Source organism: Pristiophorus japonicus, unplaced genomic scaffold (genome assembly GCF_044704955.1).
Source record: "Pristiophorus japonicus isolate sPriJap1 unplaced genomic scaffold, sPriJap1.hap1 HAP1_SCAFFOLD_85, whole genome shotgun sequence".
Taxonomy (NCBI): domain Eukaryota; kingdom Metazoa; phylum Chordata; class Chondrichthyes; family Pristiophoridae; genus Pristiophorus; species Pristiophorus japonicus.
In genome coordinates, this window is record NW_027254772.1 from 2,168,091 (window position 1) to 2,312,269 (window position 144,179).

At 42.0% G+C, this 144,179-nt stretch overlaps 29 non-coding genes across 29 annotated transcripts; all 29 read right to left on the reverse strand.

Moving 5' to 3' along the window:
* Positions 1–249: 249 nt before the first annotated feature.
* trnap-ugg (transfer RNA proline (anticodon UGG)) lies at positions 250–337 on the reverse strand. Its single transcript is given in 2 exon segments — positions 250–285; positions 302–337. It is a non-coding gene; the product is annotated as a tRNA-Pro (tRNA).
* A 6,164-nt stretch (positions 338–6,501) lies between these two features.
* trnap-ugg (transfer RNA proline (anticodon UGG)) lies at positions 6,502–6,589 on the reverse strand. Its single transcript is given in 2 exon segments — positions 6,502–6,537; positions 6,554–6,589. It is a non-coding gene; the product is annotated as a tRNA-Pro (tRNA).
* Positions 6,590–9,629: 3,040 nt separating this feature from the next.
* Positions 9,630–9,717, reverse strand: trnap-ugg (transfer RNA proline (anticodon UGG)). Its single transcript is given in 2 exon segments — positions 9,630–9,665; positions 9,682–9,717. It is a non-coding gene; the product is annotated as a tRNA-Pro (tRNA).
* Positions 9,718–12,759: 3,042 nt separating this feature from the next.
* Positions 12,760–12,847, reverse strand: trnap-ugg (transfer RNA proline (anticodon UGG)). Its single transcript is given in 2 exon segments — positions 12,760–12,795; positions 12,812–12,847. It is a non-coding gene; the product is annotated as a tRNA-Pro (tRNA).
* Positions 12,848–15,888: 3,041 nt separating this feature from the next.
* On the reverse strand, positions 15,889–15,976 carry trnap-ugg (transfer RNA proline (anticodon UGG)). The gene is given in 2 exon segments: positions 15,889–15,924; positions 15,941–15,976. It is a non-coding gene; the product is annotated as a tRNA-Pro (tRNA).
* Positions 15,977–19,004: 3,028 nt separating this feature from the next.
* trnap-ugg (transfer RNA proline (anticodon UGG)) lies at positions 19,005–19,092 on the reverse strand. Its single transcript is given in 2 exon segments — positions 19,005–19,040; positions 19,057–19,092. It is a non-coding gene; the product is annotated as a tRNA-Pro (tRNA).
* Positions 19,093–22,113: 3,021 nt separating this feature from the next.
* Positions 22,114–22,201, reverse strand: trnap-ugg (transfer RNA proline (anticodon UGG)). The gene is given in 2 exon segments: positions 22,114–22,149; positions 22,166–22,201. It is a non-coding gene; the product is annotated as a tRNA-Pro (tRNA).
* Positions 22,202–25,222: 3,021 nt separating this feature from the next.
* On the reverse strand, positions 25,223–25,310 carry trnap-ugg (transfer RNA proline (anticodon UGG)). The gene is given in 2 exon segments: positions 25,223–25,258; positions 25,275–25,310. It is a non-coding gene; the product is annotated as a tRNA-Pro (tRNA).
* A 3,042-nt stretch (positions 25,311–28,352) lies between these two features.
* trnap-ugg (transfer RNA proline (anticodon UGG)) lies at positions 28,353–28,440 on the reverse strand. Its single transcript is given in 2 exon segments — positions 28,353–28,388; positions 28,405–28,440. It is a non-coding gene; the product is annotated as a tRNA-Pro (tRNA).
* A 3,020-nt stretch (positions 28,441–31,460) lies between these two features.
* On the reverse strand, positions 31,461–31,548 carry trnap-ugg (transfer RNA proline (anticodon UGG)). Its single transcript is given in 2 exon segments — positions 31,461–31,496; positions 31,513–31,548. It is a non-coding gene; the product is annotated as a tRNA-Pro (tRNA).
* Positions 31,549–34,590: 3,042 nt separating this feature from the next.
* Positions 34,591–34,678, reverse strand: trnap-ugg (transfer RNA proline (anticodon UGG)). The gene is given in 2 exon segments: positions 34,591–34,626; positions 34,643–34,678. It is a non-coding gene; the product is annotated as a tRNA-Pro (tRNA).
* A 3,020-nt stretch (positions 34,679–37,698) lies between these two features.
* trnap-ugg (transfer RNA proline (anticodon UGG)) lies at positions 37,699–37,786 on the reverse strand. Its single transcript is given in 2 exon segments — positions 37,699–37,734; positions 37,751–37,786. It is a non-coding gene; the product is annotated as a tRNA-Pro (tRNA).
* Positions 37,787–40,828: 3,042 nt separating this feature from the next.
* On the reverse strand, positions 40,829–40,916 carry trnap-ugg (transfer RNA proline (anticodon UGG)). The gene is given in 2 exon segments: positions 40,829–40,864; positions 40,881–40,916. It is a non-coding gene; the product is annotated as a tRNA-Pro (tRNA).
* A 3,035-nt stretch (positions 40,917–43,951) lies between these two features.
* trnap-ugg (transfer RNA proline (anticodon UGG)) lies at positions 43,952–44,039 on the reverse strand. Its single transcript is given in 2 exon segments — positions 43,952–43,987; positions 44,004–44,039. It is a non-coding gene; the product is annotated as a tRNA-Pro (tRNA).
* Positions 44,040–47,058: 3,019 nt separating this feature from the next.
* On the reverse strand, positions 47,059–47,146 carry trnap-ugg (transfer RNA proline (anticodon UGG)). The gene is given in 2 exon segments: positions 47,059–47,094; positions 47,111–47,146. It is a non-coding gene; the product is annotated as a tRNA-Pro (tRNA).
* Positions 47,147–56,447: 9,301 nt separating this feature from the next.
* trnap-ugg (transfer RNA proline (anticodon UGG)) lies at positions 56,448–56,535 on the reverse strand. The gene is given in 2 exon segments: positions 56,448–56,483; positions 56,500–56,535. It is a non-coding gene; the product is annotated as a tRNA-Pro (tRNA).
* A 3,041-nt stretch (positions 56,536–59,576) lies between these two features.
* Positions 59,577–59,664, reverse strand: trnap-ugg (transfer RNA proline (anticodon UGG)). Its single transcript is given in 2 exon segments — positions 59,577–59,612; positions 59,629–59,664. It is a non-coding gene; the product is annotated as a tRNA-Pro (tRNA).
* Positions 59,665–62,706: 3,042 nt separating this feature from the next.
* trnap-ugg (transfer RNA proline (anticodon UGG)) lies at positions 62,707–62,794 on the reverse strand. Its single transcript is given in 2 exon segments — positions 62,707–62,742; positions 62,759–62,794. It is a non-coding gene; the product is annotated as a tRNA-Pro (tRNA).
* Positions 62,795–65,822: 3,028 nt separating this feature from the next.
* Positions 65,823–65,910, reverse strand: trnap-ugg (transfer RNA proline (anticodon UGG)). Its single transcript is given in 2 exon segments — positions 65,823–65,858; positions 65,875–65,910. It is a non-coding gene; the product is annotated as a tRNA-Pro (tRNA).
* A 3,016-nt stretch (positions 65,911–68,926) lies between these two features.
* Positions 68,927–69,014, reverse strand: trnap-ugg (transfer RNA proline (anticodon UGG)). Its single transcript is given in 2 exon segments — positions 68,927–68,962; positions 68,979–69,014. It is a non-coding gene; the product is annotated as a tRNA-Pro (tRNA).
* Positions 69,015–72,035: 3,021 nt separating this feature from the next.
* On the reverse strand, positions 72,036–72,123 carry trnap-ugg (transfer RNA proline (anticodon UGG)). The gene is given in 2 exon segments: positions 72,036–72,071; positions 72,088–72,123. It is a non-coding gene; the product is annotated as a tRNA-Pro (tRNA).
* Positions 72,124–75,152: 3,029 nt separating this feature from the next.
* On the reverse strand, positions 75,153–75,240 carry trnap-ugg (transfer RNA proline (anticodon UGG)). Its single transcript is given in 2 exon segments — positions 75,153–75,188; positions 75,205–75,240. It is a non-coding gene; the product is annotated as a tRNA-Pro (tRNA).
* Positions 75,241–78,260: 3,020 nt separating this feature from the next.
* trnap-ugg (transfer RNA proline (anticodon UGG)) lies at positions 78,261–78,348 on the reverse strand. The gene is given in 2 exon segments: positions 78,261–78,296; positions 78,313–78,348. It is a non-coding gene; the product is annotated as a tRNA-Pro (tRNA).
* A 3,027-nt stretch (positions 78,349–81,375) lies between these two features.
* Positions 81,376–81,463, reverse strand: trnap-ugg (transfer RNA proline (anticodon UGG)). The gene is given in 2 exon segments: positions 81,376–81,411; positions 81,428–81,463. It is a non-coding gene; the product is annotated as a tRNA-Pro (tRNA).
* A 3,042-nt stretch (positions 81,464–84,505) lies between these two features.
* On the reverse strand, positions 84,506–84,593 carry trnap-ugg (transfer RNA proline (anticodon UGG)). The gene is given in 2 exon segments: positions 84,506–84,541; positions 84,558–84,593. It is a non-coding gene; the product is annotated as a tRNA-Pro (tRNA).
* Positions 84,594–87,614: 3,021 nt separating this feature from the next.
* trnap-ugg (transfer RNA proline (anticodon UGG)) lies at positions 87,615–87,702 on the reverse strand. The gene is given in 2 exon segments: positions 87,615–87,650; positions 87,667–87,702. It is a non-coding gene; the product is annotated as a tRNA-Pro (tRNA).
* A 12,420-nt stretch (positions 87,703–100,122) lies between these two features.
* trnap-ugg (transfer RNA proline (anticodon UGG)) lies at positions 100,123–100,210 on the reverse strand. The gene is given in 2 exon segments: positions 100,123–100,158; positions 100,175–100,210. It is a non-coding gene; the product is annotated as a tRNA-Pro (tRNA).
* A 9,287-nt stretch (positions 100,211–109,497) lies between these two features.
* On the reverse strand, positions 109,498–109,585 carry trnap-ugg (transfer RNA proline (anticodon UGG)). The gene is given in 2 exon segments: positions 109,498–109,533; positions 109,550–109,585. It is a non-coding gene; the product is annotated as a tRNA-Pro (tRNA).
* Positions 109,586–112,613: 3,028 nt separating this feature from the next.
* On the reverse strand, positions 112,614–112,701 carry trnap-ugg (transfer RNA proline (anticodon UGG)). The gene is given in 2 exon segments: positions 112,614–112,649; positions 112,666–112,701. It is a non-coding gene; the product is annotated as a tRNA-Pro (tRNA).
* Positions 112,702–144,179: the final 31,478 nt, after the last annotated feature.

Sequence of the window (144,179 nt, forward strand, 5' to 3'; positions counted from 1 at the left end):
AGATACACTGATCAAGTATTTGCCGGAATCAAAACGGGGTTTATGTTGTCCAATGAGACGCAGAGCCGAGCACATCTGAGAAACATGAACTTTACTCAGTTCGGTGAGTTTCACTTTGCTCCTGGGAATCTCCAGGATTTTTGTACGCTGTGTGAACAACGGAGTGCAATCACACGTTTTAATTTGAAACATGTCAGTTTTCTCACATGTCGACCGGCTGAGAAGTCGTTTTTTGACAAAAGGTTGGCAGGGCTCGTCCGGGATTTGAACCCGGGACCTCTCGCATTTCAATTATTATAATCCCAAAGCGAGAATCATACCCCTAGACCAACGAGCCGCCGACAGTGAGGAGCGTAGCTCTCAGTTTCTGACGTTAGTTTGCTTTTCGGCCCATCGTGCCTGTGCTGACTCTCAGAGACCGATTTCATGAGTCCCCCTCTCCATCGTTCTGCTGATGTTTTCCCTTTGATGAAGTGATTATTTTTTGTGACATTACTTCATCAACGAGCTGCATCCTTTTCAGTAAAAGGTGAATTTGGCAATGAGGATAAATGTGATTGAATAAAAAAACTAGGGGAAAATGTTTAACACAATAACGACGAAGCTAGGGGCATACTGGATCAGCAGTCCATTGCTTCAACCTGTCAGTCACCTTGTCTCCTATTGACTGCAAAGTCAGACATCCATCCCCTACTTTTTGCATTCAAACAGAAATAATATGCACGAAAATCTACTTCACCACTTGTTTTGCCCGTGCAACCAGATCGACAGTGATGAAAATGTGCCATTAGCTTCTTAAAGCACACAGCCTTCCTTTACTTCAGGTGAGTGACTGATGGTTGGTTTTGAGGCAGAATCAAAACAAAGAATATAAAATTTCACAAAGCGCGATAGCTGACCATTGCCGGACTCGAACCTGCAATCATCTGATAAGATCACAGTTACAATCGAAATCAGACACCTTATACTTTAAGCCACGCGGTCGCTACCGTCGGTGCATAATTTGTTGATTTTTATATTGAGAGCAAATTTGGGACAAGGGTTACATCAAGGAGTGGATATCGGAAAACATGAGCATATTTTGAGTAATGAACAGATGCGCTGCGATATGGATGTACACGGACACAGGCAAAGTCAATGTATCTTGAAACACAACAGTTTAACAATTCGGTTATCACAGCTGATAATCACACTCCTTTTTAAATGTACAGGATGATCCGGATAATGAGAAAATACGTTTTAAAGGGGCAATTGATGAACCGGAACTGACAACCATCCCGTTGAAACAGACACCGAATGATCCTGGACAGGAAGCACATCCCTCTTACACAGCTGTAGCATTGCCCTTCACGGACAGCAGTTCCCTTTCAGAAGAATAAATTGGAATTTCTATCATTCCTGAATGCAATTGTGTTGTGCGTGAATGAGCGCGGTTCTCATGAGCACGCGGGACTGGGACGGTTGTTGAAGCCACAGGTGATAGACAAGCAGGAAAGAGGGAGGGAAATAAAACCAACCCAGACAAAAAGACAATTGAAAACATATATATATTTATTATAATAAGAAAATAAATAAATTTACAATTTTATTGCAAAAAATTGAATTTGATTTGATTGAAATAAATAAATAATTGTTTCTTAATCTATATATTTTTGATTGAACGAAGTCTGTGCGACTGCATGAAATGCACTGGAAATCAGGGTGTGCAGTCAGTAAATTCCCAAACACAGTAAGCCCATGGTGTAAGACAAGCCACGAGGGAAGATGTGGGCAACAAAGGCCATCTTTTAAAGTCGCGAGTGCTTTTCTGCAGGATCAGACAGAAGCTGCGTGTGCTGTGAAAGACGTCAAATGTAATAGAGCCAATGCAGGCAGAACAGAAAAGCACATTTATTGTGAAAGTTAAAAAGTAGGGAATGTATGTAAATATATGCATATATAAATATTGATACAGAAATTTATATTAACAAAGTCAGTCAGTCAGTCATGTCTTGTCTTGTCTTGATTTGATTTGTATTTGAAAATAAGGGGGAAGGAGCTCATCATGTCACACAGCCCATCCGCAAGCTCTCGCTAAAATCGCTATGTTTCTAACTTATATAATTTGCCTTCTTTCACAGGTGGAATAGCAAAATCCCACAGCAGACTCTTCTCCTGTCAGTCAGTCCCTGAATGCGTGTTGAATCAAATCAGTGTGGCTTCAAGTTGCATGTAATGCATTTTTCCTCCCATGACATGAAATGCACAGTAAGATCGCGCAGAACGTTTCCACGCACTCTCTCACTTACACAAACACACCAACAAACTAAAAATTCTGCACTCTCCAAAGGCAGTTTTTGAAATTTGAAATTTGAAATCCGAGACAGACAGCATATTCCTTTTAAACAGATAGATAATGATCCGATACTGATAGCACACCATTTTGGAGAGACAGAGAATGACCCCGGGCAGACCAGCATATCACCTTAAAAGGGATACAGAAACACAATGAACAAAAACAAAGCATTCTGTAAAACTCAGCAGGCCGTGAACATTCTGTGGATGAATTTCCCGGGCTCACGTTCAGTCAGATGATCATTCCGATATTTTAAGAAAAATGTAAAGTTTACAGATTTTTCCTGGAAAATAGCGCCTGGAAAAATAGGCAGCGAGGAAGGACAAAAGGGAATGCCTGTGATACAGTGGAGCGTAGGAGTGATTGAATAATAAATGGCACAATGCAAAAAGGCAAAGTGAGTGGTAAGCGGGCAATAAAGTAACAAAGGATGGACCAGAGGAGGTGTTAGTGTGAACAGCAGAACCATAACAGACAATGGGAGCGGTGCTTATGATCCGATACGTTGAACCGAATGTTGAGGCCAGAACACTATAACCTGCCTGGAATGTAGGGTTTGAACGCCTTTTAATTAGACCAGGCAGCTTGGCCACCCCGGATTGATTTCCTGCACGGTTTAAATTCGGCAGCCAAGGGACTAAATCCAAAGCCAGCTTCTCACATCTTTTCAGCGCGAGAGAAACAGGACGCACTCATATTCAGGGCAGAGTCTGTTTCACGTTGAATTTGAGATTGACGTTGAATGTATGCTTATCCCTATGGAGGTGAGCTCATGCGTGCAGAAAGGAAGATACACTGATCAAGTATTTGCCGGAATCAAAACGGGGTTTATGTTGTCCAATGAGACGCAGAGCCGAGCACATCTGAGAAACATGAACTTTACTCAGTTCGGTGAGTTTCACTTTGCTCCTGGGAATCTCCAGGATTTTTGGACGCTGTGTGAACAACGGAGTGCAATCACACGTTTTAATTTGAAACAAGTCAATTTTCTCACATGTCGACCGGCTGAGAAGTCGTTTTTTGACAAAAGGTTGACAGGGCTCATCCGGGATTTGAACCCGTGACCTCTCGCATTTCAATTATTATAATCCCAAAGCGAGAATCATACCCCTAGACCAACGAGCCGCCGACAGTGAGGAACGTAGCTCTCAGTTTCTGACGTTAGTTTGCTATTCGGCCCATCGTGCCTGTGCTGACTCTCAGAGACCGATTTCATGAGTCCCCCTCTCCATCGTCCTGCTAATGTTTTCCCTTTGATGAAGTGATTATTTTTTGTGACATTACTTCACCAACGAGCTGCATCCTTTTCAGTAAAAGGTGAATTTGGCAATGAGGATAAATGTGATTGAATAAAAAAACTCGGGGAAAATGTTTAACACAATAACGACGAAGCTGGGGGCATACTGGATCAGCAGTCCATTGCTTCAACCTGTCAGTCACCTTGTCTCCTATTGACTGCAAAGTCAGACATCCATCCCCTACTTTTTGCATTCAAACAGAAATAATATGCACGAAAATCTACTTCACCACTTGTTTTGCCCGTGCAACCAGATCGACAGTGATGAAAATGTGCCATTAGCTTCTTAAAGCACACAGCCTTCCTTTACTTCAGGTGAGTGACTGTCCGAGATGGTTGGTTTTGAGGCAGAATCAAAACAAAGAATATAAAATTTCACAAAGCGCGATAGCTGACCACTGCCGGACTCGAACCTACAATCATCTGATAAGATCACAGTTACAATCGAAATCAGACACCTTATCCTTTAGGCCACGCGGCCGCTACCGTCGGTGCATAATTTGTTGTTTTTTATATTGAGAGCAAATTTGGGACAAGGGTTACATCAAGGAGTGGATATCGGAAAACATGAGCATATTTTGAGTAATGAACAGATGCGCTGCGATATGGATGTACACGGACACAGGCAAAGTCAATGTATCTTGAAACACAACAGTTTAACAATTCGGTTATCACAGCTGATAATCACACTCCTTTTTAAATGTACAGGATGATCCGGATAATGAGAAAATACGTTTTAAAGGGGCAATTGATGAACCGGAACTGACAACCATCCCGTTGAAACAGACACCGAATGATCCTGGACAGGAAGCACATCCCTCTTACACAGCTGTAGAATTGCCCTTCACGGACAGCAGTTCCCTTTCAGAAGAATAAATTGGAATTTCTATCATTCCTGAATGCAATTGTGTTGTGCGTGAATGAGCGCGGTTCCCATGAGCACGCGGGACTGGGACGGTTGTTGAAGCCACAGGTGATAGACAAGCAGGAAAGAGGGAGGGAAATAAAACCAACCCAGACAAAAAGACAATTTAAAACATATATATATTTATCATAATAAGAAAATAAATAAATTTACAATTTTATTGCAACAAATTGAATTTGATTTGATTGAAATAAATAAATAATTGTTTCTTAATCTATATATTTTTGATTGAACGAAGTCTGTGCGACTGCATGAAATGCACTGGAAATCAGGGTGTGCAACCAGTAAATTCCCAAACACAGTAAGCCCATGGTGTAAGACAAGCCACGAGGGAAGATGTGGGAAACAAAGGCCATCTTTTAAAGTCGCGAGTGCTTTTCTGCACGATCAGACAGAAGCTGCGTGTGCTGTGAAAGAGGTCAAATGTAATAGAGTCAATGCAGGCAGAACAGAAAAGCACATTTATTGTGAAAGTTAAAAAGTAGGGAATGTATGTAAATATATGCATATATAAATATTGATACAGAAATTTATATAAACAAAGTCAGTCAGTCAGTCATGTCTTGTCTTGTCTTGATTTGATTTGTATTTGAAAATAAGGGGAAAGGAGCTCGTCATGTCACACAGCCCATCCGCAAGCTCTCGCTAAAATCGCTATGTTTCTAACTTATATAATTTGCCTTCTTTCACATGTGGAATAGCAAAATCCCACAGCAGACTCTTATCCTGTCAGTCAGTCCCTGAATGCGTGTTGAATCAAATCAGTGTGGCTTCAAGTTGCATGTAATGCATTTTTCCTCACATGACATGAAATGCACAGTAAGATCGCGCAGAACGTTTCCGCGCACTCTCTCACTTACACAAACACACCAACAAACTAAAAATTCTGCACTCTCCAAAGGCAGTTTTTGAAATTTGAAATTTGAAATCCGGGACAGACAGCACATTCCTTTTAAACAGATAGATAATGATCCGATACTGATAGCACATATTTTGGAGAGACAGAGAATGACCCCGGGCAGACCAGCACATCACCTTAAAAGGGATACAGAAACACAATGAACAAAAACAAAGCATTCTGTAAAACTCAGCAGGCCGTGAACATTCTGTGGATGAATTTCCCGGGCTCACGTTCAGTCAGATGATCATTCCGATATTTTAAGAAAAATGTAAAGTTTACAGATTTTTCCTGGAAAATAGCGCCTGGAAAAATAGGCAGCGAGGAAGGACAAAAGGGAATGCCTGTGATACAGTGGAGCGTAGGAGTGATTGAATAATAAATGGCACAATGCAAAAAGGCAAAGTGAGTGGTAAGCGGGCAATAAAGTAACAAAGGATGGACCAGAGGAGGTGTTCGTGTGAACAGCAGAACCATTAGCAGACAATGGGAGCGGTGCTTATGATCCGATACGTTGAACCGAATGTTGAGGCCAGAACACTATAACCTACCTGGAATCTAGGGTTTGAACGCCTTTTAATTAGACCAGGCAGCTTGGCCACCCCGGATCGATTTCCTGCACGGTTTAAATTCGGCAGCCAAGGGACTAAATCCAAAGCCAGCTTCTCACATCTTTTCAGCGCGAGAGAAACAGGACGCACTCATATTCAGGGCAGAGTCTGTTTCACGTTGAATTTGAGATTGACGTTGAATGTATGCTTATCCCTATGGAGGTGAGCTCATGCGTGCAGAAAGGAAGATACACTGATCAAGTATTTGCCGGAATCAAAACGGGGTTTATGTTGTCCAATGAGACGCAGAGCCGAGCACATCTGAGAAACATGAACTTTACTCAGTTCGGTGAGTTTCACTTTGCTCCTGGGAATCTCCAGGATTTTTGTACGCTGTGTGAACAACGGAGTGCAATCACACGTTTTAATTTGAAACATGTCAGTTTTCTCACATGTCGACCGGCTGAGAAGTCGTTTTTTGACAAAAGGTTGGCAGGGCTCGTCCGGGATTTGAACCCGGGACCTCTCGCATTTCAATTATTATAATCCCAAAGCGAGAATCATAACCCTAGACCAACGAGCCGCCGACAGTGAGGAGCGTAGCTCTCAGTTTCTGATGTTAGTTTGCTATTCGGCCCATCGTGCCTGTGCTGACTCTCAGAGACCGATTTCATGAGTCCCCCTCTCCATCGTTCTGCTAATGTTTTCCCTTTGATGAAGTGATTATTTTTTGTGACATTACTTCACCAACGAGCTGCATCCTTTTCAGTAAAAGGTGAATTTGGCAATGAGGATAAATGTGATTGAATAAAAAAACTCGGGGAAAATGTTTAACACAATAACGACGAAGCTGGGGGCATACTGGATCAGCAGTCCATTGCTTCAACCTGTCAGTCACCTTGTCTCCTATTGACTGCAAAGTCAGACATTCATCCCCTACTTTTTGCATTCAAACAGAAATAATATGCACGAAAATCTACTTCACCACTTGTTTTGCCCGTGCAACCAGATCGACAGTGATGAAAATGTGCCATTAGCTTCTTAAAGCACACAGCCTTCCTTTACTTGAGGTGAGTGACTGTCCGAGATGGTTGGTTTTGAGGCAGAATCAAAACAAAGAATATAAAATTTCACAAAGCGCGATAGCTGACCACTGCCGGACTCGAACCTACAATCATCTGATAAGATCACAGTTACAATCGAAATCAGACACCTTATCCTTTAGGCCACGCGGCCGCTACCGTCGGTGCATAATTTGTTGTTTTTTATATTGAGAGCAAATTTGGGACAAGGGTTACATCAAGGAGTGGATATCGGAAAACATGAGCATATTTTGAGTAATGAACAGATGCGCTGCGATATGGATGTACACGGACACAGGCAAAGTCAATGTATCTTGAAACACAACAGTTTAACAATTCGGTTATCACAGCTGATAATCACACTCCTTTTTAAATGTACAGGATGATCCGGATAATGAGAAAATACGTTTTAAAGGGGCAATTGATGAACCGGAACTGACAACCATCCCGTTGAAACAGACACCGAATGATCCTGGACAGGAAGCACATCCCTCTTACACAGCTGTAGAATTGCCCTTCACGGACAGCAGTTCCCTTTCAGAAGAATAAATTGGAATTTCTATCATTCCTGAATGCAATTGTGTTGTGCGTGAATGAGCGCGGTTCTCATGAGCACGCGGGACTGGGACGGTTGTTGAAGCCACAGGTGATAGACAAGCAGGAAAGAGGGAGGGAAATAAAACCAACCCAGACAAAAAGACAATTTAAAACATATATATATTTATCATAATAAGAAAATAAATAAATTTACAATTTTATTGCAAAAAATTGAATTTGATTTGATTGAAATAAATAAATAATTGTTTCTTAATCTATATATTTTTGATTGAACGAAGTCTGTGCGACTGCATGAAATGCACTGGAAATCAGGGTGTGCAGTCAGTAAATTCCCAAACACAGTAAGCCCATGGTGTAAGACAAGCCACGAGGGAAGATGTGGGAAACAAAGGCCATCTTTTAAAGTCGCGAGTGCTTTTCTGCACGATCAGACAGAAGCTGCGTGTGCTGTGAAAGAGGTCAAATGTAATAGAGTCAATGCAGGCAGAAGAGAAAAGCACATTTATTGTGAAAGTTAAAAAGTAGGGAATGTATGTAAATATATGCATATATAAATATTGATACAGAAATGTATATAAACAAAGTCAGTCAGTCAGTCATGTCTTGTCTTGTCTTGATTTGATTTGTATTTTAAAATAAGGGGGAAGGAGCTCATCATGTCACACAGCCCATCCGCAAGCTCTCGCTAAAATCGCTATGTTTCTAACTTATATAATTTGCCTTCTTTCACATGTGGAATAGCAAAATCCCACAGCAGACTCTTCTCCTGTCAGTCAGTCCCTGAATGCGTGTTGAATCAAATCAGTGTGGCTTCAAGTTGCATGTAATGCATTTTTCCTCACATGACATGAAATGCACAGTAAGATCGCGCAGAACGTTTCCGCGCACTCTCTCACTTACACAAACACACCAACAAACTAAAAATTCTGCACTCTCCAAAGGCAGTTTTTGAAATTTGAAATTTGAAATCCGGGACAGACAGCACATTCCTTTTAAACAGATAGATAATGATCCGATACTGATAGCACATATTTTGGAGAGACAGAGAATGACCCCGGGCAGACCAGCACATCACCTTAAAAGGGATACAGAAACACAAAGAACAAAAACAAAGCATTCTGTAAAACTCAGCAGGCCGTGAACATTCTGTGGATGAATTTCCCGGGCTCACGTTCAGTCAGATGATCATTCCGATATTTTAAGAAAAATGTAAAGTTTACAGATTTTTCCTGGAAAATAGCGCCTGGAAAAATAGGCAGCGAGGAAGGACAAAAGGGAATGCCTGTGATACAGTGGAGCGTAGGAGTGATTGAATAATAAATGGCACAATGCAAAAAGGCAAAGTGAGTGGTAAGCGGGCAATAAAGTAACAAAGGATGGACCAGAGGAGGTGTTCGTGTGAACAGCAGAACCATTAGCAGACAATGGGAGCGGTGCTTATGATCCGATACGTTGAACCGAATGTTGAGGCCAGAACACTATAACCTACCTGGAATCTAGGGTTTGAACGCCTTTTAATTAGACCAGGCAGCTTGGCCACCCCGGATCGATTTCCTGCACGGTTTAAATTCGGCAGCCAAGGGACTAAATCCAAAGCCAGCTTCTCACACCTTTCAGCGCGAGAGAAACAGGACGCACTCATATTCAGGGCAGAGTCTGTTTCACGTTGAATTTGAGATTGACGTTGAATGTATGCTTATCCCTATACAGGTGAGCTCATGCGTGCAGAAAGGAAGATACACTGATCAAGTATTTGCCGGAATCAAAACGGGGTTTATGTTGTCCAATGAGACGCAGAGCCGAGCACATCTGAGAAACATGAACTTTACTCAGTTCGGTGAGTTTCACTTTGCTCCTGGGAATCTCCAGGATTTTTGTACGCTGTGTGAACAACGGAGTGCAATCACACGTTTTAATTTGAAACATGTCAGTTTTCTCACATGTCGACCGGCTGAGAAGTCGTTTTTTGACAAAAGGTTGGCAGGGCTCGTCCGGGATTTGAACCCGGGACCTCTCGCATTTCAATTATTATAATCCCAAAGCGAGAATCATACCCCTAGACCAACGAGCCGCCGACAGTGAGGAGCGTAGCTCTCAGTTTCTGATGTTAGTTTGCTATTCGGCCCATCGTGCCTGTGCTGACTCTCAGAGACCGATTTCATGAGTCCCCCTCTCCATCGTTCTGCTAATGTTTTCCCTTTGATGAAGTGATTATTTTTTGTGACATTACTTCACCAACGAGCTGCATCCTTTTCAGTAAAAGGTGAATTTGGCAATGAGGATAAATGTGATTGAATAAAAAAACTCGGGGAAAATGTTTAACACAATAACGACGAAGCTGCGGGCATACTGGATCAGCAGTCCATTGCTTCAACCTGTCAGTCACCTTGTCTCCTATGGACTGCAAAGTCAGACATCCATCCCCTACTTTTTGCATTCAAACAGAAATAATATGCACGAAAATCTACTTCACCACTTGTTTTGCCCGTGCAACCAGATCGACAGTGATGAAAATGTGCCATTAGCTTCTTAAAGCACACAGCCTTCCTTTACTTGAGGTGAGTGACTGTCCGAGATGGTTGGTTTTGAGGCAGAATCAAAACAAAGAATATAAAATTTCACAAAGCGCGATAGCTGACCACTGCCGGACTCGAACCTACAATCATCTGATAAGATCACAGTTACAATCGAAATCAGACACCTTATCCTTTAGGCCACGCGGCCGCTACCGTCGGTGCATAATTTGTTGTTTTTTATATTGAGAGCAAATTTGGGACAAGGGTTACATCAAGGAGTGGATATCGGAAAACATGAGCATATTTTGAGTAATGAACAGATGCGCTGCGATATGGATGTACACGGACACAGGCAAAGTCAATGTATCTTGAAACACAACAGTTTAACAATTCGGTTATCACAGCTGATAATCACACTCCTTTTTAAATGTACAGGATGATCCGGATAATGAGAAAATACGTTTTAAAGGGGCAATTGATGAACCGGAACTGACAACCATCCCGTTGAAACAGACACCGAATGATCCTGGACAGGAAGCACATCCCTCTTACACAGCTGTAGAATTGCCCTTCACGGACAGCAGTTCCCTTTCAGAAGAATAAATTGGAATTTCTATCATTCCTGAATGCAATTGTGTTGTGCGTGAATGAGCGCGGTTCTCATGAGCACGCGGGACTGGGACGGTTGTTGAAGCCACAGGTGATAGACAAGCAGGAAAGAGGGAGGGAAATAAAACCAACCCAGACAAAAAGACAATTTAAAACATATATATATTTATCATAATAAGAAAATAAATAAATTTACAATTTTATTGCAAAAAATTGAATTTGATTTGATTGAAATAAATAAATAATTGTTTCTTAATCTATATATTTTTGATTGAACGAAGTCTGTGCGACTGCATGAAATGCACTGGAAATCAGGGTGTGCAGTCAGTAAATTCCCAAACACAGTAAGCCCATGGTGTAAGACAAGCCACGAGGGAAGATGTGGGAAACAAAGGCCATCTTTTAAAGTCGCGAGTGCTTTTCTGCACGATCAGACAGAAGCTGCGTGTGCTGTGAAAGAGGTCAAATGTAATAGAGTCAATGCAGGCAGAAGAGAAAAGCACATTTATTGTGAAAGTTAAAAAGTAGGGAATGTATGTAAATATATGCATATATAAATATTGATACAGAAATGTATATAAACAAAGTCAGTCAGTCAGTCATGTCTTGTCTTGTCTTGATTTGATTTGTATTTTAAAATAAGGGGGAAGGAGCTCATCATGTCACACAGCCCATCCGCAAGCTCTCGCTAAAATCGCTATGTTTCTAACTTATATAATTTGCCTTCTTTCACATGTGGAATAGCAAAATCCCACAGCAGACTCTTCTCCTGTCAGTCAGTCCCTGAATGCGTGTTGAATCAAATCAGTGTGGCTTCAAGTTGCATGTAATGCATTTTTCCTCACATGACATGAAATGCACAGTAAGATCGCGCAGAACGTTTCCGCGCACTCTCTCACTTACACAAACACACCAACAAACTAAAAATTCTGCACTCTCCAAAGGCAGTTTTTGAAATTTGAAATTTGAAATCCGGGACAGACAGCACATTCCTTTTAAACAGATAGATAATGATCCGATACTGATAGCACACCATTTTGGAGAGACAGAGAATGACCCCGGGCAGACCAGCACATCACCTTAAAAGGGATACAGAAACACAATGAACAAAAACAAAGCATTCTGTAAAACTCAGCAGGCCGTGAACATTCTGTGGATGAATTTCCCGGGCTCACGTTCAGTCAGATGATCATTCCGATATTTTAAGAAAAATGTAAAGTTTACAGATTTTTCCTGGAAAATAGCGCCTGGAAAAATAGGCAGCGAGGAAGGACAAAAGGGAATGCCTGTGATACAGTGGAGCGTAGGAGTGATTGAATAATAAATGGCACAATGCAAAAAGGCAAAGTGAGTGGTAAGCGGGCAATAAAGTAACAAAGGATGGACCAGAGGAGGTGTTCGTGTGAACAGCAGAACCATTAGCAGACAATGGGAGCGGTGCTTATGATCCGATACGTTGAACCGAATGTTGAGGCCAGAACACTATAACCTGCCTGGAATCTAGGGTTTGAACGCCTTTTAATTAGACCAGGCAGCTTGGCCACCCCGGATCGATTTCCTGCACGGTTTAAATTCGGCAGCCAAGGGACTAAATCCAAAGCCAGCTTCTCACATCTTTTCAGCGCGAGAGAAACAGGACGCACTCATATTCAGGGCAGAGTCTGTTTCACGTTGAATTTGAGATTGACGTTGAATGTATGCTTATCCCTATACAGGTGAGCTCATGCGTGCAGAAAGGAAGATACACTGATCAAGTATTTGCCGGAATCAAAACGGGGTTTATGTTGTCCAATGAGACGCAGAGCCGAGCACATCTGAGAAACATGAACTTTACTCAGTTCGGTGAGTTTCACTTTGCTCCTGGGAATCTCCAGGATTTTTGTACGCTGTGTGAACAACGGAGTGCAATCACACGTTTTAATTTGAAACATGTCAGTTTTCTCACATGTCGACCGGCTGAGAAGTCGTTTTTTGACAAAAGGTTGGCAGGGCTCGTCCGGGATTTGAACCCGGGACCTCTCGCATTTCAATTATTATAATCCCAAAGCGAGAATCATACCACTAGACCAACGAGCCGCCGACAGTGAGGAGCGTAGCTCTCAGTTTCTGATGTTAGTTTGCTATTCGGCCCATCGTGCCTGTGCTGACTCTCAGAGACCGATTTCATGAGTCCCCCTCTCCATCGTTCTGCTAATGTTTTCCCTTTGATGAAGTGATTATTTTTTGTGACATTACTTCACCAACGAGCTGCATCCTTTTCAGTAAAAGGTGAATTTGGCAATGAGGATAAATGTGATTGAATAAAAAAACTCGGGGAAAATGTTTAACACAATAACGACGAAGCTGCGGGCATACTGGATCAGCAGTCCATTGCTTCAACCTGTCAGTCACCTTGTCTCCTATGGACTGCAAAGTCAGACATCCATCCCCTACTTTTTGCATTCAAACAGAAATAATATGCACGAAAATCTACTTCACCACTTGTTTTGCCCGTGCAACCAGATCGACAGTGATGAAAATGTGCCATTAGCTTCTTAAAGCACACAGCCTTCCTTTACTTGAGGTGAGTGACTGTCCGAGATGGTTGGTTTTGAGGCAGAATCAAAACAAAGAATATAAAATTTCACAAAGCGCGATAGCTGACCACTGCCGGACTCGAACCTACAATCATCTGATAAGATCACAGTTACAATCGAAATCAGACACCTTATCCTTTAGGCCACGCGGCCGCTACCGTCGGTGCATAATTTGTTGTTTTTTATATTGAGAGCAAATTTGGGACAAGGGTTACATCAAGGAGTGGATATCGGAAAACATGAGCATATTTTGAGTAATGAACAGATGCGCTGCGATATGGATGTACACGGACACAGGCAAAGTCAATGTATCTTGAAACACAACAGTTTAACAATTCGGTTATCACAGCTGATAATCACACTCCTTTTTAAATGTACAGGATGATCCGGATAATGAGAAAATACGTTTTAAAGGGGCAATTGATGAACCGGAACTGACAACCATCCCGTTGAAACAGACACCGAATGATCCTGGACAGGAAGCACATCCCTCTTACACAGCTGTAGAATTGCCCTTCACGGACAGCAGTTCCCTTTCAGAAGAATAAATTGGAATTTCTATCATTCCTGAATGCAATTGTGTTGTGCGTGAATGAGCGCGGTTCTCATGAGCACGCGGGACTGGGACGGTTGTTGAAGCCACAGGTGATAGACAAGCAGGAAAGAGGGAGGGAAATAAAACCAACCCAGACAAAAAGACAATTTAAAACATATATATATTTATCATAATAAGAAAATAAATAAATTTACAATTTTATTGCAAAAAATTGAATTTGATTTGATTGAAATAAATAAATAATTGTTTCTTAATCTATATATTTTTGATTGAACGAAGTCTGTGCGACTGCATGAAATGCACTGGAAATCAGGGTGTGCAGTCAGTAAATTCCCAAACACAGTAAGCCCATGGTGTAAGACAAGCCACGAGGGAAGATGTGGGAAACAAAGGCCATCTTTTAAAGTCGCGAGTGCTTTTCTGCACGATCAGACAGAAGCTGCGTGTGCTGTGAAAGAGGTCAAATGTAATAGAGTCAATGCAGGCAGAAGAGAAAAGCACATTTATTGTGAAAGTTAAAAAGTAGGGAATGTATGTAAATATATGCATATATAAATATTGATACAGAAATGTATATAAACAAAGTCAGTCAGTCAGTCATGTCTTGTCTTGTCTTGATTTGATTTGTATTTTAAAATAAGGGGGAAGGAGCTCATCATGTCACACAGCCCATCCGCAAGCTCTCGCTAAAATCGCTATGTTTCTAACTTATATAATTTGCCTTCTTTCACATGTGGAATAGCAAAATCCCACAGCAGACTCTTCTCCTGTCAGTCAGTCCCTGAATGCGTGTTGAATCAAATCAGTGTGGCTTCAAGTTGCATGTAATGCATTTTTCCTCACATGACATGAAATGCACAGTAAGATCGCGCAGAACGTTTCCGCGCACTCTCTCACTTACACAAACACACCAACAAACTAAAAATTCTGCACTCTCCAAAGGCAGTTTTTGAAATTTGAAATTTGAAATCCGGGACAGACAGCACATTCCTTTTAAACAGATAGATAATGATCCGATACTGATAGCACACCATTTTGGAGAGACAGAGAATGACCCCGGGCAGACCAGCACATCACCTTAAAAGGGATACAGAAACACAATGAACAAAAACAAAGCATTCTGTAAAACTCAGCAGGCCGTGAACATTCTGTGGATGAATTTCCCGGGCTCACGTTCAGTCAGATGATCATTCCGATATTTTAAGAAAAATGTAAAGTTTACAGATTTTTCCTGGAAAATAGCGCCTGGAAAAATAGGCAGCGAGGAAGGACAAAAGGGAATGCCTGTGATACAGTGGAGCGTAGGAGTGATTGAATAATAAATGGCACAATGCAAAAAGGCAAAGTGAGTGGTAAGCGGGCAATAAAGTAACAAAGGATGGACCAGAGGAGGTGTTCGTGTGAACAGCAGAACCATTAGCAGACAATGGGAGCGGTGCTTATGATCCGATACGTTGAACCGAATGTTGAGGCCAGAACACTATAACCTGCCTGGAATCTAGGGTTTGACGCCTTTTAATTAGACCAGGCAGCTTGGCCACCCCGGATCGATTTCCTGCACGGTTTAAATTCGGCAGCCAAGGGACTAAATCCAAAGCCAGCTTCTCACATCTTTTCAGCGCGAGAGAAACAGGACGCACTCATATTCAGGGCAGAGTCTGTTTCACGTTGAATTTGAGATTGACGTTGAATGTATGCTTATCCCTATGGAGGTGAGCTCATGCGTGCAGAAAGGAAGATACACTGATCAAGTATTTGCCGGAATCAAAACGGGGTTTATGTTGTCCAATGAGACGCAGAGCCGAGCACATCTGAGAAACATGAACTTTACTCAGTTCGGTGAGTTTCACTTTGCTCCTGGGAATCTCCAGGATTTTTGTACGCTGTGTGAACAACGGAGTGCAATCACACGTTTTAATTTGAAACATGTCAGTTTTCTCACATGTCGACCGGCTGAGAAGTCGTTTTTTGACAAAAGGTTGGCAGGGCTCGTCCGGGATTTGAACCCGGGACCTCTCGCATTTCAATTATTATAATCCCAAAGCGAGAATCATACCCCTAGACCAACGAGCCGCCGACAGTGAGGAGCGTAGCTCTCCGTTTCTGATGTTAGTTTGCTATTCGGCCCATCGTGCCTGTGCTGACTCTCAGAGACCGATTTCATGAGTCCCCCTCTCCATCGTTCTGCTAATGTTTTCCCTTTGATGAAGTGATTATTTTTTGTGACATTACTTCATCAACGAGCTGCATCCTTTTCAGTAAAAGGTGAATTTGGCAATGAGGATAAATGTGATTGAATAAAAAAACTAGGGGAAAATGTTTAACACAATAACGACGAAGCTGGGGGCATACTGGATCAGCAGTCCATTGCTTCAATCTGTCAGTCACCTTGTCTCCTATTGACTGCAAAGTCAGACATCCATCCCCTACTTTTTGCATTCAAACAGAAATAATATGCATGAAAATCTACTTCACCACTTGTTTTGCCCGTGCAACCAGATCGACAGTGATGAAAATGTGCCATTAGCTTCTTAAAGCACACAGCCTTCCTTTACTTCAGGTGAGTGACTGTCCGAGATGGTTGGTATTGAGGCAGAATCAAAACAAAGAATATAAAATTTCACAAAGCGCGATAGCTGACCACTGCCGGACTCGAACCTACAATCATCTGATAAGATCACAGTTACAATTGAAATCAGACACCTTATCCTTTAGGCCACGCGGCCGCTACCGTCGGTGCATAATTTGTTGTGTTTTATATTGAGAGCAAATTTGGGACAAGGGTTACATCAAGGAGTGGATATCGGAAAACATGAGCATATTTTGAGTAATGAACAGATGCGCTGCGATATGGATGTACACGGACACAGGCAAAGTCAATGTATCTTGAAACACAACAGTTTAACAATTCGGTTATCACAGCTGATAATCACACTCCTTTTTAAATGTACAGGATGATCCGGATAATGAGTAAATACGTTTTAAAGGGGCAATTGATAAACCGGAACTGACAACCATCCCGTTGAAACAGACACCGAATGATCCTGGACAGGAAGCACATCCCTCTTACACAGCTGTAGAATTGCCCTTCACGGACAGCAGTTCCCTTTCAGAAGAATAAATTGGAATTTCTATCATTCCTGAATGCAATTGTGTTGTGCGTGAATGAGCGCGGTTCTCATGAGCACGCGGGACTGGGACGGTTGTTGAAGCCACAGGTGATAGACAAGCAGGAAAGAGGGTGGGAAATAAAACCAACCCAGACAAAAAGACAATTTAAAACATATATATATTTATCATAATAAGAAAATAAATAAATTTACAATTTTATTGCAAAAAATTGAATTTGATTTGATTGAAATAAATAAATAATTGTTTCTTAATCTATATATTTTTGATTGAACGAAGTCTGTGCGACTGCATGAAATGCACTGGAAATCAGGGTGTGCAGTCAGTAAATTCCCAAACACAGTAAGCCCATGGTGTAAGACAAGCCACGAGGGAAGATGTGGGAAACAAAGGCCATCTTTTAAAGTCGCGAGTGCTTTTCTGCAGGATCAGACAGAAGCTGCGTGTGCTGTGAAAGAGGTCAAATGTAATAGAGCCAATGCAGGCAGAACAGAAAAGCACATTTATTGTGAAAGTTAAAAAGTAGGGAATGTATGTAAATATATGCATATATAAATATTGATACAGAAATTTATATAAACAAAGTCAGTCAGTCAGTCATGTCTTGTCTTGTCTTGATTTGATTTGTATTTGAAAATAAGGGGGAAGGAGCTCATCATGTCACACAGCCCATCCGCAAGCTCTCGCTAAAATCGCTATGTTTCTAACTTATATAATTTGCCTTCTTTCACATGTGGAATAGCAAAATCCCACAGCAGACTCTTCTCCTGTCAGTCAGTCCCTGAATGCGTGTTGAATCAAATCAGTGTGGCTTCAAGTTGCATGTAATGCATTTTTCCTCACATGACATGAAATGCACAGTAAGATCGCGCAGAACGTTTCCACGCACTCTCTCACTTACACAAACACACCAACAAACTAAAAATTCTGCACTCTCCAAAGGCAGTTTTTGAAATTTGAAATTTGAAATCCGGGACAGACAGCACATTCCTTTTAAACAGATAGATAATGATCCGATACTGATAGCACACCATTTTGGAGAGACAGAGAATGACCCCGGGCAGACCAGCACATCACCTTAAAAGGGATACAGAAACACAATGAACAAAAACAAAGCATTCTGTAAAACTCAGCAGGCCGTGAACATTCTGTGGATGAATTTCCCGGGCTCACGTTCAGTCAGATGATCATTCCGATATTTTAAGAAAAATGTAAAGTTTACAGATTTTTCCTGGAAAATAGCGCCTGGAAAAATAGGCAGCGAGGAAGGACAAAATGGAATGCCTGTGATACAGTGGAGCGTAGGAGTGATTGGATAATAAATGGCACAATGCAAAAAGGCAAAGTGAGTGGTAAGCGGGCAATAAAGTAACAAAGGATGGACCAGAGGAGGTGTTAGTGTGAACAGCAGAACCATTAGCAGACAATGGGAGCTGTGCTTATGATCCGATACGTTGAACCGAATGTTGAGGCCAGAACACTATAACCTGCCTGGAATGTAGGGTTTGAATGCCTTTTAATTAGACCAGGCAGCTTGGCCACCCCGGATTGATTTCCTGCACGGTTTAAATTCGGCAGCCAAGGCCAGCTTCTCACATCTTTTCAGCGCGAGAGAAACAGGACGCACTCATATTCAGGGCAGAGTCTGTTTCACGTTGAATTTGAGATTGACGTTGAATGTATGCTTATCCCTATGGAGGTGAGCTCATGCGTGCAGAAAGGAAGATACACTGATCAAGTATTTGCCGGAATCAAAACGGGGTTTATGTTGTCCAATGAGACACAGAGCCGAGCACATCTGAGAAACATGAACTTTAGTCAGTTCGGTGAGTTTCACTTTGCTCCTGGGAATCTCCAGGATTTTTGTACGCTGTGTGAACAACGGAGTGCAATCACACGTTTTAATTTGAAACATGTCAGTTTTCTCACATGTCGACCGGCTGAGAAGTCGTTTTTTGACAAAAGGTTGGCAGGGCTCGTCCGGGATTTGAACCCGGGACCTCTCGCATTTCAATTATTATAATCCCAAAGCGAGAATCATACCCCTAGACCAACGAGCCGCCGACAGTGAGGAGCGTAGCTCTCAGTTTCTGACGTTAGTTTGCTATTCGGCCCATCGTGCCTGTGCTGACTCTCAGAGACCGATTTCATGAGTCCCCCTCTCCATCGTTCTGCTAATGTTTTCCCTTTGATGAAGTGATTATTTTTTGTGACATTACTTCATCAACGAGCTGCATCCTTTTCAGTAAAAGGTGAATTTGGCAATGAGGATAAATGTGATTGAATAAAAAAACTAGGGGAAAATGTTTAACACAATAACGACGAAGCTGGGGGCATACTGGATCAGCAGTCCATTGCTTCAACCTGTCAGTCACCTTGTCTCCTATTGACTGCAAAGTCAGACATCCATCCCCTACTTTTTGCATTCAAACAGAAATAATATGCACGAAAATCTACTTCACCACTTGTTTTGCCCGTGCAACCAGATCGACAGTGATGAAAATGTGCCATTAGCTTCTTAAAGCACACAGCCTTCCTTCACTTCAGGTGAGTGACTGTCCGAGAAGGTTGGTTTTGAGGCAGAATTAAAACAAAGAATATAAAATTTCACAAAGCGCGATAGCAGACCATTGCCGGACTCGAACCTTCAATCATCTGATAAGATCACAGTTACAATCGAAATCAGACACCTTATCCTTTAGGCCACGCGGTCGCTACCGTCGGTGCATAATTTGTTGTTTTTTATATTGAGAGCAAATTTGGGACAAGGGTTACATCAAGGAGTGGATATCGGAAAACATGAGCATATTTTGAGTAATGAACAGATGCGCTGCGATATGGATGTACACGGACACAGGCAAAGTCAATGTATCTTGAAACACAACAGTTTAACAATTCGGTTATCACAGCTGATAATCACACTCCTTTTTAAATGTACAGGATGATCCGGATAATGTGTAAATACGTTTTAAAGGGGCAATTGATAAACCGGAACTGACAACCATCCCGTTGAAACAGACACCGAAGGACAGGAAGCACATCCCTCTTACACAGCTGTAGAATTGCCCTTCACGGACAGCAGTTCCCTTTCAGAAGAATAAATTGGAATTTCTATCATTCCTGAATGCAATTGTGTTGTGCGTGAATGAGCGCGGTTCTCATGAGCACGCGGGACTGGGACGGTTGTTGAAGCCACAGGTGATAGACAAGCAGGAAAGAGGGTGGGAAATAAAACCAACCCAGACAAAAAGACAATTTAAAACATATATATATTTATCATAATAAGAAAATAAATAAATTTACAATTTTATTGCAAAAAATTGAATTTGATTTGATTGAAATAAATAAATAATTGTTTCTTAATCTATATATTTTTGATTGAACGAAGTCTGTGCGACTGCATGAAATGCACTGGAAATCAGGGTGTGCAGTCAGTAAATTCCCAAACACAGTAAGCCCATGGTGTAAGACAAGCCACGAGGGAAGATGTGGGAAACAAAGGCCATCTTTTAAAGTCGCGAGTGCTTTTCTGCACGATCAGACAGAAGCTGCGTGTGCTGTGAAAGAGATCAAATGTAATAGAGCCAATGCAGGCAGAACAGAAAAGCACATTTATTGTGAAAGTTAAAAAGTAGGGAATGTATGTAAATATATGCATATATAAATATTGATACAGAAATTTATATAAACAAAGTCAGTCAGTCAGTCATGTCTTGTCTTGTCTTGATTTGATTTGTATTTGAAAATAAGGGGGAAGGAGCTCATCATGTCACACAGCCCATCCGCAAGCTCTCGCTAAAATCGCTATGTTTCTAACTTATATAATTTGCCTTCTTTCACATGTGGAATAGCAAAATCCCACAGCAGACTCTTCTCCTGTCAGTCAGTCCCTGAATGCGTGTTGAATCAAATCAGTGTGGCTTCAAGTTGCATGTAATGCATTTTTCCTCACATGACATGAAATGCACAGTAAGATCGCGCAGAACGTTTCCACGCACTCTCTCACTTACACAAACACACCAACAAACTAAAAATTCTGCACTCTCCAAAGGCAGATTTTGAAATTTGAAATTTGAAATCCGAGACAGACAGCACATTCCTTTTAAACAGATAGATAATGATCCGATACTGATAGCACACCATTTTGGAGAGACAGAGAATGACCCCGGGCAGACCAGCACATCACCTTAAAAGGGATACAGAAACACAATGAACAAAAACAAAGCATTCTGTAAAACTCAGCAGGCCGTGAACATTCTGTGGATGAATTTCCCGGGCTCACGTTCAGTCAGATGATCATTCCGATATTTTAAGAAAAATGTAAAGTTTACAGATTTTTCCTGGAAAATAGCGCCTGGAAAAATAGGCAGCGAGGAAGGACAAAATGGAATGCCTGTGATACAGTGGAGCGTAGGAGTGATTGGATAATAAATGGCACAATGCAAAAAGGCAAAGTGAGTGGTAAGCGGGCAATAAAGTAACAAAGGATGGACCAGAGGAGGTGTTAGTGTGAACAGCAGAACCATTAGCAGACAATGGGAGCTGTGCTTATGATCCGATACGTTGAACCGAATGTTGAGGCCAGAACACTATAACCTGCCTGGAATGTAGGGTTTGAATGCCTTTTAATTAGACCAGGCAGCTTGGCCACCCCGGATTGATTTCCTGCACGGTTTAAATTCGGCAGCCAAGGCCAGCTTCTCACATCTTTTCAGCGCGAGAGAAACAGGACGCACTCATATTCAGGGCAGAGTCTGTTTCACGTTGAATTTGAGATTGACGTTGAATGTATGCTTATCCCTATGGAGGTGAGCTCATGCGTGCAGAAAGGAAGATACACTGATCAAGTATTTGCCGGAATCAAAACGGGGTTTATGTTGTCCAATGAGACACAGAGCCGAGCACATCTGAGAAACATGAACTTTAGTCAGTTCGGTGAGTTTCACTTTGCTCCTGGGAATCTCCAGGATTTTTGTACGCTGTGTGAACAACGGAGTGCAATCACACGTTTTAATTTGAAACATGTCAGTTTTCTCACATGTCGACCGGCTGAGAAGTCGTTTTTTGACAAAAGGTTGGCAGGGCTCGTCCGGGATTTGAACCCGGGACCTCTCGCATTTCAATTATTATAATCCCAAAGCGAGAATCATACCCCTAGACCAACGAGCCGCCGACAGTGAGGAGCGTAGCTCTCAGTTTCTGACGTTAGTTTGCTATTCGGCCCATCGTGCCTGTGCTGACTCTCAGAGACCGATTTCATGAGTCCCCCTCTCCATCGTTCTGCTAATGTTTTCCCTTTGATGAAGTGATTATTTTTTGTGACATTACTTCATCAACGAGCTGCATCCTTTTCAGTAAAAGGTGAATTTGGCAATGAGGATAAATGTGATTGAATAAAAAAACTAGGGGAAAATGTTTAACACAATAACGACGAAGCTGGGGGCATACTGGATCAGCAGTCCATTGCTTCAACCTGTCAGTCACCTTGTCTCCTATTGACTGCAAAGTCAGACATCCATCCCCTACTTTTTGCATTCAAACAGAAATAATATGCACGAAAATCTACTTCACCACTTGTTTTGCCCGTGCAACCAGATCGACAGTGATGATAATGTGCCATTAGCTTCTTAAAGCACACAGCCTTCCTTCACTTCAGGTGAGTGACTGTCCGAGAAGGTTGGTTTTGAGGCAGAATTAAAACAAAGAATATAAAATTTCACAAAGCGCGATAGCTGACCATTGCCGGACTCGAACCTTCAATCATCTGATAAGATCACAGTTACAATCGAAATCAGACACCTTATCCTTTAGGCCACGCGGTCGCTACCGTCGGTGCATAATTTGTTGTTTTTTATATTGAGAGCAAATTTGGGACAAGGGTTACATCAAGGAGTGGATATCGGAAAACATGAGCATATTTTGAGTAATGAACAGATGCGCTGCGATATGGATGTACACGGACACAGGCAAAGTCAATGTATCTTGAAACACAACAGTTTAACAATTCGGTTATCACAGCTGATAATCACACTCCTTTTTAAATGTACAGGATGATCCGGATAATGTGTAAATACGTTTTAAAGGGGCAATTGATAAACCGGAACTGACAACCATCCCGTTGAAACAGACACCGAAGGACAGGAAGCACATCCCTCTTACACAGCTGTAGAATTGCCCTTCACGGACAGCAGTTCCCTTTCAGAAGAATAAATTGGAATTTCTATCATTCCTGAATGCAATTGTGTTGTGCGTGAATGAGCGCGGTTCTCATGAGCACGCGGGACTGGGACGGTTGTTGAAGCCACAGGTGATAGACAAGCAGGAAAGAGGGTGGGAAATAAAACCAACCCAGACAAAAAGACAATTTAAAACATATATATATTTATCATAATAAGAAAATAAATAAATTTACAATTTTATTGCAAAAAATTGAATTTGATTTGATTGAAATAAATAAATAATTGTTTCTTAATCTATATATTTTTGATTGAACGAAGTCTGTGCGACTGCATGAAATGCACTGGAAATCAGGGTGTGCAGTCAGTAAATTCCCAAACACAGTAAGCCCATGGTGTAAGACAAGCCACGAGGGAAGATGTGGGAAACAAAGGCCATCTTTTAAAGTCGCGAGTGCTTTTCTGCAGGATCAGACAGAAGCTGCGTGTGCTGTGAAAGAGATCAAATGTAATAGAGCCAATGCAGGCAGAACAGAAAAGCACATTTATTGTGAAAGTTAAAAAGTAGGGAATGTATGTAAATATATGCATATATAAATATTGATACAGAAATTTATATAAACAAAGTCAGTCAGTCAGTCATGTCTTGTCTTGTCTTGATTTGATTTGTATTTGAAAATAAGGGGGAAGGAGCTCATCATGTCACACAGCCCATCCGCAAGCTCTCGCTAAAATCGCTATGTTTCTAACTTATATAATTTGCCTTCTTTCACATGTGGAATAGCAAAATCCCACAGCAGACTCTTCTCCTGTCAGTCAGTCCCTGAATGCGTGTTGAATCAAATCAGTGTGGCTTCAAGTTGCATGTAATGCATTTTTCCTCACATGACATGAAATGCACAGTAAGATCGCGCAGAACGTTTCCACGCACTCTCTCACTTACACAAACACACCAACAAACTAAAAATTCTGCACTCTCCAAAGGCAGTTTTTGAAATTTGAAATTTGAAATCCGGGACAGACAGCACATTCCTTTTAAACAGATAGATAATGATCCGATACTGATAGCACACCATTTTGGAGAGACAGAGAATGACCCCGGGCAGACCAGCACATCACCTTAAAATGGATACAGAAACACAATGAACAAAAACAAAGCATTCTGTAAAACTCAGCAGGCCGTGAACATTCTGTGGATGAATTTCCCGGGCTCACGTTCAGTCAGATGATCATTCCGATATTTTAAGAAAAATGTAAAGTTTACAGATTTTTCCTGGAAAATAGCGCCTGGAAAAATAGGCAGCGAGGAAGGACAAAATGGAATGCCTGTGATACAGTGGAGCGTAGGAGTGATTGGATAATAAATGGCACAATGCAAAAAGGCAAAGTGAGTGGTAAGCGGGCAATAAAGTAACAAAGGATGGACCAGAGGAGGTGTTAGTGTGAACAGCAGAACCATTAGCAGACAATGGGAGCTATGCTTATGATCCGATACGTTGAACCGAATGTTGAGGCCAGAACACTATAACCTGCCTGGAATGTAGGGTTTGAATGCCTTTTAATTAGACCAGGCAGCTTGGCCACCCCGGATTGATTTCCTGCACGGTTTAAATTCGGCAGCCAAGGCCAGCTTCTCACATCTTTTCAGCGCGAGAGAAACAGGACGCACTCATATTCAGGGCAGAGTCTGTTTCACGTTGAATTTGAGATTGACGTTGAATGTATGCTTATCCCTATGGAGGTGAGCTCATGCGTGCAGAAAGGAAGATACACTGATCAAGTATTTGCCGGAATCAAAACGGGGTTTATGTTGTCCAATGAGACACAGAGCCGAGCACATCTGAGAAACATGAACTTTAGTCAGTTCGGTGAGTTTCACTTTGCTCCTGGGAATCTCCAGGATTTTTGTACGCTGTGTGAACAACGGAGTGCAATCACACGTTTTAATTTGAAACATGTCAGTTTTCTCACATGTCGACCGGCTGAGAAGTCGTTTTTTGACAAAAGGTTGGCAGGGCTCGTCCGGGATTTGAACCCGGGACCTCTCGCATTTCAATTATTATAATCCCAAAGCGAGAATCATACCCCTAGACCAACGAGCCGCCGACAGTGAGGAGCGTAGCTCTCAGTTTCTGACGTTAGTTTGCTATTCGGCCCATCGTGCCTGTGCTGACTCTCAGAGACCGATTTCATGAGTCCCCCTCTCCATCGTTCTGCTAATGTTTTCCCTTTGATGAAGTGATTATTTTTTGTGACATTACTTCATCAACGAGCTGCATCCTTTTCAGTAAAAGGTGAATTTGGCAATGAGGATAAATGTGATTGAATAAAAAAACTAGGGGAAAATGTTTAACACAATAACGACGAAGCTGGGGGCATACTGGATCAGCAGTCCATTGCTTCAACCTGTCAGTCACCTTGTCTCCTATTGACTGCAAAGTCAGACATCCATCCCCTACTTTTTGCATTCAAACAGAAATAATATGCACGAAAATCTACTTCACCACTTGTTTTGCCCGTGCAACCAGATCGACAGTGATGAAAATGTGCCATTAGCTTCTTAAAGCACACAGCCTTCCTTTACTTCAGGTGAGTGACTGTCCGAGATGGTTGGTTTTGAGGCAGAATCAAAACAAAGAATATAAAATTTCACAAAGCGCGATAGCTGACCACTGCCGGACTCGAACCTGCAATCATCTGATAAGATCACAGTTACAATCGAAATCAGACACCTTGTCCTTTAGGCCACGCGGCCGCTACCGTCGGTGCATAATTTGTTGTTTTTTATATTGAGAGCAAATTTGGGACAAGGGTTACATCAAGGAGTGGATATCGGAAAACATGAGCATATTTTGAGTAATGAACAGAGGCGCTGCGATATGGATGTACACGGACACAGGCAAAGTCAATGTATCTTGAAACACAACAGTTTAACAATTCGGTTATCACAGCTGATAATCACACTCCTTTTTAAATGTACAGGATGATCCGGATAATGAGAAAATACGTTTTAAAGGGGCAATTGATGAACCGGAACTGACAACCATCCCGTTGAAACAGACACCGAATGATCCTGGACAGGAAGCACATCCCTCTTACACAGCTGTAGAATTGCCCTTCACGGACAGCAGTTCCCTTTCAGAAGAATAAATTGGAATTTCTATCATTCCTGAATGCAATTGTGTTGTGCGTGAATGAGCGCGGTTCTCATGAGCACGCGGGACTGGGACGGTTGTTGAAGCCACAGGTGATAGACAAGCAGGAAAGAGGGAGGGAAATAAAACCAACCCAGACAAAAAGACAATTTAAAACATATATATATTTATTATAATAAGAAAATAAATAAATTTACAATTTTATTGCAAAAAATTGAATTTGATTTGATTGAAATAAATAAATAATTGTTTCTTAATCTATATATTTTTGATTGAACGAAGTCTGTGCGACTGCATGAAATGCACTGGAAATCAGGGTGTGCAGTCAGTAAATTCCCAAACACAGTAAGCCCATGGTGTAAGACAAGCCACGAGGGAAGATGTGGGCAACAAAGGCCATCTTTTAAAGTCGCGAGTGCTTTTCTGCAGGATCAGACAGAAGCTGCGTGTGCTGTGAAAGAGGTCAAATGTAATAGAGCCAATGCAGGCAGAACAGAAAAGCACATTTATTGTGAAAGTTAAAAAGTAGGGAATGTATGTAAATATATGCATATATAAATATTGATACAGAAATTTATATAAACAAAGTCAGTCAGTCAGTCATGTCTTGTCTTGTCTTGATTTGATTTGTATTTGAAAATAAGGGGGAAGGAGCTCATCATGTCACACAGCCCATCCGCAAGCTCTCGCTGAAATCGCTATGTTTCTAACTTATATAATTTGCCTTCTTTCACATGTGGAATAGCAAAATCCCACAGCAGACTCTTCTCCTGTCAGTCAGTCCCTGAATGCGTGTTGAATCAAATCAGTGTGGCTTCAAGTTGCATGTAATGCATTTTTCCTCCCATGACATGAAATGCACAGTAAGATCACGCAGAACGTTTCCACGCACTCTCTCACTTACACAAACACACCAACAAACTAAAAATTCTGCACTCTCCAAAGGCAGATTTTGAAATTTGAAATTTGAAATCCGAGACAGACAGCACATTCCTTTTAAACAGATAGATAATGATCCGATACTGATAGCACACCATTTTGGAGAGACAGAGAATGACCCCGGGCAGACCAGCACATCACCTTAAAAGGGATACAGAAACACAATGAACAAAAACAAAGCATTCTGTAAAACTCAGCAGGCCGTGAACATTCTGTGGATGAATTTCCCGGGCTCACGTTCAGTCAGATGATCATTCCGATATTTTAAGAAAAATGTAAAGTTTACAGATTTTTCCTGGAAAATAGCGCCTGGAAAAATAGGCAGCGAGGAAGGACAAAAGGGAATGCCTGTGATACAGTGGAGCGTAGGAGTGATTGAATAATAAATGGCACAATGCAAAAAGGCAAAGTGAGTGGTAAGCGGGCAATAAAGTAACAAAGGATGGACCAGAGGAGGTGTTAGTGTGAACAGCAGAACCATTAGCAGACAATAGGAGCGGTGCTTATGATCCGATACGTTGAACCGAATGTTGAGGCCAGAACACTATAACCTGCCTGGAATGTAGGGTTTGAACGCCTTTTAATTAGACCAGGCAGCTTGGCCACCCCGGATCGATTTCCTGCACGGTTTAAATTCGGCAGCCAAGGGACTAAATCCAAAGCCAGCTTCTCACATCTTTTCAGCGCGAGAGAAACAGGACGCACTCATATTCAGGGCAGAGTCTGTTTCACGTTGAATTTGAGATTGACGTTGAATGTATGCTTATCCCTATGGAGGTGAGCTCATGCGTGCAGAAAGGAAGATACACTGATCAAGTATTTGCCGGAATCAAAACGGGGTTTATGTTGTCCAATGAGACGCAGAGCCGAGCACATCTGAGAAACATGAACTTTACTCAGTTCGGTGAGTTTCACTTTGCTCCTGGGAATCTCCAGGATTTTTGTACGCTGTGTGAACAACGGAGTGCAATCACACGTTTTAATTTGAAACATGTCAGTTTTCTCACATGTCGACCGGCTGAGAAGTCGTTTTTTGACAAAAGGTTGGCAGGGCTCGTCCGGGATTTGAACCCGGGACCTCTCGCATTTCAATTATTATAATCCCAAAGCGAGAATCATACCCCTAGACCAACGAGCCGCCGACAGTGAGGAGCGTAGCTCTCAGTTTCTGACGTTAGTTTGCTATTCGGCCCATCGTGCCTGTGCTGACTCTCAGAGACCGATTTCATGAGTCCCCCTCTCCATCGTTCTGCTAATGTTTTCCCTTTGATGAAGTGATTATTTTTTGTGACATTACTTCATCAACGAGCTGCATCCTTTTCAGTAAAAGGTGAATTTGGCAATGAGGATAAATGTGATTGAATAAAAAAACTAGGGGAAAATGTTTAACACAATAACGACGAAGCTGGGGGCATACTGGATCAGCAGTCCATTGCTTCAACCTGTCAGTCACCTTGTCTCCTATTGACTGCAAAGTCAGACATCCATCCCCTACTTTTTGCATTCAAACAGAAATAATATGCACGAAAATCTACTTCACCACTTGTTTTGCCCGTGCAACCAGATCGACAGTGATGAAAATGTGCCATTAGCTTCTTAAAGCACACAGCCTTCCTTCACTTCAGGTGAGTGACTGTCCGAGAAGGTTGGTTTTGAGGCAGAATTAAAACAAAGAATATAAAATTTCACAAAGCGCGATAGCTGACCATTGCCGGACTCGAACCTTCAATCATCTGATAAGATCACAGTTACAATCGAAATCAGACACCTTATCCTTTAGGCCACGCGGTCGCTACCGTCGGTGCATAATTTGTTGTTTTTTATATTGAGAGCAAATTTGGGACAAGGGTTACATCAAGGAGTGGATATCGGAAAACATGAGCATATTTTGAGTAATGAACAGATGCGCTGCGATATGGATGTACACGGACACAGGCAAAGTCAATGTATCTTGAAACACAACAGTTTAACAATTCGGTTATCACAGCTGATAATCACACTCCTTTTTAAATGTACAGGATGATCAGGATAATGTGTAAATACGTTTTAAAGGGGCAATTGATAAACCGGAACTGACAACCATCCCGTTGAAACAGACACCGAAGGACAGGAAGCACATCCCTCTTACACAGCTGTAGAATTGCCCTTCACGGACAGCAGTTCCCTTTCAGAAGAATAAATTGGAATTTCTATCATTCCTGAATGCAATTGTGTTGTGCGTGAATGAGCGCGGTTCTCATGAGCACGCGGGACTGGGACGGTTGTTGAAGCCACAGGTGATAGACAAGCAGGAAAGAGGGTGGGAAATAAAACCAACCCAGACAAAAAGACAATTTAAAACATATATATATTTATCATAATAAGAAAATAAATAAATTTACAATTTTATTGCAAAAAATTGAATTTGATTTGATTGAAATAAATAAATAATTGTTTCTTAATCTATATATTTTTGATTGAACGAAGTCTGTGCGACTGCATGAAATGCACTGGAAATCAGGGTGTGCAGTCAGTAAATTCCCAAACACAGTAAGCCCATGGTGTAAGACAAGCCACGAGGGAAGATGTGGGAAACAAAGGCCATCTTTTAAAGTCGCGAGTGCTTTTCTGCACGATCAGACAGAAGCTGCGTGTGCTGTGAAAGAGGTCAAATGTAATAGAGCCAATGCAGGCAGAACAGAAAAGCACATTTATTGTGAAAGTTAAAAAGTAGGGAATGTATGTAAATATATGCATATATAAATATTGATACAGAAATTTATATAAACAAAGTCAGTCAGTCAGTCATGTCTTGTCTTGTCTTGATTTGATTTGTATTTGAAAATAAGGGGGAAGGAGCTCATCATGTCACACAGCCCATCCGCAAGCTCTCGCTAAAATCGCTATGTTTCTAACTTATATAATTTGCCTTCTTTCACATGTGGAATAGCAAAATCCCACAGCAGACTCTTCTCCTGTCAGTCAGTCCCTGAATGCGTGTTGAATCAAATCAGTGTGGCTTCAAGTTGCATGTAATGCATTTTTCCTCACATGACATGAAATGCACAGTAAGATCGCGCAGAACGTTTCCACGCACTCTCTCACTTACACAAACACACCAACAAACTAAAAATTCTGCACTCTCCAAAGGCAGTTTTTGAAATTTGAAATTTGAAATCCGGGACAGACAGCACATTCCTTTTAAACAGATAGATAATGATCCGATACTGATAGCACACCATTTTGGAGAGACAGAGAATGACCCCGGGCAGACCAGCACATCACCTTAAAAGGGATACAGAAACACAATGAACAAAAACAAAGCATTCTGTAAAACTCAGCAGGCCGTGAACATTCTGTGGATGAATTTCCCGGGCTCACGTTCAGTCAGATGATCATTCGATATTTTAAGAAAAATGTAAAGTTTACAGATTTTTCCTGGAAAATAGCGCCTGGAAAAATAGGCAGCGAGGAAGGACAAAATGGAATGCCTGTGATACAGTGGAGCGTAGGAGTGATTGGAAATTAAATGGCACAATGCAAAAAGGCAAAGTGAGTGGTAAGCGGGCAATAAAGTAACAAAGGATGGACCAGAGGAGGTGTTAGTGTGAACAGCAGAACCATTAGCAGACAATGGGAGCTATGCTTATGATCCGATACGTTGAACCGAATGTTGAGGCCAGAACACTATAACCTGCCTGGAATGTAGGGTTTGAATGCCTTTTAATTAGACCAGGCAGCTTGGCCACCCCGGATTGATTTCCTGCACGGTTTAAATTCGGCAGCCAAGGCCAGCTTCTCACATCTTTTCAGCGCGAGAGAAACAGGACGCACTCATATTCAGGGCAGAGTCTGTTTCACGTTGAATTTGAGATTGACGTTGAATGTATGCTTATCCCTATGGAGGTGAGCTCATGCGTGCAGAAAGGAAGATACACTGATCAAGTATTTGCCGGAATCAAAACGGGGTTTATGTTGTCCAATGAGACACAGAGCCGAGCACATCTGAGAAACATGAACTTTAGTCAGTTCGGTGAGTTTCACTTTGCTCCTGGGAATCTCCAGGATTTTTGTACGCTGTGTGAACAACGGAGTGCAATCACACGTTTTAATTTGAAACATGTCAGTTTTCTCACATGTCGACCGGCTGATAAGTCGTTTTTTGACAAAAGGTTGGCAGGGTTCGTCCGGGATTTGAACCCGGGACCTCTCGCATTTCAATTATTATAATCCCAAAGCGAGAATCATACCCCTAGACCAACGAGCCGCCGACAGTGAGGAGCGTAGCTCTCAGTTTCTGACGTTAGTTTGCTATTCGGCCCATCGTGCCTGTGCTGACTCTCAGAGACCGATTTCATGAGTCCCCCTCTCCATCGTTCTGCTAATGTTTTCCCTTTGATGAAGTGATTATTTTTTGTGACATTACTTCATCAACGAGCTGCATCCTTTTCAGTAAAAGGTGAATTTGGCAATGAGGATAAATGTGATTGAATAAAAAAACTAGGGGAAAATGTTTAACACAATAACGACGAAGCTGGGGGCATACTGGATCAGCAGTCCATTGCTTCAATCTGTCAGTCACCTTGTCTCCTATTGACTGCAAAGTCAGACATCCATCCCCTACTTTTTGCATTCAAACAGAAATAATATGCACGAAAATCTACTTCACCACTTGTTTTGCCCGTGCAACCAGATCGACAGTGATGAAAATGTGCCATTAGCTTCTTAAAGCACACAGCCTTCCTTTACTTCAGGTGAGTGACTGTCCGAGATGGTTGGTTTTGAGGCAGAATCAAAACAAAGAATATAAAATTTCACAAAGCGCGATAGCTGACCACTGCCGGACTCGAACCTGCAATCATCTGATAAGATCACAGTTACAATCGAAATCAGACACCTTATCCTTTAGGCCACGCGGCCGCTACCGTCGGTGCATAATTTGTTGTTTTTTATATTGAGAGCAAATTTGGGACAAGGGTTACATCAAGGAGTGGATATCGGAAAACATGAGCATATTTTGAGTAATGAACAGAGGCGCTGCGATATGGATGTACACGGACACAGGCAAAGTCAATGTATCTTGAAACACAACAGTTTAACAATTCGGTTATCACAGCTGATAATCACACTCCTTTTTAAATGTACAGGATGATCCGGATAATGAGAAAATACGTTTTAAAGGGGCAATTGATGAACCGGAACTGACAACCATCCCGTTGAAACAGACACCGAATGATCCTGGACAGGAAGCACATCCCTCTTACACAGCTGTAGAATTGCCCTTCACGGACAGCAGTTCCCTTTCAGAAGAATAAATTGGAATTTCTATCATTCCTGAATGCAATTGTGTTGTGCGTGAATGAGCGCGGTTCTCATGAGCACGCGGGACTGGGACGGTTGTTGAAGCCACAGGTGATAGACAAGCAGGAAAGAGGGAGGGAAATAAAACCAACCCAGACAAAAAGACAATTTAAAACATATATATATTTATTATAATAAGAAAATAAATAAATTTACAATTTTATTGCAAAAAATTGAATTTGATTTGATTGAAATAAATAAATAATTGTTTCTTAATCTATATATTTTTGATTGAACGAAGTCTGTGCGACTGCATGAAATGCACTGGAAATCAGGGTGTGCAGTCAGTAAATTCCCAAACACAGTAAGCCCATGGTGTAAGACAAGCCACGAGGGAAGATGTGGGCAACAAAGGCCATCTTTTAAAGTCGCGAGTGCTTTTCTGCAGGATCAGACAGAAGCTGCGTGTGCTGTGAAAGAGGTCAAATGTAATAGAGCCAATGCAGGCAGAACAGAAAAGCACATTTATTGTGAAAGTTAAAAAGTAGGGAATGTATGTAAATATATGCATATATAAATATTGATACAGAAATTTATATAAACAAAGTCAGTCAGTCAGTCATGTCTTGTCTTGTCTTGATTTGATTTGTATTTGAAAATAAGGGGGAAGGAGCTCATCATGTCACACAGCCCATCCGCAAGCTCTCGCTGAAATCGCTATGTTTCTAACTTATATAATTTGCCTTCTTTCACATGTGGAATAGCAAAATCCCACAGCAGACTCTTCTCCTGTCAGTCAGTCCCTGAATGCGTGTTGAATCAAATCAGTGTGGCTTCAAGTTGCATGTAATGCATTTTTCCTCCCATGACATGAAATGCACAGTAAGATCGCGCAGAACGTTTCCACGCACTCTCTCACTTACACAAACACACCAACAAACTAAAAATTCTGCACTCTCCAAAGGCAGATTTTGAAATTTGAAATTTGAAATCCGAGACAGACAGCACATTCCTTTTAAACAGATAGATAATGATCCGATACTGATAGCACACCATTTTGGAGAGACAGAGAATGACCCCGGGCAGACCAGCACATCACCTTAAAAGGGATACAGAAACACAATGAACAAAAACAAAGCATTCTGTAAAACTCAGCAGGCCGTGAACATTCTGTGGATGAATTTCCCGGGCTCACGTTCAGTCAGATGATCATTCCGATATTTTAAGAAAAATGTAAAGTTTACAGATTTTTCCTGGAAAATAGCGCCTGGAAAAATAGGCAGCGAGGAAGGACAAAAGGGAATGCCTGTGATACAGTGGAGCGTAGGAGTGATTGAATAATAAATGGCACAATGCAAAAAGGCAAAGTGAGTGGTAAGCGGGCAATAAAGTAACAAAGGATGGACCAGAGGAGGTGTTAGTGTGAACAGCAGAACCATTAGCAGACAATAGGAGCGGTGCTTATGATCCGATACGTTGAACCGAATGTTGAGGCCAGAACACTATAACCTGCCTGGAATGTAGGGTTTGAACGCCTTTTAATTAGACCAGGCAGCTTGGCCACCCCGGATCGATTTCCTGCACGGTTTAAATTCGGCAGCCAAGGGACTAAATCCAAAGCCAGCTTCTCACATCTTTTCAGCGCGAGAGAAACAGGACGCACTCATATTCAGGGCAGAGTCTGTTTCACGTTGAATTTGAGATTGACGTTGAATGTATGCTTACCCCTATGGAGGTGAGCTCATGCGTGCAGAAAGGAAGATACACTGATCAAGTATTTGCCGGAATCAAAACGGGGTTTATGTTGTCCAATGAGACGCAGAGCCGAGCACATCTGAGAAACATGAACTTTAGTCAGTTCGGTGAGTTTCACTTTGCTCCTGGGAATCTCCAGGATTTTTGTACGCTGTGTGAACAACGGAGTGCAATCACACGTTTTAATTTGAAACATGTCAGTTTTCTCACATGTCGACCGGCTGAGAAGTCGTTTTTTGACAAAAGGTTGGCAGGGCTCGTCCGGGATTTGAACCCGGGACCTCTCGCATTTCAATTATTATAATCCCAAAGCGAGAATCATACCCCTAGACCAACGAGCCGCCGACAGTGAGGAGCGTAGCTCTCAGTTTCTGACGTTAGTTTGCTATTCGGCCCATCGTGCCTGTGCTGACTCTCAGAGACCGATTTCATGAGTCCCCCTCTCCATCGTTCTGCTAATGTTTTCCCTTTGATGAAGTGATTATTTTTTGTGACATTACTTCATCAACGAGCTGCATCCTTTTCAGTAAAAGGTGAATTTGGCAATGAGGATAAATGTGATTGAATAAAAAAACTAGGGGAAAATGTTTAACACAATAACGACGAAGCTGGGGGCATACTGGATCAGCAGTCCATTGCTTCAACCTGTCAGTCACCTTGTCTCCTATTGACTGCAAAGTCAGACATCCATCCCCTACTTTTTGCATTCAAACAGAAATAATATGCACGAAAATCTACTTCACCACTTGTTTTGCCCGTGCAACCAGATCGACAGTGATGAAAATGTGCCATTAGCTTCTTAAAGCACACAGCCTTCCTTCACTTCAGGTGAGTGACTGTCCGAGAAGGTTGGTTTTGAGGCAGAATTAAAACAAAGAATATAAAATTTCACAAAGCGCGATAGCTGACCATTGCCGGACTCGAACCTTCAATCATCTGATAAGATCACAGTTACAATCGAAATCAGACACCTTATCCTTTAGGCCACGCGGTCGCTACCGTCGGTGCATAATTTGTTGTTTTTTATATTGAGAGCAAATTTGGGACAAGGGTTACATCAAGGAGTGGATATCGGAAAACATGAGCATATTTTGAGTAATGAACAGATGCGCTGCGATATGGATGTACACGGACACAGGCAAAGTCAATGTATCTTGAAACACAACAGTTTAACAATTCGGTTATCACAGCTGATAATCACACTCCTTTTTAAATGTACAGGATGATCCGGATAATGTGTAAATACGTTTTAAAGGGGCAATTGATAAACCGGAACTGACAACCATCCCGTTGAAACAGACACCGAAGGACAGGAAGCACATCCCTCTTACACAGCTGTAGAATTGCCCTTCACGGACAGCAGTTCCCTTTCAGAAGAATAAATTGGAATTTCTATCATTCCTGAATGCAATTGTGTTGTGCGTGAATGAGCGCGGTTCTCATGAGCACGCGGGACTGGGACGGTTGTTGAAGCCACAGGTGATAGACAAGCAGGAAAGAGGGTGGGAAATAAAACCAACCCAGACAAAAAGACAATTTAAAACATATATATATTTATCATAATAAGAAAATAAATAAATTTACAATTTTATTGCAAAAAATTGAATTTGATTTGATTGAAATAAATAAATAATTGTTTCTTAATCTATATATTTTTGATTGAACGAAGTCTGTGCGACTGCATGAAATGCACTGGAAATCAGGGTGTGCAGTCAGTAAATTCCCAAACACAGTAAGCCCATGGTGTAAGACAAGCCACGAGGGAAGATGTGGGAAACAAAGGCCATCTTTTAAAGTCGCGAGTGCTTTTCTGCACGATCAGACAGAAGCTGCGTGTGCTGTGAAAGAGGTCAAATGTAATAGAGCCAATGCAGGCAGAACAGAAAAGCACATTTATTGTGAAAGTTAAAAAGTAGGGAATGTATGTAAATATATGCATATATAAATATTGATACAGAAATTTATATAAACAAAGTCAGTCAGTCAGTCATGTCTTGTCTTGTCTTGATTTGATTTGTATTTGAAAATAAGGGGGAAGGAGCTCATCATGTCACACAGCCCATCCGCAAGCTCTCGCTAAAATCGCTATGTTTCTAACTTATATAATTTGCCTTCTTTCACATGTGGAATAGCAAAATCCCACAGCAGACTCTTCTCCTGTCAGTCAGTCCCTGAATGCGTGTTGAATCAAATCAGTGTGGCTTCAAGTTGCATGTAATGCATTTTTCCTCACATGACATGAAATGCACAGTAAGATCGCGCAGAACGTTTCCACGCACTCTCTCACTTACACAAACACACCAACAAACTAAAAATTCTGCACTCTCCAAAGGCAGTTTTTGAAATTTGAAATTTGAAATCCGGGACAGACAGCACATTCCTTTTAAACAGATAGATAATGATCCGATACTGATAGCACACCATTTTGGAGAGACAGAGAATGACCCCGGGCAGACCAGCACATCACCTTAAAAGGGATACAGAAACACAATGAACAAAAACAAAGCATTCTGTAAAACTCAGCAGGCCGTGAACATTCTGTGGATGAATTTCCCGGGCTCACGTTCAGTCAGATGATCATTCGATATTTTAAGAAAAATGTAAAGTTTACAGATTTTTCCTGGAAAATAGCGCCTGGAAAAATAGGCAGCGAGGAAGGACAAAATGGAATGCCTGTGATACAGTGGAGCGTAGGAGTGATTGGAAATTAAATGGCACAATGCAAAAAGGCAAAGTGAGTGGTAAGCGGGCAATAAAGTAACAAAGGATGGACCAGAGGAGGTGTTAGTGTGAACAGCAGAACCATTAGCAGACAATGGGAGCTATGCTTATGATCCGATACGTTGAACCGAATGTTGAGGCCAGAACACTATAACCTGCCTGGAATGTAGGGTTTGAATGCCTTTTAATTAGACCAGGCAGCTTGGCCACCCCGGATTGATTTCCTGCACGGTTTAAATTCGGCAGCCAAGGCCAGCTTCTCACATCTTTTCAGCGCGAGAGAAACAGGACGCACTCATATTCAGGGCAGAGTCTGTTTCACGTTGAATTTGAGATTGACGTTGAATGTATGCTTATCCCTATGGAGGTGAGCTCATGCGTGCAGAAAGGAAGATACACTGATCAAGTATTTGCCGGAATCAAAACGGGGTTTATGTTGTCCAATGAGACACAGAGCCGAGCACATCTGAGAAACATGAACTTTAGTCAGTTCGGTGAGTTTCACTTTGCTCCTGGGAATCTCCAGGATTTTTGTACGCTGTGTGAACAACGGAGTGCAATCACACGTTTTAATTTGAAACATGTCAGTTTTCTCACATGTCGACCGGCTGATAAGTCGTTTTTTGACAAAAGGTTGGCAGGGTTCGTCCGGGATTTGAACCCGGGACCTCTCGCATTTCAATTATTATAATCCCAAAGCGAGAATCATACCCCTAGACCAACGAGCCGCCGACAGTGAGGAGCGTAGCTCTCAGTTTCTGACGTTAGTTTGCTATTCGGCCCATCGTGCCTGTGCTGACTCTCAGAGACCGATTTCATGAGTCCCCCTCTCCATCGTTCTGCTAATGTTTTCCCTTTGATGAAGTGATTATTTTTTGTGACATTACTTCATCAACGAGCTGCATCCTTTTCAGTAAAAGGTGAATTTGGCAATGAGGATAAATGTGATTGAATAAAAAAACTAGGGGAAAATGTTTAACACAATAACGACGAAGCTGGGGGCATACTGGATCAGCAGTCCATTGCTTCAACCTGTCAGTCACCTTGTCTCCTATTGACTGCAAAGTCAGACATCCATCCCCTACTTTTTGCATTCAAACAGAAATAATATGCACGAAAATCTACTTCACCACTTGTTTTGCCCGTGCAACCAGATCGACAGTGATGAAAATGTGCCATTAGCTTCTTAAAGCACACAGCCTTCCTTTACTTCAGGTGAGTGACTGTCCGAGATGGTTGGTTTTGAGGCAGAATCAAAACAAAGAATATAAAATTTCACAAAGCGCGATAGCTGACCACTGCCGGACTCGAACCTGCAATCATCTGATAAGATCACAGTTACAATCGAAATCAGACACCTTATCCTTTAAGCCACGCGGCCGCTACCGTCGGTGCATAATTTGTTGTTTTTTATATTGAGAGCAAATTTGGGACAAGGGTTACATCAAGGAGTGGATATCGGAAAACATGAGCATATTTTGAGTAATGAACAGAGGCGCTGCGATATGGATGTACACGGACACAGGCAAAGTCAATGTATCTTGAAACACAACAGTTTAACAATTCGGTTATCACAGCTGATAATCACACTCCTTTTTAAATGTACAGGATGATCCGGATAATGAGAAAATACGTTTTAAAGGGGCAATTGATGAACCGGAACTGACAACCATCCCGTTGAAACAGACACCGAATGATCCTGGACAGGAAGCACATCCCTCTTACACAGCTGTAGAATTGCCCTTCACGGACAGCAGTTCCCTTTCAGAAGAATAAATTGGAATTTCTATCATTCCTGAATGCAATTGTGTTGTGCGTGAATGAGCGCGGTTCTCATGAGCACGCGGGACTGGGACGGTTGTTGAAGCCACAGGTGATAGACAAGCAGGAAAGAGGGAGGGAAATAAAACCAACCCAGACAAAAAGACAATTTAAAACATATATATATTTATTATAATAAGAAAATAAATAAATTTACAATTTTATTGCAAAAAATTGAATTTGATTTGATTGAAATAAATAAATAATTGTTTCTTAATCTATATATTTTTGATTGAACGAAGTCTGTGCGACTGCATGAAATGCACTGGAAATCAGGGTGTGCAGTCAGTAAATTCCCAAACACAGTAAGCCCATGGTGTAAGACAAGCCACGAGGGAAGATGTGGGCAACAAAGGCCATCTTTTAAAGTCGCGAGTGCTTTTCTGCAGGATCAGACAGAAGCTGCGTGTGCTGTGAAAGAGGTCAAATGTAATAGAGCCAATGCAGGCAGAACAGAAAAGCACATTTATTGTGAAAGTTAAAAAGTAGGGAATGTATGTAAATATATGCATATATAAATATTGATACAGAAATTTATATAAACAAAGTCAGTCAGTCAGTCATGTCTTGTCTTGTCTTGATTTGATTTGTATTTGAAAATAAGGGGGAAGGAGCTCATCATGTCACACAGCCCATCCGCAAGCTCTCGCTGAAATCGCTATGTTTCTAACTTATATAATTTGCCTTCTTTCACATGTGGAATAGCAAAATCCCACAGCAGACTCTTCTCCTGTCAGTCAGTCCCTGAATGCGTGTTGAATCAAATCAGTGTGGCTTCAAGTTGCATGTAATGCATTTTTCCTCCCATGACATGAAATGCACAGTAAGATCGCGCAGAACGTTTCCACGCACTCTCTCACTTACACAAACACACCAACAAACTAAAAATTCTGCACTCTCCAAAGGCAGATTTTGAAATTTGAAATTTGAAATCCGAGACAGACAGCACATTCCTTTTAAACAGATAGATAATGATCCGATACTGATAGCACACCATTTTGGAGAGACAGAGAATGACCCCGGGCAGACCAGCACATCACCTTAAAAGGGATACAGAAACACAATGAACAAAAACAAAGCATTCTGTAAAACTCAGCAGGCCGTGAACATTCTGTGGATGAATTTCCCGGGCTCACGTTCAGTCAGATGATCATTCCGATATTTTAAGAAAAATGTAAAGTTTACAGATTTTTCCTGGAAAATAGCGCCTGGAAAAATAGGCAGCGAGGAAGGACAAAAGGGAATGCCTGTGATACAGTGGAGCGTAGGAGTGATTGAATAATAAATGGCACAATGCAAAAAGGCAAAGTGAGTGGTAAGCGGGCAATAAAGTAACAAAGGATGGACCAGAGGAGGTGTTAGTGTGAACAGCAGAACCATTAGCAGACAATAGGAGCGGTGCTTATGATCCGATACGTTGAACCGAATGTTGAGGCCAGAACACTATAACCTGCCTGGAATGTAGGGTTTGAACGCCTTTTAATTAGACCAGGCAGCTTGGCCACCCCGGATCGATTTCCTGCACGGTTTAAATTCGGCAGCCAAGGGACTAAATCCAAAGCCAGCTTCTCACATCTTTTCAGCGCGAGAGAAACAGGACGCACTCATATTCAGGGCAGAGTCTGTTTCACGTTGAATTTGAGATTGACGTTGAATGTATGCTTACCCCTATGGAGGTGAGCTCATGCGTGCAGAAAGGAAGATACACTGATCAAGTATTTGCCGGAATCAAAACGGGGTTTATGTTGTCCAATGAGACGCAGAGCCGAGCACATCTGAGAAACATGAACTTTAGTCAGTTCGGTGAGTTTCACTTTGCTCCTGGGAATCTCCAGGATTTTTGTACGCTGTGTGAACAACGGAGTGCAATCACACGTTTTAATTTGAAACATGTCAGTTTTCTCACATGTCGACCGGCTGAGAAGTCGTTTTTTGACAAAAGGTTGGCAGGGCTCGTCCGGGATTTGAACCCGGGACCTCTCGCATTTCAATTATTATAATCCCAAAGCGAGAATCATACCCCTAGACCAACGAGCCGCCGACAGTGAGGAGCGTAGCTCTCAGTTTCTGACGTTAGTTTGCTATTCGGCCCATCGTGCCTGTGCTGACTCTCAGAGACCGATTTCATGAGTCCCCCTCTCCATCGTTCTGCTAATGTTTTCCCTTTGATGAAGTGATTATTTTTTGTGACATTACTTCATCAACGAGCTGCATCCTTTTCAGTAAAAGGTGAATTTGGCAATGAGGATAAATGTGATTGAATAAAAAAACTAGGGGAAAATGTTTAACACAATAACGACGAAGCTGGGGGCATACTGGATCAGCAGTCCATTGCTTCAACCTGTCAGTCACCTTGTCTCCTATTGACTGCAAAGTCAGACATCCATCCCCTACTTTTTGCATTCAAACAGAAATAATATGCACGAAAATCTACTTCACCACTTGTTTTGCCCGTGCAACCAGATCGACAGTGATGAAAATGTGCCATTAGCTTCTTAAAGCACACAGCCTTCCTTCACTTCAGGTGAGTGACTGTCCGAGAAGGTTGGTTTTGAGGCAGAATTAAAACAAAGAATATAAAATTTCACAAAGCGCGATAGCTGACCATTGCCGGACTCGAACCTTCAATCATCTGATAAGATCACAGTTACAATCGAAATCAGACACCTTATCCTTTAGGCCACGCGGTCGCTACCGTCGGTGCATAATTTGTTGTTTTTTATATTGAGAGCAAATTTGGGACAAGGGTTACATCAAGGAGTGGATATCGGAAAACATGAGCATATTTTGAGTAATGAACAGATGCGCTGCGATATGGATGTACACGGACACAGGCAAAGTCAATGTATCTTGAAACACAACAGTTTAACAATTCGGTTATCACAGCTGATAATCACACTCCTTTTTAAATGTACAGGATGATCCGGATAATGTGTAAATACGTTTTAAAGGGGCAATTGATAAACCGGAACTGACAACCATCCCGTTGAAACAGACACCGAAGGACAGGAAGCACATCCCTCTTACACAGCTGTAGAATTGCCCTTCACGGACAGCAGTTCCCTTTCAGAAGAATAAATTGGAATTTCTATCATTCCTGAATGCAATTGTGTTGTGCGTGAATGAGCGCGGTTCTCATGAGCACGCGGGACTGGGACGGTTGTTGAAGCCACAGGTGATAGACAAGCAGGAAAGAGGGTGGGAAATAAAACCAACCCAGACAAAAAGACAATTTAAAACATATATATATTTATCATAATAAGAAAATAAATAAATTTACAATTTTATTGCAAAAAATTGAATTTGATTTGATTGAAATAAATAAATAATTGTTTCTTAATCTATATATTTTTGATTGAACGAAGTCTGTGCGACTGCATGAAATGCACTGGAAATCAGGGTGTGCAGTCAGTAAATTCCCAAACACAGTAAGCCCATGGTGTAAGACAAGCCACGAGGGAAGATGTGGGAAACAAAGGCCATCTTTTAAAGTCGCGAGTGCTTTTCTGCACGATCAGACAGAAGCTGCGTGTGCTGTGAAAGAGGTCAAATGTAATAGAGCCAATGCAGGCAGAACAGAAAAGCACATTTATTGTGAAAGTTAAAAAGTAGGGAATGTATGTAAATATATGCATATATAAATATTGATACAGAAATTTATATAAACAAAGTCAGTCAGTCAGTCATGTCTTGTCTTGTCTTGATTTGATTTGTATTTGAAAATAAGGGGGAAGGAGCTCATCATGTCACACAGCCCATCCGCAAGCTCTCGCTAAAATCGCTATGTTTCTAACTTATATAATTTGCCTTCTTTCACATGTGGAATAGCAAAATCCCACAGCAGACTCTTCTCCTGTCAGTCAGTCCCTGAATGCGTGTTGAATCAAATCAGTGTGGCTTCAAGTTGCATGTAATGCATTTTTCCTCCCATGACATGAAATGCACAGTAAGATCGCGCAGAACGTTTCCACGCACTCTCTCACTTACACAAACACACCAACAAACTAAAAATTCTGCACTCTCCAAAGGCAGATTTTGAAATTTGAAATTTGAAATCCGAGACAGACAGCACATTCCTTTTAAACAGATAGATAATGATCCGATACTGATAGCACACCATTTTGGAGAGACAGAGAATGACCCCGGGCAGACCAGCACATCACCTTAAAAGGGATACAGAAACACAATGAACAAAAACAAAGCATTCTGTAAAACTCAGCAGGCCGTGAACATTCTGTGGATGAATTTCCCGGGCTCACGTTCAGTCAGATGATCATTCCGATATTTTAAGAAAAATGTAAAGTTTACAGATTTTTCCTGGAAAATAGCGCCTGGAAAAATAGGCAGCGAGGAAGGACAAAAGGGAATGCCTGTGATACAGTGGAGCGTAGGAGTGATTGAATAATAAATGGCACAATGCAAAAAGGCAAAGTGAGTGGTAAGCGGGCAATAAAGTAACAAATGATGGACCAGAGGAGGTGTTAGTGTGAACAGCAGAACCATTAGCAGACAATAGGAGCGGTGCTTATGATCCGATACGTTGAACCGAATGTTGAGGCCAGAACACTATAACCTGCCTGGAATGTAGGGTTTGAACGCCTTTTAATTAGACCAGGCAGCTTGGCCACCCCGGATCGATTTCCTGCACGGTTTAAATTCGGCAGCCAAGGGACTAAATCCAAAGCCAGCTTCTCACATCTTTTCAGCGCGAGAGAAACAGGACGCACTCATATTCAGGGCAGAGTCTGTTTCACGTTGAATTTGAGATTGACGTTGAATGTATGCTTATCCCTATGGAGGTGAGCTCATGCGTGCAGAAAGGAAGATACACTGATCAAGTATTTGCCGGAATCAAAACGGGGTTTATGTTGTCCAATGAGACGCAGAGCCGAGCACATCTGAGAAACATGAACTTTACTCAGTTCGGTGAGTTTCACTTTGCTCCTGGGAATCTCCAGGATTTTTGTACGCTGTGTGAACAACGGAGTGCAATCACACGTTTTAATTTGAAACATGTCAGTTTTCTCACATGTCGACCGGCTGAGAAGTCGTTTTTTGACAAAAGGTTGGCAGGGCTCGTCCGGGATTTGAACCCGGGACCTCTCGCATTTCAATTATTATAATCCCAAAGCGAGAATCATACCCCTAGACCAACGAGCCGCCGACAGTGAGGAGCGTAGCTCTCAGTTTCTGACGTTAGTTTGCTATTCGGCCCATCGTGCCTGTGCTGACTCTCAGAGACCGATTTCATGAGTCCCCCTCTCCATCGTTCTGCTAATGTTTTCCCTTTGATGAAGTGATTATTTTTTGTGACATTACTTCATCAACGAGCTGCATCCTTTTCAGTAAAAGGTGAATTTGGCAATGAGGATAAATGTGATTGAATAAAAAAACTAGGGGAAAATGTTTAACACAATAACGACGAAGCTGGGGGCATACTGGATCAGCAGTCCATTGCTTCAACCTGTCAGTCACCTTGTCTCCTATTGACTGCAAAGTCAGACATCCATCCCCTACTTTTTGCATTCAAACAGAAATAATATGCACGAAAATCTACTTCACCACTTGTTTTGCCCGTGCAACCAGATCGACAGTGATGAAAATGTGCCATTAGCTTCTTAAAGCACACAGCCTTCCTTCACTTCAGGTGAGTGACTGTCCGAGAAGGTTGGTTTTGAGGCAGAATTAAAACAAAGAATATAAAATTTCACAAAGCGCGATAGCTGACCATTGCCGGACTCGAACCTTCAATCATCTGATAAGATCACAGTTACAATCGAAATCAGACACCTTATCCTTTAGGCCACGCGGTCGCTACCGTCGGTGCATAATTTGTTGTTTTTTATATTGAGAGCAAATTTGGGACAAGGGTTACATCAAGGAGTGGATATCGGAAAACATGAGCATATTTTGAGTAATGAACAGATGCGCTGCGATATGGATGTACACGGACACAGGCAAAGTCAATGTATCTTGAAACACAACAGTTTAACAATTCGGTTATCACAGCTGATAATCACACTCCTTTTTAAATGTACAGGATGATCCGGATAATGTGTAAATACGTTTTAAAGGGGCAATTGATAAACCGGAACTGACAACCATCCCGTTGAAACAGACACCGAAGGACAGGAAGCACATCCCTCTTACACAGCTGTAGAATTGCCCTTCACGGACAGCAGTTCCCTTTCAGAAGAATAAATTGGAATTTCTATCATTCCTGAATGCAATTGTGTTGTGCGTGAATGAGCGCGGTTCTCATGAGCACGCGGGACTGGGACGGTTGTTGAAGCCACAGGTGATAGACAAGCAGGAAAGAGGGTGGGAAATAAAACCAACCCAGACAAAAAGACAATTTAAAACATATATATAATTATCATAATAAGAAAATAAATAAATTTACAATTTTATTGCAAAAAATTGAATTTGATTTGATTGAAATAAATAAATAATTGTTTCTTAATCTATATATTTTTGATTGAACGAAGTCTGTGCGACTGCATGAAATGCACTGGAAATCAGGGTGTGCAGTCAGTAACTTCCCAAACACAGTAAGCCCATGGTGTAAGACAAGCCACGAGGGAAGATGTGGGAAACAAAGGCCATCTTTTAAAGTCGCGAGTGCTTTTCTGCACGATCAGACAGAAGCTGCGTGTGCTGTGAAGAGGTCAAATGTAATAGAGCCAATGCAGGCAGAACAGAAAAGCACATTTATTGTGAAAGTTAAAAAGTAGGGAATGTATGTAAATATATGCATATATAAATATTGATACAGAAATTTATATAAACAAAGTCAGTCAGTCAGTCATGTCTTGTCTTGTCTTGATTAGATTTGTATTTGAAAATAAGGGGGAAGGAGCTCATCATGTCACACAGCCCATCCGCAAGCTCTCGCTAAAATCGCTATGTTTCTAACTTATATAATTTGCCTTCTTTCACATGTGGAATAGCAAAATCCCACAGCAGACTCTTCTCCTGTCAGTCAGTCCCTGAATGCGTGTTGAATCAAATCAGTGTGGCTTCAAGTTGCATGTAATGCATTTTTCCTCACATGACATGAAATGCACAGTAAGATCGCGCAGAACGTTTCCACGCACTCTCTCACTTACACAAACACACCAACAAACTAAAAATTCTGCACTCTCCAAAGGCAGTTTTTGAAATTTGAAATTTGAAATCCGGGACAGACAGCACATTCCTTTTAAACAGATAGATAATGATCCGATACTGATAGCACACCATTTTGGAGAGACAGAGAATGACCCCGGGCAGACCAGCACATCACCTTAAAAGGGATACAGAAACACAATGAACAAAAACAAAGCATTCTGTAAAACTCAGCAGGCCGTGAACATTCTGTGGATGAATTTCCCGGGCTCACGTTCAGTCAGATGATCATTCGATATTTTAAGAACAATGTAAAGTTTACAGATTTTTCCTGGAAAATAGCGCCTGGAAAAATAGGCAGCGAGGAAGGACAAAATGGAATGCCTGTGATACAGTGGAGCGTAGGAGTGATTGGAAATTAAATGGCACAATGCAAAAAGGCAAAGTGAGTGGTAAGCGGGCAATAAAGTAACAAAGGATGGACCAGAGGAGGTGTTAGTGTGAACAGCAGAACCATTAGCAGACAATGGGAGCTATGCTTATGATCCGATACGTTGAACCGAATGTTGAGGCCAGAACACTATAACCTGCCTGGAATGTAGGGTTTGAACGCCTTTTAATTAGACCAGGCAGCTTGGCCACCCCGGATTGATTTCCTGCACGGTTTAAATTCGGCAGCCAAGGCCAGCTTCTCACATCTTTTCAGCGCGAGAGAAACAGGACGCACTCATATTCAGGGCAGAGTCTGTTTCACGTTGAATTTGAGATTGACGTTGAATGTATGCTTATCCCTATGGAGGTGATCTCATGCGTGCAGAAAGGAAGATACACTGATCAAGTATTTGCCGGAATCAAAACGGGGTTTATGTTGTCCAATGAGACACAGAGCCGAGCACATCTGAGAAACATGAACTTTAGTCAGTTCGGTGAGTTTCACTTTGCTCCTGGGAATCTCCAGGATTTTTGTACGCTGTGTGAACAACGGAGTGCAATCACACGTTTTAATTTGAAACATGTCAGTTTTCTCACATGTCGACCGGCTGAGAAGTCGTTTTTTGACAAAAGGTTGGCAGGGCTCGTCCGGGATTTGAACCCGGGACCTCTCGCATTTCAATTATTATAATCCCAAAGCGAGAATCATACCCCTAGACCAACGAGCCGCCGACAGTGAGGAGCGTAGCTCTCAGTTTCTGACGTTAGTTTGCTATTCGGCCCATCGTGCCTGTGCTGACTCTCAGAGACCGATTTCATGAGTCCCCCTCTCCATCGTTCTGCTAATGTTTTCCCTTTGATGAAGTGATTATTTTTTGTGACATTACTTCATCAACGAGCTGCATCCTTTTCAGTAAAAGGTGAATTTGGCAATGAGGATAAATGTGATTGAATAAAAAAACTAGGGGAAAATGTTTAACACAATAACGACGAAGCTGGGGGCACACTGGATCAGCAGTCCATTGCTTCAACCTGTCAGTCACCTTGTCTCCTATTGACTGCAAAGTCAGACATCCATCCCCTACTTTTTGCATTCAAACAGAAATAATATGCACGAAAATCTACTTCACCACTTGTTTTGCCCGTGCAACCAGATCGACAGTGATGAAAATGTGCCATTAGCTTCTTAAAGCACACAGCCTTCCTTTACTTCAGGTGAGTGACTGTCCGAGATGGTTGGTTTTGAGGCAGAATCAAAACAAAGAATATAAAATTTCACAAAGCGCGATAGCTGACCACTGCCGGACTCGAACCTGCAATCATCTGATAAGATCACAGTTACAATCGAAATCAGACACCTTATCCTTTAGGCCACGCGGCCGCTGCCGTCGGTGCATAATTTGTTGTTTTTTATATTGAGAGCAAATTTGGGACAAGGGTTACATCAAGGAGTGGATATCGGAAAACATGAGCATATTTTGAGTAATGAACAGAGGCGCTGCTATATGGATGTACACGGACACAGGCAAAGTCAATGTATCTTGAAACACAACAGTTTAACAATTCGGTTATCACAGCTGATAATCACACTCCTTTTTAAATGTACAGGATGATCCGGATAATGAGAAAATACGTTTTAAAGGGGCAATTGATGAACCGGAACTGACAACCATCCCGTTGAAACAGACACCGAATGATCCTGGACAGGAAGCACATCCCTCTTACACAGCTGTAGAATTGCCCTTCACGGACAGCAGTTCCCTTTCAGAAGAATAAATTGGAATTTCTATCATTCCTGAATGCAATTGTGTTGTGCGTGAATGAGCGCGGTTCTCATGAGCACGCGGGACTGGGACGGTTGTTGAAGCCACAGGTGATAGACAAGCAGGAAAGAGGGAGGGAAATAAAACCAACCCAGACAAAAAGACAATTTAAAACATATATATATTTATTATAATAAGAAAATAAATAAATTTACAATTTTATTGCAAAAAATTGAATTTGATTTGATTGAAATAAATAAATAATTGTTTCTTAATCTATATATTTTTGATTGAACGAAGTCTGTGCGACTGCATGAAATGCACTGGAAATCAGGGTGTGCAGTCAGTAAATTCCCAAACACAGTAAGCCCATGGTGTAAGACAAGCCACGAGGGAAGATGTGGGCAACAAAGGCCATCTTTTAAAGTCGCGAATGCTTTTCTGCAGGATCAGACAGAAGCTGCGTGTGCTGTGAAAGAGGTCAAATGTAATAGAGCCAATGCAGGCAGAACAGAAAAGCACATTTATTGTGAAAGTTAAAAAGTAGGGAATGTATGTAAATATATGCATATATAAATATTGATACAGAAATTTATATAAACAAAGTCAGTCAGTCAGTCATGTCTTGTCTTGTCTTGATTTGATTTGTATTTGAAAATAAGGGGGAAGGAGCTCATCATGTCACACAGCCCATCCGCAAGCTCTCGCTGAAATCGCTATGTTTCTAACTTATATAATTTGCCTTCTTTCACATGTGGAATAGCAAAATCCCACAGCAGACTCTTCTCCTGTCAGTCAGTCCCTGAATGCGTGTTGAATCAAATCAGTGTGGCTTCAAGTTGCATGTAATGCATTTTTCCTCCCATGACATGAAATGCACAGTAAGATCGCGCAGAACGTTTCCACGCACTCTCTCACTTACACAAACACACCAACAAACTAAAAATTCTGCACTCTCCAAAGGCAGATTTTGAAATTTGAAATTTGAAATCCGAGACAGACAGCACATTCCTTTTAAACAGATAGATAATGATCCGATACTGATAGCACACCATTTTGGAGAGACAGAGAATGACCCCGGGCAGACCAGCACATCACCTTAAAAGGGATACAGAAACACAATGAACAAAAACAAAGCATTCTGTAAAACTCAGCAGGCCGTGAACATTCTGTGGATGAATTTCCCGGGCTCACGTTCAGTCAGATGATCATTCCGATATTTTAAGAAAAATGTAAAGTTTACAGATTTTTCCTGGAAAATAGCGCCTGGAAAAATAGGCAGCGAGGAAGGACAAAAGGGAATGCCTGTGATACAGTGGAGCGTAGGAGTGATTGAATAATAAATGGCACAATGCAAAAAGGCAAAGTGAGTGGTAAGCGGGCAATAAAGTAACAAAGGATGGACCAGAGGAGGTGTTAGTGTGAACAGCAGAACCATTAGCAGACAATAGGAGCGGTGCTTATGATCCGATACGTTGAACCGAATGTTGAGGCCAGAACACTATAACCTGCCTGGAATGTAGGGTTTGAACGCCTTTTAATTAGACCAGGCAGCTTGGCCACCCCGGATCGATTTCCTGCACGGTTTAAATTCGGCAGCCAAGGGACTAAATCCAAAGCCAGCTTCTCACATCTTTTCAGCGCGAGAGAAACAGGACGCACTCATATTCAGGGCAGAGTCTGTTTCACGTTGAATTTGAGATTGACGTTGAATGTATGCTTATCCCTATGGAGGTGAGCTCATGCGTGCAGAAAGGATGATACACTGATCAAGTATTTGCCGGAATCAAAACGGGGTTTATGTTGTCCAATGAGACGCAGAGCCGAGCACATCTGAGAAACATGAACTTTACTCAGTTCGGTGAGTTTCACTTTGCTCCTGGGAATCTCCAGGATTTTTGTACGCTGTGTGAACAACGGAGTGCAATCACACGTTTTAATTTGAAACATGTCAGTTTTCTCACATGTCGACCGGCTGAGAAGTCGTTTTTTGACAAAAGGTTGGCAGGGCTCGGCCGGGATTTGAACCCGGGACCTCTCGCATTTCAATTATTATAATCACAAAGCGAGAATCATACCCCTAGACCAACGAGCCGCCGACAGTGAGGAGCGTAGCTCTCAGTTTCTGACGTTAGTTTGCTATTCGGCCCATCGTGCCTGTGCTGACTCTCAGAGACCGATTTCATGAGTCCCCCTCTCCATCGTTCTGCTAATGTTTTCCCTTTGATGAAGTGATTATTTTTTGTGACATTACTTCATCAACGAGCTGCATCCTTTTCAGTAAAAGGTGAATTTGGCAATGAGGATAAATGTGATTGAATAAAAAAACTAGGGGAAAATGTTTAACACAATAACGACGAAGCTGGGGGCATACTGGATCAGCAGTCCATTGCTTCAACCTGTCAGTCACCTTGTCTCCTATTGACTGCAAAGTCAGACATCCATCCCCTACTTTTTGCATTCAAACAGAAATAATATGCACGAAAATCTACTTCACCACTTGTTTTGCCCGTGCAACCAGATCGACAGTGATTAAAATGTGCCATTAGCTTCTTAAAGCACACAGCCTTCCTTTACTTCAGGTGAGTGACTGTCCGAGATGGTTGGTTTTGAGGCAGAATCAAAACAAAGAATATAAAATTTCACAAAGCGCGATAGCTGACCACTGCCGGACTCGAACCTGCAATCATCTGATAAGATCACAGTTACAATCGAAATCAGACACCTTATCCTTTAGGCCACGCGGCCGCTACCGTCGGTGCATAATTTGTTGTTTTTTATATTGAGAGCAAATTTGGGACAAGGGTTACATCAAGGAGTGGATATCGGAAAACATGAGCATATTTTGAGCAATGAACAAATGCGCTGCGATATGGATGTACACGGACACAGGCAAAGTCAATGTATCTTGAAACACAACAGTTTAACAATTCGGTTATCACAGCTGATAATCACACTCCTTTTTAAATGTACAGGATGATCCGGATAATGAGAAAATACGTTTTAAAGGCACAATTGATGAACCGGAACTGACAACCATCCCGTTGAAACAGACACCGAATGATCCTGGACAGGAAGCACATCCCTCTTACACAGCTGTAGAATTGCCCTTCACGGACAGCAGTTCCCTTTCAGAAGAATAAATTGGAATTTCTATCATTCCTGAATGCAATTGTGTTGTGCGTGAATGAGCGCGGTTCTCATGAGCACGCGGGACTGGGACGGTTGTTGAAGCCACAGGTGATAGACAAGCAGGAAAGAGGGAGGGAAATAAAACCAACCCAGACAAAAAGACAGTTTAAAACATATATATATTTATCATAATAAGAAAATAAATAAATTTACAATTTTATTGCAAAAAATTGAATTTGATTTGATTGAAATAAATAAATAATTGTTTCTTAATCTATATATTTTTGATTGAACGAAGTCTGTGCGACTGCATGAAATACACTGGAAATCAGCGTGTGCAGTCAGTAAATTCCCAAACACAGTAAGCCCATGGTGTAAGACAAGCCACGAAGGAAGATGTGGGAAACAAAGGCCATCTTTTAAAGTCGCGAGTGCTTTTCTGCACGATCAGACAGAAGCTGCGTGTGCTGTGAAAGAGGTCAAATGTAATAGAGCCAATGCAGGCAGAACAGAAAAGCACATTTATTGTGAATGTTAAAAAGTAGGGTATGTATGTAAATATATGCATATATAAATATTGATACAGAAATTTATATAAACAAAGTCAGTCAGTCAGTCATATCTTGTCTTGTCTTGATTTGATTTGTATTTGAAAATAAGGGGGAAGGAGCTCATCATGTCACACAGCCCATCCGCAAGCTCTCGCTGAAATCGCTATGTTTCTAACTTATATAATTTGCCTTCTTTCACATGTGGAATAGCAAAATCCCACAGCAGACTCTTCTCCTGTCAGTCAGTCCCTGAATGCGTGTTGAATCAAATCAGTGTGGCTTCAAGTTGCATGTAATGCATTTTTCCTCCCATGACATGAAATGCACAGTAAGATCGCGCAGAACGTTTCCACGCACTCTCTCACTTACACAAACACACCAACAAACTAAAAATTCTGCACTCTCCAAAGGCAGATTTTGAAATTTGAAATTTGAAATCCGAGACAGACAGCACATTCCTTTTAAACAGATAGATAATGATCCGATACTGATAGCACACCATTTTGGAGAGACAGAGAATGACCCCGGGCAGACCAGCACATCACCTTAAAAGGGATACAGAAACACAATGAACAAAAACAAAGCATTCTGTAAAACTCAGCAGGCCGTGAACATTCTGTGGATGAATTTCCCGGGCTCACGTTCAGTCAGATGATCATTCCGATATTTTAAGAAAAATGTAAAGTTTACAGATTTTTCCTGGAAAATAGCGCCTGGAAAAATAGGCAGCGAGGAAGGACAAAAGGGAATGCCTGTGATACAGTGGAGCGTAGGAGTGATTGAATAATAAATGGCACAATGCAAAAAGGCAAAGTGAGTGGTAAGCGGGCAATAAAGTAACAAAGGATGGACCAGAGGAGGTGTTAGTGTGAACAGCAGAACCATTAGCAGACAATAGGAGCGGTGCTTATGATCCGATACGTTGAACCGAATGTTGAGGCCAGAACACTATAACCTGCCTGGAATGTAGGGTTTGAACGCCTTTTAATTAGACCAGGCAGCTTGGCCACCCCGGATCGATTTCCTGCACGGTTTAAATTCGGCAGCCAAGGGACTAAATCCAAAGCCAGCTTCTCACATCTTTTCAGCGCGAGAGAAACAGGACGCACTCATATTCAGGGCAGAGTCTGTTTCACGTTGAATTTGAGATTGACGTTGAATGTATGCTTATCCCTATGGAGGTGAGCTCATGCGTGCAGAAAGGAAGATACACTGATCAAGTATTTGCCGGAATCAAAACGGGGTTTATGTTGTCCAATGAGACGCAGAGCCGAGCACATCTGAGAAACATGAACTTTACTCAGTTCGGTGAGTTTCACTTTGCTCCTGGGAATCTCCAGGATTTTTGTACGCTGTGTGAACAACGGAGTGCAATCACACGTTTTAATTTGAAACATGTCAGTTTTCTCACATGTCGACCGGCTGAGAAGTCGTTTTTTGACAAAAGGTTGGCAGGGCTCGGCCGGGATTTGAACCCGGGACCTCTCGCATTTCAATTATTATAATCACAAAGCGAGAATCATACCCCTAGACCAACGAGCCGCCGACAGTGAGGACCGTAGCTCTCAGTTTCTGACGTTAGTTTGCTATTCGGCCCATCGTGCCTGTGCTGACTCTCAGAGACCGATTTCATGAGTCCCCCTCTCCATCGTTCTGCTAATGTTTTCCCTTTGATGAAGTGATTATTTTTTGTGACATTACTTCATCAACGAGCTGCATCCTTTTCAGTAAAAGGTGAATTTGGCAATGAGGATAAATGTGATTGAATAAAAAAACTAGGGGAAAATTTTTAACACAATAACGACGAAGCTGGGGGCATACTGGATCAGCAGTCCATTGCTTCAACCTGTCAGTCACCTTGTCTCCTATTGACTGCAAAGTCAGACATCCATCCCCTACTTTTTGCATTCAAACAGAAATAATATGCACGAAAATCTACTTCACCACTTGTTTTGCCCGTGCAACCAGATCGACAGTGATTAAAATGTGCCATTAGCTTCTTAAAGCACACAGCCTTCCTTTACTTCAGGTGAGTGACTGTCCGAGATGGTTGGTTTTGAGGCAGAATCAAAACAAAGAATATAAAATTTCACAAAGCGCGATAGCTGACCACTGCCGGACTCGAACCTGCAATCATCTGATAAGATCACAGTTACAATCGAAATCAGACACCTTATCCTTTAGGCCACGCGGCCGCTACCGTCGGTGCATAATTTGTTGTTTTTTATATTGAGAGCAAATTTGGGACAAGGGTTACATCAAGGAGTGGATATCGGAAAACATGAGCATATTTTGAGCAATGAACAAATGCGCTGCGATATGGATGTACACGGACACAGGCAAAGTCAATGTATCTTGAAACACAACAGTTTAACAATTCGGTTATCACAGCTGATAATCACACTCCTTTTTAAATGTACAGGATGATCCGGATAATGAGAAAATACGTTTTAAAGGCACAATTGATGAACCGGAACTGACAACCATCCCGTTGAAACAGACACCGAATGATCCTGGACAGGAAGCACATCCCTCTTACACAGCTGTAGAATTGCCCTTCACGGACAGCAGTTCCCTTTCAGAAGAATAAATTGGAATTTCTATCATTCCTGAATGCAATTGTGTTGTGCGTGAATGAGCGCGGTTCTCATGAGCACGCGGGACTGGGACGGTTGTTGAAGCCACAGGTGATAGACAAGCAGGAAAGAGGGAGGGAAATAAAACCAACCCAGACAAAAAGACAGTTTAAAACATATATATATTTATCATAATAAGAAAATAAATAAATTTACAATTTTATTGCAAAAAATTGAATTTGATTTGATTGAAATAAATAAATAATTGTTTCTTAATCTATATATTTTTGATTGAACGAAGTCTGTGCGACTGCATGAAATACACTGGAAATCAGCGTGTGCAGTCAGTAAATTCCCAAACACAGTAAGCCCATGGTGTAAGACAAGCCACGAAGGAAGATGTGGGAAACAAAGGCCATCTTTTAAAGTCGCGAGTGCTTTTCTGCACGATCAGACAGAAGCTGCGTGTGCTGTGAAAGAGGTCAAATGTAATAGAGCCAATGCAGGCAGAACAGAAAAGCACATTTATTGTGAAAGTTAAAAAGTAGGGTATGTATGTAAATATATGCATATATAAATATTGATACAGAAATTTATATAAACAAAGTCAGTCAGTCAGTCATGTCTTGTCTTGTCTTGATTTGATTTGTATTTGAAAATAAGGGGGAATGAGCTCATCATGTCACACAGCCCATCCGCAAGCTCTCGCTAAAATCGCTATGTTTCTAACTTATATAATTTGCCTTCTTTCACATGTGGAATAGCAAAATCCCACAGCAGACTCTTCTCCTGTCAGTCAGTCCCTGAATGCGTGTTGAATCAAATCAGTGTGGCTTCAAGTTGCATGTAATGCATTTTTCCTCACATGACATGAAATGCACAGTAAGATCGCGCAGAACGTTTCCGCGCACTCTCTCACTTACACAAACACACCAACAAACTAAAAATTCTGCACTCTCCAAAGGCAGTTTTTGAAATTTGAAATTTGAAATCCGGGACAGACAGCACATTCCTTTTAAACAGATAGATAATGATCCGATACTGATAGCACATATTTTGGAGAGACAGAGAATGACCCCGGGCAGACCAGCACATCACCTTAAAAGGGATACAGAAACACAATGAACAAAAACAAAGCATTCTGTAAAACTCAGCAGGCCGTGAACATTCTGTGGATGAATTTCCCGGGCTCACGTTCAGTCAGATGATCATTCCGATATTTTAAGAAAAATGTAAAGTTTACAGATTTTTCCTGGAAAATAGCGCCTGGAAAAATAGGCAGCGAGGAAGGACAAAAGGGAATGCCTGTGATACAGTGGAGCGTAGGAGTGATTGAATAATAAATGGCACAATGCAAAAAGGCAAAGTGAGTGGTAAGCGGGCAATAAAGTAACAAAGGATGGACCAGAGGAGGTGTTCGTGTGAACAGCAGAACCATTAGCAGACAATGGGAGCGGTGCTTATGATCCGATACGTTGAACCGAATGTTGAGGCCAGAACACTATAACCTACCTGGAATCTAGGGTTTGAACGCCTTTTAATTAGACCAGGCAGCTTGGCCACCCCGGATCGATTTCCTGCACGGTTTAAATTCGGCAGCCAAGGGACTAAATCCAAAGCCAGCTTCTCACATCTTTTCAGCGCGAGAGAAACAGGACGCACTCATATTCAGGGCAGAGTCTGTTTCACGTTGAATTTGAGATTGACGTTGAATGTATGCTTATCCCTATGGAGGTGAGCTCATGCGTGCAGAAAGGAAGATACACTGATCAAGTATTTGCCGGAATCAAAACGGGGTTTATGTTGTCCAATGAGACGCAGAGCCGAGCACATCTGAGAAACATGAACTTTACTCAGTTCGGTGAGTTTCACTTTGCTCCTGGGAATCTCCAGGATTTTTGTACGCTGTGTGAACAACGGAGTGCAATCACACGTTTTAATTTGAAACATGTCAGTTTTCTCACATGTCGACCGGCTGAGAAGTCGTTTTTTGACAAAAGGTTGGCAGGGCTCGTCCGGGATTTGAACCCGGGACCTCTCGCATTTCAATTATTATAATCCCAAAGCGAGAATCATAACCCTAGACCAACGAGCCGCCGACAGTGAGGAGCGTAGCTCTCAGTTTCTGATGTTAGTTTGCTATTCGGCCCATCGTGCCTGTGCTGACTCTCAGAGACCGATTTCATGAGTCCCCCTCTCCATCGTTCTGCTAATGTTTTCCCTTTGATGAAGTGATTATTTTTTGTGACATTACTTCACCAACGAGCTGCATCCTTTTCAGTAAAAGGTGAATTTGGCAATGAGGATAAATGTGATTGAATAAAAAAACTCGGGGAAAATGTTTAACACAATAACGACGAAGCTGGGGGCATACTGGATCAGCAGTCCATTGCTTCAACCTGTCAGTCACCTTGTCTCCTATTGACTGCAAAGTCAGACATCCATCCCCTACTTTTTGCATTCAAACAGAAATAATATGCACGAAAATCTACTTCACCACTTGTTTTGCCCGTGCAACCAGATCGACAGTGATGAAAATGTGCCATTAGCTTCTTAAAGCACACAGCCTTCCTTTACTTGAGGTGAGTGACTGTCCGAGATGGTTGGTTTTGAGGCAGAATCAAAACAAAGAATATAAAATTTCACAAAGCGCGATAGCTGACCACTGCCGGACTCGAACCTACAATCATCTGATAAGATCACAGTTACAATCGAAATCAGACACCTTATCCTTTAGGCCACGCGGCCGCTACCGTCGGTGCATAATTTGTTGTTTTTTATATTGAGAGCAAATTTGGGACAAGGGTTACATCAAGGAGTGGATATCGGAAAACATGAGCATATTTTGAGTAATGAACAGATGCGCTGCGATATGGATGTACACGGACACAGGCAAAGTCAATGTATCTTGAAACACAACAGTTTAACAATTCGGTTATCACAGCTGATAATCACACTCCTTTTTAAATGTACAGGATGATCCGGATAATGAGAAAATACGTTTTAAAGGGGCAATTGATGAACCGGAACTGACAACCATCCCGTTGAAACAGACACCGAATGATCCTGGACAGGAAGCACATCCCTCTTACACAGCTGTAGAATTGCCCTTCACGGACAGCAGTTCCCTTTCAGAAGAATAAATTGGAATTTCTATCATTCCTGAATGCAATTGTGTTGTGCGTGAATGAGCGCGGTTCTCATGAGCACGCGGGACTGGGACGGTTGTTGAAGCCACAGGTGATAGACAAGCAGGAAAGAGGGAGGGAAATAAAACCAACCCAGACAAAAAGACAATTTAAAACATATATATATTTATCATAATAAGAAAATAAATAAATTTACAATTTTATTGCAAAAAATTGAATTTGATTTGATTGAAATAAATAAATAATTGTTTCTTAATCTATATATTTTTGATTGAACGAAGTCTGTGCGACTGCATGAAATGCACTGGAAATCAGGGTGTGCAGTCAGTAAATTCCCAAACACAGTAAGCCCATGGTGTAAGACAAGCCACGAGGGAAGATGTGGGAAACAAAGGCCATCTTTTAAAGTCGCGAGTGCTTTTCTGCACGATCAGACAGAAGCTGCGTGTGCTGTGAAAGAGGTCAAATGTAATAGAGTCAATGCAGGCAGAAGAGAAAAGCACATTTATTGTGAAAGTTAAAAAGTAGGGAATGTATGTAAATATATGCATATATAAATATTGATACAGAAATGTATATAAACAAAGTCAGTCAGTCAGTCATGTCTTGTCTTGTCTTGATTTGATTTGTATTTTAAAATAAGGGGGAAGGAGCTCATCATGTCACACAGCCCATCCGCAAGCTCTCGCTAAAATCGCTATGTTTCTAACTTATATAATTTGCCTTCTTTCACATGTGGAATAGCAAAATCCCACAGCAGACTCTTCTCCTGTCAGTCAGTCCCTGAATGCGTGTTGAATCAAATCAGTGTGGCTTCAAGTTGCATGTAATGCATTTTTCCTCACATGACATGAAATGCACAGTAAGATCGCGCAGAACGTTTCCGCGCACTCTCTCACTTACACAAACACACCAACAAACTAAAAATTCTGCACTCTCCAAAGGCAGTTTTTGAAATTTGAAATTTGAAATCCGGGACAGACAGCACATTCCTTTTAAACAGATAGATAATGATCCGATACTGATAGCACATATTTTGGAGAGACAGAGAATGACCCCGGGCAGACCAGCACATCACCTTAAAAGGGATACAGAAACACAATGAACAAAAACAAAGCATTCTGTAAAACTCAGCAGGCCGTGAACATTCTGTGGATGAATTTCCCGGGCTCACGTTCAGTCAGATGATCATTCCGATATTTTAAGAAAAATGTAAAGTTTACAGATTTTTCCTGGAAAATAGCGCCTGGAAAAATAGGCAGCGAGGAAGGACAAAAGGGAATGCCTGTGATACAGTGGAGCGTAGGAGTGATTGAATAATAAATGGCACAATGCAAAAAGGCAAAGTGAGTGGTAAGCGGGCAATAAAGTAACAAAGGATGGACCAGAGGAGGTGTTCGTGTGAACAGCAGAACCATTAGCAGACAATGGGAGCGGTGCTTATGATCCGATACGTTGAACCGAATGTTGAGGCCAGAACACTATAACCTACCTGGAATCTAGGGTTTGAACGCCTTTTAATTAGACCAGGCAGCTTGGCCACCCCGGATCGATTTCCTGCACGGTTTAAATTCGGCAGCCAAGGGACTAAATCCAAAGCCAGCTTCTCACATCTTTTCAGCGCGAGAGAAACAGGACGCACTCATATTCAGGGCAGAGTCTGTTTCACGTTGAATTTGAGATTGACGTTGAATGTATGCTTATCCCTATGGAGGTGAGCTCATGCGTGCAGAAAGGAAGATACACTGATCAAGTATTTGCCGGAATCAAAACGGGGTTTATGTTGTCCAATGAGACGCAGAGCCGAGCACATCTGAGAAACATGAACTTTACTCAGTTCGGTGAGTTTCACTTTGCTCCTGGGAATCTCCAGGATTTTTGTACGCTGTGTGAACAACGGAGTGCAATCACACGTTTTAAGTTGAAACATGTCAGTTTTCTCACATGTCGACCGGCTGAGAAGTCGTTTTTTGACAAAAGGTTGGCAGGGCTCGTCCGGGATTTGAACCCGGGACATCTCGCATTTCAATTATTATAATCCCAAAGCGAGAATCATACCCCTAGACCAACGAGCCGCCGACAGTGAGGAGCGTAGCTCTCAGTTTCTGATGTTAGTTTGCTATTCGGCCCATCGTGCCTGTGCTGACTCTCAGAGACCGATTTCATGAGTCCCCCTCTCCATCGTTCTGCTAATGTTTTCCCTTTGATGAAGTGATTATTTTTTGTGACATTACTTCACCAACGAGCTGCATCCTTTTCAGTAAAAGGTGAATTTGGCAATGAGGATAAATGTGATTGAATAAAAAAACTCGGGGAAAATGTTTAACACAATAACGACGAAGCTGCGGGCATACTGGATCAGCAGTCCATTGTTTCAACCTGTCAGTCACCTTGTCTCCTATGGACTGCAAAGTCAGACATCCATCCCCTACTTTTTGCATTCAAACAGAAATAATATGCACGAAAATCTACTTCACCACTTGTTTTGCCCGTGCAACCAGATCGACAGTGATGAAAATGTGCCATTAGCTTCTTAAAGCACACAGCCTTCCTTTACTTGAGGTGAGTGACTGTCCGAGATGGTTGGTTTTGAGGCAGAATCAAAACAAAGAATATAAAATTTCACAAAGCGCGATAGCTGACCACTGCCGGACTCGAACCTACAATCATCTGATAAGATCACAGTTACAATCGAAATCAGACACCTTATCCTTTAGGCCACGCGGCCGCTACCGTCGGTGCATAATTTGTTGTTTTTTATATTGAGAGCAAATTTGGGACAAGGGTTACATCAAGGAGTGGATATCGGAAAACATGAGCATATTTTGAGTAATGAACAGATGCGCTGCGATATGGATGTACACGGACACAGGCAAAGTCAATGTATCTTGAAACACAACAGTTTAACAATTCGGTTATCACAACTGATAATCACACTCCTTTTTAAATGTACAGGATGATCCGGATAATGAGAAAATACGTTTTAAAGGGGCAATTGATGAACCGGAACTGACAACCATCCCGTTGAAACAGACACCGAATGATCCTGGACAGGAAGCACATCCCTCTTACACAGCTGTAGAATTGCCCTTCACGGACAGCAGTTCCCTTTCAGAAGAATAAATTGGAATTTCTATCATTCCTGAATGCAATTGTGTTGTGCGTGAATGAGCGCGGTTCTCATGAGCACGCGGGACTGGGACGGTTGTTGAAGCCACAGGTGATAGACAAGCAGGAAAGAGGGAGGGAAATAAAACCAACCCAGACAAAAAGACAATTTAAAACATATATATATTTATCATAATAAGAAAATAAATAAATTTACAATTTTATTGCAAAAAATTGAATTTGATTTGATTGAAATAAATAAATAATTGTTTCTTAATCTATATATTTTTGATTGAACGAAGTCTGTGCGACTGCATGAAATGCACTGGAAATCAGGGTGTGCAGTCAGTAAATTCCCAAACACAGTAAGCCCATGGTGTAAGACAAGCCACGAGGGAAGATGTGGGAAACAAAGGCCATCTTTTAAAGTCGCGAGTGCTTTTCTGCACGATCAGACAGAAGCTGCGTGTGCTGTGAAAGAGGTCAAATGTAATAGAGTCAATGCAGGCAGAAGAGAAAAGCACATTTATTGTGAAAGTTAAAAAGTAGGGAATGTATGTAAATATATGCATATATAAATATTGATACAGAAATGTATATAAACAAAGTCAGTCAGTCAGTCATGTCTTGTCTTGTCTTGATTTGATTTGTATTTTAAAATAAGGGGGAAGGAGCTCATCATGTCACACAGCCCATCCGCAAGCTCTCGCTAAAATCGCTATGTTTCTAACTTATATAATTTGCCTTCTTTCACATGTGGAATAGCAAAATCCCACAGCAGACTCTTCTCCTGTCAGTCAGTCCCTGAATGCGTGTTGAATCAAATCAGTGTGGCTTCAAGTTGCATGTAATGCATTTTTCCTCACATGACATGAAATGCACAGTAAGATCGCGCAGAACGTTTCCGCGCACTCTCTCACTTACACAAACACACCAACAAACTAAAAATTCTGCACTCTCCAAAGGCAGTTTTTGAAATTTGAAATTTGAAATCCGGGACAGACAGCACATTCCTTTTAAACAGATAGATAATGATCCGATACTGATAGCACACCATTTTGGAGAGACAGAGAATGACCCCGGGCAGACCAGCACATCACCTTAAAAGGGATACAGAAACACAATGAACAAAAACAAAGCATTCTGTAAAACTCAGCAGGCCGTGAACATTCTGTGGATGAATTTCCCGGGCTCACGTTCAGTCAGATGATCATTCCGATATTTTAAGAAAAATGTAAAGTTTACAGATTTTTCCTGGAAAATAGCGCCTGGAAAAATAGGCAGCGAGGAAGGACAAAAGGGAATGCCTGTGATACAGTGGAGCGTAGGAGTGATTGAATAATAAATGGCACAATGCAAAAAGGCAAAGTGAGTGGTAAGCGGGCAATAAAGTAACAAAGGATGGACCAGAGGAGGTGTTCGTGTGAACAGCAGAACCATTAGCAGACAATGGGAGCGGTGCTTATGATCCGATACGTTGAACCGAATGTTGAGGCCAGAACACTATAACCTGCCTGGAATCTAGGGTTTGAACGCCTTTTAATTAGACCAGGCAGCTTGGCCACCCCGGATCGATTTCCTGCACGGTTTAAATTCGGCAGCCAAGGGACTAAATCCAAAGCCAGCTTCTCACATCTTTTCAGCGCGAGAGAAACAGGACGCACTCATATTCAGGGCAGAGTCTGTTTCACGTTGAATTTGAGATTGACGTTGAATGTATGCTTATCCCTATGGAGGTGAGCTCATGCGTGCAGAAAGGAAGATACACTGATCAAGTATTTGCCGGAATCAAAACGGGGTTTATGTTGTCCAATGAGACGCAGAGCCGAGCACATCTGAGAAACATGAACTTTACTCAGTTCGGTGAGTTTCACTTTGCTCCTGGGAATCTCCAGGATTTTTGTACGCTGTGTGAACAACGGAGTGCAATCACACGTTTTAATTTGAAACATGTCAGTTTTCTCACATGTCGACCGGCTGAGAAGTCGTTTTTTGACAAAAGGTTGGCAGGGCTCGTCCGGGATTTGAACCCGGGACCTCTCGCATTTCAATTATTATAATCCCAAAGCGAGAATCATACCCCTAGACCAACGAGCCGCCGACAGTGAGGAGCGTAGCTCTCCGTTTCTGATGTTAGTTTGCTATTCGGCCGATCGTGCCTGTGCTGACTCTCAGAGACCGATTTCATGAGTCCCCCTCTCCATCGTTCTGCTAATGTTTTCCCTTTGATGAAGTGATTATTTTTTGTGACATTACTTCATCAACGAGCTGCATCCTTTTCAGTAAAAGGTGAATTTGGCAATGAGGATAAATGTGATTGAATAAAAAAACTAGGGGAAAATGTTTAACACAATAACGACGAAGCTGGGGGCATACTGGATCAGCAGTCCATTGCTTCAATCTGTCAGTCACCTTGTCTCCTATTGACTGCAAAGTCAGACATCCATCCCCTACTTTTTGCATTCAAACAGAAATAATATGCATGAAAATCTACTTCACCACTTGTTTTGCCCGTGCAACCAGATCGACAGTGATGAAAATGTGCCATTAGCTTCTTAAAGCACACAGCCTTCCTTTACTTCAGGTGAGTGACTGTCCGAGAGGGTTGGTTTTGAGGCAGAATCAAAACAAAGAATATAAAATTTCACAAAGCGCGATAGCTGACCACTGCCGGACTCGAACCTACAATCATCTGATAAGATCACAGTTACAATTGAAATCAGACACCTTATCCTTTAGGCCACGCGGCCGCTACCGTCGGTGCATAATTTGTTGTGTTTTATATTGAGAGCAAATTTGGGACAAGGGTTACATCAAGGAGTGGATATCGGAAAACATGAGCATATTTTGAGTAATGAACAGATGCGCTGCGATATGGATGTACACGGACACAGGCAAAGTCAATGTATCTTGAAACACAACAGTTTAACAATTCGGTTATCACAGCTGATAATCACACTCCTTTATAAATGTACAGGATGATCCGGATAATGAGTAAATACGTTTTAAAGGGGCAATTGATAAACCGGAACTGACAACCATCCCGTTGAAACAGACACCGAATGATCCTGGACAGGAAGCACATCCCTCTTACACAGCTGTAGAATTGCCCTTCACGGACAGCAGTTCCCTTTCAGAAGAATAAATTGGAATTTCTATCATTCCTGAATGCAATTGTGTTGTGCGTGAATGAGCGCGGTTCTCATGAGCACGCGGGACTGGGACGGTTGTTGAAGCCACAGGTGATAGACAAGCAGGAAAGAGGGTGGGAAATAAAACCAACCCAGACAAAAAGACAATTTAAAACATATATATATTTATCATAATAAGAAAATAAATAAATTTACAATTTTATTGCAAAAAATTGAATTTGATTTGATTGAAATAAATAAATAATTGTTTCTTAATCTATATATTTTTGATTGAACGAAGTCTGTGCGACTGCATGAAATGCACTGGAAATCAGGGTGTGCAGTCAGTAAATTCCCAAACACAGTAAGCCCATGGTGTAAGACAAGCCACGAGGGAAGATGTGGGAAACAAAGGCCATCTTTTAAAGTCGCGAGTGCTTTTCTGCAGGATCAGACAGAAGCTGCGTGTGCTGTGAAAGAGGTCAAATGTAATAGAGCCAATGCAGGCAGAACAGAAAAGCACATTTATTGTGAAAGTTAAAAAGTAGGGAATGTATGTAAATATATGCATATATAAATATTGATACAGAAATTTATATAAACAAAGTCAGTCAGTCAGTCATGTCTTGTCTTGTCTTGATTTGATTTGTATTTGAAAATAAGGGGGAAGGAGCTCATCATGTCACACAGCCCATCCGCAAGCTCTCGCTAAAATCGCTATGTTTCTAACTTATATAATTTGCCTTCTTTCACATGTGGAATAGCAAAATCCCACAGCAGACTCTTCTCCTGTCAGTCAGTCCCTGAATGCGTGTTGAATCAAATCAGTGTGGCTTCAAGTTGCATGTAATGCATTTTTCCTCACATGACATGAAATGCACAGTAAGATCGCGCAGAACGTTTCCACGCACTCTCTCACTTACACAAACACACCAACAAACTAAAAATTCTGCACTCTCCAAAGGCAGTTTTTGAAATTTGAAATTTGAAATCCGGGACAGACAGCACATTCCTTTTAAACAGATAGATAATGATCCGATACTGATAGCACACCATTTTGGAGAGACAGAGAATGACCCCGGGCAGACCAGCACATCACCTTAAAAGGGATACAGAAACACAATGAACAAAAACAAAGCATTCTGTAAAACTCAGCAGGCCGTGAACATTCTGTGGATGAATTTCCCGGGCTCACGTTCAGTCAGATGATCATTCCGATATTTTAAGAAAAATGTAAAGTTTACAGATTTTTCCTGGAAAATAGCGCCTGGAAAAATAGGCAGCGAGGAAGGACAAAATGGAATGCCTGTGATACAGTGGAGCGTAGGAGTGATTGGATAATAAATGGCACAATGCAAAAAGGCAAAGTGAGTGGTAAGCGGGCAATAAAGTAACAAAGGATGGACCAGAGGAGGTGTTAGTGTGAACAGCAGAACCATTAGCAGACAATGGGAGCTGTGCTTATGATCCGATACGTTGAACCGAATGTTGAGGCCAGAACACTATAACCTGCCTGGAATGTAGGGTTTGAATGCCTTTTAATTAGACCAGGCAGCTTGGCCACCCCGGATTGATATCCTGCACGGTTTAAATTCGGCAGCCAAGGCCAGCTTCTCACATCTTTTCAGCGCGAGAGAAACAGGACGCACTCATATTCAGGGCAGAGTCTGTTTCACGTTGAATTTGAGATTGACGTTGAATGTATGCTTATCCCTATGGAGGTGAGCTCATGCGTGCAGAAAGGAAGATACACTGATCAAGTATTTTCCGGAATCAAAACGGGGTTTATGTTGTCCAATGAGACACAGAGCCGAGCACATCTGAGAAACATGAACTTTAGTCAGTTCGGTGAGTTTCACTTTGCTCCTGGGAATCTCCAGGATTTTTGTACGCTGTGTGAACAACGGAGTGCAATCACACGTTTTAATTTGAAACATGTCAGTTTTCTCACATGTCGACCGGCTGAGAAGTCGTTTTTTGACAAAAGGTTGGCAGGGCTCGTCCGGGATTTGAACCCGGGACCTCTCGCATTTCAATTATTATAATCCCAAAGCGAGAATCATACCCCTAGACCAACGAGCCGCCGACAGTGAGGAGCGTAGCTCTCAGTTTCTGACGTTAGTTTGCTATTCGGCCCATCGTGCCTGTGCTGACTCTCATGATTTCATGAGTCCCCCTCTCCATCGTTCTGCTAATGTTTTCCCTTTGATGAAGTGATTATTTTTTGTGACATTACTTCATCAACGAGCTGCATCCTTTTCAGTAAAAGGTGAATTTGGCAATGAGGATAAATGTGATTGAATAAAAAAACTAGGGGAAAATGTTTAACACAATAACGACGAAGCTGGGGGCATACTGGATCAGCAGTCCATTGCTTCAACCTGTCAGTCACCTTGTCTCCTATTGACTGCAAAGTCAGACATCCATCCCCTACTTTTTGCATTCAAACAGAAATAATATGCACGAAAATCTACTTCACCACTTGTTTTGCCCGTGCAACCAGATCGACAGTGATGAAAATGTGCCATTAGCTTCTTAAAGCACACAGCCTTCCTTCACTTCAGGTGAGTGACTGTCCGAGAAGGTTGGTTTTGAGGCAGAATTAAAACAAAGAATATAAAATTTCACAAAGCGCGATAGCTGACCATTGCCGGACTCGAACCTTCAATCATCTGATAAGATCACAGTTACAATCGAAATCAGACACCTTATCCTTTAGGCCACGCGGTCGCTACCGTCGGTGCATAATTTGTTGTTTTTTATATTGAGAGCAAATTTGGGACAAGGGTTACATCAAGGAGTGGATATCGGAAAACATGAGCATATTTTGAGTAATGAACAGATGCGCTGCGATATGGATGTACACGGACACAGGCAAAGTCAATGTATCTTGAAACACAACAGTTTAACAATTCGGTTATCACAGCTGATAATCACACTCCTTTTTAAATGTACAGGATGATCCGGATAATGTGTAAATACGTTTTAAAGGGGCAATTGATAAACCGGAACTGACAACCATCCCGTTGAAACAGACACCGAAGGACAGGAAGCACTTCCCTCTTACACAGCTGTAGAATTGCCCTTCACGGACAGCAGTTCCCTTTCAGAAGAATAAATTGGAATTTCTATCATTCCTGAATGCAATTGTGTTGTGCGTGAATGAGCGCGGTTCTCATGAGCACGCGGGACTGGGACGGTTGTTGAAGCCACAGGTGATAGACAAGCAGGAAAGAGGGTGGGAAATAAAACCAACCCAGACAAAAAGACAATTTAAAACATATATATATTTATCATAATAAGAAAATAAATAAATTTACAATTTTATTGCAAAAAATTGAATTTGATTTGATTGAAATAAATAAATAATTGTTTCTTAATCTATATATTTTTGATTGAACGAAGTCTGTGCGACTGCATGAAATGCACTGGAAATCAGGGTGTGCAGTCAGTAAATTCCCAAACACAGTAAGCCCATGGTGTAAGACAAGCCACGAGGGAAGATGTGGGAAACAAAGGCCATCTTTTAAAGTCGCGAGTGCTTTTCTGCACGATCAGACAGAAGCTGCGTGTGCTGTGAAAGAGATCAAATGTAATAGAGCCAATGCAGGCAGAACAGAAAAGCACATTTATTGTGAAAGTTAAAAAGTAGGGAATGTATGTAAATATATGCATATATAAATATTGATACAGAAATTTATATAAACAAAGTCAGTCAGTCAGTCATGTCTTGTCTTGTCTTGATTTGATTTGTATTTGAAAATAAGGGGGAAGGAGCTCATCATGTCACACAGCCCATCCGCAAGCTCTCGCTAAAATCGCTATGTTTCTAACTTATATAATTTGCCTTCTTTCACATGTGGAATAGCAAAATCCCACAGCAGACTCTTCTCCTGTCAGTCAGTCCCTGAATGCGTGTTGAATCAAATCAGTGTGGCTTCAAGTTGCATGTAATGCATTTTTCCTCACATGACATGAAATGCACAGTAAGATCGCGCAGAACGTTTCCACGCACTCTCTCACTTACACAAACACACCAACAAACTAAAAATTCTGCACTCTCCAAAGGCAGTTTTTGAAATTTGAAATTTGAAATCCGGGACAGACAGCACATTCCTTTTAAACAGATAGATAATGATCCGATACTGATAGCACACCATTTTGGAGAGACAGAGAATGACCCCGGGCAGACCAGCACATCACCTTAAAAGGGATACAGAAACACAATGAACAAAAACAAAGCATTCTGTAAAACTCAGCAGGCCGTGAACATTCTGTGGATGAATTTCCCGGGCTCACGTTCAGTCAGATGATCATTCCGATATTTTAAGAAAAATGTAAAGTTTACAGATTTTTCCTGGAAAATAGCGCCTGGAAAAATAGGCAGCGAGGAAGGACAAAATGGAATGCCTGTGATACAGTGGAGCGTAGGAGTGATTGGATAATAAATGGCACAATGCAAAAAGGCAAAGTGAGTGGTAAGCGGGCAATAAAGTAACAAAGGATGGACCAGAGGAGGTGTTAGTGTGAACAGCAGAACCATTAGCAGACAATGGGAGCTGTGCTTATGATCCGATACGTTGAACCGAATGTTGAGGCCAGAACACTATAACCTGCCTGGAATGTAGGGTTTGAATGCCTTTTAATTAGACCAGGCAGCTTGGCCACCCCGGATTGATTTCCTGCACGGTTTAAATTCGGCAGCCAAGGCCAGCTTCTCACATCTTTTCAGCGCGAGAGAAACAGGACGCACTCATATTCAGGGCAGAGTCTGTTTCACGTTGAATTTGAGATTGACGTTGAATGTATGCTTATCCCTATGGAGGTGAGCTCATGCGTGCAGAAAGGAAGATACACTGATCAAGTATTTGCCGGAATCAAAACGGGGTTTATGTTGTCCAATGAGACACAGAGCCGAGCACATCTGAGAAACATGAACTTTAGTCAGTTCGGTGAGTTTCACTTTGCTCCTGGGAATCTCCAGGATTTTTGTACGCTGTGTGAACAACGGAGTGCAATCACACGTTTTAATTTGAAACATGTCAGTTTTCTCACATGTCGACCGGCTGAGAAGTCGTTTTTTGACAAAAGGTTGGCAGGGCTCGTCCGGGATTTGAACCCGGGACCTCTCGCATTTCAATTATTATAATCCCAAAGCGAGAATCATACCCCTAGACCAACGAGCCGCCGACAGTGAGGAGCGTAGCTCTCAGTTTCTGACGTTAGTTTGCTATTCGGCCCATCGTGGCTGTGCTGACTCTCAGAGACCGATTTCATGAGTCCCCCTCTCCATCGTTCTGCTAATGTTTTCCCTTTGATGAAGTGATTATTTTTTGTGACATTACTTCATCAACGAGCTGCATCCTTTTCAGTAAAAGGTGAATTTGGCAATGAGGATAAATGTGATTGAATAAAAAAACTAGGGGAAAATGTTTAACACAATAACGACGAAGCTGGGGGCATACTGGATCAGCAGTCCATTGCTTCAACCTGTCAGTCACCTTGTCTCCTATTGACTGCAAAGTCAGACATCCATCCCCTACTTTTTGCATTCAAACAGAAATAATATGCACGAAAATCTACTTCACCACTTGTTTTGCCCGTGCAACCAGATCGACAGTGATGAAAATGTGCCATTAGCTTCTTAAAGCACACAGCCTTCCTTCACTTCAGGTGAGTGACTGTCCGAGAAGGTTGGTTTTGAGGCAGAATTAAAACAAAGAATATAAAATTTCACAAAGCGCGATAGCTGACCATTGCCGGACTCGAACCTTCAATCATCTGATAAGATCACAGTTACAATCGAAATCAGACACCTTATCCTTTAGGCCACGCGGTCGCTACCGTCGGTGCATAATTTGTTGTTTTTTATATTGAGAGCAAATTTGGGACAAGGGTTACATCAAGGAGTGGATATCGGAAAACATGAGCATATTTTGAGTAATGAACAGATGCGCTGCGATATGGATGTACACGGACACAGGCAAAGTCAATGTATCTTGAAACACAACAGTTTAACAATTCGGTTATCACAGCTGATAATCACACTCCTTTTTAAATGTACAGGATGATCCGGATAATGTGTAAATACGTTTTAAAGGGGCAATTGATAAACCGGAACTGACAACCATCCCGTTGAAACAGACACCGAAGGACAGGAAGCACATCCCTCTTACACAGCTGTAGAATTGCCCTTCACGGACAGCAGTTCCCTTTCAGAAGAATAAATTGGAATTTCTATCATTCCTGAATGCAATTGTGTTGTGCGTGAATGAGCGCGGTTCTCATGAGCACGCGGGACTGGGACGGTTGTTGAAGCCACAGGTGATAGACAAGCAGGAAAGAGGGTGGGAAATAAAACCAACCCAGACAAAAAGACAATTTAAAACATATATATATTTATCATAATAAGAAAATAAATAAATTTACAATTTTATTGCAAAAAATTGAATTTGATTTGATTGAAATAAATAAATAATTGTTTCTTAATCTATATATTTTTGATTGAACGAAGTCTGTGCGACTGCATGAAATGCACTGGAAATCAGGGTGTGCAGTCAGTAAATTCCCAAACACAGTAAGCCCATGGTGTAAGACAAGCCACGAGGGAAGATGTGGGAAACAAAGGCCATCTTTTAAAGTCGCGAGTGCTTTTCTGCACGATCAGACAGAAGCTGCGTGTGCTGTGAAAGAGATCAAATGTAATAGAGCCAATGCAGGCAGAACAGAAAAGCACATTTATTGTGAAAGTTAAAAAGTAGGGAATGTATGTAAATATATGCATATATAAATATTGATACAGAAATTTATATAAACAAAGTCAGTCAGTCAGTCATGTCTTGTCTTGTCTTGATTTGATTTGTATTTGAAAATAAGGGGGAAGGAGCTCATCATGTCACACAGCCCATCCGCAAGCTCTCGCTAAAATCGCTATGTTTCTAACTTATATAATTTGCCTTCTTTCACATGTGGAATAGCAAAATCCCACAGCAGACTCTTCTCCTGTCAGTCAGTCCCTGAATGCGTGTTGAATCAAATCAGTGTGGCTTCAAGTTGCATGTAATGCATTTTTCCTCACATGACATGAAATGCACAGTAAGATCGCGCAGAACGTTTCCACGCACTCTCTCACTTACACAAACACACCAACAAACTAAAAATTCTGCACTCTCCAAAGGCAGTTTTTGAAATTTGAAATTTGAAATCCGGGACAGACAGCACATTCCTTTTAAACAGATAGATAATGATCCGATACTGATAGCACACCATTTTGGAGAGACAGAGAATGACCCCGGGCAGACCAGCACATCACCTTAAAAGGGATACAGAAACACAATGAACAAAAACAAAGCATTCTGTAAAACTCAGCAGGCCGTGAACATTCTGTGGATGAATTTCCCGGGCTCACGTTCAGTCAGATGATCATTCCGATATTTTAAGAAAAATGTAAAGTTTACAGATTTTTCCTGGAAAATAGCGCCTGGAAAAATAGGCAGCGAGGAAGGACAAAATGGAATGCCTGTGATACAGTGGAGCGTAGGAGTGATTGGATAATAAATGGCACAATGCAAAAAGGCAAAGTGAGTGGTAAGCGGGCAATAAAGTAACAAAGGATGGACCAGAGGAGGTGTTAGTGTGAACAGCAGAACCATTAGCAGACAATGGGAGCTATGCTTATGATCCGATACGTTGAACCGAATGTTGAGGCCAGAACACTATAACCTGCCTGGAATGTAGGGTTTGAATGCCTTTTAATTAGACCAGGCAGCTTGGCCACCCCGGATTGATTTCCTGCACGGTTTAAATTCGGCAGCCAAGGCCAGCTTCTCACATCTTTTCAGCGCGAGAGAAACAGGACGCACTCATATTCAGGGCAGAGTCTGTTTCACGTTGAATTTGAGATTGACGTTGAATGTATGCTTATCCCTATGGAGGTGAGCTCATGCGTGCAGAAAGGAAGATACACTGATCAAGTATTTGCCGGAATCAAAACGGGGTTTATGTTGTCCAATGAGACACAGAGCCGAGCACATCTGAGAAACATGAACTTTAGTCAGTTCGGTGAGTTTCACTTTGCTCCTGGGAATCTCCAGGATTTTTGTACGCTGTGTGAACAACGGAGTGCAATCACACGTTTTAATTTGAAACATGTCAGTTTTCTCACATGTCGACCGGCTGAGAAGTCGTTTTTTGACAAAAGGTTGGCAGGGCTCGTCCGGGATTTGAACCCGGGACCTCTCGCATTTCAATTATTATAATCCCAAAGCGAGAATCATACCCCTAGACCAACGAGCCGCCGACAGTGAGGAGCGTAGCTCTCAGTTTCTGACGTTAGTTTGCTATTCGGCCCATCGTGCCTGTGCTGACTCTCAGAGACCGATTTCATGAGTCCCCCTCTCCATCGTTCTGCTAATGTTTTCCCTTTGATGAAGTGATTATTTTTTGTGACATTACTTCATCAACGAGCTGCATCCTTTTCAGTAAAAGGTGAATTTGGCAATGAGGATAAATGTGATTGAATAAAAAAACTAGGGGAAATAACGACGAAGCTGGGGGCATACTGGATCAGCAGTCCATTGCTTCAACCTGTCAGTCACCTTGTCTCCTATTGACTGCAAAGTCAGACATCCATCCCCTACTTTTTGCATTCAAACAGAAATAATATGCACGAAAATCTACTTCACCACTTGTTTTGCCCGTGCAACCAGATCGACAGTGATGAAAATGTGCCATTAGCTTCTTAAAGCACACAGCCTTCCTTTACTTCAGGTGAGTGACTGTCCGAGATGGTTGGTTTTGAGGCAGAATCAAAACAAAGAATATAAAATTTCACAAAGCGCGATAGCTGACCACTGCCGGACTCGAACCTGCAATCATCTGATAAGATCACAGTTATAATCGAAATCAGACACCTTGTCCTTTAGGCCACGCGGCCGCTACCGTCGGTGCATAATTTGTTGTTTTTTATATTGAGAGCAAATTTGGGACAAGGGTTACATCAAGGAGTGGATATCGGAAAACATGAGCATATTTTGAGTAATGAACAGAGGCGCTGCGATATGGATGTACACGGACACAGGCAAAGTCAATGTATCTTGAAACACAACAGTTTAACAATTCGGTTATCACAGCTGATAATCACACTCCTTTTTAAATGTACAGGATGATCAGGATAATGAGAAAATACGTTTTAAAGGGGCAATTGATGAACCGGAACTGACAACCATCCCGTTGAAACAGACACCGAATGATCCTGGACAGGAAGCACATCCCTCTTACACAGCTGTAGAATTGCCCTTCACGGACAGCAGTTCCCTTTCAGAAGAATAAATTGGAATTTCTATCATTCCTGAATGCAATTGTGTTGTGCGTGAATGAGCGCGGTTCTCATGAGCACGCGGGACTGGGACGGTTGTTGAAGCCACAGGTGATAGACAAGCAGGAAAGAGGGAGGGAAATAAAACCAACCCAGACAAAAAGACAATTTAAAACATATATATATTTATTATAATAAGAAAATAAATAAATTTACAATTTTATTGCAAAAAATTGAATTTGATTTGATTGAAATAAATAAATAATTGTTTCTTAATCTATATATTTTTGATTGAACGAAGTCTGTGCGACTGCATGAAATGCACTGGAAATCAGGGTGTGCAGTCAGTAAATTCCCAAACACAGTAAGCCCATGGTGTAAGACAAGCCACGAGGGAAGATGTGGGCAACAAAGGCCATCTTTTAAAGTCGCGAGTGCTTTTCTGCAGGATCAGACAGAAGCTGCGTGTGCTGTGAAAGAGGTCAAATGTAATAGAGCCAATGCAGGCAGAACAGAAAAGCACATTTATTGTGAAAGTTAAAAAGTAGGGAATGTATGTAAATATATGCATATATAAATATTGATACAGAAATTTATATAAACAAAGTCAGTCAGTCAGTCATGTCTTGTCTTGTCTTGATTTGATTTGTATTTGAAAATAAGGGGGAAGGAGCTCATCATGTCACACAGCCCATCCGCAAGCTCTCGCTGAAATCGCTATGTTTCTAACTTATATAATTTGCCTTCTTTCACATGTGGAATAGCAAAATCCCACAGCAGACTCTTCTCCTGTCAGTCAGTCCCTGAATGCGTGTTGAATCAAATCAGTGTGGCTTCAAGTTGCATGTAATGCATTTTTCCTCCCATGACATGAAATGCACAGTAAGATCGCGCAGAACGTTTCCACGCACTCTCTCACTTACACAAACACACCAACAAACTAAAAATTCTGCACTCTCCAAAGGCAGATTTTGAAATTTGAAATTTGAAATCCGAGACAGACAGCACATTCCTTTTAAACAGATAGATAATGATCCGATACTGATAGCACACCATTTTGGAGAGACAGAGAATGACCCCGGGCAGACCAGCACATCACCTTAAAAGGGATACAGAAACACAATGAACAAAAACAAAGCATTCTGTAAAACTCAGCAGGCCGTGAACATTCTGTGGATGAATTTCCCGGGCTCACGTTCAGTCAGATGATCATTCCGATATTTTAAGAAAAATGTAAAGTTTACAGATTTTTCCTGGAAAATAGCGCCTGGAAAAATAGGCAGCGAGGAAGGACAAAAGGGAATGCCTGTGATACAGTGGAGCGTAGGAGTGATTGAATAATAAATGGCACAATGCAAAAAGGCAAAGTGAGTGGTAAGCGGGCAATAAAGTAACAAAGGATGGACCAGAGGAGGTGTTAGTGTGAACAGCAGAACCATTAGCAGACAATAGGAGCGGTGCTTATGATCCGATACGTTGAACCGAATGTTGAGGCCAGAACACTATAACCTGCCTGGAATGGTGGGTTTGAACGCCTTTTAATTAGACCAGGCAGCTTGGCCACCCCGGATCGATTTCCTGCACGGTTTAAATTCGGCAGCCAAGGGACTAAATCCAAAGCCAGCTTCTCACATCTTTTCAGCGCGAGAGAAACAGGACGCACTCATATTCAGGGCAGAGTCTGTTTCACGTTGAATTTGAGATTGACGTTGAATGTATGCTTATCCCTATGGAGGTGAGCTCATGCGTGCAGAAAGGAAGATACACTGATCAAGTATTTGCCGGAATCAAAACGGGGTTTATGTTGTCCAATGAGACGCAGAGCCGAGCACATCTGAGAAACATGAACTTTACTCAGTTCGGTGAGTTTCACTTTGCTCCTGGGAATCTCCAGGATTTTTGTACGCTGTGTGAACAACGGAGTGCAATCACACGTTTTAATTTGAAACATGTCAGTTTTCTCACATGTCGACCGGCTGAGAAGTCGTTTTTTGACAAAAGGTTGGCAGGGCTCGTCCGGGATTTGAACCCGGGACCTCTCGCATTTCAATTATTATAATCCCAAAGCGAGAATCATACCCCTAGACCAACGAGCCGCCGACAGTGAGGAGCGTAGCTCTCAGTTTCTGACGTTAGTTTGCTATTCGGCCCATCGTGCCTGTGCTGACTCTCAGAGACCGATTTCATGAGTCCCCCTCTCCATCGTTCTGCTAATGTTTTCCCTTTGATGAAGTGATTATTTTTTGTGACATTACTTCATCAACGAGCTGCATCCTTTTCAGTAAAAGGTGAATTTGGCAATGAGGATAAATGTGATTGAATAAAAAAACTAGGGGAAAATGTTTAACACAATAACGACGAAGCTGGGGGCATACTGGATCAGCAGTCCATTGCTTCAACCTGTCAGTCACCTTGTCTCCTATTGACTGCAAAGTCAGACATCCATCCCCTACTTTTTGCATTCAAACAGAAATAATATGCACGAAAATCTACTTCACCACTTGTTTTGCCCGTGCAACCAGATCGACAGTGATGAAAATGTGCCATTAGCTTCTTAAAGCACACAGCCTTCCTTCACTTCAGGTGAGTGACTGTCCGAGAAGGTTGGTTTTGAGGCAGAATTAAAACAAAGAATATAAAATTTCACAAAGCGCGATAGCTGACCATTGCCGGACTCGAACCTTCAATCATCTGATAAGATCACAGTTACAATCGAAATCAGACACCTTATCCTTTAGGCCACGCGGTCGATACCGTCGGTGCATAATTTGTTGTTTTTTATATTGAGAGCAAATTTGGGACAAGGGTTACATCAAGGAGTGGATATCGGAAAACATGAGCATATTTTGAGTAATGAACAGATGCGCTGCGATATGGATGTACACGGACACAGGCAAAGTCAATGTATCTTGAAACACAACAGTTTAACAATTCGGTTATCACAGCTGATAATCACACTCCTTTTTAAATGTACAGGATGATCCGGATAATGTGTAAATACGTTTTAAAGGGGCAATTGATAAACCGGAACTGACAACCATCCCGTTGAAACAGACACCGAAGGACAGGAAGCACATCCCTCTTACACAGCTGTAGAATTGCCCTTCACGGACAGCAGTTCCCTTTCAGAAGAATAAATTGGAATTTCTATCATTCCTGAATGCAATTGTGTTGTGCGTGAATGAGCGCGGTTCTCATGAGCACGCGGGACTGGGACGGTTGTTGAAGCCACAGGTGATAGACAAGCAGGAAAGAGGGTGGGAAATAAAACCAACCCAGACAAAAAGACAATTTAAAACATATATATATTTATCATAATAAGAAAATAAATAAATTTACAATTTTATTGCAAAAAATTGAATTTGATTTGATTGAAATAAATAAATAATTGTTTCTTAATCTATATATTTTTGATTGAACGAAGTCTGTGCGACTGCATGAAATGCACTGGAAATCAGGGTGTGCAGTCAGTAAATTCCCAAACACAGTAAGCCCATGGTGTAAGACAAGCCACGAGGGAAGATGTGGGAAACAAAGGCCATCTTTTAAAGTCGCGAGTGCTTTTCTGCACGATCAGACAGAAGCTGCGTGTGCTGTGAAAGAGGTCAAATGTAATAGAGCCAATGCAGGCAGAACAGAAAAGCACATTTATTGTGAAAGTTAAAAAGTAGGGAATGTATGTAAATATATGCATATATAAATATTGATACAGAAATTTATATAAACAAAGTCAGTCAGTCAGTCATGTCTTGTCTTGTCTTGATTTGATTTGTATTTGAAAATAAGGGGGAAGGAGCTCATCATGTCACACAGCCCATCCGCAAGCTCTCGCTAAAATCGCTATGTTTCTAACTTATATAATTTGCCTTCTTTCACATGTGGAATAGCAAAATCCCACAGCAGACTCTTCTCCTGTCAGTCAGTCCCTGAATGCGTGTTGAATCAAATCAGTGTGGCTTCAAGTTGCATGTAATGCATTTTTCCTCACATGACATGAAATGCACAGTAAGATCGCGCAGAACGTTTCCACGCACTCTCTCACTTACACAAACACACCAACAAACTAAAAATTCTGCACTCTCCAAAGGCAGTTTTTGAAATTTGAAATTTGAAATCCGGGACAGACAGCACATTCCTTTTAAACAGATAGATAATGATCCGATACTGATAGCACACCATTTTGGAGAGACAGAGAATGACCCCGGGCAGACCAGCACATCACCTTAAAAGGGATACAGAAACACAATGAACAAAAACAAAGCATTCTGTAAAACTCAGCAGGCCGTGAACATTCTGTGGATGAATTTCCCGGGCTCACGTTCAGTCAGATGATCATTCGATATTTTAAGAAAAATGTAAAGTTTACAGATTTTTCCTGGAAAATAGCGCCTGGAAAAATAGGCAGCGAGGAAGGACAAAATGGAATGCCTGTGATACAGTGGAGCGTAGGAGTGATTGGAAATTAAATGGCACAATGCAAAAAGGCAAAGTGAGTGGTAAGCGGGCAATAAAGTAACAAAGGATGGACCAGAGGAGGTGTTAGTGTGAACAGCAGAACCATTAGCAGACAATGGGAGCTATGCTTATGATCCGATACGTTGAACCGAATGTTGAGGCCAGAACACTATAACCTGCCTGGAATGTAGGGTTTGAATGCCTTTTAATTAGACCAGGCAGCTTGGCCACCCCGGATTGATTTCCTGCACGGTTTAAATTCGGCAGCCAAGGCCAGCTTCTCACATCTTTTCAGCGCGAGAGAAACAGGACGCACTCATATTCAGGGCAGAGTCTGTTTCACGTTGAATTTGAGATTGACGTTGAATGTATGCTTATCCCTATGGAGGTGAGCTCATGCGTGCAGAAAGGAAGATACACTGATCAAGTATTTGCCGGAATCAAAACGGGGTTTATGTTGTCCAATGAGACACAGAGCCGAGCACATCTGAGAAACATGAACTTTAGTCAGTTCGGTGAGTTTCACTTTGCTCCTGGGAATCTCCAGGATTTTTGTACGCTGTGTGAACAACGGAGTGCAATCACACGTTTTAATTTGAAACATGTCAGTTTTCTCACATGTCGACCGGCTGAGAAGTCGTTTTTTGACAAAAGGTTGGCAGGGCTCGTCCGGGATTTGAACCCGGGACCTCTCGCATTTCAATTATTATAATCCCAAAGCGAGAATCATACCCCTAGACCAACGAGCCGCCGACAGTGAGGAGCGTAGCTCTCAGTTTCTGACGTTAGTTTGCTATTCGGCCCATCGTGCCTGTGCTGACTCTCAGAGACCGATTTCATGAGTCCCCCTCTCCATCGTTCTGCTAATGTTTTCCCTTTGATGAAGTGATTATTTTTTGTGACATTACTTCATCAACGAGCTGCATCCTTTTCAGTAAAAGGTGAATTTGGCAATGAGGATAAATGTGATTGAATAAAAAAACTAGGGGAAAATGTTTAACACAATAACGACGAAGCTGGGGGCATACTGGATCAGCAGTCCATTGCTTCAACCTGTCAGTCACCTTGTCTCCTATTGACTGCAAAGTCAGACATCCATCCCCTACTTTTTGCATTCAAACAGAAATAATATGCACGAAAATCTACTTCACCACTTGTTTTGCCCGTGCAACCAGATCGACAGTGATGAAAATGTGCCATTAGCTTCTTAAAGCACACAGCCTTCCTTTACTTCAGGTGAGTGACTGTCCGAGATGGTTGGTTTTGAGGCAGAATCAAAACAAAGAATATAAAATTTCACAAAGCGCGATAGCTGACCACTGCCGGACTCGAACCTGCAATCATCTGATAAGATCACAGTTACAATCGAAATCAGACACCTTGTCCTTTAGGCCACGCGGCCGCTACCGTCGGTGCATAATTTGTTGTTTTTTATATTGAGAGCAAATTTGGGACAAGGGTTACATCAAGGAGTGGATATCGGAAAACATGAGCATATTTTGAGTAATGAACAGAGGCGCTGCGATATGGATGTACACGGACACAGGCAAAGTCAATGTATCTTGAAACACAACAGTTTAACAATTCGGTTATCACAGCTGATAATCACACTCCTTTTTAAATGTACAGGATGATCCGGATAATGAGAAAATACGTTTTAAAGGGGCAATTGATGAACCGGAACTGACAACCATCCCGTTGAAACAGACACCGAATGATCCTGGACAGGAAGCACATCCCTCTTACACAGCTGTAGAATTGCCCTTCACGGACAGCAGTTCCCTTTCAGAAGAATAAATTGGAATTTCTATCATTCCTGAATGCAATTGTGTTGTGCGTGAATGAGCGCGGTTCTCATGAGCACGCGGGACTGGGACGGTTGTTGAAGCCACAGGTGATAGACAAGCAGGAAAGAGGGTGGGAAATAAAACCAACCCAGACAAAAAGACAATTTAAAACATATATATATTTATCATAATAAGAAAATAAATAAATTTACAATTTTATTGCAAAAAATTGAATTTGATTTGATTGAAATAAATAAATAATTGTTTCTTAATCTATATATTTTTGATTGAACGAAGTCTGTGCGACTGCATGAAATGCACTGGAAATCAGGGTGTGCAGTCAGTAAATTCCCAAACACAGTAAGCCCATGGTGTAAGACAAGCCACGAGGGAAGATGTGGGAAACAAAGGCCATCTTTTAAAGTCGCGAGTGCTTTTCTGCACGATCAGACAGAAGCTGCGTGTGCTGTGAAAGAGGTCAAATGTAATAGAGCCAATGCAGGCAGAACAGAAAAGCACATTTATTGTGAAAGTTAAAAAGTAGGGAATGTATGTAAATATATGCATATATAAATATTGATACAGAAATTTATATAAACAAAGTCAGTCAGTCAGTCATGTCTTGTCTTGTCTTGATTTGATTTGTATTTGAAAATAAGGGGGAAGGAGCTCATCATGTCACACAGCCCATCCGCAAGCTCTCGCTAAAATCGCTATGTTTCTAACTTATATAATTTGCCTTCTTTCACATGTGGAATAGCAAAATCCCACAGCAGACTCTTCTCCTGTCAGTCAGTCCCTGAATGCGTGTTGAATCAAATCAGTGTGGCTTCAAGTTGCATGTAATGCATTTTTCCTCACATGACATGAAATGCACAGTAAGATCGCGCAGAACGTTTCCACGCACTCTCTCACTTACACAAACACACCAACAAACTAAAAATTCTGCACTCTCCAAAGGCAGTTTTTGAAATTTGAAATTTGAAATCCGGGACAGACAGCACATTCCTTTTAAACAGATAGATAATGATCCGATACTGATAGCACACCATTTTGGAGAGACAGAGAATGACCCCGGGCAGACCAGCACATCACCTTAAAAGGGATACAGAAACACAATGAACAAAAACAAAGCATTCTGTAAAACTCAGCAGGCCGTGAACATTCTGTGGATGAATTTCCCGGGCTCACGTTCAGTCAGATGATCATTCGATATTTTAAGAAAAATGTAAAGTTTACAGATTTTTCCTGGAAAATAGCGCCTGGAAAAATAGGCAGCGAGGAAGGACAAAATGGAATGCCTGTGATACAGTGGAGCGTAGGAGTGATTGGAAATTAAATGGCACAATGCAAAAAGGCAAAGTGAGTGGTAAGCGGGCAATAAAGTAACAAAGGATGGACCAGAGGAGGTGTTAGTGTGAACAGCAGAACCATTAGCAGACAATGGGAGCTATGCTTATGATCCGATACGTTGAACCGAATGTTGAGGCCAGAACACTATAACCTGCCTGGAATGTAGGGTTTGAATGCCTTTTAATTAGACCAGGCAGCTTGGCCACCCCGGATTGATTTCCTGCACGGTTTAAATTCGGCAGCCAAGGCCAGCTTCTCACATCTTTTCAGCGCGAGAGAAACAGGACGCACTCATATTCAGGGCAGAGTCTGTTTCACGTTGAATTTGAGATTGACGTTGAATGTATGCTTATCCCTATGGAGGTGAGCTCATGCGTGCAGAAAGGAAGATACACTGATCAAGTATTTGCCGGAATCAAAACGGGGTTTATGTTGTCCAATGAGACACAGAGCCGAGCACATCTGAGAAACATGAACTTTAGTCAGTTCGGTGAGTTTCACTTTGCTCCTGGGAATCTCCAGGATTTTTGTACGCTGTGTGAACAACGGAGTGCAATCACACGTTTTAATTTGAAACATGTCAGTTTTCTCACATGTCGACCGGCTGAGAAGTCGTTTTTTGACAAAAGGTTGGCAGGGCTCGTCCGGGATTTGAACCCGGGACCTCTCGCATTTCAATTATTATAATCCCAAAGCGAGAATCATACCCCTAGACCAACGAGCCGCCGACAGTGAGGAGCGTAGCTCTCAGTTTCTGACGTTAGTTTGCTATTCGGCCCATCGTGCCTGTGCTGACTCTCAGAGACCGATTTCATGAGTCCCCCTCTCCATCGTTCTGCTAATGTTTTCCCTTTGATGAAGTGATTATTTTTTGTGACATTACTTCATCAACGAGCTGCATCCTTTTCAGTAAAAGGTGAATTTGGCAATGAGGATAAATGTGATTGAATAAAAAAACTAGGGGAAAATGTTTAACACAATAACGACGAAGCTGGGGGCATACTGGATCAGCAGTCCATTGCTTCAACCTGTCAGTCACCTTGTCTCCTATTGACTGCAAAGTCAGACATCCATCCCCTACTTTTTGCATTCAAACAGAAATAATATGCACGAAAATCTACTTCACCACTTGTTTTGCCCGTGCAACCAGATCGACAGTGATGAAAATGTGCCATTAGCTTCTTAAAGCACACAGCCTTCCTTTACTTCAGGTGAGTGACTGTCCGAGATGGTTGGTTTTGAGGCAGAATCAAAACAAAGAATATAAAATTTCACAAAGCGCGATAGCTGACCACTGCCGGACTCGAACCTGCAATCATCTGATAAGATCACAGTTACAATCGAAATCAGACACCTTATCCTTTAGGCCACGCGGCCGCTACCGTCGGTGCATAATTTGTTGTTTTTTATATTGAGAGCAAATTTGGGACAAGGGTTACATCAAGGAGTGGATATCGGAAAACATGAGCATATTTTGAGTAATGAACAGAGGCGCTGCGATATGGATGTACACGGACACAGGCAAAGTCAATGTATCTTGAAACACAACAGTTTAACAATTCGGTTATCACAGCTGATAATCACACTCCTTTTTAAATGTACAGGATGATCCGGATAATGAGAAAATACGTTTTAAAGGGGCAATTGATGAACCGGAACTGACAACCATCCCGTTGAAACAGACACCGAATGATCCTGGACAGGAAGCACATCCCTCTTACACAGCTGTAGAATTGCCCTTCACGGACAGCAGTTCCCTTTCAGAAGAATAAATTGGAATTTCTATCATTCCTGAATGCAATTGTGTTGTGCGTGAATGAGCGCGGTTCTCATGAGCACGCGGGACTGGGACGGTTGTTGAAGCCACAGGTGATAGACAAGCAGGAAAGAGGGAGGGAAATAAAACCAACCCAGACAAAAAGACAATTTAAAACATATATATATTTATTATAATAAGAAAATAAATAAATTTACAATTTTATTGCAAAAAATTGAATTTGATTTGATTGAAATAAATAAATAATTGTTTCTTAATCTATATATTTTTGATTGAACGAAGTCTGTGCGACTGCATGAAATGCACTGGAAATCAGGGTGTGCAGTCAGTAAATTCCCAAACACAGTAAGCCCATGGTGTAAGACAAGCCACGAGGGAAGATGTGGGCAACAAAGGCCATCTTTTAAAGTCGCGAGTGCTTTTCTGCAGGATCAGACAGAAGCTGCGTGTGCTGTGAAAGAGGTCAAATGTAATAGAGCCAATGCAGGCAGAACAGAAAAGCACATTTATTGTGAAAGTTAAAAAGTAGGGAATGTATGTAAATATATGCATATATAAATATTGATACAGAAATTTATATAAACAAAGTCAGTCAGTCAGTCATGTCTTGTCTTGTCTTGATTTGATTTGTATTTGAAAATAAGGGGGAAGGAGCTCATCATGTCACACAGCCCATCCGCAAGCTCTCGCTGAAATCGCTATGTTTCTAACTTATATAATTTGCCTTCTTTCACATGTGGAATAGCAAAATCCCACAGCAGACTCTTCTCCTGTCAGTCAGTCCCTGAATGCGTGTTGAATCAAATCAGTGTGGCTTCAAGTTGCATGTAATGCATTTTTCCTCCCATGACATGAAATGCACAGTAAGATCGCGCAGAACGTTTCCACGCACTCTCTCACTTACACAAACACACCAACAAACTAAAAATTCTGCACTCTCCAAAGGCAGATTTTGAAATTTGAAATTTGAAATCCGAGACAGACAGCACATTCCTTTTAAACAGATAGATAATGATCCGATACTGATAGCACACCATTTTGGAGAGACAGAGAATGACCCCGGGCAGACCAGCACATCACCTTAAAAGGGATACAGAAACACAATGAACAAAAACAAAGCATTCTGTAAAACTCAGCAGGCCGTGAACATTCTGTGGATGAATTTCCCGGGCTCACGTTCAGTCAGATGATCATTCCGATATTTTAAGAAAAATGTAAAGTTTACAGATTTTTCCTGGAAAATAGCGCCTGGAAAAATAGGCAGCGAGGAAGGACAAAAGGGAATGCCTGTGATACAGTGGAGCGTAGGAGTGATTGAATAATAAATGGCACAATGCAAAAAGGCAAAGTGAGTGGTAAGCGGGCAATAAAGTAACAAAGGATGGACCAGAGGAGGTGTTAGTGTGAACAGCAGAACCATTAGCAGACAATAGGAGCGGTGCTTATGATCCGATACGTTGAACCGAATGTTGAGGCCAGAACACTATAACCTGCCTGGAATGTAGGGTTTGAACGCCTTTTAATTAGACCAGGCAGCTTGGCCACCCCGGATCGATTTCCTGCACGGTTTAAATTCGGCAGCCAAGGGACTAAATCCAAAGCCAGCTTCTCACATCTTTTCAGCGCGAGAGAAACAGGACGCACTCATATTCAGGGCAGAGTCTGTTTCACGTTGAATTTGAGATTGACGTTGAATGTATGCTTACCCCTATGGAGGTGAGCTCATGCGTGCAGAAAGGAAGATACACTGATCAAGTATTTGCCGGAATCAAAACGGGGTTTATGTTGTCCAATGAGACGCAGAGCCGAGCACATCTGAGAAACATGAACTTTAGTCAGTTCGGTGAGTTTCACTTTGCTCCTGGGAATCTCCAGGATTTTTGTACGCTGTGTGAACAACGGAGTGCAATCACACGTTTTAATTTGAAACATGTCAGTTTTCTCACATGTCGACCGGCTGAGAAGTCGTTTTTTGACAAAAGGTTGGCAGGGCTCGTCCGGGATTTGAACCCGGGACCTCTCGCATTTCAATTATTATAATCCCAAAGCGAGAATCATACCCCTAGACCAACGAGCCGCCGACAGTGAGGAGCGTAGCTCTCAGTTTCTGACGTTAGTTTGCTATTCGGCCCATCGTGCCTGTGCTGACTCTCAGAGACCGATTTCATGAGTCCCCCTCTCCATCGTTCTGCTAATGTTTTCCCTTTGATGAAGTGATTATTTTTTGTGACATTACTTCATCAACGAGCTGCATCCTTTTCAGTAAAAGGTGAATTTGGCAATGAGGATAAATGTGATTGAATAAAAAAACTAGGGGAAAATGTTTAACACAATAACGACGAAGCTGGGGGCATACTGGATCAGCAGTCCATTGCTTCAACCTGTCAGTCACCTTGTCTCCTATTGACTGCAAAGTCAGACATCCATCCCCTACTTTTTGCATTCAAACAGAAATAATATGCACGAAAATCTACTTCACCACTTGTTTTGCCCGTGCAACCAGATCGACAGTGATGAAAATGTGCCATTAGCTTCTTAAAGCACACAGCCTTCCTTCACTTCAGGTGAGTGACTGTCCGAGAAGGTTGGTTTTGAGGCAGAATTAAAACAAAGAATATAAAATTTCACAAAGCGCGATAGCTGACCATTGCCGGACTCGAACCTTCAATCATCTGATACGATCACAGTTACAATCGAAATCAGACACCTTATCCTTTAGGCCACGCGGTCGCTACCGTCGGTGCATAATTTGTTGTTTTTTATATTGAGAGCAAATTTGGGACAAGGGTTACATCAAGGAGTGGATATCGGAAAACATGAGCATATTTTGAGTAATGAACAGATGCGCTGCGATATGGATGTACACGGACACAGGCAAAGTCAATGTATCTTGAAACACAACAGTTTAACAATTCGGTTATCACAGCTGATAATCACACTCCTTTTTAAATGTACAGGATGATCCGGATAATGTGTAAATACGTTTTAAAGGGGCAATTGATAAACCGGAACTGACAACCATCCCGTTGAAACAGACACCGAAGGACAGGAAGCACATCCCTCTTACACAGCTGTAGAATTGCCCTTCACGGACAGCAGTTCCCTTTCAGAAGAATAAATTGGAATTTCTATCATTCCTGAATGCAATTGTGTTGTGCGTGAATGAGCGCGGTTCTCATGAGCACGCGGGACTGGGACGGTTGTTGAAGCCACAGGTGATAGACAAGCAGGAAAGAGGGTGGGAAATAAAACCAACCCAGACAAAAAGACAATTTAAAACATATATATATTTATCATAATAAGAAAATAAATAAATTTACAATTTTATTGCAAAAAATTGAATTTGATTTGATTGAAATAAATAAATAATTGTTTCTTAATCTATATATTTTTGATTGAACGAAGTCTGTGCGACTGCATGAAATGCACTGGAAATCAGGGTGTGCAGTCAGTAAATTCCCAAACACAGTAAGCCCATGGTGTAAGACAAGCCACGAGGGAAGATGTGGGAAACAAAGGCCATCTTTTAAAGTCGCGAGTGCTTTTCTGCACGATCAGACAGAAGCTGCGTGTGCTGTGAAAGAGGTCAAATGTAATAGAGCCAATGCAGGCAGAACAGAAAAGCACATTTATTGTGAAAGTTAAAAAGTAGGGAATGTATGTAAATATATGCATATATAAATATTGATACAGAAATTTATATAAACAAAGTCAGTCAGTCAGTCATGTCTTGTCTTGTCTTGATTTGATTTGTATTTGAAAATAAGGGGGAAGGAGCTCATCATGTCACACAGCCCATCCGCAAGCTCTCGCTAAAATCGCTATGTTTCTAACTTATATAATTTGCCTTCTTTCACATGTGGAATAGCAAAATCCCACAGCAGACTCTTCTCCTGTCAGTCAGTCCCTGAATGCGTGTTGAATCAAATCAGTGTGGCTTCAAGTTGCATGTAATGCATTTTTCCTCACATGACATGAAATGCACAGTAAGATCGCGCAGAACGTTTCCACGCACTCTCTCACTTACACAAACACACCAACAAACTAAAAATTCTGCACTCTCCAAAGGCAGTTTTTGAAATTTGAAATTTGAAATCCGGGACAGACAGCACATTCCTTTTAAACAGATAGATAATGATCCGATACTGATAGCACACCATTTTGGAGAGACAGAGAATGACCCCGGGCAGACCAGCACATCACCTTAAAAGGGATACAGAAACACAATGAACAAAAACAAAGCATTCTGTAAAACTCAGCAGGCCGTGAACATTCTGTGGATGAATTTCCCGGGCTCACGTTCAGTCAGATGATCATTCCGATATTTTAAGAAAAATGTAAAGTTTACAGATTTTTCCTGGAAAATAGCGCCTGGAAAAATAGGCAGCGAGGAAGGACAAAATGGAATGCCTGTGATACAGTGGAGCGTAGGAGTGATTGGAAATTAAATGGCACAATGCAAAAAGGCAAAGTGAGTGGTAAGCGGGCAATAAAGTAACAAAGGATGGACCAGAGGAGGTGTTAGTGTGAACAGCAGAACCATTAGCAGACAATGGGAGCTATGCTTATGATCCGATACGTTGAACCGAATGTTGAGGCCAGAACACTATAACCTGCCTGGAATGTAGGGTTTGAATGCCTTTTAATTAGACCAGGCAGCTTGGCCACCCCGGATTGATTTCCTGCACGGTTTAAATTCGGCAGCCAAGGCCAGCTTCTCACATCTTTTCAGCGCGAGAGAAACAGGACGCACTCATATTCAGGGCAGAGTCTGTTTCACGTTGAATTTGAGATTGACGTTGAATGTATGCTTATCCCTATGGAGGTGAGCTCATGCGTGCAGAAAGGAAGATACACTGATCAAGTATTTGCCGGAATCAAAACGGGGTTTATGTTGTCCAATGAGACACAGAGCCGAGCACATCTGAGAAACATGAACTTTAGTCAGTTCGGTGAGTTTCACTTTGCTCCTGGGAATCTCCAGGATTTTTGTACGCTGTGTGAACAACGGAGTGCAATCACACGTTTTAATTTGAAACATGTCAGTTTTCTCACATGTCGACCGGCTGAGAAGTCGTTTTTTGACAAAAGGTTGGCAGGGCTCGTCCGGGATTTGAACCCGGGACCTCTCGCATTTCAATTATTATAATCCCAAAGCGAGAATCATACCCCTAGACCAACGAGCCGCCGACAGTGAGGAGCGTAGCTCTCAGTTTCTGACGTTAGTTTGCTATTCGGCCCATCGTGCCTGTGCTGACTCTCAGAGACCGATTTCATGAGTCCCCCTCTCCATCGTTCTGCTAATGTTTTCCCTTTGATGAAGTGATTATTTTTTGTGACATTACTTCATCAACGAGCTGCATCCTTTTCAGTAAAAGGTGAATTTGGCAATGAGGATAAATGTGATTGAATAAAAAAACTAGGGGAAAATGTTTAACACAATAACGACGAAGCTGGGGGCATACTGGATCAGCAGTCCATTGCTTCAACCTGTCAGTCACCTTGTCTCCTATTGACTGCAAAGTCAGACATCCATCCCCTACTTTTTGCATTCAAACAGAAATAATATGCACGAAAATCTACTTCACCACTTGTTTTGCCCGTGCAACCAGATCGACAGTGATGAAAATGTGCCATTAGCTTCTTAAAGCACACAGCCTTCCTTTACTTCAGGTGAGTGACTGTCCGAGATGGTTGGTTTTGAGGCAGAATCAAAACAAAGAATATAAAATTTCACAAAGCGCGATAGCTGACCACTGCCGGACTCGAACCTGCAATCATCTGATAAGATCACAGTTACAATCGAAATCAGACACCTTATCCTTTAGGCCACGCGGCCGCTACCGTCGGTGCATAATTTGTTGTTTTTTATATTGAGAGCAAATTTGGGACAAGGGTTACATCAAGGAGTGGATATCGGAAAACATGAGCATATTTTGAGTAATGAACAGAGGCGCTGCGATATGGATGTACACGGACACAGGCAAAGTCAATGTATCTTGAAACACAACAGTTTAACAATTCGGTTATCACAGCTGATAATCACACTCCTTTTTAAATGTACAGGATGATCCGGATAATGAGAAAATACGTTTTAAAGGGGCAATTGATGAACCGGAACTGACAACCATCCCGTTGAAACAGACACCGAATGATCCTGGACAGGAAGCACATCCCTCTTACACAGCTGTAGAATTGCCCTTCACGGACAGCAGTTCCCTTTCAGAAGAATAAATTGGAATTTCTATCATTCCTGAATGCAATTGTGTTGTGCGTGAATGAGCGCGGTTCTCATGAGCACGCGGGACTGGGACGGTTGTTGAAGCCACAGGTGATAGACAAGCAGGAAAGAGGGAGGGAAATAAAACCAACCCAGACAAAAAGACAATTTAAAACATATATATATTTATTATAATAAGAAAATAAATAAATTTACAATTTTATTGCAAAAAATTGAATTTGATTTGATTGAAATAAATAAATAATTGTTTCTTAATCTATATATTTTTGATTGAACGAAGTCTGTGCGACTGCATGAAATGCACTGGAAATCAGGGTGTGCAGTCAGTAAATTCCCAAACACAGTAAGCCCATGGTGTAAGACAAGCCACGAGGGAAGATGTGGGCAACAAAGGCCATCTTTTAAAGTCGCGAGTGCTTTTCTGCAGGATCAGACAGAAGCTGCGTGTGCTGTGAAAGAGGTCAAATGTAATAGAGCCAATGCAGGCAGAACAGAAAAGCACATTTATTGTGAAAGTTAAAAAGTAGGGAATGTATGTAAATATATGCATATATAAATATTGATACAGAAATTTATATAAACAAAGTCAGTCAGTCAGTCATGTCTTGTCTTGTCTTGATTTGATTTGTATTTGAAAATAAGGGGGAAGGAGCTCATCATGTCACACAGCCCATCCGCAAGCTCTCGCTGAAATCGCTATGTTTCTAACTTATATAATTTGCCTTCTTTCACATGTGGAATAGCAAAATCCCACAGCAGACTCTTCTCCTGTCAGTCAGTCCCTGAATGCGTGTTGAATCAAATCAGTGTGGCTTCAAGTTGCATGTAATGCATTTTTCCTCCCATGACATGAAATGCACAGTAAGATCGCGCAGAACGTTTCCACGCACTCTCTCACTTACACAAACACACCAACAAACTAAAAATTCTGCACTCTCCAAAGGCAGATTTTGAAATTTGAAATTTGAAATCCGAGACAGACAGCACATTCCTTTTAAACAGATAGATAATGATCCGATACTGATAGCACACCATTTTGGAGAGACAGAGAATGACCCCGGGCAGACCAGCACATCACCTTAAAAGGGATACAGAAACACAATGAACAAAAACAAAGCATTCTGTAAAACTCAGCAGGCCGTGAACATTCTGTGGATGAATTTCCCGGGCTCACGTTCAGTCAGATGATCATTCCGATATTTTAAGAAAAATGTAAAGTTTACAGATTTTTCCTGGAAAATAGCGCCTGGAAAAATTGGCAGCGAGGAAGGACAAAAGGGAATGCCTGTGATACAGTGGAGCGTAGGAGTGATTGAATAATAAATGGCACAATGCAAAAAGGCAAAGTGAGTGGTAAGCGGGCAATAAAGTAACAAAGGATGGACCAGAGGAGGTGTTAGTGTGAACAGCAGAACCATTAGCAGACAATAGGAGCGGTGCTTATGATCCGATACGTTGAACCGAATGTTGAGGCCAGAACACTATAACCTGCCTGGAATGTAGGGTTTGAACGCCTTTTAATTAGACCAGGCAGCTTGGCCACCCCGGATCGATTTCCTGCACGGTTTAAATTCGGCAGCCAAGGGACTAAATCCAAAGCCAGCTTCTCACATCTTTTCAGCGCGAGAGAAACAGGACGCACTCATATTCAGGGCAGAGTCTGTTTCACGTTGAATTTGAGATTGACGTTGAATGTATGCTTATCCCTATGGAGGTGAGCTCATGCGTGCAGAAAGGAAGATACACTGATCAAGTATTTGCCGGAATCAAAACGGGGTTTATGTTGTCCAATGAGACGCAGAGCCGAGCACATCTGAGAAACATGAACTTTACTCAGTTCGGTGAGTTTCACTTTGCTCCTGGGAATCTCCAGGATTTTTGTACGCTGTGTGAACAACGGAGTGCAATCACACGTTTTAATTTGAAACATGTCAGTTTTCTCACATGTTGACCGGCTGAGAAGTCGTTTTTTGACAAAAGGTTGGCAGGGCTCGGCCGGGATTTGAACCCGGGACCTCTCGCATTTCAATTATTATAATCACAAAGCGAGAATCATACCCCTAGACCAACGAGCCGCCGACAGTGAGGAGCGTAGCTCTCAGTTTCTGACGTTAGTTTGCTATTCGGCCCATCGTGCCTGTGCTGACTCTCAGAGACCGATTTCATGAGTCCCCCTCTCCATCGTTCTGCTAATGTTTTCCCTTTGATGAAGTGATTATTTTTTGTGACATTACTTCATCAACGAGCTGCATCCTTTTCAGTAAAAGGTGAATTTGGCAATGAGGATAAATGTGATTGAATAAAAAAACTAGGGGAAAATGTTTAACACAATAACGACGAAGCTGGGGGCATACTGGATCAGCAGTCCATTGCTTCAACCTGTCAGTCACCTTGTCTCCTATTGACTGCAAAGTCAGACATCCATCCCCTACTTTTTGCATTCAAACAGAAATAATATGCACGAAAATCTACTTCACCACTTGTTTTGCCCGTGCAACCAGATCGACAGTGATTAAAATGTGCCATTAGCTTCTTAAAGCACACAGCCTTCCTTTACTTCAGGTGAGTGACTGTCCGAGATGGTTGGTTTTGAGGCAGAATCAAAACAAAGAATATAAAATTTCACAAAGCGCGATAGCTGACCACTGCCGGACTCGAACCTGCAATCATCTGATAAGATCACAGTTACAATCGAAATCAGACACCTTATCCTTTAGGCCACGCGGCCGCTACCGTCGGTGCATAATTTGTTGTTTTTTATATTGAGAGCAAATTTGGGACAAGGGTTACATCAAGGAGTGGATATCGGAAAACATGAGCATATTTTGAGCAATGAACAAATGCGCTGCGATATGGATGTACACGGACACAGGCAAAGTCAATGTATCTTGAAACACAACAGTTTAACAATTCGGTTATCACAGCTGATAATCACACTCCTTTTTAAATGTACAGGATGATCCGGATAATGAGAAAATACGTTTTAAAGGCACAATTGATGAACCGGAACTGACAACCATCCCGTTGAAACAGACACCGAATGATCCTGGACAGGAAGCACATCCCTCTTACACAGCTGTAGAATTGCCCTTCACGGACAGCAGTTCCCTTTCAGAAGAATAAATTGGAATTTCTATCATTCCTGAATGCAATTGTGTTGTGCGTGAATGAGCGCGGTTCTCATGAGCACGCGGGACTGGGACGGTTGTTGAAGCCACAGGTGATAGACAAGCAGGAAAGAGGGAGGGAAATAAAACCAACCCAGACAAAAAGACAGTTTAAAACATATATATATTTATCATAATAAGAAAATAAATAAATTTACAATTTTATTGCAAAAAATTGAATTTGATTTGATTGAAATAAATAAATAATTGTTTCTTAATCTATATATTTTTGATTGAACGAAGTCTGTGCGACTGCATGAAATACACTGGAAATCAGCGTGTGCAGTCAGTAAATTCCCAAACACAGTAAGCCCATGGTGTAAGACAAGCCACGAAGGAAGATGTGGGAAACAAAGGCCATCTTTTAAAGTCGCGAGTGCTTTTCTGCACGATCAGACAGAAGCTGCGTGTGCTGTGAAAGAGGTCAAATGTAATAGAGCCAATGCAGGCAGAACAGAAAAGCACATTTATTGTGAAAGTTAAAAAGTAGGGTATGTATGTAAATATATGCATATATAAATATTGATACAGAAATTTATATAAACAAAGTCAGTCAGTCAGTCATGTCTTGTCTTGTCTTGATTTGATTTGTATTTGAAAATAAGGGGGAAGGAGCTCATCATGTCACACAGCCCATCCGCAAGCTCTCGCTGAAATCGCTATGTTTCTAACTTATATAATTTGCCTTCTTTCACATGTGGAATAGCAAAATCCCACAGCAGACTCTTCTCCTGTCAGTCAGTCCCTGAATGCGTGTTGAATCAAATCAGTGTGGCTTCAAGTTGCATGTAATGCATTTTTCCTCCCATGACATGAAATGCACAGTAAGATCGCGCAGAACGTTTCCACGCACTCTCTCACTTACACAAACACACCAACAAACTAAAAATTCTGCACTCTCCAAAGGCAGATTTTGAAATTTGAAATTTGAAATCCGAGACAGACAGCACATTCCTTTTAAACAGATAGATAATGATCCGATACTGATAGCACACCATTTTGGAGAGACAGAGAATGACCCCGGGCAGACCAGCACATCACCTTAAAAGGGATACAGAAACACAATGAACAAAAACAAAGCATTCTGTAAAACTCAGCAGGCCGTGAACATTCTGTGGATGAATTTCCCGGGCTCACGTTCAGTCAGATGATCATTCCGATATTTTAAGAAAAATGTAAAGTTTACAGATTTTTCCTGGAAAATAGCGCCTGGAAAAATAGGCAGCGAGGAAGGACAAAAGGGAATGCCTGTGATACAGTGGAGCGTAGGAGTGATTGAATAATAAATGGCACAATGCAAAAAGGCAAAGTGAGTGGTAAGCGGGCAATAAAGTAACAAAGGATGGACCAGAGGAGGTGTTAGTGTGAACAGCAGAACCATTAGCAGACAATAGGAGCGGTGCTTATGATCCGATACGTTGAACCGAATGTTGAGGCCAGAACACTATAACCTGCCTGGAATGTAGGGTTTGAACGCCTTTTAATTAGACCAGGCAGCTTGGCCACCCCGGATCGATTTCCTGCACGGTTTAAATTCGGCAGCCAAGGGACTAAATCCAAAGCCAGCTTCTCACATCTTTTCAGCGCGAGAGAAACAGGACGCACTCATATTCAGGGCAGAGTCTGTTTCACGTTGAATTTGAGATTGACGTTGAATGTATGCTTATCCCTATGGAGGTGAGCTCATGCGTGCAGAAAGGAAGATACACTGATCAAGTATTTGCCGGAATCAAAACGGGGTTTATGTTGTCCAATGAGACGCAGAGCCGAGCACATCTGAGAAACATGAACTTTACTCAGTTCGGTGAGTTTCACTTTGCTCCTGGGAATCTCCAGGATTTTTGTACGCTGTGTGAACAACGGAGTGCAATCACACGTTTTAATTTGAAACATGTCAGTTTTCTCACATGTCGACCGGCTGAGAAGTCGTTTTTTGACAAAAGGTTGGCAGGGCTCGGCCGGGATTTGAACCCGGGACCTCTCGCATTTCAATTATTATAATCACAAAGCGAGAATCATACCCCTAGACCAACGAGCCGCCGACAGTGAGGACCGTAGCTCTCAGTTTCTGACGTTAGTTTGCTATTCGGCCCATCGTGCCTGTGCTGACTCTCAGAGACCGATTTCATGAGTCCCCCTCTCCATCGTTCTGCTAATGTTTTCCCTTTGATGAAGTGATTATTTTTTGTGACATTACTTCATCAACGAGCTGCATCCTTTTCAGTAAAAGGTGAATTTGGCAATGAGGATAAATGTGATTGAATAAAAAAACTAGGGGAAAATGTTTAACACAATAACGACGAAGCTGGGGGCATACTGGATCAGCAGTCCATTGCTTCAACCTGTCAGTCACCTTGTCTCCTATTGACTGCAAAGTCAGACATCCATCCCCTACTTTTTGCATTCAAACAGAAATAATATGCACGAAAATCTACTTCACCACTTGTTTTGCCCGTGCAACCAGATCGACAGTGATTAAAATGTGCCATTAGCTTCTTAAAGCACACAGCCTTCCTTTACTTCAGGTGAGTGACTGTCCGAGATGGTTGGTTTTGAGGCAGAATCAAAACAAAGAATATAAAATTTCACAAAGCGCGATAGCTGACCACTGCCGGACTCGAACCTGCAATCATCTGATAAGATCACAGTTACAATCGAAATCAGACACCTTATCCTTTAGGCCACGCGGCCGCTACCGTCGGTGCATAATTTGTTGTTTTTTATATTGAGAGCAAATTTGGGACAAGGGTTACATCAAGGAGTGGATATCGGAAAACATGAGCATATTTTGAGCAATGAACAAATGCGCTGCGATATGGATGTACACGGACACAGGCAAAGTCAATGTATCTTGAAACACAACAGTTTAACAATTCGGTTATCACAGCTGATAATCACACTCCTTTTTAAATGTACAGGATGATCCGGATAATGAGAAAATACGTTTTAAAGGCACAATTGATGAACCGGAACTGACAACCATCCCGTTGAAACAGACACCGAATGATCCTGGACAGGAAGCACATCCCTCTTACACAGCTGTAGAATTGCCCTTCACGGACAGCAGTTCCCTTTCAGAAGAATAAATTGGAATTTCTATCATTCCTGAATGCAATTGTGTTGTGCGTGAATGAGCGCGGTTCTCATGAGCACGCGGGACTGGGACGGTTGTTGAAGCCACAGGTGATAGACAAGCAGGAAAGAGGGAGGGAAATAAAACCAACCCAGACAAAAAGACAGTTTAAAACATATATATATATTTATCATAATAAGAAAATAAATAAATTTACAACTTTATTGCAAAAAATTGAATTTGATTTGATTGAAATAAATAAATAATTGTTTCTTAATCTATATATTTTTGATTGAACGAAGTCTGTGCGACTGCATGAAATACACTGGAAATCAGCGTGTGCAGTCAGTAAATTCCCAAACACAGTAAGCCCATGGTGTAAGACAAGCCACGAAGGAAGATGTGGGAAACAAAGGCCATCTTTTAAAGTCGCGAGTGCTTTTCTGCACGATCAGACAGAAGCTGCGTGTGCTGTGAAAGAGGTCAAATGTAATAGAGCCAATGCAGGCAGAACAGAAAGGCACATTTATTGTGAAAGTTAAAAAGTAGGGTATGTATGTAAATATATGCATATATAAATATTGATACAGAAATTTATATAAACAAAGTCAGTCAGTCAGTCATGTCTTGTCTTGTCTTGATTTGATTTGTATTTGAAAATAAGGGGGAAGGAGCTCATCATGTCACACAGCCCATCCGCAAGCTCTCGCTGAAATCGCTATGTTTCTAACTTATATAATTTGCCTTCTTTCACATGTGGAATAGCAAAATCCCACAGCAGACTCTTCTCCTGTCAGTCAGTCCCTGAATGCGTGTTGAATCAAATCAGTGTGGCTTCAAGTTGCATGTAATGCATTTTTCCTCCCATGACATGAAATGCACAGTAAGATCGCGCAGAACGTTTCCACGCACTCTCTCACTTACACAAACACACCAACAAACTAAAAATTCTGCACTCTCCAAAGGCAGATTTTGAAATTTGAAATTTGAAATCCGAGACAGACAGCACATTCCTTTTAAACAGATAGATAATGATCCGATACTGATAGCACACCATTTTGGAGAGACAGAGAATGACCCCGGGCAGACCAGCACATCACCTTAAAAGGGATACAGAAACACAATGAACAAAAACAAAGCATTCTGTAAAACTCAGCAGGCCGTGAACATTCTGTGGATGAATTTCCCGGGCTCACGTTCAGTCAGATGATCATTCCGATATTTTAAGAAAAATGTAAAGTTTACAGATTTTTCCTGGAAAATAGCGCCTGGAAAAATAGGCAGCGAGGAAGGACAAAAGGGAATGCCTGTGATACAGTGGAGCGTAGGAGTGATTGAATAATAAATGGCACAATGCAAAAAGGCAAAGTGAGTGGTAAGCGGGCAATAAAGTAACAAAGGATGGACCAGAGGAGGTGTTAGTGTGAACAGCAGAACCATTAGCAGACAATAGGAGCGGTGCTTATGATCCGATACGTTGAACCGAATGTTGAGGCCAGAACACTATAACCTGCCTGGAATGTAGGGTTTGAACGCCTTTTAATTAGACCAGGCAGCTTGGCCACCCCGGATCGATTTCCTGCACGGTTTAAATTCGGCAGCCAAGGGACTAAATCCAAAGCCAGCTTCTCACATCTTTTCAGCGCGAGAGAAACAGGACGCACTCATATTCAGGGCAGAGTCTGTTTCACGTTGAATTTGAGATTGACGTTGAATGTATGCTTATCCCTATGGAGGTGAGCTCATGCGTGCAGAAAGGAAGATACACTGATCAAGTATTTGCCGGAATCAAAACGGGGTTTATGTTGTCCAATGAGACGCAGAGCCGAGCACATCTGAGAAACATGAACTTTACTCAGTTCGGTGAGTTTCACTTTGCTCCTGGGAATCTCCAGGATTTTTGTACGCTGTGTGAACAACGGAGTGCAATCACACGTTTTAATTTGAAACATGTCAGTTTTCTCACATGTCGACCGGCTGAGAAGTCGTTTTTTGACAAAAGGTTGGCAGGGCTCGGCCGGGATTTGAACCCGGGACCTCTCGCATTTCAATTATTATAATCACAAAGCGAGAATCATACCCCTAGACCAACGAGCCGCCGACAGTGAGGAGCGTAGCTCTCAGTTTCTGACGTTAGTTTGCTATTCGGCCCATCGTGCCTGTGCTGACTCTCAGAGACCGATTTCATGAGTCCCCCTCTCCATCGTTCTGCTAATGTTTTCCCTTTGATGAAGTGATTATTTTTTGTGACATTACTTCATCAACGAGCTGCATCCTTTTCAGTAAAAGGTGAATTTGGCAATGAGGATAAATGTGATTGAATAAAAAAACTAGGGGAAAATGTTTAACACAATAACGACGAAGCTGGGGGCATACTGGATCAGCAGTCCATTGCTTCAACCTGTCAGTCACCTTGTCTCCTATTGACTGCAAAGTCAGACATCCATCCCCTACTTTTTGCATTCAAACAGAAATAATATGCACGAAAATCTACTTCACCACTTGTTTTGCCCGTGCAACCAGATCGACAGTGATTAAAATGTGCCATTAGCTTCTTAAAGCACACAGCCTTCCTTTACTTCAGGTGAGTGACTGTCCGAGATGGTTGGTTTTGAGGCAGAATCAAAACAAAGAATATAAAATTTCACAAAGCGCGATAGCTGACCACTGCCGGACTCGAACCTGCAATCATCTGATAAGATCACAGTTACAATCGAAATCAGACACCTTATCCTTTAGGCCACGCGGCCGCTACCGTCGGTGCATAATTTGTTGTTTTTTATATTGAGAGCAAATTTGGGACAAGGGTTACATCAAGGAGTGGATATCGGAAAACATGAGCATATTTTGAGCAATGAACAAATGCGCTGCGATATGGATGTACACGGACACAGGCAAAGTCAATGTATCTTGAAACACAACAGTTTAACAATTCGGTTATCACAGCTGATAATCACACTCCTTTTTAAATGTACAGGATGATCCGGATAATGAGAAAATACGTTTTAAAGGCACAATTGATGAACCGGAACTGACAACCATCCCGTTGAAACAGACACCGAATGATCCTGGACAGGAAGCACATCCCTCTTACACAGCTGTAGAATTGCCCTTCACGGACAGCAGTTCCCTTTCAGAAGAATAAATTGGAATTTCTATCATTCCTGAATGCAATTGTGTTGTGCGTGAATGAGCGCGGTTCTCATGAGCACGCGGGACTGGGACGGTTGTTGAAGCCACAGGTGATAGACAAGCAGGAAAGAGGGAGGGAAATAAAACCAACCCAGACAAAAAGACAGTTTAAAACATATATATATTTATCATAATAAGAAAATAAATAAATTTACAATTTTATTGCAAAAAATTGAATTTGATTTGATTGAAATAAATAAATAATTGTTTCTTAATCTATATATTTTTGATTGAACGAAGTCTGTGCGACTGCATGAAATACACTGGAAATCAGCGTGTGCAGTCAGTAAATTCCCAAACACAGTAAGCCCATGGTGTAAGACAAGCCACGAAGGAAGATGTGGGAAACAAAGGCCATCTTTTAAAGTCGCGAGTGCTTTTCTGCACGATCAGACAGAAGCTGCATGTGCTGTGAAAGAGGTCAAATGTAATAGAGCCAATGCAGGCAGAACAGAAAAGCACATTTATTGTGAAAGTTAAAAAGTAGGGAATGTATGTAAATATATGCATATATAAATATTGATACAGAAATTTATATAAACAAAGTCAGTCAGTCAGTCATGTCTTGTCTTGTCTTGATTTGATTTGTATTTGAAAATAAGGGGGAAGGAGCTCATCATGTCACACAGCCCATCCGCAAGCTCTCGCTAAAATCGCTATGTTTCTAACTTATATAATTTGCCTTCTTTCACATGTGGAATAGCAAAATCCCACAGCAGACTCTTCTCCTGTCAGTCAGTCCCTGAATGCGTGTTGAATCAAATCAGTGTGGCTTCAAGTTGCATGTAATGCATTTTTCCTCACATGACATGAAATGCACAGTAAGATCGCGCAGAACGTTTCCACGCACTCTCTCACTTACACAAACACACCAACAAACTAAAAATTCTGCACTCTCCAAAGGCAGTTTTTGAAATTTGAAATTTGAAATCCGGGACAGACAGCACATTCCTTTTAAACAGATAGATAATGATCCGATACTGATAGCACACCATTTTGGAGAGACAGAGAATGACCGCGGGCAGACCAGCACATCACCTTAAAAGGGATACAGAAACACAATGAACAAAAACAAAGCATTCTGTAAAACTCAGCAGGCCGTGAACATTCTGTGGATGAATTTCCCGGGCTCACGTTCAGTCAGATGATCATTCCGATATTTTAAGAAAAATGTAAAGTTTACAGATTTTTCCTGGAAAATAGCGCCTGGAAAAATAGGCAGCGAGGAAGGACAAAATGGAATGCCTGTGATACAGTGGAGCGTAGGAGTGATTGGATAATAAATGGCACAATGCAAAAAGGCAAAGTGAGTGGTAAGCGGGCAATAAAGTAACAAAGGATGGACCAGAGGAGGTGTTAGTGTGAACAGCAGAACCATTAGCAGACAATGGGAGCTGTGCTTATGATCCGATACGTTGAACCGAATGTTGAGGCCAGAACACTATAACCTGCCCGGAATGTAGGGTTTGAATGCCTTTTAATTAGACCAGGCAGCTTGGCCACCCCGGATTGATTTCCTGCACGGTTTAAATTCGGCAGCCAAGGCCAGCTTCTCACATCTTTTCAGCGGGAGAGAAACAGGACGCACTCATATTCAGGGCAGAGTCTGTTTCACGTTGAATTTGAGATTGACGTTGAATGTATGCTTATCCCTATGGAGGTGAGCTCATGCGTGCAGAAAGGAAGATACACTGATCAAGTATTTGCCGGAATCAAAACGGGGTTTATGTTGTCCAATGAGACACAGAGCCGAGCACATCTGAGAAACATGAACTTTACTCAGTTCGGTGAGTTTCACTTTGCTCCTGGGAATCTCCAGGATTTTTGTACGCTGTGTTAACAACGGAGTGCAATCACACGTTTTAATTTGAAACATGTCAGTTTTCTCACATGTCGACCGGCTGAGAAGTCGTTTTTTGACAAAAGGTTGGCAGGGCTCGTCCGGGATTTGAACCCGGGACCTCTCACATTTCAATTATTATAATCCCAAAGCGAGAATCATACCCCTAGATCAACGAGCCGCCGACAGTGAGAAGCGTAGTTCTCAGTTTCTGACGTTAGTTTGCTATTCGGCCCATCGTGCCTGTGCTGACTCTCAGAGACCGATTTCATGAGTCCCCCTCTCCATCGTTCTGTTAATGTTTTCCCTTTGATGAAGTGATTATTTTTTGTGACATTACTTCATCAACGAGCTGCATCCTTTTCAGTAAAAGGTGAATTTGGCAATGAGGATAAATGTGATTGAATAAAAAAACTAGGGGAAAATGTTAAACACAATAACGACGAAGCTGGGGGCATACTGGATCAGCAGTCCATTGCTTCAACCTGTCAGTCACCTTGTCTCCTATTGACTGCAAAGTCAGACATCCATCCCCTACTTTTTGCATTCAAACAGAAATAATATGCACGAAAATCTACTTCACCACTTGTTTTGCCCGTGCAACCAGATCGACAGTGATTAAAATGTGCCATTAGCTTCTTAAAGCACACAGCCTTCCTTTACTTCAGGTGAGTGACTGTCCGAGATGGTTGGTTTTGAGGCAGAATCAAAACAAAGAATATAAAATTTCACAAAGCGCGATAGCTGACCACTGCCGGACTCGAACCTGCAATCATCTGATAAGATCACAGTTACAATCGAAATCAGACACCTTATCCTTTAGGCCACGCGGCCGCTACCGTCGGTGCATAATTTGTTGTTTTTTATATTGAGAGCAAATTTGGGACAAGGGTTACATCAAGGAGTGGATATCGGAAAACATGAGCATATTTTGAGCAATGAACAAATGCGCTGCGATATGGATGTACACGGACACAGGCAAAGTCAATGTATCTTGAAACACAACAGTTTAACAATTCGGTTATCACAGCTGATAATCACACTCCTTTTTAAATGTACAGGATGATCCGGATAATGAGAAAATACGTTTTAAAGGCACAATTGATGAACCGGAACTGACAACCATCCCGTTGAAACAGACACCGAATGATCCTGGACAGGAAGCACATCCCTCTTACACAGCTGTAGAATTGCCCTTCACGGACAGCAGTTCCCTTTCAGAAGAATAAATTGGAATTTCTATCATTCCTGAATGCAATTGTGTTGTGCGTGAATGAGCGCGGTTCTCATGAGCACGCGGGACTGGGACGGTTGTTGAAGCCACAGGTGATAGACAAGCAGGAAAGAGGGAGGGAAATAAAACCAACCCAGACAAAAAGACAGTTTAAAACATATATATATTTATCATAATAAGAAAATAAATAAATTTACAATTTTATTGCAAAAAATTGAATTTGATTTGATTGAAATAAATAAATAATTGTTTCTTAATCTATATATTTTTGATTGAACGAAGTCTGTGCGACTGCATGAAATACACTGGAAATCAGCGTGTGCAGTCAGTAAATTCCCAAACACAGTAAGCCCATGGTGTAAGACAAGCCACGAAGGAAGATGTGGGAAACAAAGGCCATCTTTTAAAGTCGCGAGTGCTTTTCTGCACGATCAGACAGAAGCTGCGTGTGCTGTGAAAGAGGTCAAATGTAATAGAGCCAATGCAGGCAGAACAGAAAAGCACATTTATTGTGAAAGTTAAAAAGTAGGGTATGTATGTAAATATATGCATATATAAATATTGATACAGAAATTTATATAAACAAAGTCAGTCAGTCAGTCATGTCTTGTCTTGTCTTGATTTGATTTGTATTTGAAAATAAGGGGGAAGGAGCTCATCATGTCACACAGCCCATCCGCAAGCTCTCGCTGAAATCGCTATGTTTCTAACTTATATAATTTGCCTTCTTTCACATGTGGAATAGCAAAATCCCACAGCAGACTCTTCTCCTGTCAGTCAGTCCCTGAATGCGTGTTGAATCAAATCAGTGTGGCTTCAAGTTGCATGTAATGCATTTTTCCTCCCATGACATGAAATGCACAGTAAGATCGCGCAGAACGTTTCCACGCACTCTCTCACTTACACAAACACACCAACAAACTAAAAATTCTGCACTCTCCAAAGGCAGATTTTGAAATTTGAAATTTGAAATCCGAGACAGACAGCACATTCCTTTTAAACAGATAGATAATGATCCGATACTGATAGCACACCATTTTGGAGAGACAGAGAATGACCCCGGGCAGACCAGCACATCACCTTAAAAGGGATACAGAAACACAATGAACAAAAACAAAGCATTCTGTAAAACTCAGCAGGCCGTGAACATTCTGTGGATGAATTTCCCGGGCTCACGTTCAGTCAGATGATCATTCCGATATTTTAAGAAAAATGTAAAGTTTACAGATTTTTCCTGGAAAATAGCGCCTGGAAAAATAGGCAGCGAGGAAGGACAAAAGGGAATGCCTGTGATACAGTGGAGCGTAGGAGTGATTGAATAATAAATGGCACAATGCAAAAAGGCAAAGTGAGTGGTAAGCGGGCAATAAAGTAACAAAGGATGGACCAGAGGAGGTGTTAGTGTGAACAGCAGAACCATTAGCAGACAATAGGAGCGGTGCTTATGATCCGATACGTTGAACCGAATGTTGAGGCCAGAACACATAACCTGCCTGGAATGTAGGGTTTGAACGCCTTTTAATTAGACCAGGCAGCTTGGCCACCCCGGATCGATTTCCTGCACGGTTTAAATTCGGCAGCCAAGGGACTAAATCCAAAGCCAGCTTCTCACATCTTTTCAGCGCGAGAGAAACAGGACGCACTCATATTCAGGGCAGAGTCTGTTTCACGTTGAATTTGAGATTGACGTTGAATGTATGCTTATCCCTATGGAGGTGAGCTCATGCGTGCAGAAAGGAAGATACACTGATCAAGTATTTGCCGGAATCAAAACGGGGTTTATGTTGTCCAATGAGACGCAGAGCCGAGCACATCTGAGAAACATGAACTTTACTCAGTTCGGTGAGTTTCACTTTGCTCCTGGGAATCTCCAGGATTTTTGTACGCTGTGTGAACAACGGAGTGCAATCACACGTTTTAATTTGAAACATGTCAGTTTTCTCACATGTCGACCGGCTGAGAAGTCGTTTTTTGACAAAAGGTTGGCAGGGCTCGGCCGGGATTTGAACCCGGGACCTCTCGCATTTCAATTATTATAATCACAAAGCGAGAATCATACCCCTAGACCAACGAGCCGCCGACAGTGAGGACCGTAGCTCTCAGTTTCTGACGTTAGTTTGCTATTCGGCCCATCGTGCCTGTGCTGACTCTCAGAGACCGATTTCATGAGTCCCCCTCTCCATCGTTCTGCTAATGTTTTCCCTTTGATGAAGTGATTATTTTTTGTGACATTACTTCATCAACGAGCTGCATCCTTTTCAGTAAAAGGTGAATTTGGCAATGAGGATAAATGTGATTGAATAAAAAAACTAGGGGAAAATGTTTAACACAATAACGACGAAGCTGGGGGCATACTGGATCAGCAGTCCATTGCTTCAACCTGTCAGTCACCTTGTCTCCTATTGACTGCAAAGTCAGACATCCATCCCCTACTTTTTGCATTCAAACAGAAATAATATGCACGAAAATCTACTTCACCACTTGTTTTGCCCGTGCAACCAGATCGACAGTGATTAAAATGTGCCATTAGCTTCTTAAAGCACACAGCCTTCCTTTACTTCAGGTGAGTGACTGTCCGAGATGGTTGGTTTTGAGGCAGAATCAAAACAAAGAATATAAAATTTCACAAAGCGCGATAGCTGACCACTGCCGGACTCGAACCTGCAATCATCTGATAAGATCACAGTTACAATCGAAATCAGACACCTTATCCTTTAGGCCACGCGGCCGCTACCGTCGGTGCATAATTTGTTGTTTTTTATATTGAGAGCAAATTTGGGACAAGGGTTACATCAAGGAGTGGATATCGGAAAACATGAGCATATTTTGAGCAATGAACAAATGCGCTGCGATATGGATGTACACGGACACAGGCAAAGTCAATGTATCTTGAAACACAACAGTTTAACAATTCGGTTATCACAGCTGATAATCACACTCCTTTTTAAATGTACAGGATGATCCGGATAATGAGAAAATACGTTTTAAAGGCACAATTGATGAACCGGAACTGACAACCATCCCGTTGAAACAGACACCGAATGATCCTGGACAGGAAGCACATCCCTCTTACACAGCTGTAGAATTGCCCTTCACGGACAGCAGTTCCCTTTCAGAAGAATAAATTGGAATTTCTATCATTCCTGAATGCAATTGTGTTGTGCGTGAATGAGCGCGGTTCTCATGAGCACGCGGGACTGGGACGGTTGTTGAAGCCACAGGTGATAGACAAGCAGGAAAGAGGGAGGGAAATAAAACCAACCCAGACAAATAGACAGTTTAAAACATATATATATTTATCATAATAAGAAAATAAATAAATTTACAACTTTATTGCAAAAAATTGAATTTGATTTGATTGAAATAAATAAATAATTGTTTCTTAATCTATATATTTTTGATTGAACGAAGTCTGTGCGACTGCATGAAATACACTGGAAATCAGCGTGTGCAGTCAGTAAATTCCCAAACACAGTAAGCCCATGGTGTAAGACAAGCCACGAAGGAAGATGTGGGAAACAAAGGCCATCTTTTAAAGTCGCGAGTGCTTTTCTGCACGATCAGACAGAAGCTGCGTGTGCTGTGAAAGAGGTCAAATGTAATAGAGCCAATGCAGGCAGAACAGAAAAGCACATTTATTGTGAAAGTTAAAAAGTAGGGTATGTATGTAAATATATGCATATATAAATATTGATACAGAAATTTATATAAACAAAGTCAGTCAGTCAGTCATGTCTTGTCTTGTCTTGATTTGATTTGTATTTGAAAATAAGGGGGAAGGAGCTCATCATGTCACACAGCCCATCCGCAAGCTCTCGCTGAAATCGCTATGTTTCTAACTTATATAATTTGCCTTCTTTCACATGTGGAATAGCAAAATCCCACAGCAGACTCTTCTCCTGTCAGTCAGTCCCTGAATGCGTGTTGAATCAAATCAGTGTGGCTTCAAGTTGCATGTAATGCATTTTTCCTCCCATGACATGAAATGCACAGTAAGATCGCGCAGAACGTTTCCACGCACTCTCTCACTTACACAAACACACCAACAAACTAAAAATTCTGCACTCTCCAAAGGCAGATTTTGAAATTTGAAATTTGAAATCCGAGACAGACAGCACATTCCTTTTAAACAGATAGATAATGATCCGATACTGATAGCACACCATTTTGGAGAGACAGAGAATGACCCCGGGCAGACCAGCACATCACCTTAAAAGGGATACAGAAACACAATGAACAAAAACAAAGCATTCTGTAAAACTCAGCAGGCCGTGAACATTCTGTGGATGAATTTCCCGGGCTCACGTTCAGTCAGATGATCATTCCGATATTTTAAGAAAAATGTAAAGTTTACAGATTTTTCCTGGAAAATAGCGCCTGGAAAAATAGGCAGCGAGGAAGGACAAAAGGGAATGCCTGTGATACAGTGGAGCGTAGGAGTGATTGAATAATAAATGGCACAATGCAAAAAGGCAAAGTGAGTGGTAAGCGGGCAATAAAGTAACAAAGGATGGACCAGAGGAGGTGTTAGTGTGAACAGCAGAACCATTAGCAGACAATAGGAGCGGTGCTTATGATCCGATACGTTGAACCGAATGTTGAGGCCAGAACACTATAACCTGCCTGGAATGTAGGGTTTGAACGCCTTTTAATTAGACCAGGCAGCTTGGCCACCCCGGATCGATTTCCTGCACGGTTTAAATTCGGCAGCCAAGGGACTAAATCCAAAGCCAGCTTCTCACATCTTTTCAGCGCGAGAGAAACAGGACGCACTCATATTCAGGGCAGAGTCTGTTTCACGTTGAATTTGAGATTGACGTTGAATGTATGCTTATCCCTATGGAGGTGAGCTCATGCGTGCAGAAAGGAAGATACACTGATCAAGTATTTGCCGGAATCAAAACGGGGTTTATGTTGTCCAATGAGACGCAGAGCCGAGCACATCTGAGAAACATGAACTTTACTCAGTTCGGTGAGTTTCACTTTGCTCCTGGGAATCTCCAGGATTTTTGTACGCTGTGTGAACAACGGAGTGCAATCACACGTTTTAATTTGAAACATGTCAGTTTTCTCACATGTCGACCGGCTGAGAAGTCGTTTTTTGACAAAAGGTTGGCAGGGCTCGGCCGGGATTTGAACCCGGGACCTCTCGCATTTCAATTATTATAATCACAAAGCGAGAATCATACCCCTAGACCAACGAGCCGCCGACAGTGAGGAGCGTAGCTCTCAGTTTCTGACGTTAGTTTGCTATTCGGCCCATCGTGCCTGTGCTGACTCTCAGAGACCGATTTCATGAGTCCCCCTCTCCATCGTTCTGCTAATGTTTTCCCTTTGATGAAGTGATTATTTTTTGTGACATTACTTCATCAACGAGCTGCATCCTTTTCAGTAAAAGGTGAATTTGGCAATGAGGATAAATGTGATTGAATAAAAAAACTAGGGGAAAATGTTTAACACAATAACGACGAAGCTGGGGGCATACTGGATCAGCAGTCCATTGCTTCAACCTGTCAGTCACCTTGTCTCCTATTGACTGCAAAGTCAGACATCCATCCCCTACTTTTTGCATTCAAACAGAAATAATATGCACGAAAATCTACTTCACCACTTGTTTTGCCCGTGCAACCAGATCGACAGTGATTAAAATGTGCCATTAGCTTCTTAAAGCACACAGCCTTCCTTTACTTCAGGTGAGTGACTGTCCGAGATGGTTGGTTTTGAGGCAGAATCAAAACAAAGAATATAAAATTTCACAAAGCGCGATAGCTGACCACTGCCGGACTCGAACCTGCAATCATCTGATAAGATCACAGTTACAATCGAAATCAGACACCTTATCCTTTAGGCCACGCGGCCGCTACCGTCGGTGCATAATTTGTTGTTTTTTATATTGAGAGCAAATTTGGGACAAGGGTTACATCAAGGAGTGGATATCGGAAAACATGAGCATATTTTGAGCAATGAACAAATGCGCTGCGATATGGATGTACACGGACACAGGCAAAGTCAATGTATCTTGAAACACAACAGTTTAACAATTCGGTTATCACAGCTGATAATCACACTCCTTTTTAAATGTACAGGATGATCCGGATAATGAGAAAATACGTTTTAAAGGCACAATTGATGAACCGGAACTGACAACCATCCCGTTGAAACAGACACCGAATGATCCTGGACAGGAAGCACATCCCTCTTACACAGCTGTAGAATTGCCCTTCACGGACAGCAGTTCCCTTTCAGAAGAATAAATTGGAATTTCTATCATTCCTGAATGCAATTGTGTTGTGCGTGAATGAGCGCGGTTCTCATGAGCACGCGGGACTGGGACGGTTGTTGAAGCCACAGGTGATAGACAAGCAGGAAAGAGGGAGGGAAATAAAACCAACCCAGACAAAAAGACAGTTTAAAACATATATATATTTATCATAATAAGAAAATAAATAAATTTACAATTTTATTGCAAAAAATTGAATTTGATTTGATTGAAATAAATAAATAATTGTTTCTTAATCTATATATTTTTGATTGAACGAAGTCTGTGCGACTGCATGAAATACACTGGAAATCAGCGTGTGCAGTCAGTAAATTCCCAAACACAGTAAGCCCATGGTGTAAGACAAGCCACGAAGGAAGATGTGGGAAACAAAGGCCATCTTTTAAAGTCGCGAGTGCTTTTCTGCACGATCAGACAGAAGCTGCATGTGCTGTGAAAGAGGTCAAATGTAATAGAGCCAATGCAGGCAGAACAGAAAAGCACATTTATTGTGAAAGTTAAAAAGTAGGGAATGTATGTAAATATATGCATATATAAATATTGATACAGAAATTTATATAAACAAAGTCAGTCAGTCAGTCATGTCTTGTCTTGTCTTGATTTGATTTGTATTTGAAAATAAGGGGGAAGGAGCTCATCATGTCACACAGCCCATCCGCAAGCTCTCGCTAAAATCGCTATGTTTCTAACTTATATAATTTGCCTTCTTTCACATGTGGAATAGCAAAATCCCACAGCAGACTCTTCTCCTGTCAGTCAGTCCCTGAATGCGTGTTGAATCAAATCAGTGTGGCTTCAAGTTGCATGTAATGCATTTTTCCTCACATGACATGAAATGCACAGTAAGATCGCGCAGAACGTTTCCACGCACTCTCTCACTTACACAAACACACCAACAAACTAAAAATTCTGCACTCTCCAAAGGCAGTTTTTGAAATTTGAAATTTGAAATCCGGGACAGACAGCACATTCCTTTTAAACAGATAGATAATGATCCGATACTGATAGCACACCATTTTGGAGAGACAGAGAATGACCGCGGGCAGACCAGCACATCACCTTAAAAGGGATACAGAAACACAATGAACAAAAACAAAGCATTCTGTAAAACTCAGCAGGCCGTGAACATTCTGTGGATGAATTTCCCGGGCTCACGTTCAGTCAGATGATCATTCCGATATTTTAAGAAAAATGTAAAGTTTACAGATTTTTCCTGGAAAATAGCGCCTGGAAAAATAGGCAGCGAGGAAGGACAAAATGGAATGCCTGTGATACAGTGGAGCGTAGGAGTGATTGGATAATAAATGGCACAATGCAAAAAGGCAAAGTGAGTGGTAAGCGGGCAATAAAGTAACAAAGGATGGACCAGAGGAGGTGTTAGTGTGAACAGCAGAACCATTAGCAGACAATGGGAGCTGTGCTTATGATCCGATACGTTGAACCGAATGTTGAGGCCAGAACACTATAACCTGCCCGGAATGTAGGGTTTGAATGCCTTTTAATTAGACCAGGCAGCTTGGCCACCCCGGATTGATTTCCTGCACGGTTTAAATTCGGCAGCCAAGGCCAGCTTCTCACATCTTTTCAGCGGGAGAGAAACAGGACGCACTCATATTCAGGGCAGAGTCTGTTTCACGTTGAATTTGAGATTGACGTTGAATGTATGCTTATCCCTATGGAGGTGAGCTCATGCGTGCAGAAAGGAAGATACACTGATCAAGTATTTGCCGGAATCAAAACGGGGTTTATGTTGTCCAATGAGACACAGAGCCGAGCACATCTGAGAAACATGAACTTTACTCAGTTCGGTGAGTTTCACTTTGCTCCTGGGAATCTCCAGGATTTTTGTACGCTGTGTTAACAACGGAGTGCAATCACACGTTTTAATTTGAAACATGTCAGTTTTCTCACATGTCGACCGGCTGAGAAGTCGTTTTTTGACAAAAGGTTGGCAGGGCTCGTCCGGGATTTGAACCCGGGACCTCTCACATTTCAATTATTATAATCCCAAAGCGAGAATCATACCCCTAGATCAACGAGCCGCCGACAGTGAGAAGCGTAGTTCTCAGTTTCTGACGTTAGTTTGCTATTCGGCCCATCGTGCCTGTGCTGACTCTCAGAGACCGATTTCATGAGTCCCCCTCTCCATCGTTCTGTTAATGTTTTCCCTTTGATGAAGTGATTATTTTTTGTGACATTACTTCATCAACGAGCTGCATCCTTTTCAGTAAAAGGTGAATTTGGCAATGAGGATAAATGTGATTGAATAAAAAAACTAGGGGAAAATGTTAAACACAATAACGACGAAGCTGGGGGCATACTGGATCAGCAGTCCATTGCTTCAACCTGTCAGTCACCTTGTCTCCTATTGACTGCAAAGTCAGACATCCATCCCCTACTTTTTGCATTCAAACAGAAATAATATGCACGAAAATCTACTTCACCACTTGTTTTGCCCGTGCAACCAGATCGACAGTGATGAAAATGTGCCATTAGCTTCTTAAAGCACACAGCCTTCCTTTACTTCAGGTGAGTGACTGTCCGAGATGGTTGGTTTTGAGGCAGAATCAAAACAAAGAATATAAAATTTCGCAAAGCGCGATAGCTGACCACTGCCGGACTCGAACCTGCAATCATCTGATAAGATCACAGTTACAATCGAAATCAGACACCTTATCCTTTAGGCCACGCGGCCGCTACCGTCGGTGCATAATTTGTTGTTTTTTATATTGAGAGCAAATTTGGGACAAGGGTTACATCAAGGAGTGGATATCGGAAAACATGAGCATATTTTGAGTAATGAACAGATGCGCTGCGATATGGATCTACACGGACACAGGCAAAGTCAATGTATCTTGAAACACAACAGTTTAACAATTCGGTTATCACAGCTGATAATCACACTCCTTTTTAAATGTACAGGATGATCCGGATAATGAGAAAATACGTTTTAAAGGCACAATTGATGAACCGGAACTGACAACCATCCCGTTGAAACAGACACCGAATGATCCTGGACAGGAAGCACATCCCTCTTACACAGCTGTAGAATTGCCCTTCACGGACAGCAGTTCCCTTTCAGAAGAATAAATTGGAATTTCTATCATTCCTGAATGCAATTGTGTTGTGCGTGAATGAGCGCGGTTCTCATGAGCACGCGGGACTGGGACGGTTGTTGAAGCCACAGGTGATAGACAAGCAGGAAAGAGGGAGGGAAATAAAACCAACCCAGACAAAAAGACAGTTTAAAACATATATATATTTATCATAATAAGAAAATAAATAAATTTACAATTTTATTGCAAAAAATTGAATTTGATTTGATTGAAATAAATAAATAATTGTTTCTTAATCTATATATTTTTGATTGAACGAAGTCTGTGCGACTGCATGAAATACACTGGAAATCAGCGTGTGCAGTCAGTAAATTCCCAAACACAGTAAGCCCATGGTGTAAGACAAGCCACGAAGGAAGATGTGGGAAACAAAGGCCATCTTTTAAAGTCGCGAGTGCTTTTCTGCACGATCAGACAGAAGCTGCATGTGCTGTGAAAGAGGTCAAATGTAATAGAGCCAATGCAGGCAGAACAGAAAAGCACATTTATTGTGAAAGTTAAAAAGTAGGGAATGTATGTAAATATATGCATATATAAATATTGATACAGAAATTTATATAAACAAAGTCAGTCAGTCAGTCATGTCTTGTCTTGTCTTGATTTGATTTGTATTTGAAAATAAGGGGGAAGGAGCTCATCATGTCACACAGCCCATCCGCAAGCTCTCGCTAAAATCGCTATGTTTCTAACTTATATAATTTGCCTTCTTTCACATGTGGAATAGCAAAATCCCACAGCAGACTCTTCTCCTGTCAGTCAGTCCCTGAATGCGTGTTGAATCAAATCAGTGTGGCTTCAAGTTGCATGTAATGCATTTTTCCTCACATGACATGAAATGCACAGTAAGATCGCGCAGAACGTTTCCACGCACTCTCTCACTTACACAAACACACCAACAAACTAAAAATTCTGCACTCTCCAAAGGCAGTTTTTGAAATTTGAAATTTGAAATCCGGGACAGACAGCACATTCCTTTTAAACAGATAGATAATGATCCGATACTGATAGCACACCATTTTGGAGAGACAGAGAATGACCCCGGGCAGACCAGCACATCACCTTAAAAGGGATACAGAAACACAATGAACAAAAACAAAGCATTCTGTAAAACTCAGCAGGCCGTGAACATTCTGTGGATGAATTTCCCGGGCTCACGTTCAGTCAGATGATCATTCCGATATTTTAAGAAAAATGTAAAGTTTACAGATTTTTCCTGGAAAATAGCGCCTGGAAAAATAGGCAGCGAGGAAGGACAAAATGGAATGCCTGTGATACAGTGGAGCGTAGGAGTGATTGAATAATAAATGGCACAATGCAAAAAGGCAAAGTGAGTGGTAAGCGGGCAATAAAGTAACAAAGGATGGACCAGAGGAGGTGTTAGTGTGAACAGCAGAACCATTAGCAGACAATGGGAGCTGTGCTTATGATCCGATACGTTGAACCGAATGTTGAGGCCAGAACACTATAACCTGCCTGGAATGAAGGGTTTGAATGCCTTTTAATTAGACCAGGCAGCTTGGCCACCCCGGATTGATTTCCTGCACGGTTTAAATTCGGCAGCCAAGGCCAGCTTCTCACATCTTTTCAGCGCGAGAGAAACAGGACGCACTCATATTCAGGGCAGAGTCTGTTTCACGTTGAATTTGAGATTGACGTTGAATGTATGCTTATCCCTATGGAGGTGAGCTCATGCGTGCAGAAAGGAAGATACACTGATCAAGTATTTGCCGGAATCAATACGGGGTTTATGTTGTCCAATGAGACACAGAGCCGAGCACATCTGAGAAACATGAACTTTACTCAGTTCGGTGAGTTTCACTTTGCTCCTGGGAATCTCCAGGATTTTTGTACGCTGTGTGAACAACGGAGTGCAATCACACGTTTTAATTTGAAACATGTCAGTTTTCTCACATGTCGACCGGCTGAGAAGTCGTTTTTTGACAAAAGGTTGGCAGGGCTCGTCCGGGATTTGAACCCGGGACCTCTCGCATTTCAATTATTATAATCCCAAAGCGAGAATCATGCCCCTAGACCAACGAGCCGCCGACAGTGAGGAGCGTAGCTCTCAGTTTCTGACGTTAGTTTGCTATTCGGCCCATCGTGCCTGTGCTGACTCTCAGAGACCGATTTCATGAGTCCCCCTCTCCATCGTTCTGCTAATGTTTTCCCTTTGATGAAGTGATTATTTTTTGTGACATTACTTCATCAACGAGCTGCATCCTTTTCAGTAAAAGGTGAATTTGGCAATGAGGATAAATGTGATTGAATAAAAAAACTAGGGGAAAATGTTTAACACAATAACGACGAAGCTGGGGGCATACTGGATCAGCAGTCCATTGCTTAAACTGTCAGTCACCTTGTCTCCTATTGACTGCAAAGTCAGACATCCATCCCCTACTTTTTGCATTCAAACAGAAATAATATGCACGAAAATCTACTTCACCACTTGTTTTGCCCGTGCAACCAGATCGACAGTGATGAAAATGTGCCATTAGCTTCTTAAAGCACACAGCCTTCCTTTACTTCAGGTGAGTGACTGTCCGAGATGGTTGGTTTTGAGGCAGAATCAAAACAAAGAATATAAAATTTCACAAAGCGCGACAGCTGACCACTGCCGGACTCGAACCTGCAATCATCTGATAAGATCACAGTTACAATCGAAATCAGACACCTTATACTTTAAGCCACGCGGTCGCTACCGTCGGTGCATAATTTGTTGTTTTTTATATTGAGAGCAAATTTGGGACAAGGGTTACATCAAGGAGTGGATATCGGAAAACATGAGCATATTTTGAGTAATGAACAGATGCGCTGCGATATGGATGTACACGGACACAGGCAAAGTCAATGTATCTTGAAACACAACAGTTTAACAATTCGGTTATCACAGCTGATAATCACACTCCTTTTTAAATGTACAGGATGATCCGGATAATGAGAAAATACGTTTTAAAGGGGCAATTGATGAACCGGAACTGACAACCATCCCGTTGAAACAGTCACCGAATGAACCTGGACAGGAAGCACATCCCTCTTACACAGCTGTAGAATTGCCCTTCACGGACAGCAGTTCCCTTTCAGAAGAATAAATTGGAATTTCTATCATTCCTGAATGCAATTGTGTTGTGCGTGAATGAACGCGGTTCGCATGAGCACGCGGGACTGGGACGGTTGTTGAAGCCACAGGTGATAGACAAGCAGGAAAGAGGGAGGGAAATAAAACCAACCCAGACAAAAAGACAATTTAAAACATATATATATTTATTATAATAAGAAAATAAATAAATTTACAATTTTATTGCAAAAAATTGAATTTGATTTGATTGAAATAAATAAATAATTGTTTCTTAATCTATATATTTTTGATTGAACGAAGTCTGTGCGACTGCATGAAATGCACTGGAAATCAGGGTGTGCAGTCAGTAAATTCCCAAACACAGTAAGCCCATGGTGTAAGACAAGCCACGAGGGAAGATGTGGGCAACAAAGGCCATCTTTTAAAGTCGCGAGTGCTTTTCTGCAGGATCAGACAGAAGCTGCGTGTGCTGTGAAAGAGGTCAAATGTAATAGAGCCGATGCAGGCAGAACAGAAAAGCACATTTATTGTGAAAGTTAAAAAGTAGGGAATGTATGTAAATATATGCATATATAAATATTGATACAGAAATTTATATAAACAAAGTCAGTCAGTCAGTCATGTCTTGTCTTGTCTTGATTTGATTTGTATTTGAAAATAAGGGGGAAGGAGCTCATCATGTCACACAGCCCATCCGCAAGCTCTCGCTAAAATCGCTATGTTTCTAACTTATATAATTTGCCTTCTTTCACAGGTGGAATAGCAAAATCCCACAGCAGACTCTTCTCCTGTCAGTCAGTCCCTGAATGCGTGTTGAATCAAATCAGTGTGGCTTCAAGTTGCATGTAATGCATTATTCCTCACATGACATGAAATGCACAGTAAGATCGCGCAGAACGTTTCCACGCACTCTCTCACTTACACAAACACACCAACAAACTAAAAATTCTGCACTCTCCAAAGGCAGTTTTTGAAATTTGAAATTTGAAATCCGAGACAGACAGCACATTCCTTTTAAACAGATAGATAATGATCCGATACTGATAGCACACCATTTTGGAGAGACAGAGAATGACCCCGGGCAGACCAGCACATCACCTTAAAAGGGATACAGAAACACAATGAACAAAAACAAAGCATTCTGTAAAACTCAGCAGGCCGTGAACATTCTGTGGATGAATTTCCCGGGCTCACGTTCAGTCAGATGATCATTCCGATATTTTAAGAAAAATGTAGAGTTTACAGATTTTTCCTGGAAAATAGCGCCTGGAACAATAGGCAGCGAGGAAGGACAAAAGGGAATGCCTGTGATACAGTGGAGCGTAGGAGTGATTGAATAATAAATGGCACAATGCAAAAAGGCAAAGTGAGTGGTAAGCGGGCAATAAAGTAACAAAGGATGGACCAGAGGAGGTGTTAGTGTGAACAGCAGAACCATTAGCAGACAATAGGAGCGGTGCTTATGATCCGATACGTTGAACCGAATGTTGAGGCCAGAACACTATAACCTGCCTGGAAAGTAGGGTTTGAACGCCTTTTAATTAGACCAGGCAGCTTGGCCACCCCGGATCGATTTCCTGCACGGTTTAAATTCGGCAGCCAAGGGACTAAATCCAAAGCCAGCTTCTCACATCTTTTCAGCGCGAGAGAAACAGGACGCACTCATATTCAGGGCAGAGTCTGTTTCACGTTGAATTTGAGATTGACGTTGAATGTATGCTTTTCCCTATGGAGGTGAGCTCATGCGTGCAGAAAGGAAGATACACTGATCAAGTATTTGCCGGAATCAAAACGGGGTTTATGTTGTCCAATGAGACGCAGAGCCGAGCACATCTGAGAAACATGAACTTTACTCAGTTCGGTGAGTTTCACTTTGCTCCTGGGAATCTCTAGGATTTTTGGACGCTGTGTGAACAACTGAGTGCAATCACACATTTTAATTTGAAACAAGTCAGTTTTCTCACATGTCGACCGGCTGAGAAGTCGTTTTTTGACAAAAGGTTGGCAGGGCTCAGCCGGGATTTGAACCCGTGACCTCTCGCATTTCAATTATTATAATCCCAAAGCGAGAATCATACCCCTAGACCAACGAGCCGCCGACAGTGCGGAACGTAGCTCTCAGTTTCTGACGTTAGTTTGCTATTCGGCCCATCGTGCCTGTGCTGACTCTCAGAGACCGATTTCATGAGTCCCCCTCTCCATCGTCCTGCTAATGTTTTCCCTTTGATGAAGTGATTATTTTTTGTGACATTACTTCACCAACGAGCTGCATCCTTTTCAGTAAAAGGTGAATTTGGCAATGAGGATAAATGTGATTGAATAAAAAAACTAGGGGAAAATGTTTAACACAATAACGACGAAGCTGGGGGCATACTGGATCAGCAGTCCATTGCTTCAACCTGTCAGTCACCTTGTCTCCTATTGACTGCAAAGTCAGACATCCATCCCCTACTTTTTGCATTTAAACAGAAATAATATGCACGAAAATCTACTTCACCACTTGTTTTGCCCGTGCAACCAGATCGACAGTGATGAAAATGTGCCATTAGCTTCTTAAAGCACACAGCCTTCCTTTACTTCAGGTGAGTGACTGTCCGAGATGGTTGGTTTTGAGGCAGAATCAAAACAAAGAATATAAAATTTCACAAAGCGCGATAGCTGACCACTGCCGGACTCGAACCTGCAATCATCTGATAAGATCACAGTTACAATCGAAATCAGACACCTTATCCTTTAGGCCACGCGGCCGCTACCGTCGGTGCATAATTTGTTGTTTTTTATATTGAGAGCAAATTTGGGACAAGGGTTACATCAAGGAGTGGATATCGGAAAACATGAGCATATTTTGAGTAATGAACAGATGCGCTGCGATATGGATGTACACGGACACAGGCAAAGTCAATGTATCTTGAAACACAACAGTTTAACAATTCGGTTATCACAGCTGATAATCACACTCCTTTTTAAATGTACAGGATGATCCGGATAATGAGAAAATACGTTTTAAAGGGGCAATTGATGAACCGGAACTGACAACCATCCCGTTGAAACAGACACCGATTGATCCTGGACAGGAAGCACATCCCTCTTACACAGCTGTAGAATTGCCCTTCACGGACAGCAGTTCCCTTTCAGAAGAATAAATTGGAATTTCTATCATTCCTGAATGCAATTGTGTTGTGCGTGAATGAGCGCGGTTCTCATGAGCACGCGGGACTGGGACGGTTGTTGAAGCCACAGGTGATAGACAAGCAGGAAAGAGGGAGGGAAATAAAACCAACCCAGACAAAAAGACAATTTAAAACATATATATATTTATTATAATAAGAAAATAAATAAATTTACAATTTTATTGCAAAAAATTGAATTTGATTTGATTGAAATAAATAAATAATTGTTTCTTAATCTATATATTTTTGATTGAACGAAGTCTGTGCGACTGCATGAAATGCACTGGAAATCAGGGTGTGCAGTCAGTAAATTCCCAAACACAGTAAGCCCATGGTGTAAGACAAGCCACGAGGGAAGATGTGGGCAACAAAGGCCATCTTTTAAAGTCGCGAGTGCTTTTCTGCAGGATCAGACAGAAGCTGCGTGTGCTGTTAAAGAGGTCAAATGTAATAGAGCCAATGCAGGCAGAACAGAAAAGCACATTTATTGTGAAGTTAAAAAGTAGGGAATGTATGTAAATATATGCATATATAAATATTGATACAGAAATTTATATAAACAAAGTCAGTCAGTCAGTCATGTCTTGTCTTGTCTTGATTTGATTTGTATTTGAAAATAAGGGGGAAGGAGCTCATCATGTCACACAGCCCATCCGCAAGCTCTCGCTGAAATCGCTATGTTTCTAACTTATATAATTTGCCTTCTTTCACATGTGGAATAGCAAAATCCCACAGCAGACTCTTCTCCTGTCAGTCAGTCCCTGAATGCGTGTTGAATCAAATCAGTGTGGCTTCAAGTTGCATGTAATGCATTTTTCCTCCCATGACATGAAATGCACAGTAAGATCGCGCAGAACGTTTCCACGCACTCTCTCACTTACACAAACACACCAACAAACTAAAAATTCTGCACTCTCCAAAGGCAGATTTTGAAATTTGAAATTTGAAATCCGAGACAGACAGCACATTCCTTTGAAACAGATAGATAATGATCCGATACTGATAGCACACCATTTTGGAGAGACAGAGAATGACCCCGGGCAGACCAGCACATCACCTTAAAAGGGATACAGAAACACAATGAACAAAAACAAAGCATTCTGTAAAACTCAGCAGGCCGTGAACATTCTGTGGATGAATTTCCCGGGCTCACGTTCAGTCAGATGATCATTCCGATATTTTAAGAAAAATGTAAAGTTTACAGATTTTTCCTGGAAAATAGCGCCTGGAAAAATAGGCAGCGAGGAAGGACAAAAGGGAATGCCTGTGATACAGTGGAGCGTAGGAGTGATTGAATAATAAATGGCACAATGCAAAAAGGCAAAGTGAGTGGTAAGCGGGCAATAAAGTAACAAAGGATGGACCAGAGGAGGTGTTAGTGTGAACAGCAGAACCATTAGCAGACAATAGGAGCGGTGCTTATGATCCGATACGTTGAACCGAATGTTGAGGCCAGAACACTATAACCTGCCTGGAATGTAGGGTTTGAACGCCTTTTAATTAGACCAGGCAGCTTGGCCACCCCGGATCGATTTCCTGCACGGTTTAAATTCGGCAGCCAAGGGACTAAATCCAAAGCCAGCTTCTCACATCTTTTCAGCGCGAGAGAAACAGGACGCACTCATATTCAGGGCAGAGTCTGTTTCACGTTGAATTTGAGATTGACGTTGAATGTATGCTTATCCCTATGGAGGTGAGCTCATGCGTGCAGAAAGGAAGATACACTGATCAAGTATTTGCCGGAATCAAAACGGGGTTTATGTTGTCCAATGAGACGCAGAGCCGAGCACATCTGAGAAACATGAACTTTACTCAGTTCGGTGAGTTTCACTTTGCTCCTGGGAATCTCCAGGATTTTTGTACGCTGTGTGAACAACGGAGTGCAATCACACGTTTTAATTTGAAACATGTCAGTTTTCTCACATGTCGACCGGCTGAGAAGTCGTTTTTTGACAAAAGGTTGGCAGGGCTCGGCCGGGATTTGAACCCGGGACCTCTCGCATTTCAATTATTATAATCACAAAGCGAGAATCATACCCCTAGACCAACGAGTCGCCGACAGTGAGGAGCGTAGCTCTCAGTTTCTGACGTTAGTTTGCTATTCGGCCCATCGTGCCTGTGCTGACTCTCAGAGACCGATTTCATGAGTCCCCCTCTCCATCGTTCTGCTAATGTTTTCCCTTTGATGAAGTGATTATTTTTTGTGACATTACTTCATCAACGAGCTGCATCCTTTTCAGTAAAAGGTGAATTTGGCAATGAGGATAAATGTGATTGAATAAAAAAACTAGGGGAAAATGTTTAACACAATAACGACGAAGCTGGGGGCATACTGGATCAGCAGTCCATTGCTTCAACCTGTCAGTCACCTTGTCTCCTATTGACTGCAAAGTCAGACATCCATCCCCTACTTTTTGCATTCAAACAGAAATAATATGCACGAAAATCTACTTCACCACTTGTTTTGCCCGTGCAACCAGATCGACAGTGATTAAAATGTGCCATTAGCTTCTTAAAGCACACAGCCTTCCTTTACTTCAGGTGAGTGACTGTCCGAGATGGTTGGTTTTGAGGCAGAATCAAAACAAAGAATATAAAATTTCACAAAGCGCGATAGCTGACCACTGCCGGACTCGAACCTGCAATCATCTGATAAGATCACAGTTACAATCGAAATCAGACACCTTATCCTTTAGGCCACGCGGCCGCTACCGTCGGTGCATAATTTGTTGTTTTTTATATTGAGAGCAAATTTGGGACAAGGGTTACATCAAGGAGTGGATATCGGAAAACATGAGCATATTTTGAGCAATGAACAAATGCGCTGCGATATGGATGTACACGGACACAGGCAAAGTCAATGTATCTTGAAACACAACAGTTTAACAATTCGGTTATCACAGCTGATAATCACACTCCTTTTTAAATGTACAGGATGATCCGGATAATGAGAAAATACGTTTTAAAGGCACAATTGATGAACCGGAACTGACAACCATCCCGTTGAAACAGACACCGAATGATCCTGGACAGGAAGCACATCCCTCTTACACAGCTGTAGAATTGCCCTTCACGGACAGCAGTTCCCTTTCAGAAGAATAAATTGGAATTTCTATCATTCCTGAATGCAATTGTGTTGTGCGTGAATGAGCGCGGTTCTCATGAGCACGCGGGACTGGGACGGTTGTTGAAGCCACAGGTGATAGACAAGCAGGAAAGAGGGAGGGAAATAAAACCAACCCAGACAAAAAGACAGTTTAAAACATATATATATTTATCATAATAAGAAAATAAATAAATTTACAATTTTATTGCAAAAAATTGAATTTGATTTGATTGAAATAAATAAATAATTGTTTCTTAATCTATATATTTTTGATTGAACGAAGTCTGTGCGACTGCATGAAATGCACTGGAAATCAGGGTGTGCAGTCAGTAAATTCCCAAACACAGTAAGCCCATGGTGTAAGACAAGCCACGAGGGAAGATGTGGGCAACAAAGGCCATCTTTTAAAGTCGCGAGTGCTTTTCTGCAGGATCAGACAGAAGCTGCGTGTGCTGTGAAAGAGGTCAAATGTAATAGAGCCAATGCAGGCAGAACAGAAAAGCACATTTATTGTGAAAGTTAAAAAGTAGGGAATGTATGTAAATATATGCATATATAAATATTGATACAGAAATTTATATAAACAAAGTCAGTCAGTCAGTCATGTCTTGTCTTGTCTTGATTTGATTTGTATTTGAAAATAAGGGGGAAGGAGCTCATCATGTCACACAGCCCATCCGCAAGCTCTCGCTAAAATCGCTATGTTTCTAACTTATATAATTTGCCTTCTTTCACATGTGGAATAGCAAAATCCCACAGCAGACTCTTCTCCTGTCAGTCAGTCCCTGAATGCGTGTTGAATCAAATCAGTGTGGCTTCAAGTTGCATGTAATGCATTTTTCCTCCCATGACATGAAATGCACAGTAAGATCGCGCAGAACGTTTCCACGCACTCTCTCACTTACACAAACACACCAACAAACTAAAAATTCTGCACTCTCCAAAGGCAGGTTTTGAAATTTGAAATTTGAAATCCGAGACAGACAGCACATTCCTTTTAAACAGATAGATAATGATCCGATACTGATAGCACACCATTTTGGAGAGACAGAGAATGACCCCGGGCAGACAAGCACATCACCTTAAAAGGGATACAGAAACACAATGAACAAAAACAAAGCATTCTGTAAAACTCAGCAGGCCGTGAACATTCTGTGGATGAATTTCCCGGGCTCACGTTCAGTCAGATGATCATTCCGATATTTTAAGAAAAATGTAGAGTTTACAGATTTTTCCTGGAAAATAGCGCCTGGAAAAATAGGCAGCGAGGAAGGACAAAAGGGAATGCCTGTGATACAGTGGAGCGTAGGAGTGATTGAATAATAAATGGCACAATGCAAAAAGGCAAAGTGAGTGGTAAGCGTGCAATAAAGTAACAAAGGATGGACCAGAGGAGGTGTTAGTGTGAACAGCAGAACCATTAGCAGACAATAGGAGCGGTGCTTATGATCCGATACGTTGAACCGAATGTTGAGGCCAGAACACTATAACCTGCCTGGAATGTAGGGTTTGAACGCCTTTTAATTAGACCAGGCAGCTTGGCCACCCCGGATCGATTTCCTGCACGGTTTAAATTCGGCAGCCAAGGGACTAAATCCAAAGCCAGCTTCTCACATCTTTTCAGCGCGAGAGAAACAGGACGCACTCATATTCAGGGCAGAGTCTGTTTCACGTTGAATTTGAGATTGACGTTGAATGTATGCTTATCCCTATGGAGGTGAGCTCATGCGTGCAGAAAGGAAGATACACTGATCAAGTATTTGCCGGAATCAAAACGGGGTTTATGTTGTCCAATGAGACGCAGAGCCGAGCACATCTGAGAAACATGAACTTTACTCAGTTCGGTGAGTTTCACTTTGCTCCTGGGAATCTCCAGGATTTTTGGACGCTGTGTGAACAACGGAGTGCAATCACACGTTTTAATTTGAAACATGTCAGTTTTCTCACATGTCGACCGGCTGAGAAGTGTTTTTTTTGACTAAAAGTTGGCAGGGCTCGTCTGGGATTTGAACCCGGGACCTCTCGCCTTTCAATTATTAAAACTCCTAAGCGAGAATCATACCCCTAGACCAACGAGCCGCCGACAGTGAAGGACGTAGCTCTCAGATTCTGACGTTAGTTTGCTATTCGGCCCATCGTGCCTGTGCTGACTCTCAGAGACCAATCACATGAGTCAACCTCTCCATCGTCCTGCTAATGTTTTCCCTTTGATGAAGTGATTATTTTTTGAGACATTACTTCCCCAACGACTGCATCCTTGTCAGTAAATGGTGAATTTGGCAATGAGGTTCAATGTATTGACGAAAAAAAACGAGGGGAAAATGTTTAACACAATAACGACGAAGCTGGGGGCATACTGGATCAGCAGTCCATTGCCTGAACCTCTCACTCACCTTGTCTCCTATTTACTACAAAGTCAGACATCCATCCCCTACGTTTTGCATTCAAACAGAAATAATGTGCACGAAAGTCTACTTCACCGTTTGTTTTGCCCGTGCAACCAGATCGACAGTGATGAAAATGTGCCATTAGCTTCTTAAAGCAAACAACCTTCATTTACTTCAGGTGAGTGACTGTCCGAGATGGTTGGTTTTGAGGCAGAATCAAAACAAAGAATATGGCGTGTTTGCTGACCGCTGCAGGACTCGAACTTGCAATCTTCTGATAAGATGACAGTTACAATCGAAATCAGACACCTTATCCATTAGACCACGCGGCCGCTACAGTCGGTACCAAATTTGTTGTTTTTTATATTGAGAGCAAATTTGGGACAAGGGTTTTATCAAGGAGTGGATATCGGAAAACATGAGCATATTTTGAGTAATGAAGAGATGCGCTGCGATATGGATGTGCACGGACACAGGCAACGTCAATGTAGCTTGAAACACAACAGTTTAACAATTCGGTTATCACAGCTGATAATCACACTCCTTTTTAAATGTACAGGATGATCCGGATAATGAGAAAATACGTTTTAAAGGGGCAATTGATGAACCGGAACTGACAACCATCCCGTTGACACAGACACCGAATGATCCTGGACAGGAAGCACATCCCTCTTACACAGCTGTAGAATGGCCCTTCACGAACAGCAGTTCCATTTCAGAAGAATAAAGTGGGATTTCTATCATTCCTGAATGCAATTGTGCTGTGCGTGATTGAGCGCGGGTCTCAGGACCACGCAGGACTGGGACGGTTGTTGAAGCCACTGGTGATAGACAGGCAGGAAGGAGGGAGGATAGTAAACTGTTGCTCAACAGCTTCGTTGGTTTGGCATTGCCTTCTCGTCATCTATGCAAAAGTTCGAGCGACCGAATGGAGTTCGACATTTCGTGTAAAACAGGCACAAGAAGCTGAATGGCTTCCTCCTGCCCTTTGCAATTGGATTGAGGGGTTAATGGACACAATGGCCTCCACCTGTCCGTGTGTAACGATTGCTTGCATCTGCTAGTGTGCAAAATACTCAGATGATAATTGGGAAGGACTGCAGCCACTTGTGCAACAGAAAGCGCAGGTACCGCAGCTAGCCTTCTTTGAAGTATTGTTTTGCTGCACAATTCACTATGCAGCCCAAGCCCAAATACTGACTTTGGTGTGAGTGGAACCCACAAATGTTTAATATGCTATGGATTAGAAGTGCCAACGTGCTATCCAGTGCACCACCGAGCCGCCAAATGTTGCATCAATCCAAAATTAAAATAGATGCATAATCTGAGCTAAAAACAGAAAAATCTGCATATACTCAGCAGACGAGGCAAAAACCTGCGAAGAGAGAAACAGAGTGAACTTGTTGGGTCGCAACTGGATCAATCTCTGCCGTCCAAAACGGATGCTCTTTCAGACCCGAATCATCATGTTACTGTTTGAAAGTGATGTTTTGTCATTGACTGATGGAACTTTTCAGCTTGGAAGGAGGCCACTTCGCCCCACTGTGTCCGCAATGTCCGACAAATACCTATCCAACCTGAACCCACTTTTCAGCTCTTCTTTTTCCCATGTAACAAACTATGGTTTCATTTTATTCATTCAAGCATGTGGACATCGCTAGCAAGGATTTAATGGCCTTCTCCTGTTCTTGTGTAACAGACTGGACGGGCTCAATTGCCTTCTACTATTTCTGAGCAACAGGTTCGTTGGTTTGGCATTGCCTTCTCCTCATCTATGCCACAGGTTCGCGCGACCGAATTTGTTGCAGTCATCCTCAGTATTGAATATCCAACTAATTTGGCGTCATCCGCAAATTGAGAAATTATGTTTTTGATTCCTAGGTCTAAATCTTAAATATAAATTGTAAACAACAGTGGTCCCAGCACAGATCCTTCTGGAACAGCACTAGCCACCATCTGCCACTATGAATGCTAACTTTTACCCCTACACTCTGCTTTCTGTCTTGAAGCCAGCTAGCTATGCATTTATCTAGTTGTCTCCTGATTCGACATTCTCTGACCTGATTGCGGTTCTTTTTTTTCCTGTTTAACAATCTAGCAATCCTAGTATTTCTTTTATATATTCTAGCATGTGGATAATGCTAGCAAGGGCAACCATTGTTGCCTTTCCCTAATTGCCCTTGTGAAGGTAATGGTTAGCCATCTTATGCAACTGAGTTTCTTGCTAGGCCATTTCAGAGGGCAGTTCAGAGTCAACCATGTTGCTCGGGATCTGGAGCCCCATTTAGGCCCAGACCAGTAAGGACTGCAGATTTCCTTCACTAAAGGAGACCATCGAACGAGATGGGTGTGTTGCATCAATGGTCAACATTACTAATACTTTTAAAATTCCTGATGTATTTAATTTAATTTAAATTGCTCTATTCTCGCGGTGGGCTATGATTTTCTCGCACTGGATTACTAGTCCAGTGCCATAACCATTATTCTATTATGATTGGCCTCCGCCTGTGTAATGTGCTAGAGGGGCTGAATGACTCCTCCTGTTCCTGTGCAACAGGTTGAGGGATGGAATGTCATCCTCCGAGTCCTATGTAACAGGTTCGAGGGGTTGTTTAGTCTCAACCTGTTCCTGTATAACAGGTCGGTTGGTCTGAAATGCCTCGTCCTAATCCTATGCAACGTGTTCTATTAAGGGGAGAGCAGAGTGGGGTTCGGGATGAGGGGCCGCGCGGAGAGGGGGCGGAGGTCGTGTTGCAGAGAAATCTAGAATGCTAAAGAGAAATGAAAAGGAAACAATGCCGGAAAGTGATTGTTGTATTGTAACCACATTATGTCAAGAAGGGACAGAGCATAGAAACAACAGGGGGCACTAACAAAAAGGATCCTGGTAAGAAAAAAAGCGATAAGATAAATAGGGCTATAGTACAAAATAATGTTACGATTTAAAGTGACAAATCTAAAAGCATTGTATCTGAATGAACGAAGCATCTGTAATAAGGTAGAAGAATTGACAGCTCAAATAGATGTAAACGGATACAATATCGTTGCAATTACAGAGATATGGTTGCACGGTGACCAGGGTTGGGAACTGAATATCAAACAATATCCGGTATTTCGGAAGGACAGGCAGAAAGGAAGAGCGGGTTGTGTGGCATTGTTAGTAAAGGATGAAATCAGCGCAAGAATGAGAAAGTTTAACAGCACGGAAAGTCAAGATGTAGATTCAGTCTGGGTGGCACGAAGGACAACGAAGGGGCAGAAAAGATTGGTGTGAGTTGTCTATAGGCCTCCAAACAGTTGTGGTAGTGTAGAGGATAACATTAACAGGAAATTGGAGCTGCATGTAACAAGGGTACTACCATCATCGAAGGTGACTTTAAACTGCATATAAATTAAAGTAATAATAATATGGCCGATTGATTCCTGGCATGTGTATGAGATGTTTTTTTAGCCCAGTATTTTCGGAGCCTATTAGGGAACAGAATATCCTATATTGGGTATTATGTAATGAGAAGTGGTTATTTAGCAATCTTTTTGACCGGGGTCCTTTCGGGAAGAGTGGCAATAATATGATTGAATTCTTTATTAAGATGGAAAGTGAAGTATTCCAATCCGAATCTATGGTCCTAAATCCAAGCAAAGGAAACGATGAATGTATGGGGAATGAATTGGCCGTGCTAGATTGGGAAGAATCAATAAACGTCATGTTGGTGGATGGGCAACAGCTAACATTTCTGGAACGAATGCATGAAGTGCGACAGTTATACTTTCCTTTCTGGTGTAAAAACACAAAAATGATACTGACCCAACCATGGCTAACAAAATAAATTAAGGATAGTATTAAATTCAAAGAAGAGTTATACAAAGTTGCCAGAAAAAGTAGCAAGCCTGAGGATGGTGGACAATTTAGAATTCAGTAAAAATGTGCCAAGAGATTGATTAAGAGGCGAGACATAGAGTATGAGAGTGAACTTGCAAGGAACATAAACACCAACTGTAGTAGATTCTACAAGTTCATAAAAAGGAAAAGATTAGTGAAGGCAAACGTAGGTCCTTTACAGACAGACACGGGAGAATTTATAATATGGAACAAGGAAATGGCAGGACAATTAAATAAATACTTCGTTTCTGTCTTCAAGGACGAGGACACAAGTAACATTCCAGAAATGCTTGCGAACCAAAGGTCTACTGCGCAAGAGGAATTAAAGGAAATGATTATTTGTAAGAAAATAGTGCTGAGGAAACAAATGGGACTGAAGGCCGATTAATCACCAGGGCCTGATGATCTGCATCCAAGAGTACTAAAAGAGATTGCAATGGAAATAGTGCATGCATTGGTTGACAACTTCCAAAAATCTATAGTTTATGGAACAGTTCCTGCAGACTGGACGGTGGCAAATGTAACCTCACTGTTTAAAAATGGATGGAGAGAGAAAACAAGGAACTACAGACCGGTTAGCCTAACATCAGCTGCAGGGAAAATGCGAGAGCCTATAATAAAGGATTTTATAACGGCACACTTACATAATATCAAATGGATTAGAGAAAGTCAACATGAATTAATGAAAAGAAAATCATGTTTGACAAACTGGCGTTTTTTGAGTAAGTAATAATAGAAAACATAAGGTAGAACCAGTGTATATAGTGTATTTGGATTTTCAGAAGGCCTCGGATAAAGTCCCACGTAAGATGTAGTGTGCAAAATAAAAGTACATCGGATTGGGGGTAATTTACTAGCATGAATTGAAAATTGTTTAATGGACAGGAAACAGGATCGATGGGCAGCGGGATCGGTGTCCTTGTAAAACTGTAATGTGAAAGCATACATGCAGGTGCAGCAAGCAGTTAAGAAGGCAGATGGCATGTTGGTCTTCAGTGCAAGAAGATTTGAGTAAAGGAGCAACGATGTGTTACTAGTTGTACAGAGCCTTGGTGAGACCGCACCTGGAGTATGGCGTGCAGTTTTGGTTTCGTAAATCAAGAAAGGATATACTTGCCATAGAGGGAGTGCAGCGAAGGTTCACCAGACGGATTATTGGATTGTCAGGATTGTCGTATGAGGAGAGATTGAGTCGACTCGGCCTGTATTCAGTGGAGTTTATAAGAATGAGAGAAGATCTCATTGAAACTTCTACCATTCTGAGAGGATGAATAGACTGGATGCGGGGAAGATGATTCTCCTGATGGGAAGATTTTAACAAGGAGTCACAGTCTCAGGATACGGGGTAGGTAGTTTAGAAAGGAGAAGTGGAGGTTTTTTTTCACTCAGAGAGTGGTGCAGCTGTGGAATTCTCTACTACAGAAGACTGTGAAGCCCGAGTCACTGAATATATTTAAGATGGTGATAGATTTCTAGACACAAAAGACATCCAGTGATATGGGGAAAAAGCCTGAATATGTTGTTGAGATAGAGGATTAGGAATGATCATATTGAATAGTGGTGCAGACTCGAAGGGCCGAATGGACGACTACTGCATGTTTCTATGTTTTAGGATCTAAATGGACTTTTGCTCTTCTTGTAGAGTAAGCTCAAGGAACTGATCGGCTTCTGCCTCTGCTAAGGCTCAGATTTGAGGCGTTAATGGCTTCCTCCTTTCCCTGTGCAACAGTGCGGTGCGGCTGAAAGGCCTCCTCCTAAATCTGTGTAACAGGAAAGAGTGCCTCCTCGTCATCTCTGCAGCAGGTACGAGCGGCCGAATGGCGTTCTACTATTCTTGTATAAAAAGCCCAAGTATCTGACTGACTTCCTCTTGACCCTTGCAACTGGCTCGAGGGGTTAATGGAATTCTACTGTCCTTCTGTAACAGGGTTGATGGCTTGCTCCGGTTGCTGTGTAACAGACTCAGTGTGCTAAGAGAACTCAATAGAAAAGTGGGTGGGATTGGAGCCACTTGTGTTACAGGAAGTGCAGGCCCGCAGTTTCCCTTCTCGGAAGTATTGATTTGCTGCAAAATGTACTGAGCGGCCGAGGAAACACCAGCTCATGACCGAAATTACGACTTAAATCCAAGCTATCCAGACGAATGCCACATCCGGCTCTTGGTCCGTAGCCTTTTAGATTACTGGAATTCAAGTGCACATTCAAGGACTTTTTAAAAGTGGTGAGGACTTCGCCATCGAAAGTCCTTTCAGGCTGTGATTTTCAGACTCTTACCACTCCCTGGGTCAAAGCATTGCACCTCAACTCCCTATAACCTCCGACCAATTACTTTAAATCTATGCCGCCTGGTTGTTGACAACTCTGCTAAGGGAAATCTATCCTTTCTATGCACTCTATCTAGGCTAGTCATAGTTTTATTCACTTCAATACGGACACCTTTTAGCCTCCTTAGTTCCAAAGAAAACAAACTCAGTCTATGCAGTATTTACTCAGAGCTAAATTCACCATCCGCCTAAATCTATCCTGTATCTTCACGAGTGCAGTCAGATCCTTCCCATAGTACCGTGAGCAGAACTGCATGTAATACTCGAGCTGTGGCCTAACTAGAGCTTTACACATTTGAAGCATAACTTCCCCGATCTTATAATCTACGACTCATCGAATGAAGGCAACTATTCCGTGTTGAATCTTAACATAGAAATATAGCAATTAGGCGCATCATACGCCATTTGGCACTTCGAGCCTGCACCACCACTCAATAAGATCATGGCTGATCATTCCCTCAGTACCCCGTTCCTGTTTCTCTCCATACCCCTTGATCCATTTAGCCGTAAGGCCATACCTAACTACCTGTTGAATATATCCTATGAACTGGCATCAACAACCCTCTGCGCCAGGGAATTCAACAGGTTAACAACTCTCTGAGTGAAGAAATTTCTCCTCATCTTATCCTAAATGGTCTGTCCCTTATCCTAAGAATGTGTCACCTGGTTCCGGACTTTCGCAAAATAAGTAACATTCTTCCCGCATTAACCTGTCCAGTCCCGTCAGAATCTTATACGTTTCTATGAGACCCCCTCTCATCCTTCTAAACTCCAGTGTATAAAGGCCCAGTTGATCCAGTTTCTCCTCATATGTCAGTCCTGCCATCCCGGGAATCAGTCTGGTGAACCTACGCAGCGCTCCCTCAATAGCAAGAATGTCCTTCCTCGGATTAGGAGATCAAAACTGACCAGAATATTCCAGGTGAGGTCTCACCAAGGCCCTGTAGAACAGCAGTAAGACCACCGTGCTCCTATACTCAAATCCCCAAGCTATGAAGGCCAACATACCATTTGCCCTGTTCACCGCCTGCTGAACCTGCATGCCAACTTTCAATGACCGATGTACCATGACACCCAGGTCGCGTTGCACCCCCACTTTTCCTAATCTGCCGCCATTCAGATAATATTCTGCCTTCGTGTTTTTGCCACCAAAGTGGATAACCTCACATTTATCAACAGTATACTGGATCTGCCATGTATTTGCCCACTCACCGAACCTGCCCAAGTCATCCTGCAGCCTCTTAGCGTCCTCCTAATGGCGCACACCGCCACACAATTTAGTTTCATCTGCTAACCTGGAGATATTACACTCAATTCCTTCATCCAAATAATTAATGTACTGTTAAGAGCTGGGATCACAGCACTGAGCCATGCGGCACTCCACTAATCACTGCCTGCAAATTCTTAAAAGGATCCGTTTATCCCGACACTCTGCTTCCTGTCTTCCAATTAGTTCTCTATCCACGTCAGTACATTACCCCCAATACCATGTGCTTATGTGGGACCTTGTCAACAGCCTTTTGAAAGTCCAAATAGACCACATCCACTGATTCTCCCTTGTCCACTCTGGTAGTTATATCGTCAAAAAGTCCAGAAGATTTGTCAAGCATGATTTTCCCTTCTTAAATCCATGCTGACTTGGACCGACCCTATCACAGCTTTCCAAATGCGCTGCTATATCATACTTAATTATTTATTCCAACATTTTCCCCACTACTGATATCAGGCTAACCATTCTATAATTACCCATTTTCTCTCCCCCTCCTTTTTAAAAATGTGATATTACATTAGCTACCCAGATCCAGAATTGATAGACTGTTGGAAAATGATCACCAATTCATCCACTATTTCTAGGGCCACTTCGTTAAGTACTATGGGATGCAGACTATCAGGCTCCGGGGATGTATCTGTCTTCAATCCCATCAATTTCTCTAAGACAATTTCCCATCTAATAAGGATATCCTTCGGTTCCTCCTTCTCACGAGACACTCGGTCCATTAATACACCCGGAAGGTTATTTGTGTCTTCCATCATGAAGACAGAACCAAAGTATTTGTTCAATTACTCGACTATTTCTTTGTTCCCCATTATAAATTCACCTGAATCCGACTGCAAGCGACCGACGTTTGTCTTCACTAATCTTTTTCACTTCACATATCGAAAGAAGCTTTTGCACTCATTTTTTATGTGTCCGGCAAGCTTCCTCTCGTACTCTATTTCCCCCCTCTTAATTAAACCCTTAATCCTGCTCTGCTGAATTGTATATTTCTCCCAGTCCTTAGGTTTGTTGCTTTTTCTGGCTAATTTATATGTCTCTTCCTTGGATTTAACACTATCCTTAACTTCCCTTGTTCGCCACGGTTGAGCCAACTGCCCCGTTTATTTTTACTCCAGACAGGAATGTAAATTGTTAAAGTTGATCCATGTGCTCTTTTAATGTTTGCCATTGCCTATCCACCGTCATCCCTTTAAGTATCATTTGCCAGTCTATTCTTGCCAATTCACGCCTCATTCCATCGTAATTACCTTTCCTTAAGTTCAGGTCCCTAGTTTCTGAATTAATTGTTTCACTCGCCATCTTAATAAAGAATTCGACCATGTTATGGTCATTCTTCCCCAAGGGGCCTCGCACAACAAGATTGCCAATTAGCCCCCTCTCATTACACATCACCCAGTCTAGGATGGCCAGCTCTCCAGTTGATCCCTCGATATATTGATCTAGAAAACCATACCTAATACACGCCAGGAAATCGTCCACCACCGCAGTGCTACCATGTGTTCAGCCCAATCAATATGTAGATTATAATCGCCCATGGTAACTGCTGTACCATTATTGCACACATCCCTTATTTCTTGTTTGATGCAGTCCCCAACCTCACTACTAGTGTTTGGAGGTCTGCACAAAACTCCCACGAGCGTTTTCTGCCATTTGGTATTCCGCAGCTCGAGCCATACCGCTTCCATATCATCCAAGCTAATGTCCTCTTTACTATTGCATTAATTTCCTCTTTAACCAACAGCGCCACCCGCCTTCTTTTTGTTTCTGTCTAGCCTTCCCAAGCATCTTATCTACTGGCCCTGCTACCGTCAAGGATTCTGTGGACATGCACTCCAAGGTCATTTGCACCTCTACACTCATCAGTGGCCTAACATTTAATGTTTATTCGCTTTCCCTATAAGCACTCCCCAAATGCATTATCTCACACTTCTCCGTGTTAAATTCCATTAAACTCCTGACCAGTTCTTTGATATCTTCCTGCAATGTACAGCTTTCTTCCTCATTGTCAACCATACCTGGTTCACTAATCTTTTAGTCACCTGCGCTAACTTGTATTTAGCGGCTAGGTGTCAAATTTGTATCGCATAATACTCTTGTGAAGCACCATGGACGTTTCTCTAATTTCAAGGCGCTAATTGTATATAAGTTGTTGTTTAAAATGTGTGTTACGTAACGTTATTCACTGGAGTTCAGAAGAATGAGAGGGGACCTCATAGAAACGTTTAAAATTCTGACGGGGTTAGACAGGTTAGATGCAGGAAGAATGTTCCCAATGTTGGGGAAGTCCAGAACCAGGGGACACAGTCTAAGGATAAGGGGGAAGCCATTTAGGACCGAGATGAGGAGGAATTTCTTCACCCAGAGAGTGGTGAACCTGTGGAATTCTCGACCACAGAAAGTTGTTGAGGCCAATTCACTAAATATATTCAAAAAGGAGTTAGATGAAGTCCTTACTACTAGGGGAATCAAGGGGTATGGTGAGAAAGCAGGAATGGTGTACTGAAGTTGAATGTTCAGCCATGAACTCATTGAATGGCGGTGCAGGCTAGAAGGGCCGAATGGCCTACTCCTGCACCTATTTTCTATATTTCTATGTTTCGATGTTATATAGAGTTTTCACCACAGAAAGAGACAATTGCACCTAACTGGTGTTGCTGAAGTTAATGCTCCACACTACCCGACTTCACTTGATCCTAACAGCATATTGTTCTTTTGCTTTCTCAGTCATGTGCTTAGGTACTCCCTCGAAACAAATCTGTGCTATTCGCCTCAACTACTGCTTGTGTAGCATCTTCCACATTCTAACCACTCTTTGGTAAATAAGTTACTGTTGAATTGCCAAATGAATTTAGCGGTGACCTCCGTTCTGAAATCCTGCACTATATCAAACATTTTCTCCACATCAAGCCGATCACATACCTTCATAATGTTAAAAATATTTCTCCCTTGTTTTTCTAGAAAGAAGCTCCCCAGTCTGTTCATTTACATTTCCCGAAATGTAAATTATTTCAGTTCTGACCGAAATGTTTCCTTCTTTGCTGTGAGATTCTATGATTCTCCGATTTAATTTTCACATCTTCTGGGAGAGGCAACAGGGCAAGCATGCAGGCAGTCTCTCTGATAATTTGCACCAACCATTGGACTATTAAAACAGCGTTATCGTGTAACTGCGATGGCCGAGAGGTTAAGGCGTTGGATTTAAAAGTTTGAATCCTCCTCGCAGTGATTCAACAGGCGACTTTTTTTTTTACTCGACTCCCTGTGGATATCACTGGAATCTGACCACAATTCCCTCCACTGCCCTTTATTACACTGATAGACGCGAAGCTGTTGTTCGAACTGGAAACACTAATTATTTATCAGTATTAATTCTTGATTGTTGGTTTGTTATAAACTATCTGCAAAAATCAGTGAGAAATATACACCGCATGAAAAAATGCCTTTTAATAAAGATCCCTGCTTTGTTAGGGAGGAAATCACCTTCCGTTCATGAGTGGGAACGGGGTTTGGTTTCATAAAGTTGAACAAGATTTGACAATATAACAGCGGCAGCATTTGACGTTGCGATTTTCTGATAACATCAGCGTTTGCATCAAAGTGAGATGCCTTATCCATTAAGCGACGTGGCCCCTGCCGTTTGCAGCAGGCTAATGATGAGAATGAAGGATTACACAGCGAAATTGCATTTTGATCAGTTCCATACTTTGCACTGCAAACCAATCAGCGGCAGCGAGCCTTTCATTGATTGAAATACGAGAAGTCACAAAGCCCCGGAGGATATGGAATTATTCATGAAATGCTGAAAACACTCCGCAGGGCTATCAGCTCTCGGCAGAATTAATGTTTTGCAGCGTTACTTCAATATACTATAGTTCCGGTGTGATTTTCGTTCCTGAATGTTTAAGTTGCTCTAAAATACTTGCAGCCTTACCGGAACTCCGAAAATATAATAGATGGCCCGTAATGAGTTCAAACCCGCGAATTTTGCGTTATTAGTACGACGCTCTCACCAACTGAGCTAACCTGCCTCAACGCTGCGTCCTTTCTTAAGTCACTTTAACATTAAAATGCTAGCATTTGTACAGCGACATTCACCTCAGCACTTCACAAGGCGGTTCTGAGCAAATTAATTATTTTAATTCACTGTTGTAATGTAGGAGACGCAAACATGTATAGCATGGAAGGAGGCCGTTTCAGCCAATCGTGTGTGCGCAGGCCGACCAAGAGCTTTCCAGCCTAATTCTCCCTTCCCAGCTCTAAGTAGGTTACAGCACTATCAGTGGCATCCAAGTATTTTTAAAAGGTGTGAGGATTTCTGCCGCTACCGCCCATCCAGGCAATGAGTTCCCGACTACCAGGACCCCCTGGGTAAAGATATTTACCCTCATAACTCGTCTAACACTCCCCCTAATTCATCATCATAGGCAGCCCTCGGGATCGAGGAAGACTTGCTTCCACTCTTAGCATGTGTTCTTAGGTGGCTGTACAGTCTAATACGAGAACTACAGTCTCTGCCACAGGTCGGACAGATATTCGTTGAGGGAAAGGATGGAAAGGGAGCCTGGTTTGCCGCACGCTCCTTCCGCGCTTGATTTCTGCATGCTCTCGGCAACGATACTCGAGGAGCTCAGGACACTCCCGAATGAACTTCCTCCACTTCGCGCAGTCTATGGCCAAGGTCTTCCAGGTGTCATTGGGGATGTCATACTTTATCAGTGAGGCTTTGAGCGTGTACTTGTAACGTTTCCTCTGCCCGCCCTTGGCTCACTTGCCGTGGACGATTTCCTCGAAGAGCGCTTGCTTTTGCAATCTCGTGTCTGGCACGTGGCCTGCCCAGCGGAGCTGATCAAATGTGGTCAGTGCTTCAATGCTGGGTATGCTGTCCTGGACGAGGACGATAATGTTTGTGCGTCTGTCCTGCTAGGGAATTTGCTGGATCTTGCAGAGACATCGATAGTGGTTTTCTCCAGCGACTTGAGGTGTTTACTGTACATGGTCCAGGTCACTGAGCCATACAGGAGGGCGGGTATTACTACAGCCTTGTAGACCATGAGTTGGTGACAGTTTTAAGGGATTGATCTTCAAACACTTTTTTCCTCAGGCGGCCGAAGGCTGCACTGGCGCACTGGAGGCGGTGTTGCCTCTCATCATCAATGCCTGCTCTTGTTGATAGGAGGCTCCCGAGAGAGGGGAAGTGGTACACCCCGCAATTACTTTAAAACCATTCCCCTGGTTGTTGACCACTCTGTAAAGGGAAACAAGTCCTTCCTACCAACTCTATCTAGGGTCCTCATAAAGTTATGCACCTGAAGTGTTTGCTAGTGCTGTTGGGGAGGATTTAAACTAATATGGCAGGGGGATGGGAACCAATGCAGGGAGACAGAGGGAAACAAAAAGGAGCCAAAAGCAAAAGACAGAAAGGAGATGAGGAAAAGTGTAGGGCAGAGAAACCCAAGGCAAAGAACAAAAAGGGCCACAGTACAGCAAAATTCTAAAAGGACAAAGGGTGTTAATAAAACAAGCCTCAAGGCTTTGTGTCTTAATGCAAGGAGTATCCGCAATAAGGTGGATGAATTAATTGTGCAAATAGATGTTAACAAATATGATGTGATTGGGATTACGGAGACGTGGCTCCAGGATGATCAGGGCTGGGAACTCAACATTCAGGGGTATTCAACATTCAGGAAGGATAGAATAAAAGGAAAAGGAGGTGGGGTAGCATTGCTGGTTAAAGAGGAGATTAATGCAATAGTTAGGAAAGACATTAGCTTGGATGATGTGGAATCTATATGGGTAGAGCTGCAGAACACCAAAGGGCAAAAAACGTTAGTAGGAGTTGTGTACAGACCTCCAAACAGTAATAGGGATGTTGGGGAGGGCATCAAACAGGAAATTAGGGGTGCATGCAATAAAGGTGTAGCAGTTATAATGGGTGACTTTAATATGCACATAGATTGGGCTAGCCAAACTGGAAGCAATACGGTGGAGGAGGATTTCCTGGAGTGCATAAGGGATGGTTTTCTAGACCAATATGTTGAGGAACCAACTAGGGGGGAGGCCATCTTAGACTGGGTGTTGTGTAATGAGAGAGGATTAATTAGCAATCTCATTGTGCGAGGCCCCTTGGGGAAGAGTGACCATAATATGGTGGAATTCTGCATTAGGATGGAGAATGAAACAGTAAATTCAGAGACCATGGTCCAGAACTTAAAGAAGGGTAACTTTGAAGGTATGAGGCGAGAATTGGCTAGGATAGATTGGCGAATGATACTTAGGGGGTTGACTGTGGATGGGCAATGGCAGACATTTAGAGACCGCATGGATGAAGTACAACAATTGTACATTCCTGTTTGGCGTAAAAATAAAAAGGGGAAGGTGGCTCAACCGTGGCTATCTAGGGAAATCAGGGATAGTATTAAAGCCAAGGAAGTGGCATACAAATTGGCCAGAAATAGCAGCGAACCTGGGGACTGGGAGAAAGTTAGAACTCAGCAGAGGAGGACAAAGGGTTTGATTAGGACAGGGAAAATGGAGTACGAGAAGAAGCTTGCAGGGAACATTAAGGCGGATTGCAAAAGTTTCTATAGGTATGTAAAGAGAAAAAGGTTGGTGAAGACAAACGTAGGTCCCCTGCAGTCAGAATCAGGGGAAGTCATAACGGGGAACAAAGAAATGGCGGATCAATTGAACAAGTACTTTGGTTCGGTATTCACTAAGGAGGATACAAACAACCTTCCGGATATAAAAGGGGTCAGAGGGTCTAGTAAGGAAGAGGAACTGAGGGAAATCTTTATTAGTCGGGAAATTGTGTTGGGGAAATTGATGGGATTGAAGGCAGATAAATCCCCAGGGCCTGATGGCCTGCATCCTAGAGTACTTAAGGAGGTGGCCTTGGAAATAGCGGATGCATTGACAGTCATTTTCCAACATTCCATTGACTCTGGATCAGTTCCTATGGAGTGGAGGGTAGCCAATGTAACCCCACTTTTTAAAAAAGGAGGGAGAGAGAAAACAGGGAATTATAGACCGGTCAGCCTGACCTCAGTAGTGGGTAAAATGATGGAATCAATTATTAAGGATGTCATAGCAGTGCATCTGGAAAATGGTGACATGATAGGTCCAAGTCAGCATGGATTTGTGAAAGGGAAATCATGCTTGACAAATCTTCTGGAATTTTTTGAGGATGTTTCCAGTAAAGTGGACAAAGGAGAACCAGTTGATGTGGTATATTTGGACTTTCAGAAGGCTTTCGACAAGGTCCCACACAAGAGATTAATGTGCAAAGTTAAAGCACATGGGATTGGGGGTAGTGTGCTGACGTGGATTGAGAACTGGTTGTCAGACAGGAAGCAAAGAGTAGGAGTAAACGGGTACTTTTCAGAATGGCAGGCAGTGACTAGTGGAGTGCCGCAAGGTTCTGTGCTGGGGCCTCAGCTGTTTACATTGTACATTAATGATTTAGACGAGGGGATTAAATGCAGTATCTCCAAATTTGCGGATGATACTAAGTTGGGTGGCAGTGTGAGCTGCGAGGAGGATGCTATTAGGCTGCAGAGTGACTTGGATAGGTTAGGTGAGTGGGCAAATGCATGGCAGATGAAGTATAATGTGGATAAATGTGAGGTTATCCACTTTGGTGGTAAAAACAGAGAGACAGACTATTATCTGAATGGTGACAGATTAGGAAAAGGGAAGGTGCAACGAGACCTGGGTGTCATGGTACATCAGTCATTGAAGGTTGGCATGCAGGTAAAGCAGGCGGTTAAGAAAGCAAATGGCATGTTGGCCTTCATAGCGAGGGGATTTGAATACAGGGGCAGGGAGGTGTTGCTACAGTTGTACAGGGCCTTGGTGAGGCCACACCTGGAGTATTGTGTACAGTTTTGGTCTCCTAACTTGAGGAAGGACATTCTTGCTATTGAGGGAGTGCAGCGAAGGTTCACCAGACTGATTCCCGGGATGGCGGGACTGACCTATCAAGAAAGATTGGATCAATTGGGCTTGTATTCACTGGAGTTCAGAAGAATGAGAGGGGACCTCATAGAAACGTTTAAAATTCTGACGGGTTTAGACAGGTTAGATGCAGAAAGAATGTTCCCAATGTTGGGGAAGTCCAGAACCAGGGGTCACAGTCTGAGGATAAGGGGTAAGCCATTTAGGACCGAGATGAGTTGAAACTTCTTCACCCAGAGAGTGGTGAACCTGTGGAATTCTCTACCACAGAAAGTAGTTGAGGCCAATTCACTAAATATATTCAAAAGGGAGTTAGATGAAGTCCTTACTACTCGGGGGATCAAGGGTTATGGCGAGAAAGCAGGAAGGGGGTACTGAAGTTTCATGGTCAGCCATGAACTCATTGAATGGCGGTGCAGGCTAGAAGGGCTGAATGGCCTGCTCCTGCACCTATTTTCTATGTTTCTATGTTTCTATGTTTCTATGTTTCTATGTTTCTATGAATATAGTCTCCCCTCAGCCTCCTCTGTTGCAAAGAAAGCAGACTCAGCATTTCCAATCTTTCCTCATCACCCAAATTCTCCAGTCCAGGCAACTATTTTTGGAAATCTCCTCAGTACCCTTTCCAGCGGATTTCCATCTTTTTTCTGAAATGTGATGACGAGAACGGCACACAGTATTCCAGCTGCCGCCTGACCAATGCTTTATAAAGTCAATTATAATGTCCTTGCTGTAACCTGCAGAGTTACGGACCGAGAGCTGGTAAGTGGGAATAGGCTGGATAACCTCTTGTTGGCTGGCGCAGATATAATGGTAAGTACTGCAGGGAATCCAATACGGCCAAGTTGATCTCCTGGACTAATTTCAATCGACAAGATGGAGAGGAAGTTACACAGATTTTTTTTCCCACATTAGCTTGCTTTTTTTTCTGTTTTTTGCTTCTCACATGATTTCACATGGCTCCAGTTGTGGTGCTGTGTATAAGATTTCGGTGGAAGGGGTGTAGCAGTTGTGCGGTGCGGACTTATTAGGTTGGGCATTCTTTATCATTCCGCCATTGTTAATCATCACAGGTTCATATATAGCCTTCAATGTTGTTGATCAAAGTGCCTTGTGGCTCATTGTCAGCCGGCACGTATACGATGGGCCGAAGTGGTCTCCGTCAGCGCTGTGGATTTCTAAATGTCTATGTTCCTTCACAGATCCAAACTATTCCTTCACAGACCCAGAGAGCTGCAACACTGACTCAGACTGCTCGTTCACATTCCCAGACTCTACCTTCACAGATTCAGAATCTTCCTACACAGTCCCACACTCTACCTTCACAGATCCAAACTTGTCCTACAGCGACCTAGACAGCGGTTAAACAGACGCAGGCAGCTCCCGCACAGAGGGGTACTGATCCTACACCGAGCCAGACATAACTGCACAGATGCAGACACTCCTGTGCAGATAGGCAAACCTCATACACAGCATCAAAATGCTTGTTTACAGATTCAGACAGTTCCTTTCACAGACCCAGCATCAACTACACAGGAGCAAACATATCCTCATCAGCCACAGACAACACCAAAACCTTTCCAGAGAGCTTCGACAGAGACACTGACATTTCCTTCGTGAAAGCAGGCAGCTCCTGTACAGAACCAGGCAGGTGCTACACTGAAGCAGGGATCAACAGCACAGGCACAAACTTTACTACACAGGCCCATACAGCTCCTATCACAGACATAGGGACCTCCGAGACAGATTAATTCCCTTCTACATAGGCATAGACAGCTTTACCCTGGCCAAGGCTTCACCAACACAGATCCAAGAGAGCTCTTACACAGAGATAATCAGTTCTTACACGGGCGCAGACTGTTCCAGCAAAGGACCAGACTGCTGCTACACCCAGCCAGACAGCTAGCTTCGGAGACCCAGACACCTCATTTGAAGATCAAGACAGTATCGGCAATGAATCAAATACGCCAATACAGAGCAACATCTACCCAGGAAGATCAACCACAGACCGACACACTCCAACACGGACGCAGACTCTCCAACACAAACAGAGACAACTCTTGCACAGACCAATTCAGCTCCAAACCTGACACATGGAGCTGCAATACAAATCACGACGCTCCTCCGCAATCACGGACAACACTTAAACAGACACAGTCAGCTCACAATCTGCCACAGGCAGCTGCAACACAGACCCAGACAGCATCTAACGAGATCCAGAAACTGAAAGTTCTTATCGTGACACAGACACCCCTACATATACCCAGAGAGCTTGTCATTGAATCCAATGCCTAATGCTGCAGATAACGGAAATGTATAGGCTTACAAAGGAGAGCATAGACTACGCTGCCTTTCTGCCTAATCCAACCATGCCAGCTTTTATGTTCTAATCGAATCTTCTCGAGTCTTTCCTGATTTAAATCTATCAGCATAGCCGTCTATTCCTTTCTCCCTCATATGCTTGTATAGCCTCTCCTTAAACTTATCTATACTATTCGCTTGAACCACTCCTGCATTTTGAGTTCCACATTCTCATCACTCTTTCCAGAAAGAAGTTGCTTCTGAATCCCCTAACTTGTTCATTATTTCCTCTTATGAATAACCTCACGTTTCCGGTATCGTCCGTGTAAATCCTCTCTGCACCCTCCCAAGAGCCTCTATATCATCTTTATAACCAGAACTGCATGCAGTACTCTAAGTGTGGTCCAACCGAGGTTCAATACTGGTTCAGCATAACCTTCCTACTTTGCAATTCTATAACACTGGAAATAATCTCCACTCTTAGTTACCTTTATTTTGCCTTGCTAAACTCTGTCACGATTTAAGTGAGTTGTTATACTGAGAGATCCTATTGTTCCTCTTGCACCCCCGAGAGTCAGTTGCACCAAGTAATAAGTGACCTCCATATTCTTCCCACCAAAATGTAATAACTTACATTTATGTGTGTGGAACTTCATTGAAAATGATGTGCCCATTCTGCATGTTTATCAGTGTTGTCCTTAATTTGCTGCAGTCCTTCTCAGTATAAATTTCCTCCAATTTGGTATCATTAACATATTTGGAAATTCTGTTTTTAGTTCCAAATCTAAATCGTTATTATAATTTGTGAACAATAATGGTCCCAGCATTGATCCTTTTGGAAAACCACTGCCGACATTCTGCCAATGTGAATAGCTACCGTTTATGTCCAATCTCTGATTGCAGTCTTGAAGCGAGCTCGCTATCCATTCTGCTACTTATCCCCTGACCGTATTCAGTAGGCTATTATTTGGTATCAAAGCAAAGATCTTTTGAAAATCTCGATACATCACACTTATTGCCTTATCAAGGTCTACTCTCTCTATTACCTCTTCAAAAAGTATGTGAGGTTGGTCCAGCAGGACTTTCCCTGTTGAAATCAATGCTGATAATTCATTTTTATACTTTTGGTTTCTAGATGTTCTTCTATTAGGAAGGGTTCCATTATTTTCCTATCAAAGAGACAATCATACCCCTTGACCACCGAGCTGATTAGCTGAGACAAGCAGGGATTCACATTTTATTTTCCGCCGAAAGTGATTCAGCCTATCCCGCTTTATACTGCGTAATACAGCGACATCAAGTTGTGCTGTCAGACTCGGATTAGTCTTTGTCTGTTTAAAATGGTTGTGCTGTCAGTGCTGCTTCACTCGGTGTATGCTTAAAAATTCAATGTGCTAGCTGCACTATTAATCTGCTTAAATCGTTGGATTCGGAATTTTATGGAATTGTTCCCGAGTAGGTTCGAGCCCTACTCGTAGTGAATCAGTGAGTGTAGGCATTTGCTCGTAATCCGCTCGGATTGGAGTTCAATTTCAGCTGAAATTCTTCTGAATTATTTTGCAGCAACTTTTAGGCCACCTGTTACATCACGCTCGCCCAATTATCCACTCGTTCGATTCCAGAGGATTGGGACATTTTTAAAATCGAGCCAAGAACGACTAAAAATATGATTAAAAGAGGATAGATTATGAATGTTAACTTGCACGAAATATAGAAAACAGATAATAAGAGTTATACAGATATATAAAAAAGAAAAGAGTGGCTAAAGTAAATGTTGGTCTCCTGGAGGATGAGAATGTGGAATTAATAATGGAGAACCGGGAAGTGGCAGAGACTTTGAACAAATATTTTGTATCAGTTCTCACGGTAGAAGTCACTAAAAACATCCCAATATGGATTATCCATGGGCTATAGGGAGGGAGGCACTTAACACTATCATTATCACTAATGAAGTAATAAGATGTAAAATAATGGGACGAAAGGCGGACAAGTCACCTGAATCTGATGGCTTATATCCTAGGGTCTTAAGAGAAACGGCAGCATAGATAATGGATGGTTTGGTTGTAATCTACCAAAATTCCCTCGATTCTGGGTTAGTCCCAGCGGATTGGAATATCGCAAACGTAAAGTCCCTATTTAAATAAAAAGGCAGACGCAAAGCTGGAAACTATAAACCAGTTAGACTAACATCTGTCGTTGGGAAAAAGCTGGAGTCCATTATTAAGGAAGCAGTAGCAGGACATTTGATCAAACATGATTGAATCAAGCAGACTCAACATGGTTTTATGAAACGGAAGTCATGTTTGATAAATATCCTGCAAATCTTTGAGGATATATCGAGCAGAGTGAATAAGGGGGAACAAGAGGATGTGGTGCATTTGGATTTCCAGACGGCATTCGATAAGATGCCACATAAGAGGTTACTACATAAGATAAACGCTCACGGGGTAGGCGGTAATATATTAGCATGGTAGAGGATTGGCTAACTAACCGAAATCAGAGAGTCAGGATAAACGGGTCATTTTCTGGATGGGAAACAGTGACTAATGAAGTGCCGCAGAGATTTGTGCTGGGTCCTCAACTATTTAAAATCTGTATTAATTACATGGATGAAAGGACCGAGTGTAAAGTAGCCAAGTTTGCTGATGATACAAATATGGGTGGGAAAGCAAATCGTGAGCAGCACAAAACAAACCTTCAAAGGGATATAGACAGGCTAAGTGACTGGGCAATAATTAGGCAGATTGATTATAATGTGGGAACATGTGAGGTTATCAACTTTGGCAGAAATAATAGAAAAGCAAATATTGGCCCTGAAATTCCGGCTTCCCCGGGTCTGTACGGAGTTCCTATGGACCCGGGAAGGCATCGGAAATGCCGGTTTTCAGTGTGCAAGTTTCTGACTTGCCGTATCCCTGGAGCAAGGACACTTGTAGGTGGAAATTCCCCATAATTATTCTTACTAATGTCCTCAAAAATCTTGCGCCTGAAAAAGCAGGCGCATAGCTGACTTTTACAGGCGCAAGTGTTTTAAAAAGCAAGAAACATATAAAAATAAAGTTATTGAAACATATTTTATCATTAAAAAGCCTCCCCACAACGGTAAGTTTGTTAAAGAAAATGTTAAAATTCGTGAATTTTTTAAAGATATTATTAACTTTAATTTAAATGGAAGTAGTGTAATTATTTTTTTTATAAGTGTTTTAGCTCTTTGGGGCTGTGTTTTTAGTGTTTCAGGCTCTATCACAATCATAGTAACAGGAGTATAGGATCCTGCGGAACTCCTATTACTATGATACCTCACCTGATTGGCTGCACAAAGCCATGTGACTCCAGCTCCAGGCCGTGCACACGCTGCAAAGCAGAGTCGAAGGAGTCCTCAATAAAGTCGAACGTGGTCAACAGCTTAATGTAGATGCGTATTTTATCTCTGAAATGCCCGCGGGAAGGCGAAAACGGAATTTCATGGCCCACAATTTAAATGGAGAAACGTTGAAACGTGATGCAATAAAAGGAGACCTGGGGGTCCTTGTGCATTAAACACAAAAACGTTATTATTCAGTTACAGTAAGTAATCAGGAAGGCATATAGCTTGTTGGCATTTATTGCAAGGGAGATAGAGTATAAAAACAATGAAGTCCTGCTACAACTGTACAGGTCACCACGTAGTGTACTGCGTACAGTTTTGTTCTCCATTTTAAGAAAGGTTATACTTGCATTGGAGGCTGCTCAGAGAAGGTTCTCTAGGTTCATTCCGAAGATGAAGGCGTTGATTTGAGGATAGGTTTGGTAGGTTGGCCCTATACACATTGGAGTTCTGAAGAATGCGAGGTGATCTGATTGAAACGTATAAGATCGTTAGGGAGCTCGACTAGGTGGATGCAGAGAGGATATTTCCACTCTTAGGAGAAAATAAAACAAGGGGATATAGTCTTAAAATAATGTGCTGCCTATTTAAAACTGAGATGAGGAAACATTTCCTCTCTCAGAATTTTGTTAAACAATGCCCCAGAGCGCTGTGGAGGCTTGGTCTGAATATATTTA